A 144,179-nucleotide genomic window follows, 5' to 3' on the forward strand; every position below is an offset into this window, starting at 1 on the left:
CCCTTAGAAATAGTGACCCCAGAATCTGGCAGTATAGTGTATGTGACCATTGCAAAGCGAACTTAGACAACTGCGCCACATACACCACGCTACAGTACTTAACATACTTCATGTACTCAGAAAACTTAGAAAACTTTTTAAATTTCTCACTCTGCCTTTCCTGCCCTGTCAGAGTCGCTATGTCCACTTATCTATCGCTACAGCATGACTGGTCACTTCTGGTCCGACGCAGGGCGGCAGGGTGAGGCTGGTCACGTCACTGTTTGTGAATGCGACGTCATCAACCGCGCAGGCGCAGTTATCGTTTCGGCTACTGCTGGTCTGGGGAACTTCTGGTCCACTAAAACGGAATCGGCTGTTAAGACGGCCAAAGTGACCCATACTTAGCCATACTGGATTACAGGAACACCCCTACACAGGATACGGAAATGAGCCCAGTTCAGCAGAATCTTGGAAGAACCCGAACATTGCTACCGATGTCGTCTAAACTTCTGCAACCACAAGCAATTGATGTTTCTCTTGGGAAAAAAGAAGAGAAGACTCAAGAGTGCATGGTACTACAATCAAACAGCCAGTAAGGGACAGTAAACAGGAGGTTGGACGAAAGACCGTATGAGGTAGAGACAAATGACAGGACAACACGACGCAATAGGCAGCACTTGAGAAAGATTAATGAACAATACTTAGACCCAGATGACGAGCAGAGACCGGGGGACAATGTGACGAGACATGCTCCACCTAACAGAGGGTTGATGCTAGACTCGGGGTCTGAGGTTGATGCAAATGTAGATGTGAGTCCACCACCACATAATAGACAGGACTCGGAGAGTAGCGGAATAGGTCCAGGTGGAAATGTTAGCTATGGTGTGAGGTGGACCAGGAATATGTTTCCAGCTAGATTTAAGGACTATATTGTAACCAAGTAGATGTAAGGATACATTGCATTCTTATGTTTTGCATATCATTTATTAATTTTTAATGTACGTTTGTGTTTAAAGAATATTTGCTCATTGATGTCAGAAGTATGATAGTGAGGTATTTTAGCTTATTTTGATTATCAGCATATTTGACTAGTTTCTTTAGCTTGTCAAAAGAGAAAGGATGTAACAATATTGAAATTAATTTATGTAAGTTTATGTAAGAATATAAGTCTGGATAACTGAACTGATATGTGTTTATCAAACTGTTTAGGGGGCTATGTGAATGAATCACCCTGTCTTATTTCGCATCTTGCTTGAGTTCGAAACTTGGGATTCATTTTACACGAGCTGTTGTGAGAGGCCGGCAAGGTAGGCCGCGTCACTTAGTCGGGACCCACCTCGCCGCTGACACTTGTCCACTCTGTGAGTACGTGAAATAATTAATATATATGTACTGTACATACTGTAGTGTGTTTAGAAAACAAGAGGCACACTTAACTGGAGCAACAAGTAAATAGTTTAGTTAGTATTAAACCAAGGACGTGTTCAATCCTTCAGCTTCTTTTGTGTGGCATGCCGCCAGCGACCTACAGTGGCTAGATAGTATAGCGTGTTACCTCTCTAGGATTTATGCGTGCCACTAGCTCACTACAGTAACTTGTCATCATGGATGCTGCCTTCAGTGTAAACCCTATGTACATAAAGTCCAGTTGGCCCGAGTCACCAAGTGACACCAGGCCCCACGTTGGGCGCCATGTGTACATGAGGTCCAGTTGGCCCGAGTCTCTAAGTGACACCAGGCCCCACCTCTACCAGTCATGATTCATATTTTGTATGGTCCCCTTAATATGCTGCCACTATTCTTAATTTATTTTTGTTAATACATTTTGGTTTTTAGCTTATTTTTTATTTGGTACAATCATTCGTAGTTGAATTATAAATGCAGAGTTAATCATAATTGTTGTGAAGATTTAACGACCTTTAACGAATACCTTGACATATTGATTGCATGTGTTCTGGGTATCAAGTTCTATCTACAGGAGCGAACACAAACACCTGTAGAGTTTTCGTAGGTTCTATTTACTGGATAAACAAATATGTACACAAGGGAGGTGGCGCTCCTTACTCTGTATGGGGGTCAACTAGCCTCTTGGCGACATGTGGCAACTGATACATTAACAGCTCCCATATGTCGCCAGGCACATTAATTAAGCATGTGGGACATGGTAAATACATTGCCACACGCTGCTAGCTAGGCTGAATAAATAGTGTACATAAATGGAGCACATACATAATATACATACATAATATACATACAGCATACATAATATACATTCACCTCCCTCCCCCCCTATACGCTCATAGCAAAGTCTTGAGCGGACCTCTTTTGGATCCGTTCTGAGCATCGAGGAACTTGATCACTGGGAAGGGTATGGGACTCAACACTGGTGGCTGGGTCAGCAGAAGGCGTTGTTACGGGGCGGAGAAAACGGTGGTTCCTCCACCACACACGACCACTGGGTAACCGCACCTGGTAGTCCCGCGACCTACCGAGACCCATGACTACGCCCACTTTGTCCCAACGTAGGGAGGTCGGGTCCTGAACACGGACTTGGGTGCCGACACTCAACTTGGGAAGAGGACGGACGTGGTCATTGTAGCGGGCGACGACGTCTTGAACACGTTCGGCGGCTTGGCGATCACAATCTTTTGTCTTGGCCTGCCACTCCTTGGAGAAGGATTGAAGGTGTCAGAGAGGAAACGCGAGCCACACTGGACGAGCCGGAACTGCCCTCCACCATGATCCTGCAATAGAGCGTATCCCACGCCGTACAAGCGTGAGGCATCTGTCTGCAGAACCGTCGGCAAGGCTGGGTCAAACGTGGCGAGGACAGGTGGACTAGACAGGGCCTGTTTCACTTGCTGGAAGGCCTTGTCGTGGTCGGGGGTCCACAGGAATGTCCTCTTGGGGCTCATGAGGGGGCGAAGTGGTTGGGCAGCTGCGGAGATGTCCGGCGAAAACTCTGCTAACCGGTTGACGAGACCGATGAAGGACCTCAAGTCGGTGAGGTTAGCAGGGGTGGGAAAATCCGTGATGGCGCGGACCTTCTCCGGGTCAGCTACAATACCATTCCCTGAGAGGGTGTACCCACAAAAGTCCACTGAAGAGCTGGCCAGAACAAACTTGTCGGCATTTAGGGTGATGCCGTGCTTCCGGCACCTGTTGAGTACCTCGTAGATACGGCAGAGGTGATCCATGTAATCCTCATCATGCACGAGTATGTCGTCGACCACTTTCACGCAGTTTGCCAGACCTTGTAGAGCCATATCACCTCGAAGACAGAAAGCGTCTCCTGTAGCGGCGAATCCCATGGGGCCACGGCAATAACTGTAACGTCCATGTGGGGTAATGAAAGTTGTAAGTGGTCGGTCTTCTTCGGCAAGCTCTATCTGCCAGTATCCACACAGGGCGTCCATTGTCGTGAAGAAGCGCGCCTTCGGGTTCACACTGCGTATAGCTACAAAGGGCGTGGGAGAAGGGTGCGCAGGACGAGACACCTGGCTGTTGAGCTTGGAGAGGTCAGTGGTGATCCGAACACCACCTTTGGGTTTTGCGACGACAACCATAGGGTGACACCATGGAGACGGGTCATCGCCGGCTGGTGCAATAATTTCTTGGGCGACCATGGAGTCCAGCTCGTTTTTGACCGCCTCGTGGAAGGCCAGGGGGACCAGTCGAGGGGTGTAGATAGCGAAGGGCTTCGCGTCGTCCCTCAGGTGGATCCTAATCGGGGGCCTACCATCTTCTTGAGAGGCTTGAATTCCAGAGCGGACTTGGTCACCAGAACGTCGCTGAATTCCTTCAGGAAGTACTTCCGAGCATCCGAAGGAGAGGTGTCACTGGCAAGAGGTAGGGCGGCAGCAGGGTAGTTGCTGCTCCCTTCGTGCACCCTGTTGGCGTGTTTTACCTTGAGAATAGGTTTGGGGAAGCCCTGGGAGATGATGGCCAACTCTTGACAATGTCTGTAGGACAGCAAAGGAGTCGGGACACCGTTATGCACATCAATCCAGGCTTGACACGGCCTGTTTCCAAAGGTGACCTGTGCTTGGAGTGAACCTAGGGCTGGGGCCATCTGTAAACCATCTGCCGTGAAGCGGAGATCCTTGGGTGGTGGTCCTAGATCACTTGGAGAGAGCCCCAAACATTGCAAATGCTGGAGACCAATGATTGTAGCATCAGCGCCGGTGTCGGGCAACATGTGAAGACGGGATGACACACTGCCGTAGGTCACGATGACGCTGATGTGCTGGGGAACTTTGGTCCTGGGACGCGAAGGGGAGCACACATTCCTAATATGGCTCGAGCGTTGTCCAGGGTCGTCATGCTTCTGATTGGAAGACTGTGGGCGGCCCTCACTGGTGGAAGGGCGCTGAAGCTTCCGCCGACGTTGTCCCTTGGGTTTGTTGGTAGGGCAACACTTGTCGTAGTGGCCCAAACGACCGCACACATTGCACTGGACGCGTTTGGCTGGGCACCGTACTGTGAGTGACCAGTGGCCCTTACGGTCACAACTGTTGCAGGTAGACTCAGCAGCTGGACACACCTGTGTTCCGTGCTGCTTACCACAGTTGTTACAAAAAGAACCGGGCGTGGGCGTAGTGGGCGAAGGCGTTGGAGTAGACTTCTTGTCCTTCTTGTACCGGAACACAGCGCGTACAACTGTAGGGGGAGCTCGGATGGCAGAGGTGGCACACCTGGCAGCCTCATAGGAGCGACATATCGTCAACACATCCTTAAGAGAAGAGGAAGAGTCGAGGGAGATGAGGCGTTGGACAAGCTCCTCGTCCTTAACACCCATCAGGATCACATGCTTCAAGTGGGTCTCCTCGCACTGCTGGTGGTTACCTGGGCATATATCTACCTCTTCCGAGGCTCTCTTGAGTCGTACATAAAAGGCATCAAAAGTCTCGCCCTCCATCTGTCTGCAGCTAAACAATTCCCTCCTGCGTAGAGCTTCATTCCGCTGCCCTTTGATGTGCCGTTGTAGAATATCCAGTACCTCTTCTACAGACAAAGAAGAGGGCGGAGATACCTGCAACGTATGTTCCAAGACACGCTGAGTTTCCAATGACAGGCACATACGCAGCTGGATAAGTTGTTTAGGCTGTGGCAAACTCTGGAGATCCACCATTGTAGCATAATCAGTCCACCATCGCCGCCATTCACGAAAAGTCTGGAAATTCACATCAGGCTTCAAGATGGGCGGTGTTTGAGCAGCCGCTTTAGGTGGGGCTGGGGGGCGTGAAGAAAGCGTTGATGAGGTATCTGAACCAGTCAATACCGAGGCAGTGTTAGAGCCAGGGGCTTGGTTAACAGTGAGGCGAGATATCAAAGCTTCAAACCGTGCACTGTCTTCCAATCTCCGTTGGTGGTCTCTCTCTGCCTCTGCTCGCCTTCTTTCTTCGTCCTCCACACGTCTTGTAGCAAAGTCGTGACGCCTTTCATCCCTCATAAACTTCATTAAAGCAATTATCTCTGAAGACAACGCTGGAGATCGAGGTGAAGGGCTGCGCTATGTGGTGGGAGCTGCAGCGTCCTGTTCAGCCTGGTCATCCATCTCTGCCGAGCTGTCATCCGACTGACTCATGCAGGCGTTGGCTCCACGACTGCGTAAGGCACGAGACATAATAACTTAATCTGTGTACTGTGTCTTAAATCAGTGTTGACCGGTCAGCCCGTCGTATCAACAAGATCTGAGACAAAAAATTAATTAAATGCACAGATAAGTAGATTATATATATATAAAATATTTATAAAGGAATGGCCGCAGTCAGTGTGTTCGTACGTGTGTGTGTGTGTCTGTGCGCGTCTCGGGCAGTGTCTCGCTGTGAGGGAGAGGAGGCGATCACAGTCAGTCACCCTCTGGACACGTCAAAGGAGGCTGTAATGAACTCTACTCCTCACATATGCCCTGAACATGCCTTACACCTTGGGAATCCTTGAGAACAAGGTCACACAGTTATGGCACTAAACACACAATGTACTATACACTTCACAGAAAATCACTGTCACTGACACTGCTCAAAGTTGCTATAAATTCTTTGAAGAGACGGCCATTAGCGCCATTAGCGGTGGTTGACACAGAGCAGGGGTCCATAAGCCGGTCTTGCCACAAACTTTACACTTCACTTGTATAATGGTCCAGTATAATGACACACTGCGCCATGCATGTGTTCTGGGTATCAAGTTCTATCTACTGGAGTGAACACAAACACCTATAGAGTTTTCGTAGGTTCTATTTATTGGATAAACAAATATGTACACAAGGGAGGTGGCGCTCCTTACTCTGTATGGGGGTCAACTAGCCTTTAGGCGACATGTGGCAACTGATACATTAACAGCTTCCATATGTCGCCAGGCACATTAATTAAGCGTGTGGGACATGGTAAATACATTGCCACACGCTGAATAAATAGTGTATATAAATAGAGCACATACATAATATACATACATAATATACATACAGCATACATAATATACATACATTGATCACCCATGCTTTCTCCCCCATTACACACTATTGATCACCCTAACTTTCACCCCCATTACACACTATTGATCACCCAAACTTTCTCCCCCATTACACACTATTGATCACCCAATATTTCTCCCCCATTACACACTATTGATCACCCAATATTTCTCCCCCATTACACACTATTGATCACCCAAACTTTCTCTCCCATTACACCCTATTGATCACCCAAACTTTCTCCCCCATTACACACTATTGATCACCCAAACTTTCTCTCCCTACACACTATTGATCACCCAAACTTTCTCTCCCATTACACCCTATTGATCACCCAAACTTTCTCTCCCATTACACACTATTGATCACCCAAACTTTCTCCCCCATTACACACTATTGATCACCCAAACTTTCTCCCCATTCTATTGATCCCATTACACACTATTGATCACCCAAACTTTCTCCCTACACACTATTGATCACCCAAACTTTCTCCCATTACACACTATTGATCACCCAAACTTTCTCTCCCATTACACACTATTGATCACCCAAACTTTCTCCCCCATTACACACTATTGATCACCCAAACTTTCTCTCCCTACACACTATTGATCACCCAAACTTTCTCTCCTACACACTATTGATCACCCAAACTTTCTCTCCCATTACACACTATTGATCACCCAAACTTTCTCCCCCATTACACACTATTGATCACCCAAACTTTCTCCCCATTACACACTATTGATCACCCAAACTTTCTCCCCCATTACACACTATTGATCACCCAAACTTTCTCTCCCTACACACTATTGATCACCCAAACTTTCTCCCCCATTACACACTATTGATCACCCAAACTTTCTCTCCCATTACACACTATTGATCACCCAAACTTTCTCTCCCATTACACACTATTGATCACCCAAACGTCTCCCCCATTACACACTATTGATCACCACTAGTGACTTCTAATCATTCCCAAAATTCTCTACTTTACACAAAAATAAACAAATTTCTAACAAGAGTTAAAAAGCTGAATTACACAACAATATGTCTCCTCGACCAAGTTAAAGCGACTCACCCATCTTTATCTAATAAAAATTTTCAGATATATTATAGACAAATTTTATCTCAAAACTTATGGAAAATTTATGACAATATATTCATTGAAGGACGATATTTGTAGTAACGAGATTTTGGAACTAGGCCAGATCTTTCTTTAGTCGTGTCAAGGATCATGTTTACGCTCCTTAAGTCGCTCAAGGATCATGTTTACGGTCCACCAGTCGTGTCAAGGATCATGTTTACGCTCCTTAAGTCGCTCAAGGATCATGTTTACGCTCCTCCAGTTGTCTTAAGGATCATGTTTACGCTCCTCCAGTTGTCTCAAGGATCATGTTTACGCTCCTCCAGTTGTCTTAAGGATAATATTTACGCTCCTTCAGTCGTCTCAAGGATCATGTTTACGGTCCTTCAGTCGTCTCAAGGATCATGTTTACACTCCTTAAGTCGCTCAAGGATCATGTTTATGCTCCTCCAGTTGTCTCAAGGATCATGTTTACGGTCCTCCAGTCGTGTCAAGGATCATGTTTACACTTCTTAAGACGCTCAAGGATCATGTTTATGCTCCTCCAGTTGTCTCAAGGATCATGTTTACGGTCCTCCAGTCGTGTCAAGGATCATGTTTACGCTCCTCCAGTTGTCTCAAGGATCATGTTTATGCTCCTCCAGTTGTCTCAAGGATCATGTTTACGCTCCTTCAGTCGTCTCAAGGATCATGTTTACGCTCCTTCAGTCGTCTCAAGGATCATGTTTACGCTCCTTCAGTCGTCTCAAGGATCATGTTTACGCTCCTTCAGTCGTCTCAAGGATCATGTTTACGCTCCTTCAGTCATCTCAAGGATCATGTTTATGCTCCTTCAGTCGTCTCAAGGATCATGTTTACGCTCCTCCAGTTGTCTCAAGGATCATATTTACGCTCCTTCAGTCGTCTCGAGGATCATGTTTACACTCCTTAAGTCGCTCAAGGATCATGTTTACGCTCCTTCAGTCGTCTCAAGGATCATGTTTACACTCCTTAAGTCGCTCAAGGATCATGTTTACGCTCCTTCAGTCGTCTCAAGGATCATGTTTACACCCCATAAGTCGCTCAAGGATCATGTTTATGCTCCTTCAGTCTTCTCAAAGATCATGTTTACACGCCTTCAGTCGTCTCAAGGATCATGTTTACCCTCCTTAAGTCGCTCAAGGATCATGTTTGCGCTCCTTCAGTCGTCTCAAGGATCATGTTTACACTCCTTAAGTCGCTCAAGGATCATGTTTACGCTCCTTCAGTCGTCTCAAGGATCATGTTTACACCCCTTAAGTCGCTCAAGGATCATGTTTATGCTCCTTCAGTCTTCTCAAAGATCATGTTTACACGCCTTCAGTCGTCTCAAGGATCATGTTTACCCTCCTTAAGTCGCTCAAGGATCATGTTTGCGCTCCTTCAGTCGTCTCAAGGATCATGTTTACACTCCTTAAGTCGCTCAAGGATCATGTTTACGCTCCTTCAGTCGTCTCAAGGATCATGTTTACACCCCTTAAGTCGCTCAAGGATCATGTTTATGCTCCTTCAGTCTTCTCAAAGATCATGTTTACACGCCTTCAGTCGTCTCAAGGATCATGTTTACCCTCCTTAAGTCGCTCAAGGATCATGTTTACGCTCCTTCAGTCGTCTCAAGGATCATGTTTACGCTCCTTCAGTCATCTCAAGGATCATGTTTACGCTACTTCAGTCGTCTCAAGGATCATGTTTACGCTCCTTAAGTCGCTCAAGGATCATGTTTACGTTCCTTCAGTCGTCTCAAGGATCTTGTTTATGCTCCTTCAGTCATCTCAAGGATCATGTTTACACTCCTTTAGTCGCTCAAGGATCATGTTTGTGCTCCTTCAGTCGTCTCAAAGATCATGTTTACACTCCTTAAGTCGCTCAAGGATCATGTTTACGCTCCTTCAGTCGTCTCAAGGATCATGTTTACGCTCCTTCAGTCGTCTCAAGGATCATGTTTACGCTCCTTCAGTCGTCTCTAGGATAATGTTTACGGTCCTTCAGGCGTCTCAAGGATCATGTTTACACTCCTTAAGTCGTTCAAGGATCATGTTTACGCTCCTTCAGTCGTCTCAAGGATCATGTTTTCGCTCCTTCAGTCATCTCAAGGATCATGTTTACGCTCCTTCAGTCGTCTCAAGGATCATGTTTACGGTCCTTCAGTCGTCTCAAGGATCATATTTACACTCCTTAAGTCGCTCAAGGATCATGTTTACGCTCCTCTAGTTGTCTCAAGGATCATGTTTACGCTCCTTCAGTTGTCTCAAGGATCATTGTTTACGGTCCTTCAGTCGTCTCAAGGATCATGTTTACGCTCCTCCAGTTGTCTCAAGGATCATGTTTACGCTCCTTAAGTCGCTCAAGGATCATGTTTATGCTCCTTCAGTCGTCTCAAGGATCATGTTTACGCTCCTTCAGTCGTCTCAAGGATCATGTTTACGCTCCTCCAGTTGTCTCAAGGATCATGTTTACGCTCCTTCAGTCGTCTCAAGGAATGTGTTTTTCCTTCCTTCAGTCGTCTCAAGGATCATGCTTACGTTCGTTCAGTTGTCTCAAGGATCATATTTACGTTCCTTCAGTCGTCCCCAGGTTACTGCATACACTGCTTCAAGCGTCTGAAGGTTCCTGCTTACGTTCCTTCTGGCTTCTTTTGTTGTCGTAGGCAACAGCCGCTGGCATGAAGAGCCACAGAATAAAACAAAGGAATATCATGGCGGCCAACACCCAAATGCTGATGGCATAGCTGCCAGTTACGTCTCGGACAAAACCTGTAGATAGAGATAGGTTGAGGTCAGTTGTTATTTGTAAAGGGAAAAAAATGAATATGTAATATCCCTGATGCCTTTCTTACTCCAGAAGATGATCAAGTGATGTTGTTTGGAACATGGAAGTTCTCCAAGTAAATTAAATTTATATGGTAATTATATATATTGGTTGGCAGGGAATATGAGCACTGTTTAGACCAGTGGTTCTCAACCTGGGGCCCATGGCCCCCAAGGGAGCCATGGTGAGCTGTTATAAATTGTACGCCTCCAAATATTGTTGGGAATCTGAATTAAACAAAACTTGTATTACATATTTTGACTTGGCAGAAGAGAATTTTCATTCTTTTTTTGCCATTTTGTTTAATCATAACGACAGTACAATTTTAATATTTACATTCTCTGGTGCTATTTTAATTTTTTTTAAATTTTACGGATTATTTAAGATTTCACAGGTCCAGTCCCTGTCTGTGTGACAGACGCTGGACCGAGCTGCTGAACTGACTTGTTCAGTACGTGTCCGTGTGTCATCCCTTTGCAAGTGGTGATAGGTCCGAATGATCTCAGTGTGGCCTGGGATACCATCACGAAAATAGAGGAGTGTATTGTCTCTGAACCATATATTGTGTTTGAGCTTGACTCAAGCATAACATACTCCGTAATTGGTGTTACTTATTTTGTTTAAAAATTCATGTGGTCGCTGCTTTACGTGGGTGAAATATTTGTACACATCCTTTATTAATTATTTCCTTATTTATTGAATTAAAACAGTTTATTTGGTGCCATTGTTGTTCATAATCATTCTTTACTTATATAATCCTACCATTTTTAGTGCTAAATTGGTATGACTCACTATTCTTCTCATTCTTCCAAGATGGGCAGTGCATGTCAAAGGAGGCGTGTTCTTGCTTACAGGAAGTACACTTCAGCTTGCTAGCTTGAGTATGAATGTTTACCCCTGAAGATGTGAATTACACGAAAGCGCTTGGGAACTTCGTGTTTTCTTCTTTCCTTGTGGTTATCAGCATATACCTGGATCACGCGCACCCACAGTGATTTACTTGCATATATATATATATATATATATATATATATATATATATATATATATATATATATATATATATATATATATATATATATATATATATATATATATATATATATATATATATATATATATATATATATATATATATATATATATATATATATATATATATATCAGAGAGGAAAAAAGGAATACTAGCATGATCATGGGTGCCGGAAGTTGGAAGACGGAAATGCTGCTTTAAGCATGTTGCAGGTGTGAGATGCAGTTATTAGAGCAGGGTCTCCTCTGGTGGGGGGTTGCATGTATACTTTTTTCTCTCAGCACATGAGGACAGTGCTGTCTCTTTTTAGGGGAGTCGATTGTAATATCCAGAAACTTTGGTGTGATATTTAGAGACGTTAGAACAAAAATAACCAATCTGCCGAAACAGAAAAGCATCAGTAGACCAGGCTGAAACACCCACGCCTCATGGCGAGTCAAATAAGCTCAAGCAACGCCATCAAGCGCGGTGGAAACATTTTGAACTAGGCCTATATAAAACTAACTGTGCTTTATCGAATTAAAGTAGACACGATTCATGAAGTCAAGGGACAATTATTAAATTTATTGTAGATCGTTTCTCAGTCTAAATATGTTACGTGTGTCCCATAGAAACTATAAGTTACGCAAAAAGATGACGTCACTAGGCCAGGCGAACGCCTTGGGGAGACGTGAGGCGGGCTGGAGCTCAATAGCGCGCAGGTGTCTGGGCCAAGCAGACGTCATCCATGTGTCTCTGGCAAGGAAAACGACCAAGTGGCCTCGTCCCTTCTCGCCCACGATTCATCAGTGTTGCAAGTAAGTTTTATTCGATCTCAGACAGTGTTTAGATAGGGCGGAGAAGAAATTAACTATAGCTAACAGAGTGTTCTCTTGCAGGGTTTTTGAGAACCCATTCGGTCTGTCGGTTTAGCGGTCGGTTAACGGGTGTTTAGCGGTCGTATAACCGGCCACGCACGAGGTGAACGAGTGTTCCTGACGACTAACTATGTGGGAACAGCGGCCGCACTTGGTCGGTGGTCGTTTTGGGTCATCAAATCTCCCCACCTTGGTTCATACAACACCACATCTCTTCAGTCAGTTAGTGAAAACTCTTACTAACGGGATAATAGAACCCCTCCCTCAGCTGGGCAGGGTTCACCTGTTGACGGTCACTCTCTTCCTGTCCATGGAGTACTGAGAGTAAACTGAGTGCAGCCTGAGTGAATGAAAGGTCACACACTGAGATCAGGAGTCTATTGGGTACACAGAGACGTTTATCTCCCCAGTATTGGGTGAATGTGATCGAATTAACCAAGTCCAGGTGTGTAATCAACGCTCCTCATGGTTGATTGCACATGTGGGACGCAGGGGTTCTTCTTCAAGGTTGATGAACGGCTGTAATACCTTAAAGTATGGGTGTGCTCTGAGCATATGTGTGAAGCATGTTACGGGTGATGGTGGTAAAGTACTACCCTCTGTAGTGTTACCCACTTTCGGTATCTCGGCTCCCACCTGTCCACCACCGCAGACATCGATGAAGAGATTCAGCATCAGAACAGAAGTACATTTCAAACATTTGGCAGACTCCGAAACCATGTCTTTAGCTGTAGGGACTGAAATTATCTACAATATTACACGTATATCGGGCAGTGGTCCTCCCCACCCTTCTATGTGGCAGCGAGGCATGGGTTTCATACAGGAGGCACCTCAAGGCACTTGAATACTTTCACCAACGTAGTCTACAATCCATCCCCCGTTTTCGCTGGGAACACAAGAGAACAAATGCCAGCATCCTTGCTGACACCAACTGTAGGAGCATCGAGGCTACCATTATCCACAAACAGCTATGCTGGACTGGCCATGTTACCCACGTGGACGACAGTAGACTGCTAAGGCAGCTAATTTACAGTCGCCTAACGAATAGTAAACGTAACGCCGGAGGGCGTTACCTGAAAAAGTGCCAGATCGACCCCCTCACCTGGGAGTCGATTACTCCATACCGTAACGCTTGGAGGAGCACCACAACGAGAAAATGTCAATACTTTTGAGATAGCCCGACTGCACAACGAGGCAGACAAGCGCCAACGCTGGGAAAGACGCTGCCATCGCCCCTCCCGCACTTGATGTAGTCCTCCACATGTGCAACAACCTAAACTATCCTAACGATAAGGTTACGTTAGTTTAGGTTGTCTGTTAGTAAGTTACTATGCAAAATTACCAATATGCATACCGGTCATTTTGCAAATTAACCGATTCCCCCCCCAAAAAACACGTAAAATATATATCGGTTAGGCCAAAGGTAGCCAAGATCAGACAAATATCAGTGTTACTTACCACAAATAAAGTTAACTAAAGAGATGAACGAATATGAAACGAGGTTGTATATAAATATTTTTTCTTATACAGAAAGTTCAATAATTACAAACACGAATTCACAACAGATTTGAACACAGTGAAATACACCAGCCACAGTTTACTTAACAAGTAACATCAACAGCATACACACCGAGAAGTAATCAGAAAAGTAATATTGTTTAAACGTCTGAGAGGGCGACGATTCCACTAGTGTATATATATATATATATATATATATATATATATATATATATATATATATATATATATATATATATATATATATATATATATACTGTATATAGGACGCCACCTTCCGGGAGGCTCCACATTGTCTCACTGTAGTGCATTAAGGTAGATCACATTTTTGGTTTAGCCATTAGCAGCAAGTATGTACAGTTTTTTGCCAGTTCCCACTCTGGAGCATGCAACATAGAACTGTCCATGAGAGAGGCAAGGAAACACCAAGTTTAGGCCAACCATCTTTATGGACTGTCCCTGGCTTTTGTAGATAGTCATGGCAAAGCTCACTTTAACCGGGAACTGAAGTCGCTTGAACTAAAATGGCAGGTCAGTGGTGATAAGAGGTGTATATATATATATATATATATATATATATATATATATATATATATATATATATATATATATATATATATATATATATATATATATCATAAATCCACAATGAAAAAATGATAATATAACGAGCACCTTAGCTTTGTCGTTATTGAATAAAGACAAAGCTAAGGTGCTCCGTTGTTTCCATTTTCCGTGTGATTTTATCAAATATATATATATATATATATATATATATATATATATATATATATATATATATATATATATATCTCGGATAAGTGGAGGGGAGCTGCGCCACGAATGACCGACCCATAAAATGTTTTGGTTGAATTGAAAAATTCGCGCATCTTGTGCTGATATGCAAACTTTTGTGTTTCACATGCTTTATTTTTAAAACCAATCATTCTTTAGATTGCGAAGTTCCCGCTGGGCCACAGCTTTCTTCTTGAAGAAGGTATCAGCTTTGGTCCAAGACTGAGGGTTGTTTCTGCCAGTCAGTTAAAGCAGCACGTTTATCATCGCTGAGTACATTGATTGACTGGTGATTTTCCTCAAACCAGTCCTGGTGTATTCTTTCGATCTGGCACAAGGATTTGCGTTGTTTGCTCTTGGGTTGTTCATCAGCCCATGTTCGAGCTGTTATTTGAAAGCATGTGCTACCGCTTGATCCTCTAGACATTTTGTGTTAAACTCTTTTCTAGAGGCTTGCTGCCTTCGCCGTTTTGGGCGAGGTGAAGTGAGAACTTGGCTTTGAAGAGCCGTTGGTCAGTGTCGCAGTGGTGTGAGCCACGCATAGCACAGATGATGAGGACAAGCGGCGATCTCTTTCTCTGACAATAATGTAGTCAATGAGATGCCAGTGTCTGGATCGTCGGTGTTGCCACGAACCCTTGAACTTGTGGGCCTGCCTAAACAAGGTATTGGTGATAGTGAGGTTGTGTGCAGCACACTTGCTGAGGAGGAGTAGGCCGTTGGGATTACGCTTTCCTAGTCCATTTCTCCATATCGTTCCCAGCCAATGTTATCATCTCTACCAACTCTGGCATTGAAGTCACCAAGGAGCACAACACTCTCTCGAAGTCGGCGTAGAAGGACCTCCTTGACTCTACATCCAGTGTTGGGGGGTATGCACTGATGAAATAGGCATGACGTGAGTGATTCAGTGGGACTCGGAACGTCATGAGGCGCTCATTGATCCCAATAGGCATTTCAGTTACCTTGTGTAGGATGCGTTGGCTGATGGCAAAGCCAAATCCATAAGTGCGGTTTTTCTCCACAGCAAGCTTACCCTTCCAGAAGAAGGGACAATGACGATGTTATACCTATCCAGCTCTTTTGCCACAAGTGAAGGTTCCAAGTGTTCCCTGAAGAAGGCAGTGATGGGTAGGGAAACACCGGGTAACACTGAAGTCCATTTATTAACGGATAGGAGAGATACAAGTAGTGAGCAGCGTGCTTATGAAGTGCCACGCACGACCCACGGAGCCAGACTGAGGCTGCATTGCCATATGGCAGCCTCGGGGCAATGTTGCCACATAACACGTGCATTGTCGCCACGTAATTACATACAAAGATGCTACTCGGCACAATAGCTTATATACAAGGTTGCTACTCGGCACAGTAGCCTAGATGCATAACCTACAACTAGGGCAGTTCTTTTTTCAGGATGCTCATATGTGCCAGCATCCAGAAGGTTCCTGACATTCAATGCAGCAACCATAAGAGGTTGTATTGTTTGTGTTTGTTTGGATCTGTGATTTTGATTGTGTTTTCGACCGCATAAGGATGACCTTACTGGGTGCGGTTGCCCAGTCAAGTTGGTTTTTTAGGCAGGCTATGCATCGGGCACCTTTTCTAGTCCCCTACCCTTGTGGGGTGAGCAGAGTGGTTCCTCGAAAGGGCTGCTCATTCGCATAAATGTCCTCGTGACCCCTACAAGATATGATGTCCTCCTGGCCACTCCAAGATGTGATGATGTGATGTCCTCGTGGCTCCTCCGAGATGTGATGTCGTCGTGACTCCTTCAGATGTAATGTCCTCGTGGCTCCTACTAGATGTGATGTCGTGACCCCTCCTAGATGTGATGTCCTCGTGGCCCCTCCTAGATGTGACGTCATCATGGCCCCTCCTAGATGTGATGTCATCGTGGCCCCTTCTAGATGTGATGTCATCGTGACTCCTCCTAGATGTGATGTCCTCGTGACCCCCCTCCCAAATGTGATGTCCTCGTGGCCCCTGCTAGATGTGATGTCCTCGCGTCCCCTCCTAGATGTGATGTCCTCGCGTCTCGTCCTACATGTGATATCCTCGCGTCACCTCCTAGATGTGATATCCTCGCATCCCCTCCTAGATGTGATGTCATCATGGCCACTCCTAGATGTGGTGATCATCGTGGCCCCTCATAGATGTGATGTCATTGTGAGATCTCACTTGGATTACGTAGTTCAGATCTGGTCACCGTATTACAGAATGGATATAGAATCCCTCGAAAGAATTCTGAGGAGAATGACAAGACTAATCCCGGGCATTAGGAACCTCGAGTACAGAGACAGGTTAAAGCATCTTAATTTGCACTCCCTCGTGAGACGTAGAATGAGGGGCGATATGATAGAGGTGTATAAATGAAATGCAGGGTTAAACAAAGGTACTCAAACTATGCAACCAGGACCGAACTTGTAGCAATGGATTTAAATTACTCAAATTTAGATTTAGGCGCGAGATAGGAAAACATTTGTTTGAAAAATAGTAGCAGATGAATGGGACAAGTTAACTCGGAAACTCTTCATAGATTCCAACATAGGATGGGTGGAAATATGAGCGATAGAGTTTGGGTATAAACTGGACTGCCAGGTAGGAGGCCAATAGGCCCGCTGCAGTGTCCTCTATTCCTAGGTCCTAATGCACATCGTGACGCCTCATACATGTGATGTCCTCGTGACCTCTCTTAGATTTAATGTCCTCGTGATCCATCCTAGATGTGATATCTTCGTGACCCTTCTCAGGATTGATGTCCTCGTGGGGTCCCACCTAAATGTGATGAACCTCGTGGAACCTCCTAGATGTGATTTTCCCTTGGCCCCTCCTGGATGTAATGTCCTCGTGACCCCTACAAGATATGATGTCCACCTGGCCACTCCAAGATGTGATGATGTGATGTCCTCGTGGCTCCTCCTAGATGTGATGTCGTCGTGACTCAGATGTGATTTCCTCGTGACTCCTTCAGATATAATGTTCTCGTGGCCCCTCTTAGATGTATGTCTTCGTAGCCTCACCTAGATGTGATGTCTTCGTGACCCCTCCCAGATGTAATGTCCTCGTAGCCTCACCTAGATGTAATGTCTTCGTGACCCCTCCTAGATGTAATGTCCTCGTGACCCCTCTTAGATGTATGTCCTCGTAGCCTCACCTAAATATGATTGCCTCGTGACCCCTCCCAGATGTAATGTCCTCGTAGCCTCACCTAGATGTATGTCTTCGTGACCCCTCCCAGATGTAATGTCCTCGTAGCCTCATCTAGATGTGATGTCCTCGTGACCCCTCCCAGATGTAATGTCCTTGTGGTCCCCCCTAGATATGATGTCTTTGTGACCCGTCCCAGATGCAATATCCTCGTAGCCTCACCTAGATGTATGTTTTCGTGACCCCTCCCAGATGTTATGTCCTCGTAGCCTCTTCTAGATGAGATGTCCTCGTGACCCCTCCCAGATGTAATGTCCTCGTAGCCTCACTTAGATGTGATGTCTTGGTGACTCCTCCTAGATGTATGTCCTCGTAGCCTCATCTAAATGTGATGTCCTCGTGGCCCCTCCAAGATGTAATGTCCTCGTGGTCCCTCCTAGATGTAATGTCCTCGTGGCCCCTCCTAGATATAATGTCCTCGTAGCCCCCCCTAGATGTAATGTCCTCGTGACCTCTCCTAGATGTAATATCTTTGTGACCCATCCCAGATGAAATATCCTCGTAGCCTCACCTAGATGTGATGTCTTCGTGACCCCTCCTAGATGTAATGTCCTCGTAGCCTCACCTAGATGTGATGTCTTCGTGACCCCTCCCAGATGTAATGTCCTCGTAGCCTCGCCTAGATGTGATGTCTTCGTAACCCCTCCTAGATGTGATGTCCTTGTAGCCTCATCTAGACGTGATGGCCTCGTGGCCCCTCCTAGATGTGATGTCTTACTGACTCCTCCTAGATGTATGTCCTCGCAGCCTCATCTAGATGTAATGTCCACGCCACCCCTCCTAGATGTATGTCCTCGTAGCCTCACCTAGATATGATGGTCTCGTGACCCCTCCCAGATGTAATGTCCTCGTGGTCCCTCCTAGATGTGATGTCTTTGTGACCCCTCCCAGATGTAATGTCGTCGTAGCCTCATCTAGATGTGATGTCTTCGTGACCCCTCCCAGAAGTAATTTCCTCGTCGCCTCACCTAGATATGATGGCCTCGTGACCCCTCCCAGAAGTAATGTCCTCGTGGTCCCTCCTAGATGTCATGTCTTTGTGACCCCTCCCAGATGTAATGTCCTCATAGCCTCGCCTAGATGTATGTCTTCGTGACCCCTCCTAGATGTAATGTCCTCGTGACCCCTACCAGATGTAATGTCCTCGTAGCATCACCTAAATATGATGGCCTCGTGACCCCTCCCAGATGTAATATCCTCGTGGTCCCCCCTAGCTGTGATGTCTTTGTGACCCTCCCAGATGTATGTCCTCGTAGCCTCACCTAAATATGATGGCCTCGTGACCCCTCCTAGATGTAATATCCTCGTAGCCTCACCTAGATGTATGTCTGTGACCCTCCCAGATGTAATGTAGCTCATCTAGATGTGATGTCCCCGTGACCCCCCCCAGATGTAATGTCCTCGTAGCCTCACCTAGATGTATGTCTTCGTGACCCCTCCCAGATGTAATGTCCTCGTAGACTCATCTAGATGTGATGTCCTCGTGACCCCTCCCAGATGTAATGTCCTTGTGGTCCCCCCTAGATATGATGTCTTTGTGACCCGTCCCAGATGCAATATCCTCGTAGCCTCACCTAGATGTATGTTTTCGTGACCCCTCCCAGATGTTATGTCCTCGTAGCCTCTTCTAGATGAGATGTCCTCGTGACCCCTCCCAGATGTAATGTCCTCGTAGCCTCACTTAGATGTGATGTCTTGGTGACTCCTCCTAGATGTATGTCCTCGTAGCCTCATCTAAATGTGATGTCCTCGTGGCCCCTCCAAGATGTAATGTCCTCGTGGTCCCTCCTAGATGTAATGTCCTCGTGGCCCCTCCTAGATATAATGTCCTCGTAGCCCCCCCTAGATGTAATGTCCTCGTGACCTCTCCTAGATGTAATATCTTTGTGACCCATCCCAGATGAAATATCCTCGTAGCCTCACCTAGATGTGATGTCTTCGTGACCCCTCCTAGATGTAATGTCCTCGTAGCCTCACCTAGATGTGATGTCTTCGTGACCCCTCCCAGATGTAATGTCCTCGTAGCCTCGCCTAGATGTGATGTCTTCGTAACCCCTCCTAGATGTGATGTCCTTGTAGCCTCATCTAGACGTGATGGCCTCGTGGCCCCTCCTAGATGTGATGTCTTACTGACTCCTCCTAGATGTATGTCCTCGCAGCCTCATCTAGATGTAATGTCCACGCCACCCCTCCTAGATGTATGTCCTCGTAGCCTCACCTAGATATGATGGTCTCGTGACCCCTCCCAGATGTAATGTCCTCGTGGTCCCTCCTAGATGTGATGTCTTTGTGACCCCTCCCAGATGTAATGTCGTCGTAGCCTCATCTAGATGTGATGTCTTCGTGACCCCTCCCAGAAGTAATTTCCTCGTCGCCTCACCTAGATATGATGGCCTCGTGACCCCTCCCAGAAGTAATGTCCTCGTGGTCCCTCCTAGATGTCATGTCTTTGTGACCCCTCCCAGATGTAATGTCCTCATAGCCTCGCCTAGATGTATGTCTTCGTGACCCCTCCTAGATGTAATGTCCTCGTGACCCCTACCAGATGTAATGTCCTCGTAGCATCACCTAAATATGATGGCCTCGTGACCCCTCCCAGATGTAATATCCTCGTGGTCCCCCTAGCTGTGATGTCTTTGTGACCCCTCCCAGATGTATGTCCTCGTAGCCTCACCTAAATATGATGGCCTCGTGACCCTCCTAGATGTAATATCCTCGTAGCCTCACCTAGATGTATGTCTTCGTGACCCCTCCCAGATGTAATGTCCTCGTAGCCTCATCTAGATGTGATGTCCTCGTGACCCCTCCCAGATGTAATGTCCTCGTAGCCTCACTTAGATGTGATGTCTTCGTGACTCCTCCTAGATATATGTCCTCGTAGCCTCACCTAGATGTGATGTCCTCGTGACCCCTCCCAGATGTAATGTCCTCGTGGTCCCTCCTAGATGTAATGTCCTCGTAGCCCCTCGTAGATGTAAGTCCTCGCAGCCTCACCTAGATGTATGTCTTCGTGACCCCTCCAAGATGTAATGTCCTCGTAGCCTCGCCTAGATGTATGTCTTCGTGGCCCCCCCTAGATGTGATGTCTTCGTGACCAGTCCCAGATGTAATGTCCTCGTAGCCTCACCTAGATGTATGTCTTCGTGACCCCTCCTAGATGTGATGTCTTCGTGACCTCTCCCAGATGTGATGTCTTCGTGACCAGTCCCAGATGTAATGTCCTCGTAGCCTCACCTAGATGTATGTCTTCGTGACCCCTCCCAGATGTAATGTTCTCGTCGCCTCACCTAGATGTATGTCTTCGTGACCCCTCCTAAATGTGATGTCATCGTGGCCCCTCCTAGATGTGATGTCATCGTGAGATCTCACTTGGATTACGTAGTTCAGATCTGGCCACCGTATTACAGAATGGATATAGAATCCCTCGAAAGAATTCCGAGGAGAATGACAAGACTAATCCCGGGCATTAGGAACCTCGAGTACAGAGACAGGTTAAAGCATCTTAATTTGCACTCCCTCGAGAGACGTAGAATGAGGGGCGATATGATAGAGGTGTGTAAATGAAATGCAGGGTTAAACAAAGGTATTCAAACTATGCAACCAGGACCGAACTTGTAGCAATGTATTTAAATTTCTCAAATTTAGATTTAGGCGCGAGATAGGAAAACATTTGTTTGGAAAAATAGTAGTGGATGAGTGGAACATGTTAACTCGAAAACTCTTGATAGATTCCAACATAGGATGGGTGGAAATATGAGCGATAGGGGTTGGGTATAAACTGGACTGCCAGGTAGGAGGCCAATAGGCCCGCTGCAGTTTCCTCCATTCCTAGGTCCTAATGCACATCGTGACGCCTCATACATGTGATGTCCTCGTGACCTCTCTTAGATTTAATGTCCTCGTGATCCATCCTAGATGTGATATCTTCGTGACCCTTCTCAGGATTGATGTCCTCGTGGGGTCCCACCTAAATGTGATGAACCTCGTGGCCCCTCCTGGATGTAATGTCTTCGTGACCCCTACAAGATATGATGTCCTCCTGGCCACTCCAAGATGTGATTATGTGATGTCCTCGTGGCTCCTCCGAGATGTGATGTCGTCGTGACTCAGATGTGATTTCCTCGTGACTCCTTCAGATGTAATGTTCTCTTGGCCCCTACCAGATGTAATGTCCTCGTGACCCCTCCTAGATGTATGTCCTCGTAGCCTCACCTAAATATGATGGCCTCGTGACCCCTCCCAGATGTAATGTCCTCGTGGTCACCCCTAGCTGCGATGTCTTTGTGACCCCTCCCAGATGTATGTCCTCGTAGCCTCACCTAAATATGATGTCTTCGTGACTCCTCCCAGATGTATGTCCTCGTAGCCTCACCTAAATATGATGTCCTCGTGACCCCTCCCAGATGTAATGTCCTCGTAGCCTCACTTAGGTGTGATGTCTTCGTGACTCCTCCTAGATATATGTCCTCGTAGCCTCACCTAGATGTGATGTCCTCGTGACCCCTCCCAGATGTAATGTCCTCGTAGTCCCTCCTAGATGTAATGTCCTCGTGGCCCCTCCTAGATGTAATGTCCTCGTAGCCTCACCTAGATGTATGTCTTCGTGACCCCTCCAAGATGTAATGTCCTCGTAGCCTCGCCTAGATGTATGTCTTCGTGACCCCCCCTAGATGTGATGTCTTCGTGACCCCTCCCAGATGTAATGTCCTCGTAGCCTCACCTAGATGTATGTCTTCGTGACCCCTCCCAGATGTAATGTTCTCGTCGCCTCACCTTGATGTATGTCTTCGTGACCCCTCCTAGATGTGATGTCATCGTGGCCCCTCCTAGGTGTGATGTCATCGTGAGATCTCACTTGGATTACGTAGTTCAGATCTGGCCACCGTATTACAGAATGGATATAGAATCCCTCGAAAGAATTCCGAGGAGAATGACAAGACTAATCCCGGGCATTAGGAACCTCGAGTACAGAGACAGGTTAAAGCATTTAATTTGCACTCCCTCGAGAGATGTAGAATGAGGGGCGATATGATATAGGTGTGTAAATGAAATGCAGGGTTAAACAAAGGTATTCAAACTATGCAACCAGGACCGATCTTGTAGCAATGGATTTAAATTTCTCAAATTTAGATTTAGGCGCGAGATAGGAAAACATTTGTTTGGAAAAATAGTTATGGATGAGTGGAACAAGTTAACTCGAAAACTCTTGATAGATTCCAACATAGGATGGGTGGAAATATGAGCGATAGGGGTTGGGTATAAACAGGACTGCCAGGTAGGAGGCCAATAGGCCCGCTGCAGTTTCCTCCATTCCTAGGTCCTAATGCACATCGTGACGCCGCATACATGTGATGTCCTCGTGACCTCTCTTAGATTTAATGTCCTCGTGATCCATCCTAGATGTGATATCTTCGTGACCCTTCTCAGGATTGATGTCCTCGTGGGGTCCCTCCTAAATGTGATGAACCTCGTGGCCCCTCCTGGATGTAATGTCTTCGTGACCCCTACAAGATATGATGTCCTCCTGGCCACTCCAAGATGTGATTATGTGATGTCCTCGTGGCTCCTCCGAGATGTGATGTCGTCGTGACTCAGATGTGATTTCCTCGTGACTCCTTCAGATATAATGTTCTCGTGGCCCCTCCTAGATGTGATGTCTTAGTGACTCCTCCTAGACGTATGTCCTCGTAGCCTCATGTAGATGTGATGTCCTCGTGACCCCTACCAGATGTAATGTCCTCGTGACCCCTCCTTGATGTATGTCCTCGTAGCCTCACCTAAATATGATGGCCTCGTGACCCCTCCCAGATGTAATGTCCTCGTCGTCACCCCTAGCTGTGATGTCTTTGTGACCCCTCCCAGATGTATGTCCTCGTAGCCTCACCTAAATATGATATCCTCGTAACCCCTCCCAGATGTAATGTCCTCGTGACCCCTCCCAGACGTAATGTCCTCGTGGTCCCTCCTAGATGTAATGTGCTCGTGGCCCCTCGTAGATGTTATGTCCTCGTAGCCCCTCCTAGATGTGATGCCTTTGTGACTCCTCCTAGACGTATGTCCTCGTAGCCTCATCTAGATGTGATGTCCTCGTGACCCCTACCAGATGTAATGTCCTCGCGACCCATCCTAGATGTATGTCATCGTAGCCTCACCTAAATATGATGGCCTCGTGACCCCTCCCAGATGTAATGTCCTCGTAGCCTCACTTAGATGTGATGTTTTCGTGACTACTCCTAGATGTATGTCCTCGTAGCCTCACCTAGATGTGATGTCCTCGTGACCCCTCCCAGATGTAATGTCCTCGTAGTCCCTCCTAGATGTAATGTGCTCGTGGCCCCTCGTAGATGTAATGTCCTCGATAGCCCCTCCTAGATGTGAGGTCCTCGTGACCCCTGCTAGATGTAATGTCCTCGTAGCCTCACATAGATGTATGTCTTCGTGACCTCTCCTAGATGTAATATCTTTGTGACCCCTCCCTGATGTAATGTCCTCGTAGCCTCACCTAGATGTGATGTCTTCGTGACCCCTCCCAGATGAAATGTCCTCGTAGCCTCACCTAGATGTGATGTCTTCGTGACCCGTCCTAGATGTAATGTCCTCGTAGCCTCACCTAGATGTGATGTCTTCGTGACCCCTCCCAGATGTAATGTCCTCGTAACCTCACCTAGATGTGATGTCTTCGTGACCCCTCCCAGATGTAATGTCCTCGTAGCCTCAGCTAGATGTAATGTCCACGCGACCCCTCCTAGATGTATGTCCTCGTAGCCTCATCTAGATGTAATGCCCACGCGACCCCTCCCAGATGTAATATCCTCGTGGTCACCCCTAGCTGTGATGTCTTTGTGACCCCTCCCAGATGTATGTCCTCGTAGCCTCACCTAAATATGATGTCCTCGTGACCCCTCCCAGATGTAATGTCCTCGTAGCCTCACTTAGATGTGATGTTTTCGTGACTCCTCGTAGATGTATGTCCTCGTAGCTTCACCTAAATATGATGTCCTCGTGACCCCTCCCAGATGTAATGTCCTCGTAGCCTCACTTAGATGTGATGTTTTCGTGACTCCTCCTAGATGTATGTCCTCGTAGCCTCACCTAGATGTGATGTCTTCGTGACCCCTCCTAGATGTAATGTCCTCGTAGCCTCACCTAGATGTGATGTCTTCGTGACCCGTCCTAGATGTAATGTCCTCGTAGCCTCACCTAGATGTGATGTCTTCGTGACCCCTCCCAGATGAAATGTCCTCGTAGCCTCACCTAGATGTGATGTCTTCGTGATCCGTCCTAGATGTAATGTCCTCGTAGCCTCATCTAGATGTGATGTCTTCGTGACCCCTCCCAGATGTAATGTCCTCGTAGCCTCACCTAGATGTGATGTCTTCGTGACCCTCCCAGATGTAATGTCCTTGTAGCCTCATCTAGATGTGATGTCTTCGTGACCCCTCCCAGATGTAATGTCCTCGTAGCCTCATCTAGATGTGATGTCTTCGTGACCCCTCCCAGATGTAATGTCCTTGTAGCCTCACCTAGATGTGATGTCTTTGTGACCCCTCCTAGATGTATGTCCTCGTAGCCTCACCTAGATATGATGGCCTCTTGACCCCTCCCAGATGTAACGTCCTCGTGGCCCCTCCTAGATGTGAAGTCTTAGTGACTCCTCCTAGATGTATGTACTCGTAGCCTCATCTAGATGTGATGTCCTCGTGACCCCTACCAGATGTAATTTCTTCGATACCCCTCCTAGATGTATGTCCTCGTCGCCTCACCTAGATATGATGGCCTCGTGACCCCTCCCAGATGTAATGTCCTCGTGGTCCCTCCTAGATGTGATGTCTTTGTGACCCCTCTCAGATGTAATGTCCTCGTAGCCTCTCCTAGATGTATGTCTTCGTGACCCCTCCCAGATGTAATGTCCTCTTAGCCTCATCTAGATGTGATGTCCTCGTGACCCCTCCCAGATGTAATGTCCTCGTAGCCTAACTTAGATGTGATGTCTTCGTGACTCATCCTAGATGTATGTCTTCGTAGCCTTACCTAGAGGTATGTCTTCGTGACCCCTCCAAGATTTAATGTCCTCGTAGCCTCGCCTAGATGTATGTCTTCGTGACCCCTCCTAGATGTGATGTCTTCGTGACCCCTGCCAGATGTAATTTCCTCGTAGCCTCACCTAGATGTGCTGTCTTCGTAACCCCTCCCAGATGTAATGTCCTCGCAACCTCACCTAGATGTATGTCTTCGTGACCCCTCCTAGATGTGATGTCATCGTGACCCCTACCAGATGTAATGTCCTCGTGGTCCCTCCTAGATGTGACATCTTCGTGACCCCTCCCAGATGTAATGTCCTCGTAGCCTCACCTAGATGTTATGACTTCGTGACCCCTCCGAGACGTAATGTCCTCGTAGCCTCACCTAGATGTATGTCTTTGTGACCCCTGCCAGATGTAATGCCCTCGTGACACCTCCCAGATGTAATGTCCTCGTAGCCTCACCGACGGTAGATGTATATCTTTGTGACCGCTCCGAGATGTAATGTCCTCGTAGCCTCACCTAGATGTATGTCTCCATGGCCCCTCCTAGAAGTGATGTCTTTGTAACCTCTCCTAGATGTATGTCTTCGTAGCCTCACCTAGATGTGATGTCTTCGTGACCCCTCCCAGATGTAATGTCCTCGTGACCCCTCCTAGATGTATGTCCTCGTGGCCTCACCTAGATATGATGGTCTCGTGACCCCTATCGGATGTAATGTCCTCGTGGTCCCTCCTAGATGTGATGTCTTTGTGACACCTCCCAGATGTAATGTCCTCGTAGCCTCACCTAGATGTATGTCTTCGTGACCCCTCCCAGATGTAATGTCCTCGTAGCCTCACTTTGATGTGATGTCTTCGTGACCCCTCCAAGATGTATGTCCTCGTAGCCTCACCTAGATGTTATGTCCTCGTGGTCCCTCCTAGATGTAATGTCCTCGTGGTCCCTCCTAGATGTAATGTCCTTGTGGCCCCTCCTGGATGTGATGTCCACGTGGTCCCTCCAGGATGTAATGTCTTCGTGGCCCCTCCCAGATGTAATGTCTTCATAGCCTCACCTAGATGTGATGTCTTTGTGACCCCTCCCAGATGTAATGTCCTCGTAGCCTCACCTAGATGTGATGTCTTTGTAACCCCTCCTAGATGTATGTCCTCGTAGCCTCACCTAGATGTGATGTCCTCGTGGTCCCTCCTAGATGTAATGTCCTTGTGGCCCCTCCTGGATGTGATGTCCACGTGGTCCCTCCAGGATGTAATGTCTTCGTGGCCCCTCCCAGATGTAATGTCTTCATAGCCTCACCTAGATGTGATGTCTTCGTGACCCCTCCCAGATGTAATGTCCTCGTAGCCCCACCTAGATATATGTCTTCGTGACCCCTCCTAGATGTGATGTCTTCGTGACCCCTCCAAGATGTATGCCCTCGTAGCCTCACCTAGATGTGATGTCTTCGTGACCCCTCCCAGATGTAATGTCCTCGTAGCCCCACCTAGATATATGTCTTCGTGACCCCTCCTAGATGTGATGTCTTCGTGACCCCTCCAAGATGTATGCCCTCGTAGCCTCACCTAGATGTATGCCTTTGTGACCCCTCCCAGATGTAATGTCCTCGTAGCCTCGCCTAGATGTATGTCTTCGTGGCCCCTCCTAGATGTGATGTCTTTGTGACCCCTCCCAGATGTAATGTCCTCGTAGCCTCACCGAGATGTATGTCTTCGTAGCCCCTCTTAGATGTGATGTCTTTGTAACCCCTCCTAGATGTATGTCCTCGTAGCCACGCCTAGATATGATGTCCTCGTGACCCCTCCCTGATGTAATGTCCTTGTGGTGCTTCCTAGATGTGATGCCTTTGTGATCCCTCCCAGATGTAATGTCCTCGTAGCCCTACCTAGATATATGTCTTCGTGACCCCTCCTAGATGGTTCACAGATGACCCCGGCCCTGGGTTCACTCCAAGCACAAGTCACCTTTGGCAACAGGTCGTGTCAAGCCTGGATTGATGTGCATAACGGTGTCCCGACTCCTTTGCTGTCCTACAAACATTGTCAAGAGTTGGCCACCATCTCCCAGGACTTCCCCAAACCTATTCTTGAGGTAAAACACGCCAACAGGGTGCAAAAAGGGAGCAGCAACGACCCTGCTGCCGCCCTACCCCTGCCTCTTGCCAGTGACACCTCTCCTTCGGATGCTCGGAAGTACTTCCTGAAGGAATTCAGCGACGTTCTGGTGACCAAGTCCGCTCTGGAATCCAAGCCTCTCAAGAAGATGGCAGGTCCCCCCATGAGGATCCACCTGAGGGACGACGCGAAGCCCTTCGCTATATACACCCCTCGACTGGTTCCCCTGGCCTTCCGCGAGGCGGTCAAAAACGAGCTGGACTCCATGGTCGCCCAAGAAATTATGCACCAACCGGCGATGACCCGTCTCCATGGTGTCACCCTATGGTTGTCGTCGCAAAACCTAGAGGTGGTGTTCGGATCACCACTGATCTCTCCAAGCTCAACAGCCAGGTGTCTCGTCCTGCGCACCCTTCTCCCACGCCCTTTGCAGCTATACGCAGTGTGAACCCGAAGGCGCGCTTCTTCACGACAATGGACGCCCTGTGTGGATACTGGCAGATAGAGCTTGCCGAAGAAGACCGACCACTCACAACTTTCATCACCCCGCATGGACGTTACAGTTATTGCCGTGGCCCCATGGGATTCGCCGCTACAGGAGACGCTTTCTGTCTTCGAGGTGATATGGCTCTACAAGGTCTGGCAAACTGCGTGAAAGTGGTCGACGACATACTCGTGTACGACGAGGATTACATGGATCACCTCTGCCGTATCTACGAGGTACTCAACAGGTGCCGGAAGCACGGCATTACCCTAAATGCCGACAAGTTTGTTCTGGCTAGCTCTTCAGTTGACTTTTGTGGGTACACCCTCTCAGGGAATGGTATCGCAGCTGACCCGGAAAAGGTCCGCGCCATCATGGATTTTCCCACCCCTGCTAACCTTACCGACTTGAGGTCCTTCATCGGTCTCGTCAACCAGTTAGCAGAGTTTTCGTCGGACATCTCCGCAGCTGCTCAACCACTTCGCCCCCTGATGAGCCCCAAGAGCACATTCCTGTGGACCCCCGACCACGACAAGGCCTTCCAGCAAGTGAAACAGGCCCTGTCTCGTCCACCTGTCCTCGCCACGTTTGACCCAGCCTTGCCGACAGTTCTGCAGACAGATGCCTCACGCTTGTATGGCGTGGGATACGCCCTACTGCAGGATCATGGTGGAGGGCAGTTCCGGCTCGTCCAGTGTGGCTCGCGTTTCCTCTCTGACACTGAGACGCGCTACGCCACTATTGAGTTGGAGCTGTTGGCTGTGGTTTGGGTGATGTCCAAGTGCAGGTTTTACCTCATAGGCCTGCAACACTTTCACCTAGTGACCGACCATCGCCCGCTTGTCCCGATCCTCAACCACTACACGCTAGACGCCGTTGAGAACCCTCGCCTCCAGCGTCTGAAAGAGAAGCTCTCGGCGTACATCTTCACAGCAGTGTGGCGTGCTGGTAAGGAGCTCTGCATCCCTGATGCCTTATCCCGCTCTCCTGTCAGCCGCCCTACTCCAGAAGACCATGTGCTCGACGCCGACCTCGCTCTTTCCGTCAGGACTGTGGTCACTCTCCATGCCGTCCAATCCCTTCGTTCGGACCTGTCACCAGATGACGACAAGGCAATGGAGGACCTTCGAACAGCGGCCCGAGATGACCCTTCCTACGTCCGACTTGTCGAGTGTGTGAGGAATGGATTTCCTAGCAACCGCTACGATCTTCACAACACCCTGCTCCCGTATTGGAAACTCCGCGATGAACTCTACTGCGACGGAGACCTTGTTCTGTACGGAGCACGTGTAGTTGTCCCTGCTGCATCACGTCCCCACGCCTTGGCTCGCCTTCACGACAGTCACCGTGGAGCTGAGGCCACCAAACGACGTGCACGACAGACTGTGTTCTGGCCCGGCATCAACTCCGACATCTCCAATGTTGTCCGTGCGTGTGAGCCCTGCCAAGTATTACAACCCAGCCAGCAGCAGGAACCCTTCATGAGTGACGACAACCCCACCCGCCCCTTTGAGTCTGTGTCGGCCGACTTTTTCTGTGTGTCAGGAAAGTCCTTCCTTGTTATCGTCGACCGTCTCTCTGGTTGGCCGGTTGTCATCAAGTGCGGTAATGACACGACGTCTGCCGCCACCATCAGCAAGTTCCGCCACTACTTCCGTGACGTGGGCGTTCCTGTACGCCTGCGAACCGACGGAGGGCCTCAGTTCACAAGCCGGGACTTTGCTGCGTTCCTTGACCGATGGGGAGTCCGGCATGTGTTGTCATCGCCCCATTACCCGCAGTCCAACGGCCACGCTGAGGCTGCTGTCAAATCCCTGAAGCACCTCATCCTTAAGGTGGCCCCTTCTGGGAATATTGACTGCGAGGCCTTCGACCGGGGTCTTCTTGAACTCCGCAACACACCTAGCTACACCGGACGCTCCCCTGCCCAGGTTTTGTATGGACGCCCCCTTCGTTCTTGTGTCCCTGCTCACCCTCAATCCTTCTCCAAGGAGTGGCAGGCCAAGACAGAGGATTGTGATCGCCGAGCCGCCGAACGTTCAGGACTTCGTCGCCCGCTACAACGACCACGCCCGTTCTCTCCCCAGGTTGAGTGTCGGCACCCAAGTCCGTGTTCAGGACCCGACCTCCCTACGTTGGGACAAAGTAGGCGTAGTCATGGGTCTCGGTAGGTCACGGGACTACCAGGTGCGGTTACCCAGTGGTCGTGTGTGGTGGAGGAACCGCCGTTCTCCGCCCCGTAACAATGCCTTCTGCTGACCCCGCCACCAGTGTTGAGTCCCATACCCTTCCCAGTGATGAAGTCCCTCGACGCTCAGAACGGATCCAAAAGAAAAGGTCCGCTCAAGACTTTGCTATGAGCGTATAGGGGGGAGGGAGGTGTATGTATATTATGTATGCTGGATTATATATTATGTATGTATATTATGTATGTGCTCCATTTATGTATTATTTATTCAGCCTAGCTAGCAGCGTGTGGCAATGTTATTACCATATCCCACATGCTTAATTAATGTGCCTGGCGACGTATGGAAGCTGCTAATGTCTCACTTGCCATACGTCGTCTATAGACAGTTGACAGGCAGCCGAGCTGAGGAGAGCACTACTCTCCCTTGTGTACATACTCTTATCCAGTAAACCGAACCTACAAAACTATAGAGGTGTTTGTGTTCTCTCCTGTATATAGAACTTATTATCCAGAACCTAACAATGTCTTCGTGGCCCCTCCCAGATGTAATGACCTCGTGGCCCCTCCCAGATGAAATGTCCTCGTGGCCCCTCCTAGATGTGATATCCTCGTGGCCCCTCCTAGATGTAATGTCATAGTGGCCCCGCCTAGATGAAATGTCCTCGTTGCCCCTCCAAGATGTGATATCCTTGTGGCCCCTCCTAGATGTAATGTCTTCGTAGCCCCTAAGAAATGTAATGTCCTCGTGGCCCCTCCTAGATGTGATGTCCTCGTGGCCCCTCCCAGATGTAATGTCCTCGTGGCCCCTCCCAGATGAAATGTCCTCGTTGCCCCACCTAGATGTGATATCCTTGTGGCCCCTGCTTGATGTAATGTCTTCGTAGTCCCTAAGAAATGTAATGTCCTCGTGGCCCCTCCTAAAGGTGATGTCCTCGTGACCCCTCCTGCATGTGATGTCCTCGTGACCCCTCCTGCATGTGATGTCCTCGTGACCCCTCCTAGATGTGATTTCCTCGTGACTCCTCCTAAAGGTGATGTCCTCGAGACCCCTCCTGGAATTGATGTCCTCGTGACCCCTCCTAGATGTGTTTTCTTCGTGACCCCTCCTAAAGGTGATGTCCTCGTGACCCCTCCTGGATGTGATGTCCTCGTGACTCCTCACTAGATGTGATGTCCTTGTGACCCCTCCTAGATGTGATGTCCGCGTGGCCTTCCTACATGTGATGTCCTCGTGACCCCTCCTAGATGTGATGTCCTTGTGACTCCTCCTGGATGTGATGTCCTCGTGGTCCCTCCTCGATGTAATATCCTCGTGGCCCCTCTTATATGTGATGTCTTCGAGACCCCTCCTACTGTAGATGTATGTCCTCGTAGCCTCACGTAGATGTGATGTCCTCGTGACCCCTCCCAGATTTAATATCCTCGTGGTCCCTCCTAGATGTAATGTCCTCGTGGCTCCTCCTAGATATGATGTCCTCGTGACTCCACCCGGATGTGATGTCCTCGTGGTCCCTCCTGGATGTAATATCTTCGTGGCCCCTCCCAGATGTAATGTCCTCGTAGCCTCACCTAGATGTATGTCTTTGTGACCCCTCCCAGATGTAATGTCCTCGTGACACCTCCCAGATGTAATGTCCTCGTAGCCTCACCTACTGTAGATGTATATCTTTGTGACACCCTCCCAGATGTATTATCTTCGTAGCCTCACCTAGATGTATATCTTCGTGGCCCCTCCTAGATGTGATGTCTTTGTAACCCCTCCTAGATGTATGTCCTCGTAGCTTCACCAAGATGTGATGTCTTCGTGACCCCTCCCAGATGTAATGTCCTCGTGACCCATCCTAGATGTATGTCCTCATAGCCTCACCTAGATATGATGGCCTCGTGACCCCTCCCAGATGTAATGTCCTCGTGGTCCCTCCTAGATGTGATGTCTTTGTGACACCTCCCTGATGTAATGTCCTCGTAGCCTCACCTAGATGTATGTCTTCGTGACCCCTAACAGATGCAATGTCCTCGTAGCCTCATCTAGATGTGATATCCTTGTGACCCGTCCAAGATGTAATGTCCTCGTAGCCTCACTTAGATGTGATGTCTTCGTGACCCCTCCTAGATGTATGTCCTCGTAGCCTCACGTAGATGTGATGTCCTCGTCACCCCTCCCAGATGTAATGTCCTCGTAGCCTCACTTAGATGTGATGTCTTCGTGACCCCTCCCAGATGTAATGTCCTCGTGGCCCCTCCTAGATGTATGTCCTCGTAGCCTCATCTAGATGTGATATCCTTGTGACCCCTCCCAGATGTAATGTCCTCGTAGCCTCACCTAGATGTATGTCTTTGTGACCCACTCCCAGATGTGATTTCCTCGTAGCCTCATCTAGATGTGATGTCTTCGTGGCCCCTCCCAGATGTAATGTCCTCTTAGCCTCACTTCGATGTGATGTCTTTGTAACCACTCCTAGATGTATGTCCTCGTAGCCTCACCTAGATGTTATGTCCTCGTGACCCCTCCCAGATGTTATGTCCTCGTGGTCCCTCCTAGATGTTATGTCCTCGTGGCCCCTCCTACATGTAATGTCCTCGTGACCCCTCCTAGATGATATGTCCTCGTGGCCCCTCCTAGATGTGATGTCCTCGTGACCCCTCCTATATGTAATGTCTTCATAGCCTCACCTAGATGTGATGTCTTCGTGACCCCTCCCAGATGTAATGTCCTCGTAACCTCACCTAGATGTATGTCCTGTGACCCCTCCCAGATGTGATGTCCTTGTAGCCTCACCTAGATGTGATGTCTTCGTGACCCCTCCCAGATGTAATGTCCTCGTAGCCTCACCTAGATGTGATGTCTTCGTGACCCCTCCCAGATGTAATGTACTCGTAGCCTCACCTAGATGTGATGTCTTCGTGACCTCTCCCAGATGTAATGTCCTCGTAGCCTCACCTAGATGTGATGTCTTCGTGACCCCTCCCAGATGTAATGTCCTTGTAGTCATCACCTAGATATATGTCTTCGTGACCCCTCCTAGATGTGATGTTCGTGACCCCCAAGATGTATGTCCTCGTAGCCTCACCTAGATGTATGTCCTTGTGACCCTCCCAGATGTGATGTCCTCAGCCTCACCTAGATGTGATATCTTCGTGACCCCTCCCAGATGTAATGTCCTCGTAGCCTCACCTAGATGTGATGTCTTTGTGACCCCTCCAAGATGTAATGTCCTCGTAGCCTCACCTAGATATATGTCTTCGTGACCCCTCCTACATGTGATGTCTTCGTGAACCCTCCAAGATGTATGTCCTCGTAGCCTCACCTAGATGTATGCCTTCGTGACCCCTCCCAGATGTAATGTCCTCGTAGCCTCACCTGGATGTGATGTCTTCGTGACCCCTCCCAGTTGTGATGTCTTTGTAACCCCTCCTACATGTATGTCCTCGTAACCTCACCTAGATGTGATGTCTTCGTGACCCCTCCCAGATGTAATGTCCTCGTAGCCTCACCGAGATATATGTCTTCGTGACCCCTCCTAGATGTGATGTCTTCGTGAGCCCTCCCAGATGTAATGTACTCGTGGTCCCTCCTAGATGTGATGTTTTTGTGACCCCTCTCAGATGTAATGTCCTCGTAGCCTCACCTAGATGAATGTCTTCGTGGCCCCTCCTAGATGTATGTCCTCGTAGCCACACCTAGATATGATGTCCTCGTGACCCCTCCCAGATGTAATTTTCTCGTAGCCTCACCTAGATGAATGTCTTTGTAACCCCTCCTAGATGTATGTCCTCGTAGCCACACCTAGATATGATGTCCTCGTGACCCCTCCCAGATGTAATTTTCTCGTAGCCTCACCTAGATATATGTCTTCGTGACCCCTCCTAGATGTGATGTCTTCGTGACCCCTCCAAGATGTATGCCCTCGTAGCCTCACCTAGATGTGATGTCCTCGTGACCCCTCCCAGATGTAATGTTCTCGTGGTCCCTCCTCGATGTAATGTCCTCGTGGCCCCTCCTAGATGTCATGTCCTCGTGACTCCTCCTGGATGTGATGTCCTGTTGGTTCCTCCTGGATGTGATGTCTTTGTAACCTCTCGCAGATGTAATGTCCTCGTAGCCTCACCTAGATGTCTTCTTGACCCCTCCCACATGTAATGTCCTCGTAGCCTCACCTAGATGTGATGTCTTCGTGGCCCCTCCTAGATGTAATGTCCTCGTAGCCTCACCTAGATGTGATGTCTTCGTGACCCCTCCCAGATGTAATGTCTTCGTAGCCTCACCTAGTGTAATGTCCTCGTGGTCCCTCTTAGATGTGATGTTTTCGTGGCCTCTCCTAGATGTATGTCCTCGTAGCGTCACCTAGATGTGATGTCTTCGTGACCCCTCCTAGATGTGATGTCCTCGTGACCCCTCCCAGATGTAATGTCCTCGTGGTCCCTACTAGATGTGATGTTTTCGTGGCCCCTCCTAGATTTATGTCTTCGTAGCCCCACCTAGATGTGATGTCCTCCCGACCTCTCCCAGATGTGATGTCCTCGTGACCTCTCCTAGATGTGATGCCCTCGTGACCCCTCGCAGATGTGATGTCCTCGTGACCCCTCCGAGATGTGATTTCCTCGTGACCCTTTCGAGATGTGATGTCCTCGTGGCTGTTTTTATTCAACGTTATAATATAATTTAGAGTATTAACAACACAAATATCATTTTAAGAATAACGGAGAATTTTTATTATGATGTCCCCGGAAGAAATAATTGATGAAAATTGGCGATAAGTTAATTTTCGGTGCTTTATATATATATATATATATATATATATATATATATATATATATATATATATATATATATATATATATATATATATATATATATATATATATATATATATATATATATATATATATATATATATATATATATATATATATATTTTTTTTAATAATTCAGTAACTTCCAACTGTGTTACAGATAAGAGATTGGGGGGGACCAGTGTTTCTGTATCCTGATCATATTATGAAATGGATTACATCTTTATTTAATGTACGTGACAATATTTCGAAGGATTTCAAACTTATTCCAAATTATGACTTCAAAGTCGTAACATAATGAATATTTTCGAACAGATTATGACCAATTCTCTCAGCGCCTCCAAAATAATGAACGAATAACTTTATATAGACAATATCTACATATATATACATATACAAAAAAATTACCTGACAGGGGTCCGAAAATGGGAAAACCGATGCCAGTCAGTAAAGAAGAAACCCCATAAGTTGACGGCAGGTTCTCGATGCCCATAAATTGTATAATGATTAAGGAATTTAGTGTGACTGTAGCTCCTATGCCAACTCCGAAGACGGCCATCGTTACTGCCAGCCAGGTAATGCTCGTCAGGAAGGGAAACACTGAAATAAGATGTCATGGTTATGAAGATATAAACAGTATTAATTTACAGGTGAAATAGCCATTTGTTAATCTTGATTTCATCACAACTTTACCTGCTATATTTGAATTATATACTCTAGAATATCCACCTGAGTGTAGACTCGCAAAAAGAATATTCTTCTCCATAAGCAATAGTTCTAACAATTGATGATACACAATCATAAGTTATTTGCCTCACAAAGAACCTGCACAATACTTACTTCACCCTTCTTCTTCATATCAGTCAGATTGTACATTTTCTCTTCCAACACAATTACGCCAGGCGTGCAAGGAAATTGCAATTAATCATTCTCATTTTTTCGACCACTGACCGCAACATTCCATGTCGTGCCACTCTTATTCTTCATCATCATTCACCTTCTTCATTCCTTGCAACTCTCAGTCATGGATCTCCCTTTCCTCTCAATCTCTTCATTTACTTATTTTTTTTAATATTATTCTTATATTTTTTTCTTATCACACTACTAAACTTTATATTTCCATCTTTCTTATCCCTAGAGCAAATATCGATTACTCTGTCCTTCAGAAGATACATTGTACTGCCCCTAGATAATATGTTTTTTTAAGAAAATAGCATTGATAAAACTACATAAAAGCATCAATAGCCAAATGAATGTACCATCTCCCATGTACTAACATCTGCCATAAACATATATTAAATTAAAACATCAATTGTCCAAAGAAGTTAAATGGTTAAAATGGCAATTAAAAATAAATATAATGTTTTCATACCAAATACTGAAGATCCTAGAAGGACGACGCCAAACATATGGCAGAAGAACTTGTTGAATTTTTTCCAGTCCGATAGAGGAGACACAAGGAGGCGGGTCACCATGTTGCTAACACCCATCAGAGATATGCACCAGACTGAATCTTGTAGGGTGTGACCTGCTGCTTGCATCGCAAAGGGCACCATCATTATGAAGTTCAAGAAACTGCTATACATAAAAAAATTCCCCAAAGAAATAATCTGAGCTCGACGTAGCCGAAGGATAGATATATCAGATTTAGTTGTCTCCACCACACGCACCACCATCATCTTCAGTTTTTTCATCATACTCAAAGATTCATTACTTTCAACACAGTTTCTTTCACGAAAACTAATTGATTCAGTGATGGAGAAAACTGACCCAGCGGAAACGTCACCTGATACCATGGACTTGTACGAACACTCACTATCTCGGCGTCCTTCACCATATACCTGCATGGCTCTCCTTTGAGTTACAACACTTGCCCACTTGGGACCTTCATCCTTGAGAACTACCCCTAACGGGTCCATTAACTCTCCTTGGTTATCAGTGCATTTTGTTTGTTGCATCAGAGGTGTAAGACCTTCCTGTGGTGGGTTTATGTCTCCCTGTGGTGGGTTTATGTCTCCCTGTGGTGGGTTTATGTCTCCCTGTCGAAGCGTCTTCATGTGCCATTTGAGTGGATGGAAGAAGGAAACTGCAACATATCCATTCATCAAGATGGCACCATATATAACAGTGGCGCCTTTGAAACCGTACTCAGCAATTAAGTATTGTACGAGTGGAGTAATTATGATCTGACCCATGCAGATCCCAACTGTTAAAAAAGTGTTTGCTAAGCCTTGTCGTCGGTCAAAATACATAGGAACTATGATAAAGCTTATTCCACCCACCAGCCCACCACCAACACCTGAGAGAGAGAGATAATTAAAGTGTGTTAAGGACATAATAAGAGTTAATCACATAACACAAAAGTTTCTTCTTAGTGGGTACACATCAACATACTCGTACATTGACATATAAAACAGGTGAGAGGTCAACCTTACTACTGGAGCTCTCTTCTATGATTTATGCTTATCATCTGAACATAACAATGCCTTAGTACTGAACACCATTGTAAAGGCCTGGTCTTTGGGATATAAATTCCTTGCCAGCCTAATCAGGATCTTATAAAAAGGAAAGTTAAGAACCATGGGTTTCCAGGGAGTAACAAACAACCGTTAGAGATTAACATCTCTTTACTACGAAATAATCTCAATAATTTAACTCTGACACCACTCACATAGATATTAAATAAACAGCCCTGTAGTGAAACAATTACTTAAAACAAAACAATCACTAAAACAAATAACAGGTATTTCCTACGGCTGCAGATGACTTTTCCTCCTAACCAGCACGGTGGAATGTTCTGGTAACGCTGTGATCCGCTCTCAGGGAGTAAAGTCCAGGGCAGCTTCCTCACTTGGCGGCGGCGTTGGTGGGCGATGTCTTGCTACACAAGAGAGACACCAGGGCACGAACGGTGGAGAGGGTGTGGAGGAAGTGGCGATCACGTGGCAGTAGCTGGAGTAGGTGACCGGAGTTTGACAGCCGGATAGCGAAGGACTGGGGTCAATCAGCCCACGAGCCCCAAGAACCTCAGATGGATGCACAACCAGAGTTGGAATCGAACAGCGGGATGAAGTAATAGGGTGTGTCATAGGAGGGAAGATCAGCTAAAACTAATGGCCCATCACTTTTTTGGTAGATTTTAGTGTATATAAACAGAAAATAATTTCAGTTTCAATATTTTGCAACCTTTTGCTAGGTAAATTTTAGCGTGAAATTTATCGAAAATCTAACGTACAGCTGCATTAGTGCATTACAATTAAATAGTGAACATTGCTTTCTGACTTTATTCTTTAACAACCCAACTAACAATATTTTTTTCTGTTTCAGATTCTGATGCATTTATAAGTTGATAATATTTACGACGAACCAAAAATCCAGCCATCTCAGTCACTATCTTGGGTCTGGGAGAGAGCTCCTGAAGTCGGAGTTGCCTACATTGAGAGATGCTTTGAGATACGGTGTTTTAATCAGGCAAATCAGTGAAAAGAACCAAAGAACTTACACAAACAAAGACATTGCCAGTGATATGACCAAAGCTGTCTTGGCACAGTACACTCTGGCTAACGCTCAGTTCAAGCCTCCAATCATAACAAGTCAGAAGAAGATTAGTGAGAGACTGCTAGCCAGTTGGGAAAAGGCAAGAGATATCTCTCTTGGGAGAGGAAAACTTGCAGTTAAGGACAGCTTTGCCAAGCAACTGGACCAGTTATTTGACATAATTACTTGCAAGTGCCCAATTGTTCTCTGTCCTGAGTTTGGATGCGATCGTGACTGTAAATCCGAGGCCCACATCTCCTGTATTTGCAAGCGTGAACTGAAGATTCCTGTGATCGAACTGGCATTTGTCAAAGCACAGAGAGAGAAGACTGGCAGTATAGGGGCTCTCATGATTTCTAGCCAAGATATTCCGGAGTCCAAGAGACAGGAGGCTGCCACAGAGAGACAGAAGAGGAGAAGAGTTGCCGAGGAAAAGAGACTTGAGAAGGCCCAGGGTGAGGTAAAAAAGGCCGATGATTGGAGTCAAGCTGATTCAGAGTTTAATGACTTCCCCATGGCTGATCCGAGTGCTGACCAGGAGAATGGTGACTTTGTCCCTAACCCAGAAAATAATGATCCCAAACCTTCCAGGCATAAGATTCGAAATAGGAAAGATATCCCGAGCATAGCTCTGGCCAGCATGCGACACCACACTGGTCTCAGAGAAACTGCAGAGATAGCAACAGCTGCCTGGATTGACGGTGGTTTGATAACACCTGATGATGTTCACCTGGTGATAGATCATAACAAAGTAAGGAGAGCTCAGGAGAAACTTGTCAGTAACCTAGAAGAGGAGTTTGATAAGGGGATAAGAGAAAATGGAATCAATTGTTTGTTCTTTGATGGGAGAAGGGATGACACTAAAGTGTTCATGAAAGTTGGAGATTCTGACAAGTTGTTCCCTGCCATGGTGAAGGAGGAACACTACTCCTGCTGCAGTGAACCAGGAGGGAAGTATTTGTGGCATTTCACTCCAGAGAAAGATGACATCAGGAAACCAGCTGAGATAGTGGCAGATAACATTGTGAACTGGCTCAGAGAGAGGAACGTAGACCAGACCCTGCAGGCCATTGGAGGGGACAGCACCAACACGAACACAGGGTGGCAAGGGGGGTCATACAGTGGATAGAGCGGAAGATTGGGAGGAAGCTGGTCTGGATTGTTTGTGACCTCCACACCAACGAGTTGCCACTCAGACATCTGATCCAGGAGCTGGATGGCAAGACTCTTTCAAACAACAGATGGTCTGGTCCTCTTGGCAAGATGCTGGACTCTGCCACTGAGTTAGAAATAAATCCGAGCTTTGAAAAAATCACAGTTGGCCCTCCACTCGTTGAGCTTGCACATACTGTCATTGACGACCTGAGTACTGACCAGTACTATGGTTACATGATTTGCAGTGCCATCAAAACTGGGGTCATGCCTGATAGACTTACTTACCTGCAGATAGGTCCAGTCTCACATTCTAGGTGGCTCACAACGGCTCTCAGGTTCTGCAGAATTTGGGTCGCTCATCATAAACTGAAAAGGAACCAGCTTCACAACCTGAGACTTATTGTCCAATTCATCGTGAGTGTCTACTTGTCAAATTGGTTCAACACCAAGGTCAAGTCATCGTTCTCCGAAGGTCCGAGGCATGTTCTCTTCCAGCTTGAGCTCCTGAGGAGTCAGCCAAGGAAGGTTGTTCAGATTGTGGAGCAGACTGTGAGGAGATCTTCCTGGTATGCTCATCCCGAGGCAGTTCTGCAGACAATGATCGGCAGTAAGGATGAGGAGGAGAGAAGAGTGGCAGTCAAAAAGATCTTGGATATGAGACTTATGAGAGGATCTGGGCATGACGAATCAGTTGGTGACGATTCCTTCAGGGTCAGGAAGACTCCTGAAGTCAATCTAGGTGCCAAGACCCTCACTGATCTCATAGATCTGGATAACATCCAGGCTGGCAGTGAGCCCCCTCTTACCTGCAGCCTCACCAATGTTCAAGTCAGAACTTTCCTGGACAACCCCATGCATGTCCCTGCCTGGCCCTCGCACACCCAGAGTATAGAGCGTTGTGTACAGCAAGTGAGCGAGGCCAGCAGTCACATGTACAGCCAGGAGAGGAGGGAAGGCTACATCCGAGCTCAGGTGGTCAGCAGGGAGGTGATGAGTAGAAACAGAAGCAAGAAAGACATGTTCTCTATGGTGTGCAGCAACACCGGGTCGTAGTAGTAAAACCGGTTTTTGTATTTGATGATTTTGTTTTCTAAAGGAATATTAAATTTAATAAATGTGTCAAGATCATTCGTTTCACTATTCTGGATCATTTTCATCCTAATAAATTAACCTGATACATTTACTTTACTTTAACTAAGCTATTTAGTGGTGTTGGTAAAAGGGTGGGAATACTGAATTTTCACAAGATTTCAAGTTAAAATTTACCTAGCAAAAAATGACAACTTTTCAAATCTGAAGATATCACATGATTCTGCACATAGAACTACATCATTAATACCATGGGCCGATTTTTCAAACTCAAAAAAAAAAATTCGCCTCCGTATGACACACCCTAATGAAGTAACAGCTGTGGTGAAGGCTGGATCGTGTCTGGCGTGCCATGTGACAGCAGCGACCTTCTCACCTCCGTTTCCTCCCCCTAGTGGGGCCGCGAACAAGCAAACGAGCGGCGGACAACCTACCCGCTCGTAGGTAGGTAGCTACTGAACATAACATCCTCCCTATGTAAGTGAGGATACCTTATAATGTTGCAAAAATTTGCAGAGAGTTATAAAGTTTCTGTGGGACATTTTCTAGTTAAGGGAAGTACAGTAAGATGAGAAGTTTAAATAGCATACAATAAAATTGTTACCATACAGTATATAGTTTCCTCTTTATTCAAGACATCTTCAGAGGCAACTGGATTACATGGACAGAGAGAGGCATAAATATACAGGTTTTTTTTTTTTTCTCTCACTGTTTTGGTCATACTGCAAACATAGTATTTTTTTTTTTACCTTTGATGTTAATAATTCATATAAATTATTTTTGTTTTAACATTTGATAGCATAAATTAATTGTGATTTTATCATTTCATCAAAAAAAAATGTATTTACCATGTCACTTTCTAAGGTGACGTCAAGTAGTTTATAAAGATGTCACATCATTAAGAATAAAAACAAAGTGACATCAAGTAGTTTATGAGGATGTCACAGCAGTAAGAATAAATAGACAAATGAAGAGACTTTTTAGATGACCTTAATTCAAGCCGCCCTGCAATATAGCGAGACGGGGCTTCCAAGACAAAAACAATTGTAAGCTCTAGTTGCATTTTCGAGCGACAAACGATATTATATGACCGCCAAAGATGCACAAGAAGTTTCTGCGGTGTCGATATTTCTCCAAGACGGTGGAAAATAGTTCTTGATGTTTGGTCTGTGAGTTCGTGAGGAGGGGTAGGGAGGTATGTGGTGGGGGGAGGTGTAGGGATGTGTCGGGAGGTGTGGGGGTGTGTCGGGAGGTGTTGGGATGTGTAGAGAGATGAGTGTGGTATGGTGTGGGGGTGTAATGTGGTGTGGGGTGTGTGTAGGGAAGTGTGGAGTGGTGTATGGAAGTGTGGTGAGATGCAGAAATGTGTTAGAAAAGTGTGGAAAGATGTAGGGATGTGTGTATAGGGTAGGGATGTGTGTGGAATTTTAGGGTGATGTACCAATGCATAGTCAGGTGTGAGAGAAGAGATGGAGCAACGTCACAAGTGGAGTTCCCCAAGGCTCAGTACTTGGACCATTATTATTTATTATATACATAAACGACATAGATATCGGCATGGACAGCAACAAAAGTAAATTTGCTGATGACACTAAAATAGGACTTGTTATTAAATCTGACGAGGACTCTGCAAAACTACAGGAAGATCTAAACAAATTTTTCGAATGGTCTGAAAAATGGCAGATGAAATTCAACGTGGACAAATGTAAAGTACTCAGTATAGGAGATGAAAACAGGGAAACCAGATACCAGATGAACAACGATGCCATAGAGAAATCCGACTGCGAGAGAGATTTAGGAGTAATGATAAGCAGGAACCTTAAGCCAAGTAAACAATGTGTTTTTGCTCGTAACAAGGCTAATAAAGTACTTGGGTTCATACAAAGGAGTGCAAGTTACAGGACTAGCGAGGTCATCCTAAAACTGTATCTTGCGCTTGTGGGACCACACCTGGATTACGCAGTTCAGTTCTGGTCACCGTATTACAGAATGGATATAGAATCATTGGAAAGAATTCAGAGGAGAATGACAAGACTAATCCCGGGCATTAGGAGCCTTGAGTATAGAGACAGGTTAAAGCATCTTAATTTGCACTCCCTCGAGAGACGTAGAGCGAGGGGCGACCTGATAGAGGTGTATAAGTGGAAGTCAGGGCTAAACAAATGGGACATTACAAAGGTGCTCAAACTATCCAACCAGGAGTGAACTCGTAACAATGGTTTTAAATTAAACAAATTTAGATTTAGGCGTGAAATAGGTAAACACTGGTTTGGAAACAGAGTAGTGGATGAATGGAACAAGTTACCAAATATCATCATTAACTCGAATACGCTGAATAGCTTCAAACATAGGTTGGATGCTTATATGAGCAATAGGGGTTGGGTGTAAACGGGACGCCCCAGTACGGGCCAATAGGCCCGCTGCAGTTTCCTCCATTCTTATGTTCTTATGTTCTTATTAAACATGAGGTCAGATCATAATGACGTCATCCACTAATCCCCACACCAACACTAACACACAGGTAGAGAAAGGGGGTCAGGTCATGTAAGGGCAAAAATAAGGGACCCACTGAGTAACTATCCTACATCTAGCTCCAAGGTTTTCAAAGCATTTTTAAACTTGGGCCACTGACAAATAAATTTATGTAACATAATATCAGTTTTGAACTGACCATCACTAAGGTTAATTGATTTTTATTCCTTAATCAAACTAGCTTCAACCAGAAGTCTTTCTGTGACACAAGATGATTTGAATACTTCTGTATATATTTATATATATATATATATATATATATATATATATATATATATATATATATATATATATATATATATATATATATATATATATATATATATATATACATATATATATATATATATATATATATATATATATATATATATATATATATAATAGTATATATATATATATATATATATATATATATATATATATATATATACTGAAAGATGAAATTAACGAAGTTTTGGGAACTTGTGTTTCTCCTTGTGTTATCAGCATATATATATATATATATATATATATATATATATATATATTATATATTTATATATATATATATATATATACAGTATATATATTATATATTATATATATTATATATATATATATATATATATATATATATATATATATATATACAGTATATATTATATATATATATATATATATATATATATATATATATATATAAAACAATGAAGTGTGTCTGTATATATATATATATAAAATAAATGAAGTGTGTCTGTGTGTGTATGTGTGTCTCTAATGAGAATCTCGGAACCACTTTACTGATTCAGTGATGATGGATGGTGTTATATGTAGTGATGATGGATGGTGTTATATGTAGTGATGATGAATGATGTTATTGTAGTGATGATGGATGTTGTTATATGTAGTGATGATGGTGTTATATGGTGTGATGATTAGACAATAAAATAATAACAGTTTAATGCTAAAAAAATCTATATATACTTGCTGCTAATGCAAAACCCAAACATGTGGGTCTACCCTAATGCACTACACTGGAGACAATGTGAGCCTTCCGAGGGTGGCGTCCTACCAGTGTATGGCGGCATTACAATGTATCATTGCTGGAGACTTTCGCCAGACCCTACCTGTCATTTATAGAAGCACCCACCTCATGAACTGAATGTGTGCCTCAAGGCATCATAACTTGGAGAAGTGTTCAGACACTCACCCTACCCACAAACAACAAGAGAGTACATCTTACAAGGAGATCAGGATGCCGATTGGTCGGTAAATCTTTCTACTGCAGAGTGGAATGGAACTTCCCTGTTGATTCAGAAAGACAGATAATATCATTCTCAAGGATGTGGAAATGTTGTAAAGTCCTCAATTGAACTCTCACTAATATGGTCTACTCCAAACATTATCCACCACTACAAGGAACACAAGTGGCTGTGTGAACGCGCAATTCTGGCACTGGAAGAATGAAAACAGTGGCTGAAATCAACATGACTCTCTATCAGACAGCTTCCAGGCAGTGAGACCTCATTCAAGTCTGTTAATACAGTAATCGACTAGGAATTAAGCAGTCCAGTACCCTGCAGAATTCCTTAAATTCCTGGAGCCCGGTTGAATGCCTCCTCACCACCTCACTCTCAAGATTGGAACTCCTATAATGCCTTGAAGAAATCTTTAACCATCAACTCTTAATGGCACAAGACTGGTGGTAAGAATATGATGCCATGTACTGGAAGCCACAACATTGACAGGTGAAAAGCTAAAGGAGGACGTGGGCTTATAACAGGATACTCTCTTATCACCACTGACTCCACATTTGAGTTCATGACTTCAGTTCCCGGTTAAAGTGAGCTTTGCCATGTCCATCTACAAAAACCAGGGACAGAGTCTAAAGATGGTTGGTCTAACCCTGGTGTTTCTTTTGCTTCTCTCATGGACAGTTCTATGTTGGATGCTCCAGAGTAAGAACTGGCAAAAATCTGTACATACTTGCTCCTAATGGCAAAACCAAAAATGTGGTCTACCCTAATGCACTACAGTGAGACAATGTGGAGCCTCCCGGAGGGTGGCGTCCTACCGTGTGTGTTTGTGTGTTTGTGTGTGTGTGTGTGTGTGTGTCCGCACGAGAATCTCGGAAACTACTTTACCGATCTGTAGTGATGATGGATGGTGTTATATGTAGTGATGATGGATGGTGTTATATGTAGTGATGATGGATGATGTTATATGTAGTGATGATGGATGTTGTTATAGGTAGTGATGTTGGGTGGTGCTATATGTAGTGATGATGGATGGTGTTATATGTAGTGATAATGGACGGTGTTATATGTACTGATGATGGATGATGTTATATGTAGTGATGATGGGTGGTGTTATATGTAGTGGTGATGATGGATGATGTTATATATAGAATATGAAAAGTATCTCTCTGTTGTCATTGGCAACATGGATAAGAAATGTGAATACTGCGGTGCAAAGAAGTACACAGGAGAATCTGCTGGACTGTGCTGCTCTCATGGGAAAGAACGACTGCCAAATTTGGAAAAACCACCACAACCATTGAAGACTCTCATGCTGGGAACAACACCAGAGTCAAAACACTTCTTGGAAAATATACGGAAGAACAATTCATGCTTCCAGATGACATCCTTTGGAGCTACCAGAGTAGTTCGTGAGCACGGATATATCCCCACATTCAAACTCCAGGGTCAATTCTATCACAAAGCAGGATCCCTCTTACCACTGGAAGATGAGCAGGCAAAGTTCCTCGAAATCTACTTCATGGGAGATCATGAAAAGCAGACTACTATCAGGTGTGGCAACATTCAAGATGTTAGACATGACATTGTCCTATCAATCCAAGAAATGTTGCATGAGCGCAACACGTATGTATAGTCATTTAAAAATGCCCTGGAAAACATGCCTTCTGACGAGTACAAAGTCAGGATCAAAGCAGACACCTTAATGCACTACAGTGAGATAATGTGGAGCCTCCCGGAGGGTGGCGTCCTACCGTGGCCTAGCGAAAGAGCCGCCCGGAGGGCGACGATTCTATATATATATATATATATATATATATATATATATATATATATATATATATATATATATATATATATATATATATATATATATATATATATATATATATATGTATGTATATATATATATATATATATATATATATATATATATATATATATATATATATATATGCAAGTATATCACTGTAGGTGCGCGGATTCAGGTATATGCTGATAACCACAAGGAAAAGAAGAAAACACGAAGTTCCTAAGCGCTGTGTAATTCACATCTTCAGGGTGAGTACAGACTAGAGAGAGCAATATGTTGTTGTTGAGAGATTATTTTGATCAGAATCGACACGGGCCTTTGCCTAGTAGGCGTGTCTGGCAGGTTCCGGCTGGAGCTCCAGGAGCAGTCAGACCGGATTGATTGAGGGTGGTCCCACCTGCAGATTGAGATACTGCAGGTTGCAAGTGTGAGCGGACCGATCAGTGACGCTACTACCAGCCCCACCTGGACGTGGTCAGTTGAGTGGCGCGCCCCGAATCAAATATCCACTTAAGGGGAGAGGATGCTTAAGCTATCGGTAGGGCACGTGATGACCCGGAGTAGGTGGTGAATGTGGTCTGTATGGGCCTTTCGGGTTAGAGTGGCCGCTGGTGTTGTGTGTGTTTCTTGGGAGATTTGAGTTCTGTTTCGGAGGCTTTGTGTGACCTCGCAGGAGATAGTGTTCAAGTGGGTTGGCTGCTGGCTCCTGACAGTAGGTGCATTCCATGACGTCATTTCCGATCATCTGCCAGGAGCACTTGTACCCTAGTCGTAGTCGGTGAAGGCTGACTTGGGTTTGTCTTGGAGTTTTCTTGTCAGCGAAAGGTGGTTCCCCTTTTGTGGCCGCCAGGTACCATTTGGCTGATTGGGAACCAGCGTTGAGTGCATGAAGGAAGCTCTTTTTGATGTGGAGCTTGGTAGTCTTTCTGAGGTGATTCTTGATCTGTTGCACACTTGCTGGAACTTGGATGTGTACGCTACTAGAACGTGTAGCTGCCTTGGCTGCTTCGTCTGCCACGTCGTTTCCTCCGATCCCTACATGACTGGGAATCCAGTGTAAGACGACTGGTCGGTTTTGGCTTTGGAATTCCTGTAGCTGTGCGAGGATCGAGGTGATGATGTGGACGTTGTCTCTTGGTTGACTGTGTTGCAGCGCCTGCATGGCCGATTTCGAGTCCGTGTGAATTATGACGGACTTGTTGTGTTGTGTTGCAGCGTGTTGTAGGGCCTTTGAGATTGCTACCAGTTCTGTTTGTAGGGTGGAGCAGTCGTTGGAAAGTCTCCATTGGAGGGTCTGACCTTGGGTGTAGAAGGCCGCTCCGGATCTATGATGTTTTGGGTCCACCGAGCCGTCTGTGAAGTATGATGCTGCATCAGCCGGTGTCTCGGTGGCTATGGCTTCGAGAGTTATTTTTTTGAGGTCCTCCTTCTGGAGGTTGGCTTTACTATCGCCTAGGTCGGTAAATTTGAGTGTGGCTGGTGGAGGGCTCCATGGTGGAGGAACAGCGTAACCATTGTCTCGTGTGTCTTGGTTGTTCTTGACGAGTGTTTCTGCTTGCAGGTGTCGGATGACCTCGCTTGCCTCGTGCGACCAGGTGGCCCCTCGCACTCTGTGGTCGAGGTGGAGGGAGGCACTGATTCGAATCTTGGCAACTGTGGGCTTGTCTGCTCTACAGATTTTGGCGAGGAGACCGGCTGTCACCTGCTTGACTCGTACTGCCAGGGGTGGTAGCTCGGTTTCCATTTGCAGATTGCAAATTCTGGTCCACATGAGTGCTCCGAGCATGGTCCTGAGAGCATTGTTTTGGATGACTTCTAGCTTAGCTATTTGGTCTTCTCTCAGTCCAATGAGTGCTGGAGCACTGTAATCTACCAGCGATCTGATGGCGGCTGTGTAGTAGGCTTTGAGCACATGAAGGTTTGCTCCTGCTGGATTTGCTGGTGAGCGACCTCATTATATTGTGTCTGCTCTTCGTCCTGTGCCTGAGATACTCGAGTTGCGGCTTGAAGGTGAGTTTCTGGTCAAACCAGATTCCAAGACACTGGTGGGCGTTGGTCCAGACTACCGGCGTGTTTTGTATGGAGAGCATCTTGTCTGGTGTGTCTGTGCAGATGGCCATCGCTTTCGACTTGGCTGGATTTATCTTGAGTCCAAGTCTGTTGCACTCCTCTTCTATAAGTTGGAGTGCGTGTTGCGTGTTGGCTAGTCTGTTCGATCCTCTTACTATGAGCTGTAAGTCGTCTGCATAGCATAGGAGCTTGGCTGTTTGTCTGAAGGGAAGTTTGACTAGATTTTCCATCAGGACATTGAACAGCATTGGACTGAGGATGCCTCCTTGTGGGGTTCCGTTTTCGTGGACCCTGTAGCTTGAGATTGCTCCCTGAAAGCGTACTCGTGCTTCTCTCTGTGTGAGGTAGTTCTGGATCCACCCCAGCAACCTTCCTTTGACGCCTTTTTTAGCGAGCGTAGTTGTAATGGCCAATGGATTTGCTAGTTCGAAGGCTTTCTCCAGGTCGAGGAAGACGACCAGAGCTGGTTTGTTGTCCACTGTGCTGAGTATCTCGGCGATGTTGTTGCCTGTGCCGGTGTTCTCGGTGTATGCAAAGATGTGAGGGTGTGGGCTGCCTACTTTCCACTTGAGTCGGTTGAGAGCCATTCTTTCTCCCGTCTTCGCTATGCAGCTGAGAAGGGAGATGGGCCTCGGTTTGTCTGGTTCTCTGGGCTTCGGAATGGGCTGTATATCTGCCTTCTTCCATTCCGGTGGGAGTCTTTGTGCTGTCCACGAAGCATTGATGGCTTGCAGCAGAGCCTCGTGTCCGGCTGTACCGGCATGAGAAAGCATGGAGTAGGTTATCCTGTCGGCCCCTGGAGCTGTGTCCTTGCTTCGTTTTAGCGACTTCTGGAGTTCTTGCTGGTTGAATGGTCTGTCGGTATCATCTTCACTGTTGCAGGCCTCTTCGATCATCTGGAGTCTGACCTGTCGCAGACGCCGTTGTGTCTCCTCCGCCTGTCTCGGGAGGTTTTTCGTTGCTGCTCGGTCAGAGAACAGTTTTGCAAGTCTCTCGGCTTCCTCTTCTGGGTTGGGATGAGTTGGTGGTGGTGGTGTTGCCTTCCCAGATGCCCTTCGGATCTGGGCCCACATCTTGCCAAGGGAGGTGTGCTCGTTCAGTTCGGAGCACCACTTGAGCCAGCTTACGTTTTTAATTTCTTCCTTCTCTTCCCTGGTATCCTTAACTATGACTTGCAGGAGATGTCTGTTTGTTGCCGTGGGATGTCTCCTGTAGTTTCTTCGGGCCATGTTCACTCTGTGGTTGAGTTCTTTCACCCTGGGACAGTAGTACCAGTAATCATTGTACTGTCTTGATGTGGGTTTTGTTTTTGGGATAGCCTCTTCTGCCGCTTGGTGAAACGCCTCGACCAATTGGTGGTGGAGGGTTGTCTCATCCGCGGGTGCTGCGCCGGCCGGCTGTGATTTTTCGCGCCACTTAGCCAGGTGTTTCTTGAAGAGTCCCCAGTCTGCCTTTTGGGTATTGTATCTCCATCTCGGGGGGGGTGGAGTGGGGAGTTTGTTCACCTTCAGCGTTGTTAGGGTGGCGAAGTGGTCGCTGGTCAGCGTGGGGTGTATCTGCCAGGAGGCCGAAGGCTGTAGTGCACTGGAGACGAAGGTTAGATCTAGCCTTCCTCCCCTAGTGTGGGTGGGCTCTCCGGTGTTCAGGAGGCAGATCTCGGGTGTATCTTGAAAGGTGGTGTATAGGTGTAGGCCATCTTCATTTGTGGGGCTTGCCGAGTTGAGGAAGGGATGATGTGCGTTGAAATCCCCTCCTATGAGTGTGGCGTGGTCAGCGGCCGAAGCAAATAATTGAGTAACCTCCAGTGTGCCCCTTGGGTTCTTGTAGATGTTGTGAACAGTTAATTCCCGTTCTTGGAGAGTTACTTTGACGGCCTGTGTCTCGATGTTTTCCCCACATGGAAATTGCTGCGTGACATCGGCGGAGGGTATGCTTGACTTGACCAAGATCATACATCCTCTTGTTGACGCCTGCGTGAAATGCCTCCTGTATGTCTTGTAACCGCTGAATTTGAAACAGTGGTGTTCTTGTAGAAGTGTTTCTTGTAGGAGTATGATGTCAAGCTTGTCCTTGGCTGCTGCTTCTTGTAGGAGGTGTTTCTTGTTTTTGATGCCCTGAGCATTCCATGTAAGGATGTTCAGGGTGCTGATGTTTTCCACCACTGTTTCATCGGGGACTTCTGGTGGTTCTCGATGGAGATGTCCAAGCTCGATTCCAACTGGATCAGGTTCATATCTTCGTGTTTTGTGGTTTTTGCCTTCTGGGCCGTGGTTCGGTTCAGGGGAGTTGAAACGTCCAGTTTCTTTCTGGGAGCTGTCGGTATCTTGGGTTCTCTGGTGGCCTTCTTCGGTGTAGAGTGTACCTCGGCTGTCACTCGTGTGCGGACCGGCGTGGCTTCCTGCACTGAGGTGGCTGGAGCTGTGGCGACTTGCCCGAGGACGCTCCCCATGAAGTTATAGCAAAAGATGGAGGTTGGACACGGTATTAACCTGTGGTCAAGAATTAAATCTCCGCCCACGCCGATGGCTTGTAGGGGGTGGCGGGGGAGTTAGCTCTCTGGTGTAACCTCGTTGGGACCACATAGACTTCGTTTCCTAACTCTCGGGAATTTGTCCAGGTATTTTACTATGTGGTTTTACGTCACTTCGCATAAATATGCTTACAAAATCTATGCGTTAATATGCATAACTCTTGGGAATCTGTCCAGACATTAAATGTATGTTATATACTACAATAATCACATAGATATATTTACAATGTTTATGCATAATAAATGTGAAAAAATATTTTTGGGGTTTCAATTAACCAATAGTCATACCTACAAAACAATCTTGATGCTCTAAGTGCATGTATGTGTTAAATAACGAGTAACTGATCCACATTATTTTGGTAAATAAAGAAATGAAAAGCAAGCACTTAGCCATATGGATATAATTACACGGAAGAAGGGAAATCAGGATTAACCATGGTTTTGATGGAAACAATGTGCTCTGGGACGATGCTCACAATGACGAATGGGAGAAACCTCTTTATGAAACATCTTACCTACTAAGGATGAAGCTTAATGTTACAGAACACACACACACACACACACACACACACTGTGTAACTTTGTGTGACGCGTTGTCTGACTTGGGGTGGCTTTGAGCGTACCATACAGTACACTTGATATTACAATTTATGTATCCTTCCTGTCCATGATTTACAACAATAACTGTAGGGTAAAAGTTACAATATTATACTAATAACACTGTCATGTATTGATACTATGACTAGTTACCAAGATACAGAGCACGATGAACATAACATGATAATGATAGTGAAGCCTGGAAGGGATCATATCATAACTTGTGTGTTCGTGTGTATGTTGCCCCGTGAGAGTTACCGTGGGCCTCCATGTGCCCAGGTGGGATGGTCAAAGTATTACACTATATAAGTGTGTCAAATGAGGAGTGACTGATCCACATATAATTTAAGGTTTTTGAAATATGTAGTTAAATTAAACACGATTTTTCATATAGTTATGCGAATGATGGGAAGTATCGTGGTCTGGCACACACACACACACACACACACGTTGTGTGGAGTCACTGGGTGGTTTGGAAGTGTTTATTTCCATTCATACTTTCGGATCTACAACCCATGGTATTTTTCTTCGCGTTCATATATAATGAAGATAATGCAGAGTATAAAATGCCATATACAATATTCATACATAATGTCATCTATACAGCCGTACTATGACTGTGTTGTTCGTGCGTGTGCTGCCTCTTGATAGTTAGAGTGGGCCCCCGTCCAGAAAGGACACTGTTCTAACCTCCAGTACCGACCCAGGTGGGCTAGAGATTATGGTTTCCGAGTGTACCTATTTCTTCCTTCTACACTACTCCCCCTGGTTCCTTTGTTACAGCTTTTTGTGGTTTGTCTTTCCCTTTTTCATTTACTTTCCCTTTCGTTTCTATATTTTCTTTCCTGGATGATAATTACAAGTGATTACACTGTGTAATTTACACAGTTCCATTAATCCCACTTCTATCTCTTGGTATGAAAAGTAATTCTTTTGATACTTATGGTACAATTCATCACAAGTTCTTTTGGGGATTTTTTTCTGTACAATGTGATTTATCAACCAGGAAGCAGTGGATAAGTAATTGAGATTGTTTAGTGATTTTAAAATACAATTCAAAATAATACAAAGGGCTTGTAATTCATCATAGTTATGTTTGGGACCAGGAAGATCCAGCAATTTGTATATGGCTGTCTGTAAACTAAACTCTACATCCTCGAAATTAGCTATTAAGACTGATACAGCTACAGTACATCATAATTGGCTTCTTCAATAAAAAGTTCTGATACTAGATCATAAGCTGCTAAATTTAATTGACACTAGCGGAATCGCCGCCCTCCGGGCGGCTCTTTCGCTAGGCCACGGTAGGACGCCACCTTCCGGGAAGCTCCACATTGTCTCACTGTAGTGCATTAAGGTAGAACACATTTTTGGTTTTGCCATCAGCAGCAAGTATGTACAGATTTTTGCCAGCTCCCACTCTGCAGCATCCAACATAGAACTGTCCATGAGAGAAGCAAGGAAACACCAGGTTTAGGCCAGCCATCTGTAGGGACTGTCCCTGGCTTTTGTAGATGGTCATGGCAAAGCTCACTTTAACCGGGAACTGAAGTCGCTTGAACTCAAATGGCAGGTCAGTGGTGATGAGAGGTATCCTTGGAATAAAAACGTCTTCTCCTTTAGCTTTTCCTGTCAGTATTGTAGCTTCCAGTACATGTGGCATCATGTTTGTCTTGTGAGATTCTCGTCTCTCATTTTGAGTATGATGTTTCGTTTCTCAAACTCTTGACCGACAATCAGGATAGCTACTTCATCAACTACAGGAGCATTGAATCTTCTTTCATGTTCTCCCTTACGGGTCGTGTCTGCTTTGATCCTCACTTTGTACTCGTGAGAAGGCCTGTTTTCCAGGGCATTTTTAAATGACTGTACATACGTGTTGCGCTCATGCAGCATTTCTTGGATAGATAGGACAATGTCATGTCTGACACCTTGAATATTGCCACACCTGATAGTCGTCTGCTTTTCATGGTCTCCCATGAAGTAGATTTGGAGGAACTTTGCCTTCTCATCTTCCAATGGTAAGAGGGATCCTGCTTTGTGGTAGACTTGACCCTGGACTTTGAATGTTGGTATGTATCCGTGCTCACGAACTTCTCTGGTAGCTCCAAAGGATATCGTCTGGAAGCATGAATTGTACTTCAGTATATTTTCCAAGAAGTATTTTGACTCTGGTGTTGTTCCTAGCATGAGAGTCTTCAATGGTTGTGGTGGTTTTTCCAAATTTGGCAGTCGTACTTTCCCATGAGAGCAGCACAGTCCAGCAGATTCTCTTTTATACTTCTTTGCACCGCAGTGTTCACATTTCTTATCCATGTTGCCAATGACAACAGAGGGATACTTTTCATATTCTATCTCATTGTCATAGTTAAATGCTGCTCTTGCAAGTGGATGCCACTGTGTATTCTTTCTTAGAATTCTGGATCCCGCAGCTCTCTGTCTATTAGCATTCAAACGAGTTTCATTCACTTGATCATTTTCTAGAGAAGGCCTTCTGCTGTTTGTTATCTGTCAACCTTAAGACAGGATTCCCTTTCCTGATCTGTTTCCTGTGACCGACTGTCCGCTGTTCGCTATCTGTTAGCATTAAGACGGGATTCCCTTCCCCGATCTGTTTTCTGTGACCGACTGTCCGCTGTTTGCTTTCTGTTAGCATTAAGACGGGATTCCCTTTCCTGATCTGTTTCCTGTGACCGACTGTCCGCTGTTCGCTTTCTGTTAGCATTAAGACGGGATTCCCTTCCCCGATCTGTTTCCTGTGACCGACTGTCAGCTGTTCGCTTTCTGTTAGCATTAAGACGGAATTCCCTTTCCTGATCTGTTTCCTGTGACCGACTGTCCGCTGTTCGCTTTCTGTTAGCATTAAGACGGGATTCCCTTTCCTGATCTGTTTCCTGTGACCGACTGTCCACTGTTCACTCCGTACCGCTCATCCGCTAGGCCACGGTAGGATGCCACCCTCCGGGAGGCTCCACATTGTCTCACTGTTTAGTCCCCAAAACTTCATCTTCCATCAATAGTTCATTAACGGTGTATGTAAGTTCCACCATGTTTTTCACTACAACGGTACAGCAAAGTATATTTTTTTAGCATTAAACTGTTATTATTTTGTTGTCTAGTCATCACTACATATAACATCATCCATCATCACGACATATAACACCATCCATCATCACTACATATAACACCATCCATCATCACTACATATAACACCATCCATCATCACTACATATAACACCATCCATCATCACTGCATATAACATTATCCATCATCACTACACGTAACACCATCCATTATCACTACATATAACACCATCCATCATCACTACATATAACACCACCTATCATCACTACATATAACATCATCCATCATCACTACATATAACACCATCCATCATCACTACATATAACACCATCCATCATCACTACATATAACACCACCCATCATCACTACATATAACACCATCCATCATCACTACAGATCGGTAAAGGAGTTTCCGAGATTCTCGTGCGGACACACATACACACAAACACACACACAGACACACTTTTTTGTTATATATATATATATATATATATATATATATATATATATATATATATATATATATATATATATATATATATATATATATATATATATATATATAGAGAGAGAGAGAGAGAGAGAGAGAGAGAGAGAGAGAGAGAGAGATAAAAAATATGATAACTTATTAACTTTTGGCACTTCAATTCTGTCATGTACTAAATACTTGAATTTATCCCAAAAAGAGTTCCAATTTTCTTTTCCACTAAACTCAGGGAGTGTTAGGATAGGTAACTGTAGTTTGGGCAGCGCTCCGACACTGCTTCCTCATGTACCATCCGGGTACTTAGCCAAATTACTCTTACATTTCTTTAGTATAGATTAGTAAGATTCCACTGATCTATCATGTGAGGTTGTCTCTAGGTCGTACTCATCAATTAAATCCTCAGATATCACTTAATCTTCATTCTCAGTGTAATCTTCCTCATATTTTGTCCGAAGACCCTTCAAGATTTAAATCTCAGCAACTAAATCACCCTCGAGGATTGTACCACTTTACGACAAATCTTTACATTCATTTACTCTCCTAGTTAACCATCCCAATTTTGCACTCACAAATCTCTTTAGAAGTCCCTCAGACATTTTGATTAATTCCATGCAAGCAAATAAGAAATATAATAGAACCAGACCAAGTTATATTAAAATACAATTAAAGATTTTACTCTAACCAGCGACACCAAATAAATGATGCCAAATCAAGGTTTGTAGGCCTTACTCCTTAGGTTTGCAAAAACACTAGAAGTCAATAAATCTAGCATCATTAATTAGTGCTTCATTGAATCAACAGGCATTTACATCAATGGTAAAATGGCAATTATCCATCAGGAATTCAACCTACTCATCGTTTTTGAGGCAGTAGCATTTATTTTTTTCATTAGGTAGGTATTGATTTGAACGCTAGGCATAACGATCTTGGCAGTAGAGGTTCTCAAAATCACAATGGAATGGTTCTGAAAAATATCTTAGACTCTATAGAAGATGCTAGGGTCCTTGGAGCTGGTGAGCCGACACATGTTAAAGGGGGTAGACTTGATTATGCAATACTTTTTAATATGTTAGATGCGCATGCAAATTTGGATATTGTGGATACGCTTTTGAGGGATCACTTTGCAATTAAAGTGAAGCTATATTTGAACAAAATCTTTTATGTTAACAATATGAAAAGGTATACAATAACAGTAGGCCAACATAGTGAATTTGTAGCAAAAGTCGGCGAGTGGTATAAAGAGTACAAAAAGCTTGGAATTAAAGATGAAAACATATTTTATGATGATTTGTTAGGAGTGATTGATTCCATTTTGAATAAGCCAAGAAAACAGTATGGAAATGCTACAAAACCTAAGCCTAGGTATTATAATGATAAGATTGTAAAGGGGTGGAATAAGTTACTGAGGAAATGTCATAGTAAGTGGAGTAAAGATCCTAGCAATGAAAAAACCCGGGAAACTCTGATTGAAGTGGCAGAGTATACAACAGAGGTAAATCAGAAAGCCAGAAGAATGTATTGGAGTGTTTTTTTAAGAGAGGTTGCTCAATCAAAGTCTTTGAATCAGATTTGGGATGGTGTGAATAGGGTAAGAGGAGTCAAGAAGAAATTTAATGTTCATCCCAATCCAAACGCCAAAGCTAATGAACTAATGAATAAGTGGGCGTATGCATCTAATTATGAGTGTCTCCCAAGTAATGTTCAGATTTGCTTGAGGAATTCAAGATCTATGAGTCGAAGGTTGGTGAATATCCAAAGTAGTGTAAGTGAGGAAACCTGTGTTCCTTTTATTAAGGATGAAATTCTGAATTCTGTAAAGAAAGGGAAGTCTAGTGCTCCTGGCAGGGATGGTCTAACTTATGATGTTATAAGTATGGAGGACAGCCCAATTCTAGATCTCTTTAATTTGTCATGTGAAAATGGAAGGCTGCCAGTGAATGGAAAATGGCACTCATTGTTCCTGTGCCTAAGAGCGATAGTGATTATAGACCCATATCCTTAACATCTTGTCTATCTAAAATGATGGAGCGAATGGTATTAAATAGATTATTGTATACAATTGATGGTCTCTTGTCTAGTAATTTGTTTGGACTTTTAAAGGGTAAAAGCACTACAGATTGTGTGATTAAATGTCTTAGTAATGCTAATGTCAACTGTAGACTATTTGTAGACCTTAAAAGTGCCTTTGATAAGGCAAATAAGGAAGTGATCTTAGAAAGTCTTGAAAGTAAAGGTATAAAAGGGAAATTATTGATGTGGATTACAGATTACTAAACTAACAGAGAAGCGAGTGTCTGGTTTCAAGGTCATGAATCGGAAGAAAAAAGTCTAGGGTTGGGTATCCCACAAGGTGGTGTTCTTAGCCCTCTGCTTATTAATATTCTTATGGAAAAAATAGCTAGTTACAAATTCCAGGGCGAGTCCTAAGTAATCATTTATGCTGATGACATTCTGATCCAATGTAAGAATGAGGAAGATATGTCTAGGGTCATTGATCAGCTGCAGTATCTTTGTCTCTCCTCGGGACTGGTCATTAGTGATAATAAAACCAAATTTCAGTCAAGGGCAGTAAATGGAAAAGAATTTTGGCTAAATGGAATAAAATTGCACAACGTATCCAGTTAAAAATATCTTGGAATGTTTGTGGGTATAAATAATAATGTTAAGGATCAAATTACTTATGTCAAAAATATATGTACAGCTCGGGTAAAACCTCTGAAAGTTTTGTCAAATAGAGCAAATGGTGTTGGCATACCAGTTTTAAGATCTATGTACTTAAGTACAGTTAGGAGTATCATTGATTATTCAGCTCCAGTTCTTGCTTCTTACTCAGGAAAAGATCTTAGGCCATTAGAGCTTATTCAGAATGAAGCAATGAGGATTGTGCTTGGTTGTCCAATGACAACAAGAATAGAGATTATGAGGATGGAGCTAAATGTCCCGAACATAATACACAGAATTAGGGAGTTGACTGTCATTTCTACTCTAAGGCTTATTAGGCGTGGTGATGGGTATCTGAAGTCTGCTGTTGATAAATTTACTAATGCAATTACTAGTTGTGTGAATATAATATTGTAGATTTTGTGCCTTTGCCAAACAAAGTTTATTTGAAACCTTGGTTCATGGAGAGTGTATCTGTAAGAATGGATAAGCTAGAGTTTTAAAAAAAAATAATCCTTTTGAGTTACGGGAAATATTCCTTGAGAAAATATCTGATTACCATAAGGAAAATGTTATTCGTATGTACTGTGATGGTTCAGTTAATGGGAATCGGGCCGGATGTGGTATTAGGGTGTGTCATAGGAGGGAAGATCAGCTAAAACTAATGGCCCATCACTTTTTTGGTAGATTTTAGTGTATATAAACAGAAAATAATTTCAGTTTCAATATTTTGCAACCTTTTGCTAGGTAAATTTTAGCGTGAAATTTATCGAAAATCTAACGTACAGCTGCATTAGTGCATTACAATTAAATAGTGAACATTGCTTTCTGACTTCATTCTTTAACAACCCAACTAACAATATTTTTTTCTGTTTCAGATTCTGATGCATTTATAAGTTGATAATATTTGCGATGGCTGCTTGTGTCAGGACGAGGAACCAAAAATCCAGCCATCTCAGTCACTATATTGGGTCTGGGAGAGAGCTCCTGAAGTCGGAGTTGCCTACATTGAGAGATGCTTTGAGATACGGTGTTTTAATCAGGCAAATCAGTGAAAAGAACCAAGAACTTACACAAACAAAGACATTGCCAGTGATATGACCAAAGCTGTCTTGGCACAGTACACTCTGGCTAACGCTCAGTTCAAGCCTCCAGTCATAACAAGTCAGAAGAAGATTAGTGAGAGACTGCTAGCCAGTTGGGAAAAGGCAAGAGATATCTCTCTTGGGAGAGGAAAACTTGCAGTTAAGGACAGCTTTGCCAAGCAACTGGACCAGTTATTTGACGTAATTACTTGCAAGTGCCCAATTGTTCTCTGTCCTGAGTTTGGATGCGATCGTGACTGTAAATCCGAGGCCCACATCTCCTGTATTTGCAAGCGTGAACTGAAGATTCCTGTGATCGAACTGGCATTTGTCAAAGCACAAGAGAAGACTGGCAGTATAGGGGCTCTCATGATTTCTAGCCAAGATATTCCGGAGTCCAAGAGACAGGAGGCTGCCACAGAGAGACAGAAGAGGAGAAGAGTTGCCGAGGAAAAGAGACTTGAGAAGGCCCAGGGTGAGGTAAAAAAGGCCGATGATTGGAGTCAAGCTGATTCAGAGTTTAATGACTTCCCCATGGCTGATCCGAGTGCTGACCAGGAGAATGGTGACTTTGTCCCTAACCCAGAAAATAATGATCCCAAACCTTCCAGGCATAAGATTCGAAATAGGAAAGATATCCCGAGCATAGCTCTGGCCAGCATGCGACACCACACTGGTCTCAGAGAAACTGCAGAGATAGCAACAGCTGCCTGGATTGACGGTGGTTTGATAACACCTGATGATGTTCACCTGGTGATAGATCATAACAAAGTAAGGAGAGCTCAGGAGAAACTTGTCAGTAACCTAGAAGAGGAGTTTGATAAGGGGATAAGAGAAAATGGAATCAATTGTTTGTTCTTTGATGGGAGAAGGGATGACACTAAAGTGTTCATGAAAGTTGGAGATTCTGACAAGTTGTTCCCTGCCATGGTGAAGGAGGAACACTACTCCTGCTGCAGTGAACCAGGAGGGAAGTATTTGTGGCATTTCACTCCAGAGAAAGATGACATCAGGAAACCAGCTGAGATAGTGGCAGATAACATTGTGAACTGGCTCAGAGAGAGGAACGTAGACCAGACCCTGCAGGCCATTGGAGGGGACAGCACCAACACGAACACAGGGTGGCAAGGGGGGGTCATACAGTGGATAGAGCGGAAGATTGGGAGGAAGCTGGTCTGGATTGTTTGTGACCTCCACACCAACGAGTTGCCACTCAGACATCTGATCCAGGAGCTGGATGGCAAGACTCTTTCAAACAACAGATGGTCTGGTCCTCTTGGCAAGATGCTGGACTCTGCCACTGAGTTAGGAATAAATCCGAGCTTTGAAAAAATCACAGTTGGCCCTCCACTCGTTGAGCTTGCACATACTGTCATTGACGACCTGAGTGCTGACCAGTACTATGGTTACATGATTTGCAGTGCCATCAAAACTGGGGTCATGCCTGATAGACTTGCTTACCTGCAGATAGGTCCACTCTCACATTCTAGGTGGCTCACAACGGCTCTCAGGTTCTGCAGAATTTGGGTCGCTCATCATAAACTGAAAGGGAACCAGCTTCACAACCTGAGACTTATTGTCCAATTCATCGTGAGTGTCTACTTGCCAAATTGGTTCAACACCAAGGTCAAGTCATCGTTCTCCGAAGGTCCGAGGCATGTTCTCTTCCAGCTTGAGCTCCTGAGGAGTCAGCCAAGGAAGGTTGTTCAGATTGTGGAGCAGACTGTGAGGAGATCTTCCTGGTATGCTCATCCCGAGGCAGTTCTGCAGACAATGCTCTGCAGTAAGGATGAGGAGGAGAGAAGAGTGGCAGTCAAAAAGATCTTGGATATGAGACTTATGAGAGGATCTGGGCATGACGAATCCGTTGGTGACGATTCCTTCAGGGTCAGGAAGACTCCTGAAGTCAATCTAGGTGCCAAGACCCTCACTGATCTCATAGATCTGGATAACATCCAGGCTGGCAGTGAGCCCCTTCTTACCTGCAGCCTCACCAATGTTCAAGTCAGAGCTTTCCTGGACAACCCCATGCATGTCCCTGCCTGGCCCTCGCACACCCAGAGTATAGAGCGTTGTGTACAGCAAGTGATCGAGGCCAGCAGTCACGTGTACAGCCAGGAGAGGAGGGAAGGCTACATCCGAGCTCAGGTGGTCAGCAGGGAGGTGATGAGTAGAAACAGAAGCAAGAAAGACATGTTCTCTATGGTGTGCAGCAACACCGGGTCGTAGTAGTAAAACCGGTTTTTGTATTTGATGATTTTGTTTTCTAAAGGAATATTAAATTTAATAAATGTGTCAAGATCATTCGTTTCACTATTCTGGATCATTTTCATCCTAATAAATTAACCTGATACATTTACTTTGCTTTAAATAAGCTATTTAGTGGTGTTGGTAAAAGGGTGGGAATACTGAATTTTCATAAGATTTCAAGTTAAAATTTACCTAGCAAAAAATGAAAACTTTTCAAATCTGAAGATATCACATGATTCTGCACATAGAACTACATCATTAATACCATGGGCCGATTTTTCAAACTCAAAAAAAAAAATCGCCTCCGTATGACACACCCTAATGTGGTATTGTTATTAGGGAATTTTTTGAATATGGTATTAGTGTTGAAGAAAGAATATCCAAGAGAAGTGGGGATAGAAGTCCCAGCACCACTGCTGAACTTTATGCTATATATGTGGGACTTAAGAATGCCTTTGTGAGGAAAAAGACAGTTTTTGGGTTTGTTGACAGTCAAAGTGCTCTATTTGCTCTAAATTCTAAAGTGCCTCATTATGATGAGTTAGTTTTAAAATGTAAGATGTGTATTCATGACATAAAATCACTTGGATATGATGTTAGTTTTATGTGGATTCCATCCCATTGTGGTATTTATATGAATGAGGTTGCTGATGATTTGGCTAAGCAAGTGTGTGGCAAAGAAATTGTATAATACGATTGTTTTTTTGGGTATTAAAAGAATAAAATCTGGAATGGTAAAAATCCGACAGCAATGGGAAATGGACAATATTCGGAAAATTTTGAACAACGGCAGTAGTAGTTTGAAACATTATGTTCGAGTTTTGAATTATACAAGGTCTACTTATGGTAAGGCTTCGGTTAAGTATGATACATTGTGATGAGACTACGCTTTGGATACAAATATTATTGGCAATATATTGAAGGAACTGATGGCATTCCTTGTAAACTGTGTGGCTATGTAAAGTCTCATACATTATATCATTACATTATGGAATGTAACTGTTTATCAGAATTTAGGGGTGATGGTATTACTGATATTACAGAGATGGTGTGTTATTTAATAAAAAAAAAATATGGTTAAGAAAATTATGAAAAAATTATGCACGTTTAACATAAGATTGTAGATTTTATGCATATCTATTTGTATAAAGAGTTCTTGTTAAGACTAGTTTTGGGAGGGCTAGTTAGCATGCTAACCAGCTCCTTTTGATGTAATTATCAATAAATGTTTTGAATTTGAATTTGAACTAGTGACTCTGGTTTACCTAACCCTGCCTATTACCCGTGATCCTTCCACACAACAACAAAAGCGTAAATGAAAACCTAAAACATAAATGTAAAGTTCAGTAATTCTTGCACTGTGATACAAATGTTAAATTCACAACTCCCCCAGCTATGCAGGTGGCTACATTTACAAGGTTCCTTGGAAGGAATGTAATATGTTCTACTTAGGTCAAATGGGCAAAGATCTTATAAATAGACTTAAACAGCATAAATATAGTGTTAGGATGGGTCATCGCATTGTAATTGAATTGTCAGTAAGAACATTATAGAATCTAGTCTCATTATACATACCGAATCTGTCAACATGAATTTGAGTAATGGTATGTACAAATTGGACAATGACCTGAATATGGTGGGCACCTGCTGTCCCTAGAGACTTGATCTCTCTCTCATTTACTGTATATATTAGCCTTGTCAGTAACTACTACTTAGTCTGTACTCACCCCTGAAGACGTGAATTACACGAAAGCGCTTGATAACCTCGTGTTTTCTGGTTTCCTTTTTTGGTTATCAGCATATACTAAAGTGTATTTTCGTGTATAAGAGTTTACGAGAGCGTATTTAACTATTTGTTGACGGCACTAAAATAGCTCTTGCAATGACGAGAACTCCGCATAAGTACAGGAAGATCTTAACGATTTTTTCTTATGGTCTGAAAAATGGCAGACGAAATGTAATGTGAAAAATATATAGTACTTAGCCTATAAAATTATCTTTTGGGGGATAACCTTATTAACATTAATAGGTATACAGCCAAAGCAGGACAAAAGGAGGAGACTTTGGTGGATTTGATTTTCGGTAGGGTAAGGTGTAAGGGCGGAAACGATCTTCCTGCTCGTTACCGCTGCTCACTCGCTCGTTTGCTGGCGCGACCCCCACTTGGGGGGGTTGGACGGAGGTGAGAACGTCGCTGCTACCAGTGTCACCGGCTCAGATTCACCACAGCCACTACCCAGATGTTCATTCAAATTCTGGTTGTGATCTCATCGAAGGTTCTGGACTCATGGGCTGTGTCCCCAGACCTTCACCTATCGACTGTCAATCCCTGGACCCCATACCACTACCGCAGCTGCCACAACCGTCAGTTCACCTCCTCCGTCTGTGCCCCACTGTCTCTCCCACGGGAGCAAGACATCGGCCACTGTCGCTCGAGTGGATCACTGCGTTCTAGAACCTTCCCCAGGGCTGCTGCCGTAGGAAATATCTGTTCATTGTTTGATTCTATTGTTGTTTGATTTCATTAATTGCTGACTCCCTTTTATTGTTGATTCTATCAGTTGTTGACTTCCCTTAATTGTTTGATTCCATTAATTGTTTGATTCCATTAATTGTTTGATTCCATTAATTGTTTGATTCCATTAATTGTTTGACTGCATTAATTGATAGACTCCCGTAATTGTTATTTCATGTTGTTGAGCGGTGTCAGAGTTTTGTGTTATATTTTTTTTAGTAAAGAGATGTCAATCTCAAACGGTTGTTTGTTAATCCTCAGAAAACCATGGTCCTTGACTTTCCTTTTATAAGATCCTGATTAGGCTGGGAAGAGATTTCTGTCCCTAAGTCCCAGGGTTAGATGATAATTTTTTTTTTTATTGGGCACCCCCCCCCCCCTCTACATCCTTGTGTAAGGTAAAGCGCAGAAGCGTTTACAGCGCCCAACAGGGAAGCATGCTAAGTTCATGCTTGCCTTATGTCTCATGAGTTGAGGGCATAGAAGCCTGAAGAGTCAATGGTTTATGTCTAAATAAGTTATTGGAAGCTCCAACAACTTGTCCCTGAATACGAATTCGCAACTTTCGATTTACAGCAGGTACCTACCTTGCTGCTAGGTGAACAGGGACCAAGGGGACTAGGAAGAGTGTCCAAACAACTTTCGCTGGCCCGGGAATCGAACCCGTGACATCTTGCTTGCGAGGCAAGAGCGGTACCGCTTTACCACCAGCGCCCTGTTAGATGATCATGATAAAATGGTTTCCCCCCAAATGTATGATAATCCTCCTATTAACTATCAATTTTCATATCCAGATTTTATGATTTTTCGAAGATAAACAGAATGATATATCATGATTAAGGGCAGATTACTGTATAAATGTCGGGATTTAAACAACTCACCGGTAATTAAAGAGTAGGAGAAGAAGAGAAATTCTGCTGACGGTGAGAAAGCTGACATAATGATTGAAGACGAAACCAGAAACACTCCCAGATAACCTATTCTTCTCCAACCAAACTCCTTTGTCAGGGGTCGGAGCAGAGGGCCTATGAGGTGCCAAATAAGCCACATAATGTTGTATATCCAGCCGGTGATGGCAGACGACGTGCCCAGCTCCAGCAAATATCCAGAGAAGAGGACTCCAAAGCACTGACCAAGAGATAGGAACAGCATCTGCGGGAGAAACATACAGTTATAACAAACGCTGACCTCCTAATGCGATCAAACCTCTCCAAGTGTACTATTTTCCCTGGTTAAGAGATTCATTTCAGGCCCTGGGTAAGAGGATAATTTGGGATGATGGATAAGAAAGTAATATCGACTCTTGGGTAAGAGCATCATTTGGGGCCCATGGTAGGTTTGAATTTGATATTATTTAAGCTACTCGGGCATTTTTTATTCAGTTTTCCGGTTCCAAGTCAATTTAATTCCAGGTGAACCCAACCTATGTCAACTCAACCTCTGTCAAATCAACCAACTATGAACTCAATCCCTTGTCAACTCAATCCCCTGTTAACCTAGCCCCTGTCAACTCAACCCCTGTCAACTCAACCTTCTGTCAACTCAATCCCTGTCAATTCAAACCTCTGCCAACTCAATCCCTGTCAACTGAACCTTGCCCTAATTTCTCAGCACTTCCCTGTAGAAAATAGCATTTCAATAATTTCAGGCTAAAAACAGTTTGTAAAGAATACCCTACTAACAAAGAGTTTTGAATGTTCACTGATAATAATACTCTGCCAGCATTTCCCTGTGAAAATATTTCCTGGTTAAAAACTGTATGCCAACAGTTCCTTGCCAATTTTTCTCTGCTAATACACTGGACTAACACTTCCATGTGAAAAACAGTATGCTAATTTATCGTTGCTTATAGCAATTCATTGTCTGTCAGATATTCTCTATCATTCGATAATACTCCAACAGTTTCCTGCTTAAAAAGTGGAGCAAGTCTTCTCTGTTGACAAATTGTACTAAAGCTTCCCTGCTAACAAATGTCTACTAAATCTTCCCTCCTAACAGGAGTTTATCAAAGCTTCACTGCTAAAAAAGTTAAATAAAGCTTCCCTGCAAACAAAAGTGTACTTAAGCTTCCCAGCTAATAAAAGTGTTCCAAAGAGCCCCAGCTAAAACAGTACAAAAGAATTAGCACAAACAAAATGTAGGAAGAATCTACTAAAAAAGTTGTACTCAAAGCATGCCTACTAACTAAGGACCCCTTGCTAAAAAAAAATTAATTAAGCTTCCCCGTTAACGAAGTAAACTGACGCTTCCCCAGTAACAAAAGAGTGCTAAGGCTTCCCCACTAAGAAGTTTACTGGAATTTCCATGTAAAAAAAAAGGTTTACAAAATCTTCCTCACTAACGAAAGAGTATTAGAGCGTCCCTGCTAAAAAAACGTGTACTAGAGTTTCAAGCTAGCAAAAGTGTATAAAAGCTTCCGTGCTAATAAAGGTCTAATAAAGCTTCCGAGCAACCAACACCTTACTAATGCTCTCTTGCTAAAAAGTGTATTAAAGCTTCCCCATTAACAAAAGTGTACTAAAGCTTCTTCACTAATAAAAGTGTACTAAAGCTTCCCCATTAACAAGAGTGTACTAAAAATTTTCCGCTTACAAAAGTGTACTAAAACTCTCCCACTAATAATCCAGTCAAATTGGCTCGAAAATAGGCAATTGGTGGAAAAAATTTTATTAATATGAAATTTGGCATACATACTCCTAAAGGCTATAGAAATCATGATCAAAAGAGTTCCCCTCCGTCCGGGGGGAGCATCCCCTTTTTTTTGGCCCCAAACGGCCCCCAAAGAGGAGGGTTCCGCTTACTTTTTTGCATTTTTCAGCTAAACTATATATCAAACGAAAATAGTTTTTAGATACAAAAATACTGGAAATATAATCATAAACAAGATTATTTCTATTCAATTTTCCCATAGGTGTTAGAGTTTTTGTGTAATCGACGTTTGAATTCGGGGAAAGTTTTTCGCGTGTAGTGAAACAAATTGATACTCGCGCAAGGTTTTCGGCAGTTAACTAAAAAAAAAGTCTAGTGTTTCACTAAAAATGCATGTATTTAAACTTATAGAGCAGAAAATTCTATATTCGAATATATGACAATCGTATTTCTGTAATTTTTTGAAGCTTTTCCTTAGTCACTCATTTTTTTTTCAGGTATGAATTAGAAAACTACTGTGTTACATGACTGAAACTACTTGGCATACGATCACTCGCGGAAGAGGCTTCACAGAGAGTGTTCTGAATAAATGGATCTTTGGTTTGCCAGTAGCTCATCACGTATGCGAGAATGTGGAAGAGTTTTGTGTGATTCAGACCAGCAGTAGTTTTCAGTATATCGAACTGAGAGATCCAAGGATGAAGAAGGACGAAAAGGATCTTCAGAAGTTTGTTGTATGGCTTCAACAGCATTCTCCTCCACTCATCAATACAGAAGACCTCGTTTCGTTGTCCAGTGGTCTGGTTGCAACTGAAAAAATAAACTGCTACAAAACTCTAGATGTTGGCAATAAATTGACGGATGGAACCATTAAAGGCAAAAACACTTTTAGAGTTATGAAGATAAAGCGCACCAAAAGAGTGAAAGCCAATTTCTTACATGAATGCAAGTGTCAGCATCGCTGATGATAACACTCAGCTACTTCAAAGAATAATATGCATTGTAAAACTGTTTCAGTCATGAATTGGCTTCATTCCCGCTCTCCATATTTGACTAAACAGGTTTGACAAGAAAGACGAAGAAATCGCCTTTGTATGACATTTTCCATACTGTAGAAGAACGAGTAGTTGAATTATCAGGATGCAAATATATCATTGATGGAGGGAATTTAGTCCATCGTATAGTTTGGCCAAAGCAAGCCACAGTTGCGGACGTTCATGCTGCTTATGTCCAGTTCATTAGAAAACATTATGGTGAAGATGCAACTGTAATATATGATGGTTATTCAACAAATGAAATTAGTACAAAGAGTATCGAGCATCAAAAAAGACTTTTGAAACGAACTTCAGCTGAAATCTTGTTCGATGAGAATACAGCTCTAACTGTACCTAAGGACAAATTCTTGATTAATCTAAAACAAAAAACAACGAGCTTCTAATTATACAACTGAAACAGATTTGAGAAAGAAGGTATTGAGACACATATTGCCACAGATGATGCTGATGTACTAATTGTTCAAAGTGCTATCAATGGATCTTATCAGCATAACTCCATTGTTGGCAGGATGTAGATCTTCTAGCTCTGTTTATTGAGCCTACTCCAGAAGACAGGATATTATATTTTTTAAAAGAAGCCCACGGAAACCTTAGGGCAAGATTTTATAGTTCTCGAGATTTACAGCGCTCCAATATTCTAAAGAACTGCAAAGAATCAGTTTTCGTAGCTCATGCTTTAAGTGGTTGCGACACATTTTCATTTTACGGGGTTGGAAAAATTAAAACTATCAATCTCCTGCAGGAAATGGTATCAGTTTTCAACAATCCTTTATCCACTCATGATGAAGTTGCAGCCGCTGAAGAGCGTTTCATTCTCACTCTGTACAATGCCCCACAAACTGAACAAATCTCAATCATTACAGATTTCACTCTTTTAACAAATATGTCAGTCACTCAAATAATGCTGTGTTATTATCAAGTCTTCCGCCCACTTCTGCAGCAGTTAGGCAACTTTCTTATCGTGTCTTTCACCAAGTTCAGACTGGATGAGGAGAAACATTTCAGCCTGAGTTGTGGAGCTGGAAAAAAATTGCAATTCTCTGACACCTGTCTCCACAACTGAGGCACCAACCCCCGCAAATATTTTGAAACATATTTCATGTGGCTGCAAATTAGGGTGCGGGAAGCGGCGTGGATGTGTAAAATCTGGATTACCCTGTTCTATAATGTGCATTAATTGTCATGGCCAAAGTTGTCTGAATTCCGAAACTGCAGATGATCCCACTGATGACCTTATTGTGACTAATAAAGAGAACTTTTCAAGTACTTAATGGCATCATCTTAAACTAGAAAAACGTGGAATAGGCCTAATGGGGAAACCGCTATATATAAAAAAAAAACATTCCAAAACTCTACCTCAAAGGTGGTGTGGAGTTGAGTTTGTGTTACAGATTTATTGAAAGAGCCGGAAAAGGCTTTGAAAACTATTTCAAGGAAATATATTTCACTGAACCTATAGAGAAATTTACGCTCTACGCGAGTATAAAATTTTTCACTGCACGTGGAAAATTTCCCAAAAACTAAGAGTTGGATTACACAAAAACTGTAACACCCATGGAAAAATTAATAAAGACAATCGTGTTTAAAATCAAAGTTCCAGTATTTTTGTCTATAAAATATTATCACCTGACGCATAGTTTATCCGGAAAATGCGAAAAAGTAAGTGAACCCCCCCCCCCTTTGGAGGGGCGTTTGGGGCCAAAAGAGGGGGATGCTCCCCCAGACGAAGGGGAACTCTTTTGATATTGATTTCTATAGACTTCTGGAGTATATATGGAAAATTTCATATTCATATAAACTTTTTCCACCAAAAATCCTAATTGACTGCATTATAAAAAGGTGTAACAAAGCTTCCCTCCCTAACAAAGGTGTACTAGAGTTTCTCTGCTAAAAAGAGTTTATTAAAATATCCCTACTCAAAAAAAATAATACAGCTTCCCTGTTAACAAAAATTTACTGAAGCTTCTAAGCTAACAAAACCGTACTAAAGCTTCCCCAGTAACGAGAGTGTACTAAAGGTTCCCCTCTAATAAAAGTGTACTAAAACAGTACTAAAAATTTCCACTAACAAAAATGTAGTAAGATTCTTTACTTCTTTACCAACAAAGTTGCACTAAAGCTTGACTGCTAACAAAATGTGCTTAAAGTTCCCTGCTAAAAAAAGGTATTAAGCTACCCCACTTACAAAAGTACACCAACGCTTAACCAGTAACAAAAGCGTACTAAGGCTATGGTGCAAACAAAATAATGCTAAAGCTTCCCTACTACCAAAAGTGTACTAAAGATTCTCTGCTAACAACAGTGTAGTAAAGAGTCCTTGCTAACAAAAGTGTATTAAAGACTTCCCTTTTAACAAAAATTAACTGAAGATTACCCGCTAAAAAGTGTACTAAAGAGTCCATGCTAACAAAAGTGTATTAATCACCACAATTAACAAAAGTGTACTAAAGCTTCCATGCTAACAAAAGTGCACGAAAGTTCCCCACTAACAAGAGTGTACCTAAGCTACCATGCTACTAAAATATTACTAAAGCCCCTTACTATCCAAAGTGCACTAGAGTTTCCATGCTAACAAAAGTGTACCAAAGGTTCCCGGCAGACAAAAGTGTAATAAAGCTTCCCTGCTAACAAACGTATACAAAAGTTTCCTAGCTAAAAAAGTGTACTAAAGCTTCGCGGCTAACTAAGTGTAACAAAGCTCCCCCTTAACAAAGTGTACTAAAGTGTTCCCTGCCAATAAGAGGTTAAAAAAGCTTCCCCACTAAGAAAAATATACTAAAGCTAACAAATGAGTACTAACGTTTCCCTGCTATAGAGTTTACTCAAGTTTCCCTGTAAACAAAAGTTAAAAAAAATTCCCAACTAACAAAACAGCAATATAGATTCCCTGTTAACAAAAGTGCAATAAGCTTTGCTGCTAACAAAGTTGTAGTGAGACATTCCTGCTCCAAGAAGGACACTAAAAAATTTCCACTAAGAAAATTGTAGCAAGATTCTTTGCTAACACAATTTTACTAAAGCTACCCTGCTAACAAAAGAGTACTCAGAATTCCGTGCTAAAATGTTGACTAAAATTTCCCAGCTAACAAAAGTTAAACAAAAGCTTCATCACTAACAAATTTGTGCTAAAGCATCCGTACTTACAAAGGTGTAATAAAGCTTCCTTACTAACAAAAGATTAATAAAGCTTCCCTGCTAATAAAGTGTACTATAACATCCCTGATAAGACAATTGTACCAAAGATTCTCTGCTGACAAAATTGTACAAAAGTTTCTATACTAACTAAACTGCACTAAAGTTTCCCTACTAATAAATCTGCACTATATCTTCACTGCTAAAAAACTATACTGAAGTTTTCCTGCAAAACAAAATGTACAAAAGCTTCTCTGCTTACAAAGGCATACTAAAGCTTCCCTGCTAAATAAATTATCCTAAAGATTCCCTGGTAACAAGAGATTACTCGCGGTTCCTAACTAATATACGTGTACAAAAGCTTTCCTGCAAGCATAAGTTTACTAAAGTTGCCCTTCTAACAAAAGTATGCTAAAGTTTCCCTGACAACAAGTGTACCGAAGCTTGACTGCTAAAAGTGTACTAAAGCTTCCCTGCTAACAAAAGTTTACTAAAATTTCCCTGCTAACTAAAGTGTACCAAAGCATCCCGTCTAACAAAAGTGTATTGAAGCTTCTCTGCTAACACGGTGTATTAAAGCTTCCATGACAAAAAGTGTCCTAAGGCTTCCCAGTTAACAAAAGTGTACCAAAACATCACTGTTAAAAATATGTACGAAAGCTTCTCTACTAATAAAAGTGAATTATATTTATCCTACTAACAAAAGTGCACTAAAACTTCCCTGCTAACAGTAGAGTACTAAAGCTTTCCTGATAAAAATCTGTACAAATGTTTCCCACCACACACGGGTGTACTAAAGCTTACAAAATTATACTAAAGCTTCCCTGCTTGCAAAATTGTGCTAAAGATTCCCTGGTAACAAAACTTAATAACGGTTCCTTGCAAACAAAAATGGGCTACAATTTCCCTTCTAAAAAAAATGTATTAAAGCCTCACTGCTAAGAAGAGTTTACCAATGTTCTCCATTAACAGATGTGTGTTAAAGTATTCCTACTAATAAGAATATACTAAAGCTGCCCTGCTAACAAAAGTGTAATGAAGCTTCCCTGCTAACAAAAGTGTACTAAAGCTTCCCTGTTAACTAATGTGCATTAAAGCCTCCCCATTAACAAAAGTGTAATAAATCTTCCCTGCAAAGTAAAGTGTAAAGCCCCGTCCACACTATCGGACAGTGACTGGCAGACTGTCTGTCGGGCATGACTGTGATGTTGTCCACACTGCTGAGTAGGTGGTCAGGCAGTAAAGTCGGGCAGTAGCCAGTAGGTGGTCGGCAGCCCCTGAGTGCGGTATCACCATGCGCTTTACATCCCCTGTGGTAATGGAGGCAGTAATCTTCCTTATCTCCTCTTCGATTCCCTTGAGTGCTGCAGCACGCTTGTCTCTATCTACAGCATGTACATGTCACTTTTGACATTCCATAGGCACGGGAAATGGCGATAAAGGTCAATTAGCCGTACGGTATCTTGTCTGGACCAGTGGAGGGCTAGACATGATGACGAGGTAAACCGAGCAACCACCACCTGTGGCTCGTGGTGCGTGGTGAGACCGTGAGAGACTGAAAGCCAGGTGTAACTTTTTGTGGCTGGCAGCGTCGTCGGTCCATGCCTGGCGCCAAACCACCGGGCAGTCTGCTGATTTCGCTCAACAACGGGCACTGGCTGTCCGCTGGTTTGCCCGTCAAAGTTGCCACAAAGTGTGCGATGACGGACTCATCGCTCGTGCCCGACGGTCACTGTCCAATAGTGTGGACGGGGCTTAATAAAGCTTCAATGCTAACAAAAAATTTACAACATTTTATATGCTAACAAAGTGTACTAAAGCTTCCATGCTAACAAAAGTGTACTAAAGATTCCCCAGTAACAAAAATGTAATAAAGATTCCCTCTAACAAAAGTGTAATAAAGCTTCCCTGCTAACAAAAGTTTACTAAACCTTCAATGTAAACAAAGGCGTACTACTGTTTCTTTGCTAACAAAAGTGTACTATATCTTCCCTTTTCTAACAAAGGTGCACCAAAGCTTCCCAGCTAACAAAAGTGTACTAAAGCTTCCCTGCTAAAAAAAATTCTAAAAATTCCCCGATAACAAGAATGTACCTTCATTATTAACAAAATTATACTAAAGCTTGCCTGCTAACAAAATTCACCCATGCTTCCCTGCTTATAAAAGTGTACTAAAGCTTACTTGCCAACGAAAGTGTAATTAAGCTTCCTTGTTATCTAACGTCTGTAAACACTTCCCTTCTGGATATTTTTCGTGACTAAAACGCTTTACCACATCTTACCTACTGCCAATACTTGCAACCTTCCCCTGCTTGTACCACCCTTTAAACACTTCTATGCTTTCAAGAGGTTACCACCAGTTCCCTTCAATCAACATTGTTGCAACATTTCCATGCATATAACACTGCCAATACTTTTCTGCCAACAACAAGCTACTGTACCCACACTTCACTGCTGGGAATGTGTACAGATCATTTAGCTACTTCACTCCTGAGAGGAAGCTTCAGGCTTATAAGGACTTCATTCCTCCGAATTTGGTGAACTGCTTTCATATCTGGTGTAGTTCTTCTGTCGAACTGTTAGATTTGGTGGAATCAAAGGCATTTCGTCTTATTAACTTTTCTTCTTTTCGCTGCATTGTTTCATCACTCTCTCTTTCACTTGTACTTTAACGGACAATGTTCGGTGGATTGGATTTGGCATCCTGCCGCCGGCAAGGCCGTGGGCTCGTAACACACGTCTTGCCCGAGGTGCCCACCGTTTCTTCAAACCAAAACTGTGGAAAGCTTTGCCGTCTTCTGTTCCATACTCTTACAATCTGTCTCACTTTAAAAAGCTGTTTTTTCGGCTTTTTCTTATTGTAGATAAACTTATTCGTTTTCTCCTCTTTTTTTTTAATCTTATCTTTTCGACCCCCCCAGGCCCCAATGTGGGTCGTTGATCCGTGTCCGGGTGGGCTATTCCCCATAAAAAATTACAATTTGCCAACGATTCCAAGCTAACACAGTTTGAAAGTGAGTTCCTTCTAGCAATGAAATGCCAGCGTTTCCTTGCTAACAATAGTTTCCAGTGTTACCTTGCTAACAATAGTTTCTAGCGCTTCTCTGTTAAGAAAAGTTTGTCGGGTCTTCCTTGCTAACAATAGTTTGCTAGTGTTTCACTGATAAGAACAGCTTGCTAACACTCCCACTTCCCATCTAACAGCAGTGTGCCAGAGTTTCACAACTAACAAGATTGTAGGCGTTTCCCTGCTAGCATCAGTTTGCCAGCGTTTCCCTACTAACTACGGGTTGTCAGCACTTTCCTGATAACTACAAGTTGCCAACATTTTCCAGCAAACAAAAGATTGTCAGAAATTCCTTCATAGCTGCAGTTTGCTAGCGTTTCTCTGCTAACAAAAGAATGCCAAAACTTCCCTACTAACTTCAGTTTGCTAACGTTTCGCTGCTAACAACAATTTGTTAGCGATTCCTAGCTAACAACATTTTACAGGCACTTCCCTTCAAACAATAGAATGGCAGCGTTTTCTTGTTAACTGCTGTTTGCCATCGCTTCCCTGCTAAATACAGCTTGCCTGCACTTCCTTGTTAAATTCAGTTTACCAGTACTTTCTTGCTACCTACATTTCTCAGTGCTTCCCTGTTATCTATAATATGTTAGCGCTTCCCTGCTAAGAATAGTTTGGTGGTTCTTCCATGATACCTACAGTTTCTCAGCACTCCCTTGCTAACAACAGTTTACCAGTGCTTCCTTTACAAGCGCTGCTTTCTTGTCATCATTTTGACTGTTTCCAAGATGGCTACAACTTGCCAGTATTTACCTGCTAACAACAGTTCATCAACACTTCCCAGCTAAGAAAAGTTTTACTGCACTTCCTAGCTAATAACAGTTTGCCAGCGATTCTCAGCTAATTACAGAATGTCAGCGTTTCCTGCTCAGTGCATTTTGCCAGGGATTCCTTGCTAAGATTTGCCATTGCCTCTCTGTTTACTACAGATTGACAGTGTTTCCGTGCTCACTACAGTTTACCAGCGTTTTCCTGGTAACAAAAGAATGCCAGCATTTCCATAATAACTGCAGTTTGCCAGCGTTTCATTGCCAACAACTGTTTGAAAGGCGCTTCCCTGCTAACAACAGTTGCCGTGCATTCTCCTGATAACTACAATTTACCAACACTTCACAGCTAACTAAATTTTCTCAGCGTTTCTCTGGTAAAAACAGTTTGCCAGCGCCTCTCTGGTAACTTCAGTTTGACAGAATTCCACTACTAACAACAGTTATAAAGCAGTTCCTTGCTAACAACAGTTTGCAAGAGAATCACAGCTAACAATATTGCCAGTGTTTCTCTGATAACAAAGATTGCCAGCGCTTCTCTGGTAACTACAGTTTGAGAGCGTTTTCTTGCTAACAGCAGTTTGCTAGTGCTTCTCTCCTTGCAACATTTTGCCCCGCTTCCTCGCGAACTACAGTTTACCAGCCTGTATTCAACAATTTGCAAGCACTTCCCTGCTAACAACAGGTTTCCGGCACTTCCAAGCTAATAAGAACTGCCAGCGATTCCAATCTAATTACAGTTTGACAGTATTTACCTGCTAACAACAGTTTACAAACACTTCCCAGCTAACAAAAGCTTTCCTGCACTTCCTAGCTAATAACAGTTTGCCAGCGATTCTCAGCTAATTACAGAATGTCAGCATGTCCTGCTTACTGCATTTTGCCAGGATTTATTGCTAACTTCGGTTAACCAATGCCTCCCTGTTTACTACAGATTGTCAGTGTTTTCCTCCTAACAAAAGAATGCCATCGTTTCCATAATACCTGTACGTTGCCAGCGTTTCATTGATTAATTTGTTATTTGTTTTTTTTGTGTGTGTGTGTGATAATATTGTAATAATTTTTTTATTTAAATGGACAATTTTCTTTGGCACCTCAGAATCGATTGGCATAACAGTCTACCATCAAAGATCCTATATGGTTTTGACAAGTGGCGACCCTGCCACGATCGTAGCAGTCAATCTTTTCTGATGTTATCGTGAATGGAGGCATTATGGGTACGGGTCGTGCCACGTGCCTACCCACGCCATACTGCTTCTATCATATATTGTGTGGCATACCCTCCACCTCGCTCACCCACCAGACACTCTCATCAATCACCTCAATACCACCTCAAGCCACCTCAGAGATAGGTACCTATGTGCCAAGCTAGTATTATGCGGCGATTATAACGAAATTGACTCCACGGATATCGAGGACCAGCTAATACTATCACAAGTTGTGAACTTCCCCACATGCGGGCAAAAATACCCTTGACCTTATCTTAACTGTCTTAGCGGACCAGTATCAACCACCTCAACCAATGCCTCCTATTGGGTTGTAACACACACCTATCAGTGTTGTGGTCTCCAGCTGCCACTACCAGCCAAGTGCAGAGACCCTACAACAAGACCTACAGGCCAATTACTGACTCTGCAGTGTCTCTTTGGGCAATGGATAGTTCACCATCCCTGGACTGAAGTACTTAGTGTGGATGACGTGGACACCAAATGAATAAATTATACCAACACCACCACGGAAGCTCGCCACTACTTTTTCCCCGAAAAGTCCGTCAGATCTCACCCAGCTGACTTGCCCTGGATCACACCTCGGATCAAAACACTTAGACAGCAGAGAGACAGCACCTTTTATCTCAATGACCACAACCGCTACAGGTTCCTTCACAACCAAGTCATCCGCGAAGTACGCCTGCAAAGAAGTCCCACTCCCTAACCAAGCTGCAACACCTGAAGCAGATCAAGAACAGTCAGTGGTATGGTAAGCTTAAGGAACTCTGTGGACAAAACAATAAGACACACCCAATCCCCTTCCTTAGCCATCTCACTATTGTTGAAACAGCTGAGTAGTCAAATAACCATTTCGCAACTAAATGCCAGACGCTCCCCTGGCTTGATACAACCAGTTTCCCTGCTTACCTACCAGCCCCCTTTTCCACTGACTTAATAGAAGAATTTGGAGTAGCAAAACGTCTGGACCAATGAAACTCTACAAGGAGTTCTCCCCGGAACTAGCTAAGCACCTCTGCTCCATCATCAATGCTTCACTCAGTCAAGCAAGATGCCCAGCTGACTGGAAGACTTCGCATGTGTCACCAGTGGCCAAATAAACCAACCCCAATCCTGTAAGTTTCGTGTTTGACTGTGCTCCTGACCTTCTCCTCACTTAGTTATTGTATATCATATTTGTATCACATATGTTAGTTGGATATAATATGTCAATCAAGACACCCATTCCCCATTATGCAACTGTACGCTTTCGGCCTTCCGGCTTCATATAATACCACCCATCATCACTACATATAACATCATCTATCATCACTACATATAACATCATCCATCATCACTACACATAACACCATCCATCATCACTACATATAACACCATCCATCATCACTACATATAACTCCACCCATCATCGCTACATATAACATCATCCATCATCATTACATATAACACCATCCATCATCACTACATATAACACCATCCACCATCACTACATATAACACCACCCATCATCACTACATTTAACAACATCCATCACCACTACATATAACATCATCCATCATCACTACATATAACACCATCCATCATCATCACTACATATAACACCATCCATCATCACTACGGATCGGTAAAGTAGTTCCCGAGATTCTCGTGCGGACACACAAACAAATAAACACACAGACAGACTTCTTTGTTTTATATATATAGATGTGTATATATAGTGTAAGAATATAAGATATGTATTTGTGTTGGTATGGATATATTAAATGCAAGGTTAGCAATACTGACCAGCAAGTGGGAGGAAATGCTGTCCCTAACCTCACTCTAGTCGTGTACACAGTTGTGACTACATTTGCTGTGGCCAAAATTCTTTCGGTCAGCGTCTCCCTGTGTGAAATCGGCGATTAACTACCGTTACTTCTGGCCCCGCAACCCCGGATACCTGCGACCTCTGTTTGCGTTCCCGCATACCTGCGTGCCGGCGCGGCATCTGGGAACCAGAAGCCCTCAGTTCCAATAGCGCATTCTGTAGGTTTGGAGGAAACGTGTGATAGTATGGAGAAAATACTAACCGCTATTAAATACAAGGAGTATAGATGGCGGATCTGCGGCGATTTGAAGGTTATAGCCCTTCTACCCGACCTTCAAGGAGGGTTCACGAAATATTGCTGTTTCCTGTGTTTATGGGACAGCAGAGCAACAGAAAAACACTAAAAAACAAAGGACTGGCCGAAGAGAGAAGAGTTTGTTCCAGGAAAAAGCAACGTTAAATATACTCCCCTGGTAGACCCAAACAATGTATTTCTACCTCCTTTACAAATCAAGCTGCGACTAATGATGAATTTGTGAAGGCTGTGGACAAACAAGGTGATGGGTTCGTGTACTTGAGGGGAAAATTCCCACAGCTCAGTGATGCTAAAGTTAAATAGGGTATCTTTGTTTGCCCACAAATAAGAAAGTTACTTAATGATGACGACTTTGAACACAAACTGAATGAAAATGAGCTAGCTGCATGGAAACCCTTCACATCTGTAGTCAAGGGGTTTCTTGGAACAAGAAGGAAGAAAACTTTTGTTAACTTGTAGAGGAACTCTTAAAAAATACGAAAACTTAGGATGCAGGATGTCCTGAAAGTCCACCTCCTACAATCGCAATTGAACTTTTTTCCTGAGAATCTGGGGGCGGTTAGTGATGAACAGGGAGAGCGATTTCATCAGGACATTAGATGTATGCGGGAAAGGTACCATGGTAGATGGGACCCGGCCATGATGGGGGACTATTGCTGGTGTTTACACCCGGAGGACAATACAACACATAAAAGGATGAAATAAGATAATAAATGGCCATACGGTAGCTAATTTAATACTCTTTGTGTCTTCTTATGATTTTTTCATTCTTTATTGAATTTTAGTGTGATGACGGCGAAAAAAGTAGCAGGAATAGCAGAAAAAAAATTATTTTTCAGCTTTTGTATTTGTAAGATTTAATTTTTTGTATAACAAATAAACTGTACGTGCCAGAGAATTTGTATTGCCAGATTTGAAATCAGCACCTAAAATTAACAAAAGGAAGCTGTTCTAAATCAAGTTACGGAATTTGTTTAGAAATTTGTTGCCGAGTGTATTTGATCCTAGACATGACCAAAAGAAATGTTCTTTAACTCTCATTTCCGTTTTCCTGTGTGAAAAATGACCTGCTAAGGGACTTTCGTGAGCTACCGAGAGAACAGTGTTTCTACAATCACCAGGAACAACCATGGCTCGCTATCTATTCTCTCCTGAGACTTAGCTTAAATACGGTACAGCAACCCATCTATGTTCTCATACATGAAAGTAGATCCATCTCTAGACTCATCATGCTCATCGGACTGAGCTTTGGCTCTAAATGAAATTAGCGAGGGTTTTTTTTTTTTACGGGCATTATTCCACCCGAGCACAGGTCATTTTATAATGACTCACATCAAGGCCTGGAGGGCGGAATTATAATAATAATAATAATCTATATATATATATATATATATATATATATATATATATATATATATATATATATATATATATATATATATATATATATATATATATATGAACCAAAGAAGTATGTCTGTGTGTTTGTTTGTTTGTGTGTCTGCACGAGAATCTCGGAAACTACTTTACAGGATCTGTAGTGATTATGGGTGGTGTTATATGTAGTGATGATGGATGATGTTATATGTAGTGATGATGGATGGTGTTATAAGAAGTGATGATGGGTGGTGTTATATGTAATGATGATTAGACAATAAAATAATAACAGTAGACAACAAATGGGTGGTCCCCTACAATCCTCTTTTGAGTAAAACATTCAATGAGCACATCAATGTGGAGTTCTGCAATTCAGTCAAGTCTATCAAGTATATGTGCAAATACGTCAACAAAGGCTCAGACCCAGCGATCTTTTGCTTTGGAAAAGGATGGAAATCATGATGGGGTGACACAGTTTCAGCAAGGCCGTTATATATGCAGCAATGAAGCCCTATGGAGAATTTTTAATTTTCCCATACACGAACGATGTCCACCAGTAGGTCATCTGGCTGTTCACCTGGAAAATGGACAAAGAGTATACTTCACAGAAGAATCCCTCCAAAATCAAATGGCAAATCCTGCTGATACGACCCTCACTGCATTCTTCAAGCTTTCACAAGAAGATGAGTTTGCTCAAATACTCCTGTATGTTGACGTACCCAAGTTCTACATATGTCAGGCTTCAATGAAAAAGTTTCAGAGAAGAGCTCAAGGATCCGATATTGAAGGATATCCAGGGATAAGGTCAGGCAATGCTTTGGGACGTGTCTACACGGTTCACCCCAACAACTTTGAATGCTATTGTTTGAGACTACTTTTGCACCACATCCGTGGCCCAACATCATATGCAGCACTCAAGACAGTGAATGGACAAGTCTGCAGAACCTACCAGGAAGCGTGCAATCTCTTTGGCCGACTAAAAGATGATGGTCACTGGAATGACACATTAGAAGAGGCAGCAGCTAGTCAATCGCCAATAAGAATGAGGAACCTGTTTGCCATCATGCTTGCTACATGTGGACTTTCCAACCCAAGCCAGCTCTGAAAAAAACACCAAGAAAGTCTTTCAGAGGATCTGCTTCATCAAGCAAGAAGAGAACATCCTGGTCAAAAGATTGAGTTCATGGATGATATGTTCAACAGGGCTCTGATCATGCTGGAAGGCAAAGTGATGGAGCTCTGCGGAAAAAAAACTTGACTGATTTTGGATTGCCTTCCCCAAACCGAGAAGAACCAGAAGCTGCAAACAGGGAGTTGCTCAGAGAGACAGACTACTCAGTTTAAGTTCTGGTGAATTTTCTTGAAGAAAATGAGCCTCACCTGGTGCCTCATCAGGCAAATGCTTATGAACAGATCTTGCAAGCGATACAAGCGGAGCAGGGAGGTATGATCTTCCTCGATGCACCTGGCGGGACAGGAAAAACATTCCTGATCAACCTTCTGTTGGCCAAAGTACGTCATCAGGGGAAAATTGCTCTTGCTGTGGCATCCTCAGGCATTGCTGCAACAATACTAGAAGGAGGACGTACTGCACACTCAACTTTTAAACTGCCTCTCAACCTCGCTCACAATGAGAATTCAGTGTGCAACATCAACAAAGGATCGGCAAAGGCAAAAGTATTAGAAAAATGCAGCCTCATAGTCTGGGATGAATGCACTATGTCTCACAAGTTAGCGTTTGAAGCATTGGACAGGACCTTGCAAGACATACGAGAAAATGACCATCTCATGGGTGGCATTACAATGGTCATTGCTGGAGACTTTCGCCAGACCCTACCTGTCATTCCTCGAAGCACTCCAGCTGATGAACTGAATGCGTGCCTCAAGGCATCATACCTTTGGAGAAGTGTTCAGACACTCACCCTATCCACAAACATGAGAGTACATCTACAAGGAGATCAGGATGCTGGACGGTTTGCAAACCTTCTACTACAGATTGGGAATGGAACTTTCCCTGTTGATTCAGAAGGACAAATAATCATTCCTCAAGGATGTGGAAATGTTGTAATAGGGTGTGTCATACGGAGGCGAATTTTTTTTTTTTGAGTTTGAAAAATCGGCCCATGGTATTAATGATGTAGTTCTATGTGCAGAATCATGTGATATCTTCAGATTTGAAAAGTTTTCGTTTTTTGCTAGGTAAATTTTAACTTGAAATCTTATGAAAATTCAGTATTCCCACCCTTTTACCAACACCACTAAATAGCTTATTTAAAGTAAAGTAAATGTATCAGGTTAATTTATTAGGATGAAAATGATCCAGAATAGTGAAACGAATGATCTTGACACATTTATTAAATTTAATATTCCTTTAGAAAACAAAATCATCAAATACAAAAACCGGTTTTACTACTACGACCCGGTGTTGCTGCACACCATAGAGAACATGTCTTTTTTGCTTCTGTTTCTACTCATCACCTCCCTGCTGACCACCTGAGCTCGGATGTAGCCTTCCGTCCTCTCCTGGCTGTACACGTGACTGCTGGCCTCGCTCACTTGCTGTACACAACGCTCTATACTCTGGGTGTGCGAGGGCCAGGCAGGGACATGCATGGGGTTGTCCAGGAAAGCTCTGACTTGAACATTGGTGAGGCTGCAGGTAAGAGGGGGCTCACTGCCAGCCTGGATGTTATCCAGATCTATGAGATCGGTGAGGGTCTTGGCACCTAGATTGACTTCAGGAGCCTTCCTGACCCTGAAGGAATCGTCACCAACTGATTCGCCATGCCCAGATCCTCTCATAAGTCTCATATCCAAGATCTTTTTGACTGCCACTCTTCTCTCCTCCTCATCCTTACTGCAGAGCATTGTCTGCAGAACTGCCTCGGGATGAGCATACCAGGAAGATCTCCTTACAGTCTGCTCCACAATCTGAGCAACCTTCCTTGGCTGACTCCTCAGGAGCTCAAGCTGGAAGAGAACATGCCTCGGACCTTCGGAGAACGATGACTTGACCTTGGTGTTGAACCAATTTGGCAAGTAGACACTCACGATGAATTGGACAATAAATCTCAGGTTGTGAAGCTGGTTCCCTTTCAGTTTATGATGAGCGACCCAAATTCTGCAGAACCTGAGAGCCGTTGTGAGCCAACAAGAATGTGAGACTGGACCTATCTGCAGGTAAACAAGTCTATCAGGCATGACCCCAGTTTTGATGGCACTGCAAATCATGTAACCATAGTACTGGTCAGTACTCAGGTCGTCAATGACAGTATGTGCAAGCTCAACGAGTGGAGGGCCAACTGTGATTTTTTCAAAGCTCGGATTTATTTCTAACTCAGTGGCAGAGTCCAGCATCTTGCCAAGAGGACCATACCATCTGTTGTTTGAAAGAGTCTTGCCATTCAGCTCCTGGATCAGATGTCTGAGTGGCAACTCGTTGGTGTGGAGGTCACAAACAATCCAGACCAGCTTCCTCCCAATCTTCCGCTCTATCCACTGTATGACCCCCCCTTGCCACCCTGTGTTCGTGTTGGTGCTGTCCCCTCCAATGGCCTGCAGGGTCTGGTCTACGTTCCTCTCTCTGAGCCAGTTCACAATGTTATCTGCCACTCTCTCAGCTGGTTTCCTGATGTCATCTTTCTCTGGAGTGAAATGCCACAAATACTTCCCTCCTGGTTCACTGCAGCAGGAGTAGTGTTCCTCCTTCACCATGGCAGGGAACAACTTGTCAGAATCTCCAACTTTCATGAACACTTTAGTGTCATCCCTTCTCCCATCAAAGAACAAACAATTGATTCCATTTTCTCTTATCCCCTTATCAAACTCCTCTTCTAGGTTACTGACAAGTTTCTCCTGAGCTCTCCTTACTTTGTTATGATCTATCACCAGGTGAACATCATCAGGTGTTATCAAACCACCGTCAACCCAGGCAGCTGTTGCTATCTCTGCAGTTTCTCTGAGACCAGTGTGGTGTCGCATGCTGGCCAGAGCTATGCTCGGGATATCTTTCCTATTTCGAATCTTATGCCTGGAAGGTTTGGGATCATTATTTTCTGGGTTAGGGACAAAGTCACTATTCTCCTGGTCAGCACTCGGATCAGCCATGGGGAAGTCATTAAACTCTGAATCAGCTTGACTCCAATCATTGGCCTTTTTTACCTCACCCTGGGCCTTCTCAAGTTGCCGAGGAAAAGAGACTTGAGAATCTCAAGTCTCTTTTCCTCGGCAACTCTTCTCCTCTTCTGTCTCTCTGTGGCAGCCTCCTGTCTCTTGGACTCCGGAATATCTTGGCTAGAAATCATGAGAGCCCCTATACTGCCAGTCTTCTCTCTCTGTGCTTTGACAAATGCCAGTTCGATCACAGGAATCTTCAGTTCACGCTTGCAAATACAGGAGATGTGGGCCTCGGATTTACAGTCACGATCGCATTCAAACTCAGGACAGAGAACAATTGGGCACTTGCAAGTAATTATGTCAAATAACTGGTCCAGTTGCTTGGCAAGCTGTCCTTAACTGCAAGTTTTCCTCTCCCAAGAGATATCTCTTGCCTTTTCCAACTGGCTAGCAGTCTCTCACTAATCTTCTTCTGACTTGTTATGACTGGAGGCTTGAACTGAGCGTTAGCCAGGTGTACTGTGCCAAGACAGCTTTGGTCATATCACTGGCAATGTCTTTGTTTGTGTAAGTTCTTTGGTTCTTTTCACTGATTTGCCTGATTAAAACACCGTATCTCAAAGCATCTCTCAATGTAGGCAACTTCGACTTCAGGAGCTCTCTCCCAGACCCAAGATAGTGACTGAGATGGCTGGATTTTTGGTTCCTCGTCCTGACACAAGCAGCCATCGCAAATATTATCAACTTATAAATGCATCAGAATCTGAAACAGAAAAAATATTGTTAGTTGGGTTGTTAAAGAATGAAGTCAGAAAGCAATGTTCACTATTTAATTGTAATGCACTAATGCAGCTGTACGTTAGATTTTCGATAAATTTCACGCTAAAATTTACCTAGCAAAAGGTTGCAAAATATTGAAACTGAAATTATTTTCTGTTTATATACACTAAAATCTACCAAAAAAGTGATGGGCCATTAGTTTTAGCTGATCTTCCCTCCTATGACACACCCTAATGTTGTAAAGTCCTCAACTGAGCTCACTAACATGGTCTACCCAAACATTATCCACCACTACAAGGATCACAAGTGGCTGCGTGAACTCGCAATTCTGGCACCAAAGAAAGAAACAGTGGCTGAAATCAACATGACTCTACTCAGACAGCTTCCAGGCAGTGAGACCTCATTCAAATCTGTTGATACAGTAATCGACCAGGACCAAGCAGTCCAGTACCCTGCAGAATTCCTTAATTCTTTGGAGCCCGCTGGAATGCCTCTTCACCACCTCACTCTCAAGATTGGAACTCCTATAATGCTCTTAAGAAATCTTGAACCACCAATCCTCTGCAATGGCACAAGACTGGAGGTGAAGAACATGATGCCACATGTACTGGAAGCTACAATACTGACAAGAAAAGCTCAAGGAGAGGACGTGTTTATACCAAGGATACCTCTCATCACCACTGACCTGCCATTTGAGTTCAAGCGACTTCATGTCCCGGTTAAAGTGAGCTTTTTGCCATGACCATCTACAAAAGCCAGGGACAGTCCCTAAAGATGGTTGGCCTAAACCTGGTGTTTCCTTGCTTCTCTCATGGACAGTTCTATGTTGGATGCTCCACAGTGGGAACTAGCAAAAATCTGTACATACTTGCTGCTGATGGCAAAACCAAAAATGTGGTCTACCTTAATGCACTACAGTGCATCATACTGTGGTCAAGCGAAAGAGCCGGCCGGAGAGCGGCGATTACGCGAGTAATAATACAGAGCGCACCCAACCTTCATAGCGAGAAGACGTGCTACGCGTCGCTCCCTGCTCAGTTCAAATCGCTGACCGTTACGACTGTCTGCCTTGTTTTTCACGTTGGGTCCGTTCTGACTGCTTTATCATGTAGTTGTACATGGATATCATTATTCTTGTACACTGCGCTTCTTCCCTATTCTATCCTTTCGCCTAGAGTCCCTGCTGTTTGGTAACGACGCGAACCCTGCGGGCAGAGCCTCAAGGGGGGCCCTCAGAGGGCTGCTGAGTCGAGACAGTAAGGGTGGTAACATTTTCTGTTAGGGATTCTACAGTGCTTCATAACCTGTCACTGCTAGGTGTTAGGGCTTGGCTAGGCCCCCGTCAGGGGATTGTCTGTTCACCGTACCCCTAGACCCGTCTTTACTCGCCCAGCAAGCGGACAGAAGGATCGGCATCCATGGGGTTTAGCTGAGGTGGACAGATTAGGTAGAATTTTCATTCATTCATATATGTATGCTACTGACCATGGCCAAAGTGATAGTGAAGATCTCCGGAACCCCGACCCAGGGGTCTCGGATAGGGCTTAAAAGGCTATTGAGCGACCTAAGGGTGAGAATAAATAGACTTGTGGATCTGAGAGATGGTTACATCATCCTCACAGAAACAGATGAAGATGCTGATAAACTACTTAAGTCTAGTGCCATGGACAAAATGAAAACCAACGGTTACGAGGTCATTGTCCCATGGGAATACGGCGCCAAGCTCACCCTTGTATGTAAGAAGTTAAACAAAGATGTAGTGGAAAATAACGCAGAAGAAATAAGAGATGAAAAAGAAAAGCAAAACAATGTCAAGGTTGTGGAGGTGTATCCTATGTATGCCCATAATATAATCAAGGTTCGTTTTGCAGACACAACGGATGCAAAAAGAATGAAGGAGAAGGGGCTCTATGCATATGGCACTTCCATCTCATCCACCAAATAGAATATGAAAAGTATACGCCCATCCAACAATGTATGAAGTGCTATAAATACAATGACCACATGACCAAGAACTGCCCCATGCAAGGGGTCATATGCTCTGAGTGTTCATCTGATCAGCACTTCTACAAAGACTGCCGTAGCACCATAAAAAGTGTGTCGTCTGCGAGGGTGACCACAGGACCTTCTCTGCCACCTGCCTGGTCAGGAAACAGGTACTTCAAGAAACAGAGAAGAAACTAACCGAAATAACCAAACAAAAAGAAACCAGGGAAATTTCTATCACCATAGAAAGGACCACTCAGTCGACGATCATGGCTTACAGCCAAACCCTAAACAAAGCTCTAAAAGAAACTCAAGCAGACTCCCAAAAGCTCAACAATGTCAGCGAGACCATGGAAGTCCTGCAATCAGAGATAAGAACCAGCAAGGACTCAATAAAACAGGCAGTTACTGAGTCACTGGGCGCCATGAGGGACGCAGTGGCCGAGAGCATCAGGAGCGTCTCCTCTCCACAGCTGGACGAGTCCAAAGCCACCACTATATACTTGTCTTACCTGCATGCCCATCACATCAACATGGTTCATCCAGGTTCATTCTCGAAACACCTCAACGAGACACTAACCAGGAACAACATTGCACCTGTTGAAATAAGCGACAAAGTCCCTTCAAAAGAAATCCTTAAGGCAGTAACCCACCCAACGACTTATCGACGACCTCAACCCACGCCAGAAATAGACCATGTCCTCCTTGACTTAGGCAAAAGTCAGTATAACCGCAATCCCGACGTGGCCAGTCAGTCCCCCTGGGATCACAGCTCCAACGACACCGTAAATGCCCGCGATCCCATTACATGCACTCCCAGCGACGACAGTGACCATCGGACTGCAACCACAGTCAATGGTTGCGACCAGATGATGACGACTCACTCCACAGAGGAACAAGACCCTCGAGCTGCAGCGTCAGTTGATTACTACGACACGCAGGCCCAGGACCTGAACACCTTCCTGTACACGGGTGACGAGAAGTTCGAGGGCCCGCCATTGACTGACAAGCAGATGTCCGAAGGTTCTGCTAAGAAGTTCCGTCCCCCTAGAAATGGCAGAAGCCGAGCAAACACTCCAAGCGACGCCCCAAGCTACAGTCTCCGAAATGGCAGTCGTTAGCAGGATGAAAATTGTCCAACATAATGTCCTACACTGGTCCCTTAATAGACGTAACGAACTGTCTAACTTATACTATCAATTAGACCCAGATATCATTCTGTTAAACAGTACTGGCATAAAGGACGAAAGTAAGCTGAAAATTTTTGGCTACACTGTATACCAGAGGAACATGACGGGTGAGCTGAACGATGGTGTCGCTGTGGCCATCAGGTCACGGCTGAGTCACAGAGTGTTGCCAGACTTCGAGGATTCAGTTCTGGGAGTGCAGGTGGAGACAACTAGGGGACCTGTTATCATATGCACAATGTACCTACCTCCCAGACGTCCTTACTTACCCGAACAAGACCTAAACCAGTTGCTACGCCACAGAAAACCAACATACATCATAGGGGACTTAAATGCGCGCCACGCCATACTAGGACACGGTAATGAGAACAACGTCGGTGTGGCGCTGTATGACAACATCAGAAGGGGAAAACTGCAACACCTCGGGCCAGATTTCCCGACATTGATCAGACGTGCCAGTGCCACAACACCCGACATAATACTCTCTAACAACGAGGCCGTCCTGAACAGGCACTTTACCGCCGGACCCATCAGTACCAGCGATCACCTGCCAGTCGTCGTGACGCTCTCATCCAATCCCATTATGATCCCCGCCAACATCAGGTCAAACCTCAAACGGGCAGACTGGGACTCCTTCAAGGAGTCTCTCAGTCTCAAGCAGGGGAGAAACCTGGAAGAAGCCAGCCCCAATGACATCGACGACGCGGTCGAACAATGGTATAAGGATGTGAAGACGGAGATGGACAACAACATCCCGACCACCAGTTACAGGACCATTCCCCATCCTCACACTAGTCACCAGCTGAGGCAGCTCAGTGTCCAGTACGCTCACGTGAGACAGCTAGCCAGTATCCGCGGGTGGACGCAGGAGCTGAGAGACCGGTACCGAGAGCTACAGACGGACATCCAGCACGAGAGCAAACGTCTACATGAACAAAAGTGGGCCGCCTTGGTGTGGGAGGCAGCCAACAATTACCGCGATTCTGCTGCCTTCTGGAAAGGGATCAAGCGACTGATGGGTTCCACCTCTAGCACGGTCCCTTACCTGCTCGACCAAAACAACGTAAAAATATTCGAGGAAGAAAACCAAGAACAACTACATCGGCGATATTTACGAAAGATCTTTACCATTAGTGAACAGGAGAACGAGGGCTTCGACAGGGAGTTTGAGGAGGACATTTTAGGTCAGTTGCAGGACCATCAGCACCTGCTCCAGCCGCTCCCACGGACTGACTTCACTAGACTGGTGGACGGAAGCTACCTGACGGAGCGCATAGTTCCTGCAGATGTGTCAGCCGTCATAAAAGGGTTTAAAAACAAATCACCTGGTCAAAGTCACATTAACAAGAAGATCCTGGCTCAACTCCCCGACAACATGATAGAGAGGCTTGCTCATATATGCAACGCCTGCCTCGCCTCTGGATACTTCCCTAAGATGTTCAAAATCGCCGTTATTCGCCTCATACCAAAAGCAGGGAAGCCTCCAAACAAAGTCGAAAACTTTCGACCAATATCGCTGCTAGAGGTACCTGCCAAAATCTTCGAAAAAATAGTCAACAAGCGATTGCGGATGTATCTGGAGGACGAAGACGTGCATAATCCCCGCCAGTTCGGCTTCCGCCAGTACCGAGGCACATCCACCGCCATAGCTCAGGCCTACGAGCAGATCGCCAATGCCATGACTGGCCGCCTGCAGTGCAATATAGTACTGAGGGACGTCAGCAAGGCGTTTGACAAAGTTTGGCACGCAGGGCTGCAGTATAAGATCATACAACTGGGGCTACCCGAAAATCTGACGCGCCTGCTGTGCAACTTCATTATGGACCGCAGAGCCAAAATCAAGATGCAAGAACATTTTGGAGAAGAATTCTCACTATCGAGCGGCGTGCCTCAGGGCTCTTGTCTCTCACCAACCCTTTACACACTCTACACGGCTGACCTGCCACCCCCAATCGTCGGCAGCGAGTACGTCATGTATGCCGACGATGTAACACAGATCGTCACCTGCCCAGGAAGGTCCACAGCAAGGATGGCGCGACTCACTGCTCGGGCAATAGAGGAGATCTCGGAGTATGAAAATAAATGGAAAATAAAAACAAACAAAACGAAATTTGAGGTCATACCCATAGCCAAATTCAAGCCGGCCCCATTGATGATCGACGACGAAGAGATTGAGTACTCTAAACAAGGCAGGTTGCTCGGCCTCATCATTTCTCGGACGGGCATCATTCCCCACGTGAAGGACAGACTAAATAAAGCCAAAGTCGCCGCAGCCAAATTAAAACGTTTTAAATTGATGCCTGAGAAGATACAAGTTCACCTGTACAAGGCGCTGGTGAGGCCTGTGTTGGAGTACCCATCTATACCACTCGTCACACTCGGGAAGACTAGACTACAACAACTACAGAGCTTCCAAAACAAGTGTTTGAGGTCAGCCAGTGGCCAAGCGCCACCCTACCAGGAGACAGTGGAAACCATCCACCTAAGAAATAAAACAGAGGCCCTCAACTTCAGGTTCCATCGCCTAGGGAAGAAGGTTTGGGACAAGCTCCTGGACGACCCTCACAGCCCAGACCACCTACGCGGGGAAGACATCAACGGAGGGAGACCCCACGCCTGGTGGCCCCGGAGTCTGCCCGCACTACAACAACCCAACCCGCGACCCATCTATGTCCGCCACAGTGATCCACCTTAGATTAAAACTTAGATGATATAAATTCACATTTAACAAGTCACAATCAAGTGAGTCCATAACGTAATACAGTATAAGATGTTAATAAACTTGTAATTGTAAAATCAATCTAGTCATTGTCTACTAAAATAACCATTGTGCAACCTCATTCTAAATCCTAGGTTAGCTTAGTTAGCCAACAAACTCTGTAATATGTAAAACAAGGGGTGTCGTCCCCTTCTGTTTAACTCATTAAACTTCTTTTCCAACCTTTCCCCCCACGACTATATGTTGTGACTTCTCCATCCCTCATGTCTGGCTGTGCCTTGAGCCCCAGCATGCCTTCCATCCTTTCCCCACCTTAACCTAAAAAAAAAAAAAAAAAAAAATAATAATAATAATAATAATAATAATAATAATAATAATAATAATAATAATAATAATAATAACAACAATAATAATAATAATAATAATAATAATAATAATAATAATAATAATAATAATAATAAGAGCATAAATAAATCCATAAATTAAAAAAAAAATCACGAGTGAGAAATGACCATACATACTGTATACAGTATATATATATATATATATATATATATATATATATATATATATATATATATATATATATATATATATATATATATATTGTGTTGGCAAACTAAGAAATATAATTGAGACCCTGCAACTGTGTGTAAATAAGTCAAAAACGTCTGATCAGCATCCGGGGACTTGATCACAATTTTTTTGGTGCCATATAGCAGCAGGGTCTACCCTTAGATAACACATTATGCTTCCAATATTTTCCCAGGCGGTAGTACCTCCCTGTTTGATAGCTGACTACTACCTACTACCTACGTTGGATGTAGCCTGTTAATCAGAAAATTTTTGAGGCGCAATATTCAAAGGCTGTAACCTAGGAAGATTCAATGGACGTACTCTCTTACCTCGTGAAGATCTCGTTTGAACTGCTTAAATCTCCTCCTCCTTTCCTTTAACAGGTTAAGGGAGATACAAATTGTTATTATTACTTGGGCTGATAGCACCTAATACATTTCCTATTTCCTACTAGAGCAGTACAATATTTGATGGGGGCTCTAAAAACATTTGCCCCCCCCCCCCAACATAATTGGGACATTTAAGGTAACATTTAACTTTAGGAAAAGTATTAAAACGTGTCAAGTTGTCCGATTCTTGAGCAATCTTGCAGTTGGCTATATCATCATCAGGAAGAGCTTCCTCAGGTACCATAGTACATGAACATCCGGTATCCCTGACTATGGTCGAGACCCAAGATCCATCGACTGTTCCAGATCTTACAAAAGGATGAGTATTATCCTCAAAACAAAATTCAATTTTATATTTTTCACTGAAAGCAGCCAAGAGGATTCTGGGGTCACCGAGGTCAAATGTGACCCTTCTCGCCACACCCATGACAACATGACAAGTTAGATTTGATAAATCTCTTTTGCCCTGATTACTAGACCGGGATTGCACAGTTCTTCAATGCTAACTACAGTTTGCCAACGCTTTCATGCTAATTAAATTTTGTTAGTGAGTCCTTCCTAACTACAGTCTGTCAGCAGTTCCCTGCTAACTACACTTTGCCTTGCATTTACATTCTAACTGCAGTTTGCCATCGTTTAATTACTAACAACAGCTTGCCATCGCGTCCTTGCTAACAACAGTTTTCCAGCACATCTCTGCTAACATTATTTTGCCCCCACTTCCATGCTAACTATAGTTTACCAGCATTTCCCTGCTAACAACAGTTTGCCTGTACTTCCCATCTAACAAGAGTTTACCTGCCCTTCCCAGCTAACAATAGTTGCCACGATTATCAGCTAATTACAGGACGCCAGCTTTTCCTTTCTTACTGCAGTTTCCCAACATTTTCCTGCTAACTACGGTTCGGCAGCTCCTCCCTGTTAACCATAGTTTGACAGCGTTTTATTGCTAACTTCAGTTTTCCTTCGTTTCCTCGCTAAGAAAAGAATGCCAGACCTTCCCAGCAAACAACAGTTTGTCAGCGCTTCCCGGATAATTACAAAATGTCAACGTTTCCTTGCTTACTGCAATTCTCAAGCATTTCCTTGCTAAATATGGTTAGACAGCACCTCCCTATTAACTATAGTTTAACAGCGTTTTCTTGTTCACTACAGTTTACCAGCGTTTCCCTGCAAAGAAAAGAATGCCAGATCCCCCCTGCTAAATACAGTTTGTCAGTGTTCCCCTGCTACAACAGTTTACCAGCACTTCCCTGGCAACTACAGGTTGCCAGTGTTTCCCTGTTAATATTATTTAGCAGCGATTCCCAGCTAGCAACAGTTTACCAGCGTTTCCATGAAAACTGCAGTTTGCCAGCGTTTCATTGACAGCAACAGTTCGCTACCGCTTCCCGGCTAACTACTTTTTTCCTGCTTTCCCCTGATAACAATAGTTTTCCAGTACTTTCCTACTAACTACAATTTGCAAAGGTTACCCTACTAACATCAGTTTGCCAGTTACTTACATTATAACTACAGTTTGCCAACTTTTCCCCGATAAAAGCAATTTGTCAGCGATTCCCAGCTCACAACAGTTTACCAGCTATTCCCTACAAACTGCAGTTTGCCAGCGCTTCCCTGCTCATTACAGAGTGCCAGCACTTCCTTGATAACTTCAGTTTGCCAGCATTTCCCTGCTATGTTACCAGCGATTCTCAGCGTTACATTGCTTACTGTAGTTTGCTAGCGATAGGTTTCGAGTAAGAGAGTGTTAAAGTAAGGGATTGTTACAGTGAGGAAGTGTTGGAGTGAGTCAGTGTTGGAGTAAGTGTGTGTTGGAGTATGTGGTTGTTGGAGTGAATCAGTGTTGAAGTGAGGGAGTGTTGGAGTGAGTCAGTGTTGGAGTAAGTGTGTGTTGGAGTATGTGGTTGTTGGAGTGAATCAGTGTTGAAGTGAGTGAGTGTTGGAGTGAAGGAATTTTGGAGTGAGGAAGTGTTGGGGCTAGAAAGTGTTAGAGTGAGGGTGTTTTGAAGTGAAACACTAGCGAGTGATAGAGTATTGGAGTGGTGGAGTGTTGGGTGAGGAAGTGTTAGAGTGAGGGAATGTTGGAGTGAGGGTGTGTTGGCGTGAGGGAGTGTTGAAATGAGGGAGTATTGGAGTGAGGAAGTGATGGATTGAGGAAGCATTAGAGTGAGAGAGTTGGAGTGAGAGAGTTGGAGTGAGAGAGCATTGGGGCGAGGGAGTGTTAGAGTGATGGAGTGTTGGAGTGAGGAAGTGTTGGGGTGAGGATTATTGGAGTGAGGGAGTAAATATGTGGTGTTTACACTTGATTCTACTCTTTATAGAATTGATATTTTTTGCATTGCTTTATATTGTAACATAGAAGGGTCACACTTCCATGTAAATACACTTCATTGTCATCTTTATCTGCACAGCTTACTCCACACGATCAAACCACTAATTACCCAAGGCAACAAGTAGGAACACCAGTCAGGAGATGGCTCCTGATTGGTGGAAAACCTCGCCAGCTTTTGAGGGCGCCATCTATCACAGGCGATGTCTACCACTGACCAAGAAGTCACCGGCAGGGTTGCCAACTCGGATTTTCAAATGTCGCTAGGCTGGTACCTAAAAGTAGCTAAATGTCGCTAAATCTTCCATGGAAGGTCGCTTGCTATTATTCCCCCCCTTCAGTAATTTGATGCAAATAATATTTTCATAATGCCGACCATAATGAACGGAGTATAAATAAAATGCATTATGTAAAAATAAAAATATTATTTTTTTAAAGTTTAATGTGCACACTTACCTATTATTCAATAGTAATTGCATCCCGGTCCTCTTCGTAGTCGTCGGCAGTGTGAACAACTGTAGAGCTGGAAGCATGTGAAGTGCGTGGTTCAGGTTCTCTTGTAACTGTATGCCTCCACAGTCCCTATCTTTCTTAAAATATCACTAGGAAGTTCATAACTTGCACAACAGGTGTTCTGTCTTTTTAACCCATACTTTATTGTAAGAATTGCCTTTAATGTCGATAGTTTCATTTTGTTGCGCAATTTTGATTTCACAAAGTTCATATTACTAAATGTGCGCTCTACATCTGCGTTTGAATGCGGAAGAGATAAGGCAGCGAGTGCAATTTCAGCCAGATCATGGTAAGGGTTTTCACCTGTCGCATCTCTGTAATTTGCCACTTCTGACCACAATTTTAGGGTGTTAGATGTTTCTGTCCAGATTGTGTGATGCAGTTTTTTCCACTGGAAATCAATCTTGGTAAGGGTGCTGGAATCTTCTGTAAATAAGTGTGCCAAACCAAGTATATCTGATTTAATAGGCTTCAAGCATTCATCGGCACTCAGAAAAGAAATAGACTGCAGCACACGAATGTTGTCAGGTAAGCGTTGACGAAGTTGTTTTATGAGTTCAACCCGTTCAAATGCATTGTCCCTGTAACCCCGTTGCTATATATTATGGCTCGAAATTAGGAAAACCGAGTTTTCATGGACAGTCCAAAAGTATCCAGAAAGTCGCTAGATTTCTGTGGATATCTCTAGATTTGCGACAAGTCGCAAATCGCTCTAAAATGTCGCTAGAAAAAAACAAAAAGCTCTAGATCTAGCTACAAAGTCGCTAAGTTGGCAACTCTGGTCACCGGCAGTTCTACTCTCATCTCCATCGGCTCCTGCTCTCCCTGTGAGCTCTGTCATGGTGTGACCCACTGTTACCTGCACTGCCTGTTCAACGAGGAATCTACTGGCCATCTAGATGTAACGTGAATTAGTACAGCTGAATACATTATTTTTCACCCTTGTATATGTGTTTTGTGTTAATTTTGTTTTAGGGATATTATTTAAAAATCGCTTGCATATTTTTCACGTCCTACTATTTATACTTTGTTGGGTACTGTCTTGGCAACCATGAGTGTGGTATCAACTATCCAATTATGCCAAGTAATACTGTGGTAACTAAACCTACAGTAAAACATATCTAGAAAAGATTACAATACAAACAGATTGTCATTTGTTACGTAATTAGGCATGAGTTTTACAAGGTATTTTAACTAAACTAATTCAACCAAAAAGCTCCTAGACACACACAGGGAAAGAAAGCATTTAAACTTTGAGATTAAAAATAAAAGTATAAGTTAAAGTAAAGTAAGTTAAGACATTTGCCTTCTTGATTGCTCAGTTTCCGGAACAATATGTTTGGTGTCATTAGTCTTGATATACATAATAATCGGTGAAAAGAGAAGACGTAGTGATGAATGTGTTCTCCGAATGCTTAAATTTGTTTTTGATATCGACGGTAAATATTTGTTATTAAAAAAAAATCTACTCGTATCTTGAAAGTTAATGTTTTTAATCAGTTATATCATAGAAATAATAAATTCACCATTAAATTGAGCAAGAACATAGCATCCTTAGCAGTTAAATATGAGTTTATTTGTGATATATCAATATTAATCGAATATTATGAATGAACCATTAAGCTGCAAAGGGGGCGGGGCTTCTTAGCTTATTACCGCTAGCTAAAAGAAAATATATATATTGTTGGAGTACATGATAAACCCGGGCTTAGCCGCACTCATACCCTCCCTCACTATATCTTTGCATATCCCGAAACCTCATCCTACAGATGGGAACAATAAAGTTGTATAAGTTTAATGAGGTGAGAACAATATGGTGTTTATGAAGCAATAACAATAAGGTTGTGCAAGAGTTACTGAAGTGGGAACACTATGGATGTATAAGTGAACAATAAAGTTGTGTAAGCGTAACGGAGATGGGAATAATTGAGTTCTTGGGATGGGAACTAAAAGCTATGTAAGCTATGCTGAGGTGGGAACAATAATGCAAAATATACATGAGGAATGACATTGTTAGTGGGACACTGTATATTACAAACTTAAGCCTCACCGTGATGAAGAAGCTAGCCATCGCCACCAACCACCCCCATCCTCCGTCAGGTACTCTCACGCCCTCCATCCTTCCTCTACGATTGTGTTTCCCTTCACCGGGGAAGGTTTGTTGTCGTCCAGTGTCATCGTTACCTTCCTCCTTGGACCTTTGCTGTTGTTGTGAGAATTTTTTCGGTTGGTCACATTGCCTGCTGCGTGTGACGTGTGTGTTGGAAGTGGTGTGTTGAAGTAGGTGTGTGTTTGCACCAGTTGTACTGATGACAGGGTAACTCCAGTCCTTTGTACCCTCCGACTCCGTGCTTCCAGTGTTTTCCTTCCTTGTGCTAGCCAAGGCCATCCCAGCGTCACCAGTTGTCACCACCATATCACTTGATACAGAATCTGAACGCAGCTTCTCTCCTTTATTGTTAATTTTTCTTTCATATTTCCCCGTTTTACCCTCATTCACTGTCGACTGAACACTGTTCATTGTGCTATCCATGCTTTTTTGTTTCTCCGGCTCTGTAACATCAAGAAATGTTTGTATTTTATATATGAACAAAGTGAACATTTCACAAACATGCACCCTAAACATCCACTACTTCAGTACCAGCTTTCTTCTGAGTCACTCACACCAGATTAAATGACAGATTGACACAATTCTGTGTAACTAATAATGTTATTAAATAATTACTGGCCTGTTTTCGGCGAGGATATGCTCATTGATCGTGTAGATGTGTTAAATAATGTAAATGACTTATTTCAATACAAAAAAATATATATTGACTATGGGAAGGCCTTTGATCTTGTTTGGAGGGATGGCTTATAGTATAAACTGATAAAAGCGGTAATTAATAGTAAATTTATAAATGTCTTAATTAGCATGTGCAGAAATATAAAATCTTGTATAATACATAATCAAGAAGTTTCTAAATATTTTATAAGTTGTAAGGGAGTTAGGCAAGGAGAAAACCTTTCGTCCATTGCATTTTCACTGTATGTAAATGATCTTGAAGAGCTCTTGCTTGAAAGAATATTCAAGTTTAATGAAATATGGTTAAATATGATGTTGAACTTTCTGGTATTAATATATGCACCTAACAATAGTGAGAAAGGTATTGTAAATGCTTTTAAGGATTTGGATGAATATTGTGAAGAATGGAAGCTAGATAATAATATTAAAACAAAGTTAATGATGTTGAAAAAAAAATGTGCAGCTGAACGATATGATTTTAGGTCTAGAGTACAGAGTAGAACAAATTGAAATCGTTCATGACTACAAATATCTTGGTGTCTTGTTGAATTATAATGGTGTATTAAAAAATTCAACATGATTTATGTACACAAGCAAACAGAGCCATGTATAGTTTAATAGGGAATTGTAGGAAATTTGCTCTGCCCATTGATTTTCAGCTTCAACTTTGTGATCCAGTGGTATTGTAGTGACCTGCTCTCCCTACAACTCCTCTCCCGTCTTCGCCCAGCCAATCAGCGGCGCCGCTCACCTCACACCTCTGAACCTGATCCGGCAGAATCGTATAAATACCCCTAACCTCGCCGTGATGGTCAGAGAGGCTGATTGGACACGGGAGTAGACTGACGTTCTTGCGGGAACAGTACTCTGTAACGGTTTTTCTTCGCCATTAACCGCTGCATCTTGTGCGATTGCACTTGCACTTGTTCTTGCTATTCAAAGCATTGCAACATTTCATCAATTCATTTTAAAAGTGGCTCTGTCACTTACAATTTTTGACACCTCACGAGCGCCCAGGATTGACAACCTTAGCATTCCCTCCCCACAGTTAGTGTGAGTGACCCACACAACTGCGAGGGAAGCGCTAACTGTTGTCCTTCCTGACGTGGTAGGAGGGCTTTCTCTCTTACTTCTTTTTTTTCTAATACTTACCCTGGCCGAGGCACCTGCTGAATTTTCATAATTCAGTATTCGTGCTAGAGCCCCCCCAGTGGTGCGCACCTCACGGAGTGGGATTGTGTGTCTCCAGTGGGGGTCGGGGAAAACCTGGGCCAATCCAGCAGTGACGTCTGTGATCGTGCAGGCACACCACTGTTCGGGGGTCGTCCTTAAGTAAAAGTATTTTTTTTGCACTGAGGGCCTTGCATAACCTTAGTGCACCAAAACCATACATGTAATTAAGCAAGCAAGGCTGTACCCAAGGGGTGGTTCCCAGCCACCCCAACCATGCCCTCTGGGAGGGGAAGCACCAAGCCCCCCTCTGCTCGTCCAGGCAGGGACAGGCAGAGGCGGGAGACCAATCATGACCCACGACTGCCACGACCAACGACAAACTCAGATAATGTAACGGCTACCGACCAAACTACTCAACAAAGACGAAACATACAAGTATCAACTGAGAAGGCCTGAGTAATCCATTTTCGGACTATTGACACGTCTACCTCGTTTGACAAAATTAATGGATTCATCATACAGAAGGCCATTAAGGATCAGATAGGGGACGTGGAGAAAGTCCGAAAGACAAGAAAAGGCGAACTCCAAGTTACTGTTAAAGACGCACAGCAAATGAGGGACGCCTTGAATCTTAAAACTTTTCATACAACAAAAGTGGAACCATATATCCCAGCATTTCTCAACACCTGTAAGGCTGTAGTTAACAGCTACGAATTTCAGGGGATGACTAATGACGAAATTAAGTACCACATGAAAGATCAAGGAGTCGTCGATGCTTACGTATTTAATAGGAAGACCACAGACGGTGAACGCAAACGATCAACTACAGCAGTACTCACTTTTGACGGACTTGTTAGGCCCACTCATGTCTTGGTAGGATATGAGAGGGTCCAGACCAAAATATACATTTCATTCCCAATGCGTTGTTTTAACTGCCAAAGGTTTGGACACACTGGTAAGGCCTGCCGTAACACCCAGGTATGCTCCAAATGTGCTCAGACCGGACACAGGGACGATGACTGTACACAAACGGAGGAAAAATGCTACCACTGTTCCGGTCAGCATGCTGCCTCAGACAGGAAGTGCCCTTCCTACCTGAGGGAGTATGAGATCAGTAAGGTGAGAGCAGAGAAAAATTTGGACTACAAGGAGGCTAAGAGGCAGGTGGAGTTGTCCTTGCAGACACCTGGAATGTCCTTTGCATCCGCTGTATCCAAAAATACCTCACCTCCCAAAATGTGCACCACTGGAACGCAGACTGAGACCAAGACCATCGCAACACAGACTGACCCCACAATCACCGGTTATTCAACCACAGACGCCAAAGACGAGAACACTAATACAACTATGACCAATAACGAGACCCAAACTAACAAGTTATACCTGACCCCAAAACCCAAACAGACTCACGACCCTATCTACCCCAACGTAAGGAGGAGAACGCAATCGCAAGAATGCATGATAAGAGACTCAACACCACAACCACTCTTTCACGCTTTTCAAGCACACCAGGGGCAGGGAGCCCCTGCCGAGCAGAGTACTGGCTCTTTGGAGTCGGGAGACTGCTCATCTGATGAGGGGGATCCTTCCACGAACCCTCTTTCCCCCCCATATACAAGAGGAAAGAAAAATAAAGCCCAAAACGCTGACCATATCAACTCTCAGACTTAAAATTCAGTATCATACAGTGGAATTGCAGAGGTGCTAGGAATAAAAACGCTCAATTTCATTTCTAATGTCATTATTCCGGCCGGACGTTTTTTGCCTACAAGAGACGCTACTTGCGGGTCACGACGACCCACCTGTATTCGACAACTACACGTCCTACAGGGGAGACAACCTAAGGGGGGTAGCCCTATACATTCGGAGTTCATTCGCCCAGCAAAGAGTCAGTCTGAACGTGAACCTGCAGGCTGTGGCGTGCAGAGTTAAGATTCGGACTGGCTATGTTGCCATCTGTTCACTATACTGTCCTCCGGGCGGGCTCATCGACGATGGTGAGCTTGAGGAGCTATTTAACCAACTGCCAGGAAAGAAAATGATCCTCGGCGACCTCAATGCTCGCCATTTGCGGTGGGGCAGTGTCCGGAGTGATGGGAGGGGAGAGCAGGTGGCTGCAGCTATCCTCAACTCCAACCTGTCTCTTCTGAATGACGGTAGTGCGACTCGAGTGGACGAACGATTTGGCACAGCGTCAGCTATAGATCTTTCTATAGTTGATGCTGCCTTGCTATTAGATTGTAAATTTTCTACATACGACGACTCTCTGGGTAGCGACCATTTTCCGATCTGCATTTCTTATGAGTGTGGCGCCCCAACGGCTACTCCCGAGGTGCGCTACAACCTTGGGAAAGCAGACTGGAGGGCCTACTCAGGAGCCGTTCGTATAGACACCTTTGGACAAGACATCAACACCAAAATTACACACATACAACAAGCTATAATACACGCAGCAGATTTAACAATTCCTAAGACTTCTGCAAAAACCCACAGGCCTGGAGTTCCATGGTGGACACCAGACTGCCGACGAGTGGTCTGTGAGCGAAATAGGCTATGTCGTTTATTCAATAGAATTCCATCACTTGTAAACTTAATTGAATATAAAAAAGCTAGAGCCAAGGCTAGGAGGGTTCTCAGGGAGTGTAAGAGAGAGTCTTGGCGGGCGTTCGTCTCCACTATTAACAAGGATACCCCTTCCTCTGAGGTATGGTCGGCTATAAACCGGGTCAGATCCAAAGGAGGAAGGAGTTTTATCCCACAGGTGAGTAGTGGAGGGCGGATTCTCGACGAACCCCAGGCCATTGCCAACACCCTAGGCCAGAAGTTTGCAGATGCCAGTAGCTCCACCAATCATGATCCACGCTTCGGCGTGTTCCGTGATCGTGCCGAGCTCTTGCATCTCGACTTCGAGAACGGGGACGAACAGGGCTACAATCGAGCATTTTCCCCAGAGGAACTTTCCTTTGCTATTAATAAGGGCAAGGGCTCTACTCCTGGACCTGACGGTATACGATACGAGATGATTAAGCACCTTGACCAGGGAAACCTGGACAAATTGCTAGAAGTGTACAATGAGATCTGGACGTCCAGAACGTTTCCAAACTCATGGCACTTTGCCCATGTCGTACCGATCCCGAAGAGGGACAAATGCCCGAAAAACACCAACTCATTCCGTCCGATTTCGCTCACAAACTGTCTGTGTAAGGTCATGGAACGTATGATAAAGCGTAGACTAATGTATTTTTTGGAAAGTAACAACTTATTGAATGATCGACAGTGTGGTTTCCGCCAAGGTAGAAGCACACTAGATCATTTAATAAGTCTTGAAACTGACATCTCAAAAGCTCTTTGCAGTAAAGAAACATTAATTGCAGTATTCTTAGACATAGAAAAAGCTTTCGACATGACATGGCGGACTGGCCTCATGATGAAGCTCCACGCCTTGGGTCTGAGAGGTAATTTGCCAATTTTTATTAGAAATTTTTTGCAAGACAGGACTTTTTCCGTCAAATTAAAAGGTAACGTAAAGTCAGACACATTTGTCTTTGAAAATGGAGTTCCACAAGGTAGCGTTTTGGGCCCAATTTTATTCCTTATAATGATTAATGATTTCCTATCACCAGCCCCCAGCTTAAGTGACCTCAAATTCTCCTTGTTTGCTGACGATTGCGCAATCTGGCGCTCCTCTCGAGTTGAGAGGCTATCTGCACAAAGGGTGCAAGCCGGCCTAAAAGCCGCGGAACAGTGGGCAATACAATGGGGATTTAGGTTTTCAGTTGAGAAGACAGTAGGAGTAGTCTTCACTAAGAAACGTAACATTAGTAATCCAGTATTAAAATTAAATGATACTCCTATTAAATTTCAGACTTCAGTAAAATTTCTTGGTGTTCATTTTGACCGGAAATTAACGTGGAAAAACCACATTAACGAACTTGAAAGTAAATGTCTTAAAGTCACAAACATCCTGAAAGTTTTATCAGGTACTACATGGGGAGCCGATAGGAAATCTTTATTAATGGTGTATAAGACCCTGATCAGATCAAAACTTGATTATGGATGCAAGTTGTATGCTTCGGGATGCAACACCACACTCGCAAAGCTAACCAGAATACAGAACCGATGCCTTCGTCTATGTCTGGGTGCTTACAGGTGTACACGTGTAGGTAAACTAGAGGTTGAGGCCCACGTCCCTCCACTTCACATCAGGAGGGACATGTTGACGCTAAGGTACGGGTTGAGTACGGCTAGGAAGCGCGGCACAGACCACCCAGGTTGGTGTGCTGTTGCTAAATTCCGTTTCCTGCAGCTGCATAGGTCCCCGTCCTCGGTTGTCCGCCTCCAGGCCTTGTGCCAGGGTGCTGGTATCCATTTCGAAGACGTTGATAGATACGTTCCACCGTTGTGTCCGCCATGGGAGAACCCCAACTTCCATGTGGAAACATCGTGGCTTCCGGGAGCGAAGAATGACGTTCATCCTGAGCTCCTGAGGCAACTTTTCTATCAATTTCTTGAAGGATTCAGCGCCTATACTCACGTGTACACCGACGGGTCCAAGACTGACGACAACGTCGGAGCCGGTATCTGGAGCAGAGACGGGGAGTGGAGCTCCCGCCTGCCGCGGCATACAACCATATTCTCTGCAGAAATGTTCGCAATAAGTAGAGCCATTGACATTGCAATAACAAGCAATGTCAATGATGTCGCTGTAATTTCAGATTCCATGTCAGCTCTTAAAGCAATTCAAGGTGGTGATACTACCAGCAATGAGATACAGGGCAACATTATTAATAAATTACATGAGTGTGCCAAGAATATTGTGCTGGTGTGGGTGCCTGGGCATTGTAACATTTGGGGCAATGAACAGGCAGACAGATTAGCAAGAGCGACTGTGGGTCTCGGGGAGACAACTAATGTACCCTGGGAGACTCAGTCGTGTCTCTCCTTGGGGAAGACATATACATTTGGAAAGTGGCAACTTGAATGGACTAGGTTGGATCTCCACAACACCTGGAAGCCTAATATAGGAAACTGGCCCTCAGCATATAGAAAGAAAAGGAGGGAAGAGGTCGTTCTCGCCAGACTAAGGCTGAACTGTACCTATCCGACCCACCTAGGGGCCTATCTTGACAATTCCTTCCCACCTATCTGTGCCACTTGTAACCTAATTCTCTCCATCAGACATATTCTGACTGAGTGCAGCCAGTACGAACCAGAGCGCCGGCAGCTGGTGATCCTAGCTGCCGAGCAAGGCTTCGTGCTGACTGTACCCAACCTATTGCAAGATAATGTCACCATAAGTGACGCAGTAATAACCTTCCTCAAGGAGACCCATCTTATCGGCATGTTATGATTGACACACGCATGAACTCTTTTTATATCTATTATATGTATGTAACCATGCCTTTAAAAAAAAATAAATAAAAAATGAATAAAACAAAAATTAAAACATACAACATGAGAAACACATCACAAACCTTATCATTACATACAACACTCACATTTATCAAGCTAAACTGACACCCACCAACACATATTCAAACAAAAAGACACGGGCTACAAAAGACAAAATAAAAAATAATAAAACAAAAAAAAATCACAGAGAAACTAGTCACCTGACAAGCCATTTCATCTGGTCTGTCACTAACTCACCATCATATCACTCATGCATACCATAATTCATCCCAAATAAGACAACAAGAAGAAAGAAGTAACCAAAATACCAAGAACAAGAAGAACACAAGAATAACAAGAAAAGAAGAAACAAGAACATCAGATTAGTTGTAGCAAGAAAGAAGACCAAGATTAGAAGAAGAAAGAAGACATCAGCTTCGGCCGAAATAGCCTAATGGCGAAGAGGCCAGTAATCCCCAACATCAGTCCAGTCCGTGATGGTCAAAAAATAGTCAACCACAGACTCATAAATTATCTAGACAAAAAAAAATATATATATAACCCGAGACAGCACGGCTTTTGGAAAAATCGAGGAACCAACGCAGCAATAGCACTAATATACGAATCAATTGCAAATGCTGCAAGCAACAGAGACCAATGTAATATAATTCTAAGAGATGTATCAAAAGCATTTGATAAAGTCTGGCATGAAGGACTGAAGTTGAAAATAATCAAACTGGACATGCGTCTCAGTATCACAACACTACTATGCAATTTTTTAGACAATAGAAAGGCGAAATTAACCATCGACAACCATCTAGGACAAACTTTCAACCTTCACAGTGGAGTTCCCCAGGGCAGTAATATATCGCCGGCATGCTACTCTGTATACACAGCAGACATGCCACAACCACGGCAGATGATGTCACACAGATAGTCAGGTACCCAGGAAAATCCAAACAAATGATGGCCCTCAGAACAAGCAGAGAAATAGAGATAATAAATAACTATGAACGAAAATGGAAGATAAAAACGAATGTCCAAGAACTCAAAATAATTCACATCGCAAAAACAAATCCCTACCCCATTATTGTCAATAACCAACAAATACCATATGCTGCCAACGGAAAAATATTAGGACTCAAGATAACCAGAAGCGGAATAATCCCCCACATCAATGAAAGAATAGCAATTGCAAAATCACAACTTACAAAGCTCAGAAGATTCCGCCAATTAAACACCAACACGCAACTGCTCCTATACAAAGCACTGATCAGACCACACTTAGAATACCCTCCGATACCTCTGAACACAATCGCAAGAACAAACAAACTTAAATTTCAAGCAGTGCAAAATATAGCCCTCAGAAGAGTTGCAAAACACAAACCACCATACACAAAGAACACGGTATAGACCCACTCAACACCAGAATACACACCCAAGCAAATGCAATATGGGAAAAAATCCATCAAGAACAGGATCCCATACTAAACCAACTAAATGAGGAAAACAAAAACACATCGCACAGATGGTGGCCTAGAAGCATAAAAACTGATAACGAAGAACCGGAGCCTCTATATACACAATAAAAAAGAACCAAAAGATGGGAACAACTCTCCAGTCACACAAAGACCTGGAGGGACCCCACAAACAAACAAAGACCTCAAAAGATCACAAACACCCACAATAAAAACTAGAACCTAAAAAGATGGGGATCATCCCTCCAATGCCACAAGTACTTGGAGGGACCCTCCGCCCTAACATAATATGCCCCAAGAAAACATGAAATAGAACAACTTAGCTTAGCTTGGCTGAGACCGGCCTTCCCTAACCGCAAGAGTCCTCTAATGCAGCACTGTTGACGGAAGACAAAACCTCGTCTCCGCAAGGTGGATAGCCCACCTGCTGTCAACCTCCTCCTATATTTCCCACTTCTGAACTTACCTTGTACTGTACCCTTCTTGCACCCTCAGAGACAATGCCCTCTTCTCTCCGTATCACCACCACCACCGATGGTCATTCTACTCAACACTCTCAAACGAACAGGACCTCCTCTCGACAAGCTCCTCACCACACAGCAACTCCCTAGCACTGCATTGTACATACAATACATGTAGAGTTAAGCTATTCTGAGTTTCCTTTCTCACCTCCATCCTGAGTGCGAGATCTTCTACATGTATGTGAGCCTAACAAAGAGAAATTAGACTACTGGCCACATACTCTACGCTACGCAATTATGACATGGGAGTGAGGTGTGAGGATATAATATTTATTAGAAAATACAAATTTTATTTAAAATTCTTAAAACATGTTCTTAATGTTATTAAAATACAGGCTTATTATGTCATGGTCACGATAACCTGGTTAGTCCGTTCAACAATAAATTATTCATATTATGCTACACCACCCACAAAACCTGTGAAACTTTTGAGCCCCCACCAGAGACTTGCGGTCTCTTACCATTTCAGGGCATCTTAGTCCTTCGTTTTCTCTGTTGGACTACCTTAGGGACTCGGGTAATTCTTAATACCTCATAGGGTGTTCGGGAATTTGAAATTGAGAGTGAATGAATTTATTGTACAGTAATTCAGTTATACCTACAGTGAGAGAAAGTATTTTAGATGTATTGAGTATATGTTGAAGGCATCATATTGTCATGGTCACGTTGACTGCTGATCTATTTAACTAATGATTCTTATTAAACTCCACGCCCGCAAAACTTGAGTGAGTTAGCGACCCCTGAGAAGACGTGTTTTTTCCCCATAGACGCTACACTTGTGTTCCCTCCCAGAGTCCGGCCTTTGTGAAGACAGTTATCAATGCGTTGTTTTTCCACTTTCTCCTGGGAAGCTCAATCTTGAATTAGTCTGTGTATATCAAATCAAGTAAATCGCCAGACCTTTGTCAACTGAAGGTCATCTTTGAATGAGTAACAGTTAGTTTGTTTGTAATTATTGTCATTGTGGGAGTAGCGATCACTGGCAACTCAGGGGTATATACACCCAAGATGGGCCGGGAAAGCGTTCCCTGACGCTGCTCCAATGTTTCTCCAGGTATGTTTTTGTGTAGCCATTCAGTTAATTCAGTCAATTGTAGTGAATATCAGTGTTCACCAGTGTTCATGATTTAACAGTTGAATTGTCATTCACCCAGTGTAGAAGTAATATAACGTAAATACGTCTGTCGTCTAGGCAAGAGAGTTGTTTGTGTTGTCATGCTCCCTGACGCTGCTCCAATGTTTCTCCAGATCCCATTGTGATTCTTGCAACCATTCAACAACGGCCTCGGATGTAGTAGATGACCAACAGGGATTATATACGAAACGATGGCACTGATGCTGCCTGATTAATGTGCCCCACTGCTTCGTTGGGCCAGACCCCAGACTCGCCATGTGTCTGGCTACCCCCGCAATAACAACAGTCGTGAGCCCCAGTGCTCTACCCTGGGTTACTCCTTGGAAGTATATGTCCACAGAGAGTGTTGTAACATGTATGTTAGGGATAATTAGTTGGACATAATTATCCCATGTTGGGTAGTGGACCCCTGTATATGCTAGTTTAATTATTTACGAGTATGTTGAGTAAGAACTGAGTTTGCAATAAGCCCAGGAGTTGAGCCTGGTAGTTATATGATTAATACTATATATTTCCCCATTGATTTCATATTAATAAATTTGTTCTTAGAGTACTTTAGGTGTATTCATTTCTCCCACAGTATTTTACCTTTATTTCCATCCAAATGACTTGATACCAGAATTACCATACCCATGTGCCTAGACCCTCGACCATGCTACCAAAAGAATGTCCATGCTACCAAAAGAATAGGTGACGGAACTGAGTAAGAGTAAGACTAAGAGAAGTAAGATGAGGGTGGTGTAGATAGAGAGGGAACCCGCGCCCTCACAATTTATCTTTATGTGTAGAGAATTTCGTGTTAAGATGTTGCGTTTTGAGTACCCAATCACCAGCTGTAAATCAGTCTGTTTATCGTGCACTTATGGAATAGCAATTTAAAACAGAAGTCTCATCTTTTTTATCTTTTAGCATCAGAGAATCCGATGAGGATATAGAAATTGTTGTCAGTCCTGTATTAGATGTGGCGACCTGGCGACCAGCCTCGCAAGCGAGGGTGAAACTACGGGCAAGTTTCTTTATGCCATTTGCCTCTGTCTACCTAGTAGTAATTGGGAACTTGGATGTTAAACGATTTGCAGATCGTATTCCTGGGTAATGGTTAGCCAGTGCAGTTGGCGAGTTGTCCGGTCTTCTCGGAATATTCCTTGACACTGGGTCATGCAGCTCGTTAACTTAGGGTGTGGTTGCTGTGTTTGCGACAGCATCTACACCTTAAACAAATTCACACCTAGGTGGTCCCTTTAGCCGGCAATCCTCGTCACACGACGGGCAACCATTATTATTATTATTGTAGAAACTAGATGGGGGCTGAAGTATAAATAGAATTTCTACTTATCTCTGGAACATAACATAAAATCTCAGTTATCTGCTTCCGAAGCTCCGCCCACAGTACACTGCCATTCTCAGTAATTGTCATCAGTTTAATTCTTGTCTTTGAAAGCTCAGTCACTGCTTAGTTTAAAAATTTAATATTAGAAAATTAATATAAGCTCGTAGCCTCATTTTCACACACCGATGTGTACAGTAACGGAGTCTGTTGATACATCTGTGTAAGTTGCAACTTGGTAACTCTGGGTATGAGCGTTGGCTGGAGAAGGAGAGAGGCAGACTCTGTTCTGGCTCACTCCAGCCTCTGACTCCCCATGTACAGGTGTGTATTTAGTATTGCATATAGGTTCCAGCCTTACTAGGTGATTTGAATTAGTTGTTTGTTTGTATGTGCCAGTGATCCAGTAACGTAACTTAGATGTGTTTTAAGTAAAGTGTTCATGTGCTCAGCTTATTAAAACGTTATGGCATTCGTGTCGAGACTCTAAGCCACGATTTCCCAACGTTCACAGGGACCAGATAGACCCATAATTCTCTACACATAAAGATATCTAATGCTTTCAACATATATTCAATACAAATAGAATACCTTCTCTCACCACCATATCTACCACCACAATCACCACCACATCTACCACCACTATCATCACCACATCTACCACCAATATCACCACCATATCTACCACCACTTTCACCACCACATCTACCACCACTATCACCATCACTATCACCACCATATATATCACCAATATCACCACTATTTCTACAATCACGATTACCACAACATCTACCACACATCACCACTACATCTCCCATCAATATCACAGTTGCATCTTCCACCACTATCACCAGCACATCATCTACCACCAATGTCACCACCATATCAGCTACCAATATCACCATCATATCTACCACCAATGTCACCACCATATCAACTACCAATATCACCATCATATCTACCACCAATGTCACCACCATATCTACCACCACCACCTCCTCATCTATCACCACTATCACAACCATACATACCACCAATATCACCACCAGTGTCACCACAACATCTGCCACCTCTATCACCACCACATCTACCGCTATCACTTTCATATCTACCACCACTATCACCGCCATATACACCACCAATATCACCACTATATCTACCACCACATCTATCACACATCACAACTACATCTACCATCAATATCACCACTACATCTTCCACCACTATCACCACCACATCTACCACCACTATCACCACCACATCTACCAAAACTATCACCACCACATCTAATACCACTATCGCCAGCCAATATTCCATCAATATCACCACTATATCAACTACCACAGTCACCACCACATCTAACACTACTATCACCACCATAAATTCCACCAATATCACCACTATATCAACTGCCACGATCACCACCACATCTACCACCACCATCACCACAACATATTCCACCACTATCATGTAACAACAATACAAAAAAGGGGTTTTATTTTCCTTTTACTATTCTTTTATTTCTTTTTACTTATTATGATATTTCTTTTTATCTATATTTTATTTAATTCTTTGCTTTTTCTCCTTATACTCACAAGAGGTGGAGGGAGAACTGAGGAGGAGGGAATGAAGGGTGTTGAGGTATTTGCTTACGTTTGAGGGGAGGGTGTTAGTATGGGGGGGGGGGTCAGGCCTTCAGTTGGCCCTCACACACCCGAGGTGGTAAGGTGATGAGGGGAGAGAATAACTGGTGGATAATGGCTTAACCAGCGATAACTGGGGAACCGGAATACCAGACGTCAGGTTGTGTTATTTCTTATGGCTCACTGTATCACTGCATAATACCAAAGGCAGGCATGACAATGTTTTAGTCAACACAAAGGACTTGAGAACTAAATCATAACGGTTCTTCATTTATTAACGACGGTACTCAAAATGAACAGTTACACTTTCAAACCAATAACCTATCTTCCTAGCTAGCTAACCAAGGGTCATATGAATCACAATACATTATACCCCACCATATGAGGAGGTGACAGCTTTATATTAATGAAACACAGTTTCCTGACTTACAGGATTCTCTTCCTTTATAATTATCTTCCGGTTTAATCCTACCTAGTTTGATTATACCTACCATCATATTTATCAGTTCCTTGATTGTCATGCTAATTTATTACAGAAAGATTTCTTCTAGGTACACAATAATTTCTAAGAGGAATTGCAAAAGCATATGCAAAAAGAAAAGTTTAGCTAAAGCATACTTTATTGTAACAAGGTTAGATACACCTAGGATTTAAACCGTGAGAACTCGGTTGGAGGTGGCCGAGCAGTGTAACAGCACCATTTGCATTATATAAATATTCACCCAAATATATAATACTAAATTATTCACTAAGTTATTCAACAATGACTCAGTAGTAATTCACTGAGTTATTCAACAATAATTCAGTAGTTGTTCATGTTATACATACTGAGACTATAAATTCATCAGGAGTTGAGCGAGATTAAGCTTACTAATCACAGTAGCCGGCTTCTCCTTCCTCTCTCACAATTTGAGTGAGAGGTGAGGGCAGAATCTTGCCAGTTATAGGGGCGAGAATACCTCACTTAAGTGTTCCTATAAAAGTGTACTCAAAACACTTCCCCTGGAGAGAATTCACAATACATTGTGTTACGAGTTGGGGATTTAGAATATAGTTATACGTCTACCCAGATCCCAACAGGTAACAAAAAACAAAAACAAAGACAATCGGAATATAAAAGGGTAGACAAAGGATGCGAGTTTTCGTTGTGTATAATAAAGTACCATAAATCCCTTAACAAAATATTCAGCTTATAAATTACCCTTAACCAAACTTAACCTAAACATTAACAGTATATACATATTAATAAAACATAAAACAATCTTGAAGCAAGTGGACGCGGGGGAGGCAATACAAGATTACAAATACTTAAGTGAGGAGCTGAGATGGCTGACGAGTAAGGCTGAGTATTGTAGAAGACGGTAGGTAGTCACTGCACAGTAGGTTTAGAGGATAGATGATCCTGTGGTCACTTCCCAGACCCAAGTGCTCTCTCCTCGAATTGGAGCTCACAAAGAAGACTTGGAGGAAGTGACGCAACAACCAGGATATGGAGAAGGGAAACCCAGGAGTGTTAACTAAGACGAGTCATACTCATGTCTCGTCCCTAGATGGCGTTGCTCGTGGTGCTGGGTAGGTAGATCAGGACAATAGATGGCGTGGTTCGTAGTGCTGGGTGGAGGGGTTCGTAACAATTGTCTCCCAAACTAAGTACCTGTGTATAAAGCCGCTTTTGTAATAAAGAAACTCCAGAATAAGTGTTTACATCAGCCCTGCCACTTAAGAGTTACAGAACTAATTTAAAACAATTGTGTGTGATATAAAATACCCACAATCACAACTACACACCAACACTTAACTCTGACCAAAACTCAACTGACTTTTTCAAACTGCGTAGGCACATGGGACGCTGCGTCTTCATATCGTCACTTCTCACAGACTTTCTCATTGATTCCGGCAGGCTTAAGGCATTCATGCTATTGGCTCGAAATTGGTCCTATACCTCTTCCAAAAATTTTGGATATCAAACAGGAAATTAGTGACTCAGATTCTGATAGCCAGTCATCTAATATTTCACAGAAGCTAGTGGCAACTGATAGTGAGGAAGAATTACCACAATTAAATAGTGTTAACACCTCCCGACTCTTTAGCTACCTGTGATAATTTCATTGATTCTCAGTTTGAGGATTTACACAGTCGGCAAGTAAGGTCAGGTAACATTTACCCATTGCCTTCACCTGTTACTAACGCTAGTGCTTTAACTAACACAAAAAAAATGGCAACATGTGGTTCTACTAACCCACTACCTACAAGGGCCGGTCAAACGGTAAGGCTACTTCTAAATAATATTAAGGTACAAGAGTTTACAGGCGAGGATCCTGATTATACTAGTTTAGCAGTTTTGCATAAATGCGAAGATGTAATGACAAATAACGATGTCACCAATGATGTTGATAAAATTTCATATGTCCGAAGCCTTATCAAAACCGGTAGTCTGGCAGCTAGAGGTATCTATGCTTCAGCCATTGACGAAGAAACGGATGATTATCCAACATTTAGGGAGCAATTCATTTCTTTTTTTGGATCGGGCTCCAAAGGAGGTCCACTTTCTAGGATTTTTAAGATGGCAGAGAGGACAGGCGACACTCTGCTTGCACATGAAGCACAAGAAGCCCAAATTTGTGCGGGTCTCACTAAGATAGATGTCAGATCTTACATGGATTCCTCAGATTGGTTCGATAAAAATGACAACATGTCTAAAGTAAATTTCTACAGAATTATTGAATTGCAGCAGTTTATCTTGTCAACAAATGAACCCTTACGCAAGAAAGCCCAAAAGAAAGAATTTAAAAAAGGGACGAAGCTTATACATTATGTAGAAGCAATTGCGGAACACAAGGAAAATGTTCCTCGGGCGTTGTAAATGGCACCAGTCACCAGCTTTAAGGAACAACCACAGTCTGTCACGGGAACCAAACACAAAAAAATACCTTTTTGCAAAGTCAGTAAACGTAAGGGACATACCACAGAAAAATGCTGGATTGCAGGACAAGCAGATAAGTCCCCAGCCAGCCAGAGGCAGGATCGAAGGAAAGAATCCTCGCAGGACCTAAGGATTTCAGATAGCCCTGCTAAGCCAAAATCTACAATGGGACATTACACAGAAAGTAAAATGTCTCCAAATACTAAAGGCACTCCGAATAAATAGTGTATAGTACTTCAGTCTCCATACCACAACACAGAAGATTGTAGAAATGTACTGTACAGCGTATGCGTCAAGAAGTGGAAAATCTAAGGGAGACAACTATACAGCCTTCGGGGGAAGAGGAGCGTGTCCAATAACACGATCTAGGATAGCGTCAACGGTTCAAGAAAACAACGCTTCCACCACAGGCTCATTAATCGCCGCGTTAAACAAAATGGAGGTGTTGACCGTACTAGCGAGGATAGGTAACAATCAGTTATCCCTAGATATAGATACGGGGGCCTGTGCCAATGTTATGTCATTAATGTCGTTCAATGAACTCCAACGGCGATATCCTCCAAATAAGTGGCCAATAAGACCTACAGACATTCCTCAGTCCGGTGTGTGTCGGGAATCCAATTAGACATAGCGGGGGTGATAACACTACCACTCCGTTTTTCTAGGTCCAGTAAAGCGTTTTTGGCGGATTTCTACATAGTTAAGGCATTTTCTTTGCCAGCGGACGGGTTACTTGGTCTGACCACTCTAAGGCAGAACAAGATTAACGTTCAGCCACGAGATCAAACACACATGCATAATTGTAAAACATATCACGCAATGCAAACTTCACATCCATTGCTTATTTCGGGTGTTCGTGTACTAACTGCCGCGACAGGCGCGGGGGAGTCTTTGACACAGCAGCAATTAGTTACGGAGTCACTCTCTGAAACTCCACCTAGTGGCTCAAAGGACATTTCGGATGAAAGCGGCCAGAACTGGACTCTAACGCCTGCTGTGTTAACTGGTGTATAACGGTTACATAGCCATAAAATAACTAAAGTCACAGTACGTTTGCCAAATGTGAGTGAAGGAACAGATGTTGTGTGTCTGAGTGAAAGCTCACGAGTGAAAGGTTTGTCACTTGAGTCTACCTTAAGCACTGTTAGAATAGGTAGTCTCACAGATGTCCTCGTTCTCAATAGAACAGGGGGACCCATAACCATAAGAAAGGGGTGTGGTTTAGGTAATTTCCATGTTTATGACAAAGCGGTTGTCAAAGAGCCATTAGAATTACCAATAGGTAGTGTAACACAGGGTAAACCGGACGAAAAATCACATATTGTAAATAATGTAGCGTTGATAGCGTTACACGTGAAAGTAGTGGATCATCCTCGAGGCAAAAGTGATCTTTTAGAATTACTCGCCGAGTTCAAGGAAATCATAGCATTTCCTGGAGAACCCCTAGGTAAAACAACGTTGACAAATCATCATATTCCACTCAAACCGGAAGCTAACCCAATATACATCCCAGCAAATAGGCTACCCCACAGCAGAAGTAGTACAGCAAATAGTACAAGACATGTTGGACGAAAAGGTGATCAAACTTTATTCATCACCATGGAACTCACCTTTATTTTTAGTTCCCAAGAAAGATGAAGGATAGAGACCAGTCATAGATTTTCGACGAGTCAACCAGGTAACTGTAACTTTCTACAGTCACTAGGAAAATACAACGCAGTCTTCAGCAACTTAGATTTACTTAGCGGGTACTGGCAAATTCACTTACATGAGGATTCCCGCGAAATAACTGCGTTCAGCACACCTATGGGACATTTCGAGCTCTTAAGAATGCCATTTGGTCTAAGAAATGCGCCGCTAACATTCCAAAGAATGATAAACACCTTGTTTGCTGAAATGATAGGTAACACAGTCTATGCCTATCTAGATGATCTTATCATAGTAAGCAAAGATTTACAAAGTCATCTAAAGAAGCTACGAGAAGTTTTCACAACGCTACATCTAGCTGGATTGAAAATGAAACTTTCCAAATTTGAATTTCTCAAATCCAGAATCCAATTTCTTGGTCACGTAGTGGATGGCAATGGTAGACACACAATAGATTGCAAGGTAAAGGCGGTGAAACAATTCCCTTGTCCCAAGAACGTAGATCAACTTCGTAGTTTCCTAGGATTATCAGGATACTACCGTTCTTTCATTGAAGGTTATGCCAAGTTAGCATCACCACTCACTAAACTCCTCAAAAAGGATGTGGAGTTTACATAGAATAAGGAACAAGCTCCAGTGTTAGCCTTTCCGGACTACACAAAACCATTTACCACGTGTACTGACGCCTCGGGCTTAGGTTTAGGGGTGGTGCCCATGCAAACTGATTATCGAGGAAAATGGCGGGTAGTAGCATACGCCAGTCGCATCCTCAACGATGCAGAAACACGTTATTCAGCTACTCAATTAGAAGCATTAGCTGTAGTATGGGCTCTCAAGCATTTTCGGGATCTCATTTTGGGATATCCGATCACAGTCCACACAGATTATGTAGCCGTGACAGAACTATATAATGGAAAGAATTTATTAGGGCGTTTAGCGTGCTGGTCTCTGATCATACAGGAGTTAGCACTCGACTTCAAGTATTTGCCGGGTCGTGCGAACGTGGTAGCTGATTCGCTATCTAGACACATAGCTCCTGTCACGCCAGTACCTACGTTCACCTTGCCATAATTAAGAGCAGAACAGTTACAGGATCCATTATGGTCCGAGGTTATATATGCCTTAGAATCGGGAGATGAGGTAAATTTGCCCAAATTACCTCTACCACTCTCACAGTTTGAGCTGCGGCACAGGAAACTATATCGCTCAGTGAAAACACAACACGAGTCAATCTCTCAAATTGTTATTCCTACATCATTAAAGGAAAACATTCTCACCCTCTTCCATGATGCACCCGAAGCTGGGCATCCAGGACGAGATAGAAGTCTAACAAAAATTAGACAAAAATATTATTGGAAATCTATGAGGATCGACATCGAGCATCACATTGCTAAATGTTTATCTTGTGCAAAACACAAGGGAACAACGATGGATCCCGCTCCAACCTTAGAATACCCGACGCAGGAGCGTCCATGGGATACAGTTGCGATCGATTTATTGCAACTACCAAAAAGCCATCTAGGCTCTAGTTACGTATACTTGTCTGCGTTGACCATTTTTTCCAGATTTGTGGTACTCGCATCATTGCCGAACAAGTCCACCGAATCAGTGGCTCATGCATTAGTCACTCATCTAATCTGTCCTTTCTCTACACCTAGGGTGATACTCTCGGATAACGGGGCAAAATTTAAGAATCACCTCTTAGCTGCTATATGTCAACAATATGCCATTACATAAACCTTCACAACCGCCTACCATCCATCTTCAAATGGGTTGGTCGAGCATGCGAATAGAAAAATTCTTGAGATTCTCCGACATGTGGTGAATCCAATGCATAGTTCGTGGGAGGACTGGCTTCCACAGGTTGCAGCGTCCATCGATGGATCTATAAATAGCTTTACAGGCAAATCGCCATACTACATAATTTACGGTACAGATAAATGCTTACCATATGATTTACTAACAGGAATTCCAAAACCTGTGTACAACATGTATGACTATGCCAAGAAACAAATCAATGTTTTCACGAGCATCCATGGAAAAGTACGAAAACACTTAGCAGCCTCACGTGCTGAAATGATCTGCAAGCAACATAAAAAAGGTAAGCCTATAAAATTAGAAATAGGAGATAGAGTAATGATAAGAGCGCCGGAACGCATATCAAAACTCTCGCCTAAATTCACAGGTCCGTACGTGATAAGAGCGAAAGAACATGGAAACAAATTCCAAGTTGTTAAGCCAACGTCAAATGTTACAGATATAGTACATGTAGATATAATGAAAAAAGTCAGCAGAAACTTAGTAGGGACTCCTAATGTCAGTCAAGTACATCCTACTTCAACTACAACAGTTGCTCAACAAAATATAACGAGAGACAATACATATCGTCAACAACTACGATCAGCAACCACTAATTATTAATTATCCTCACCTATTTCAGACATGGCTTGGATATCACTACTACTACTGTTGGTCTGGAGTGTGGTGACAACAGCCGCTTCCCCAGCAGACGTCGTCAAACCCGGAGCCTTAGTTGCCCCACTAGGCAAAGTTTTAGTAGTACAAGACATTGTCACTATCAAATACGAGCTTCATGACTTAAAGCGCATGCTAGCGCATCTGAGGTCGGTAGCTGTCCACATTGAAACAGCTATGCAAACCTTGCAAGATCTCGAACAACAATCTACATTCTCTACAACAATCCATCAGACCATCTCTCTTCAACACGACCGTATGAAGAGATTACTCAAACGAGTAAGGCATTTCGAAGGAAAGTTCCCTGTATCTCCTGAAGACATCGGGAAAAATGTACATTTTCAGCGGCGTTAAAAACGTGGTCTGTTTAATTTTGTAGGTTTAATAAGTAACACCTTGTTTGGTACGGCAACTGCCGAAGATGTGGCCAAACTAGGAAATAAAATGAGTGCAGTTTCATACGCGGTTAGGAAACAAAATAGGTCTATTGCACAGTCCTACAGGGCAATGAAAACTCTGACCTCTCATATGAATGATATTGTTGAACGAACTAATCAACGAACACAAGTGGTCGAGGGATTCATTCGGTCAGAATCTACACTGGAATGGCAACTCTGCTTATCTGAATACATGCATGCTGCTGAGGCCTCTGTACATCTTTCATAGAAACCAGTAATAGGCTCATTGCTGATCTTGTAAATGCAGGGTTAGGACGTGTTGACGCACAGTTGTTGCCGGTTCATCAACTAATTGCCGCGTTGCATATATCTGAAACTAATTATCATCTAACTCCTATCTTTCAGGAGCATGAAGTGGAATATTATTATCCCTTATTAGAAGCAACATTAACACACAGGGAAATACTAATACACATTCCAGTAAAATCACAAAAAAAAATTAATGCATGGCATTTGGAACCATTTCCACTAAATGCGAAAGAGGGAATATTAATTCTGAACAAACAAATTGAACTAATAATAGTATAAGAGGATTTTTCATAAGTTGCTGTGGCTAAGCATGAAGTCCTAAATCATTGTAAATCAACATATTTGCATCTGCATGTTTATCCGGAGTATGCTTTCGCATTCACTCGGGCCGCGGAAGCTTCATGTGAATTAGCTGTTACAAACTAATGCCTCTACAGCTCTGCAACAATGTGTATACACTCCAATACCACATAGGTTGGTGTTTCACGCACATGTCAATAATATGCAATATTTCTTTTTCCAGAATCAAACCAGTGTGATACTTATATATTAGGATGTAGGCAAACATTTAATGGTAGAAGGTTACCATATAGCACCAGACTATTGTGAAATTAGCAGTAATGCAATCACAACCTTGCCTACTCGTCAGCATCTTGCATTTGTCACATATATTACTTCGGAGCTGATTCCCATACCATTTCCCTTAAATATAAGTTTAAGAAATCTCCATATTGTTTCTGATAAGTTTAACCTCCTATCGTATATTAATGAGACAGTTTCCTGACTTACAGGATTCTCTTCCTTTATACTTAACTTCCGGCATAATCCTACCTACCATCATATTTATCAGTTCCTTGATTGTTATGATAATTTGTTACAGAAAGATTTCTTCTAGGTACACAATAGTTTCTAAAAAAAAATCGGAAGGAATTGCAAAACATATAAACGAAGAAAAAGTTTAGCTAAGCACACCTTTTTGTAACAAGGTTAGGTACACCTAAGTCTTAATCTGTGAGGACATCGGATATAGATGACCGAGAGGGTGTAACAGCACAATTTGTATTATATAAATATCTACCCAAATGTATATTACACATATATTCACCAAGTCATTCATTCATGAGTATGAATCAATTGGTGAGTTGACATTTTCTCTGGGGAGCAGGCGAGGTCAAGCTTGGTCAGCAAAGTTCAACAACAACAACCTGACGCTTATCCTGTAAGACCCACCTGACAACTCCCTCTCCCTGGTGAGAGAGATACTATCATATCACCTGTTACCCAGTGAACATCTCACTTAAGTGCTCTCTTATACAAGTGTACTAAGACATTTCCTGAGCAGAAAAGGTACAATATACTCTCAACTGAACTCAGTACCTGTGAAACTATATTTTTCTACAATAAAGCAAAACCAACAAAGTGTTTACTTCAGTCCTGCCACTTATCAAATCAAGAACTAATATATATATATATATATATATATATATATATATATATATATATATATATATATATATATATATATATATATATATATATAACAAAGAAGTATGTCTGTGTGTTTGTGTGTCCGCACGAGAATCTCGGAAACTACTTTACCGATCTGTAGTGATGATCGATTTTGTTATATGTAGTGATCATGGATGGTGTTATATGTAGTGATCATGGATGATGTTATATGTAGTGATGATGGATATTGTTATATGTATTGATGATGGATGGTGTTATATGTAGTGATGATGGATGATGTTATATGTAGTGATGATGGATATTGTTATATGTAGTGATGATGGGTGGTGTTATATGTAGTGATGATGGATGGTGTTATATGTAGTGATGATGGGTGGTGTTATATGTTGTGATAATTACACAATAAAATAATAAGAGTTTAATGCTCAAAAAATATACTTTGCTGTACCGTTCTAGTGAAAAACATGGTGGAACTTACATACACTGTTAATGAACTATTGATTGAAGAAGAAGTTTTAGGGACTGAACATTGAGACAATATGGAGCCTCCCGGAGGGTGGCGTCCTACCGTTGCCTAGAGGATGAGGGGGATGGTTGTTCGCCTCCCGTTTGCTTGTTCACGGCCCCACTAGGGGGTAGGCGGAGGTGAGAAGGTCGCTGCTGCTGCCTCGTAGCACACCAGACACTACCCAGCCAGCACCACAGCTGCACTTCCCCGGATTAGATTCCAACACTGGTTATGTACTTATCTGAGGTTCCTGGGGCTCGTGGGCTGATTCACCAGTCCTTCATTATTCGGCTGTCAACTCTGGACACCTACCCCAGCTACTACCGCGGCTGCCATGTCATCGCCACTTCCTCCACGCCCTATCCACAGTCCGTGCCCTGGCGTCTCTCCTGTGTGGCAAGACATCGCCCACCAACGCCGGCGCCAAGTGAGGAAGCTGCCCTGGACCTTTCCCTCCTGAGCGAACCACCGTGTTACCAGAACATTCATCGGGCTGGTTTGGAGTATTCATCTGCAGCCGCAGGAAATACCTGTAATATGTTGTATTGTGATTATTTTCGTAGTAAAGATGTCAATCTCTAACGGTTGTTTGTTACCCCTTGGAAACCCATGGTTCTTGACTTTCCTTTTATAAGATCCTGATTAGGCTGGCAAGGGATTTATATCCCAAAGGCCAGGGCTTTACAAGTGGCGAACTTGCCAGGATAGTCTTTAACCTTAGTTTCTGAGGGTTAATATTCGTTACCGGAACTATGGAGTTTGCTAATTCTATAACGGACTGCTGCAAACTCAACTAGTTTTGTTCATATCAAGTTTGTATGACAATAAATATGTGATGCCCACTTCCTGATTGTTTTGATGGCTAATTAATCCCTTCACTACGATTTATTCTTATCTATTTTATTCTGGCTACTACCAGACGAATTTATTCAGGTGGGGAAGTTCCATCTCGTAGAGAAGGGGTTAAAAAAACCTTATTGCTTTAATTAATTAACATGATATAGATTCAAACATATCCATAAACCATTTGAACAAAAGTGCCCTTTCTTTACAAAGGAACACCTTACTTAGAACATGAATTCATCCACCTTTCATCCTTATGTTACTTTCGTATTTTCATCTGGCTAGCGCTAGACTGTTACACTCAGCTGAAGAAACCCGGTGAATACTGTCAAAACGTAATCTTGCATTGCAATATCTCCCATCTACAGTAAAATACATGTCCTCACCCCCAGTATCCGGTCCTTCACCCCCCTCCCCACTGAAATTGAAATTGAAATTGAAATACTTTTTTTTTTACCATAAAACTATTACATCAAAAGGACAGGGTAGTATACTATTTCCCACCCTCACCTTTGTCATCCCCTTCTGGGTTTTACAAAAAGTTATAAATGTTAATACAATAATTATTTTTACGTCAATAAATAGTTCACTTTGGCATGAATACTGTACTACATTAAAAGAACAGGTAATGTAATCCTACACAAAGTTAAAGGTCATATCCTTGGAGCAAAATTTTTATACATGGCAAGAATTACTATAATTTTTCCATTATTAATCATCCAACAAACTTGTTTCTTTAAAGAAGCGATCTCACTGTTTCTGTATGGTTGGATTTTTTCACATCCTAATACATAATGTTGTAGTGTACCCCTGAATGTGCATCCTTTAGATGACACAGTTGACAAGCCTGACCCACCCCTCCACTTATCTGCTAGTAATATTTGCATCCCAATCTTAGTCTCATTATAACAGTGTAAACAGATGGTAAGTTAGTCCCGTAAGTTACACTGGTGTTTTGTAAACATACAAATAGTGCTGAAAACTCTCGCTACATATGACAATCACTTCTCTTCTTGCTTTTCCCATTCCTCTCTTTTGCTTTTCATTTCCCTCTTTATCGTTCTAATACTTTCATTGCGAACAATATCTATATACATCTCTTCTGCAGTTCTCTTGGCCAATTTGTCAGCCATTTCATTTAAATGAATCCACACATGTGATGGAATCCATACAAACTGCACAGTACATTCCATTTCTTGCATTACTATGACCAGTCGTTTACAGATATTAACAAAATGAAAGTTACATGGATTTTTACTCTGCAAAGCTTCTAATGCATTTTTACTCTCAACAAAAAAATATATTTCTTTACATTTCTCTATAGCAACCTGGAGTCCTTCACATATTGCGTGTAGTTCAGCCAGCGTGGATGAGGTGTTGCTACTAATGATTTTACAAACCGTTTCATCTGCACAACATTCATTGATGAAAAATTCCCGTATAAAACCACCACATTCCGCTTGACCGTTACTTAATACTGATCCATCACAATATATATGTACAGTGTTTGCCTAGTAAAACTATTTATTTTCTCTAAAAAGACATTTCGTACCCCCACAGAGAGACACCTTCCACCACACACCCATCCTTTCTCTCTTCCGCTCAGTAGCAAATTGTTACGCTGGTTAATTCCCCAGTTAACCAGGTTGGGCTTTTGGTAACGAAACCCAATTGAAGTTTCTTGTTTTATTATAAAAGTATTATGTTTATAATTCCTGAGTGTATAACCGCAAGTTCCACTATTTATGAGTGAATGAGAAAGGACCGCGTTTATGTAATATAAATGTGGATCAACGTCCATTCGATATTAGTTGATGTGAGTGACTGACTAAGAGTGTCGCCCCTGGTGTGCGCTTACATTGATGCTGACATTTGGGCTTCTCCCTCTTGGGAAAGCTACCGTTCACGTGTTCAACTCATGTCTTACTCATAGGTAGTGGAAAGTTACAGGGGGTGAAATCTGAATATAAATCAGATGTAAGAAACCATTTATATAATACTTCTGTTGAGGAGACAGGGGCCATTACATCGCTCTGTCACCTACCAGCCGAGCTCCGTGAGGCCTAAATAAGCTCACAGAGTACAGTACATCCTAGACAACCCTAACCATGTTATAAACAGAGGTGTAGACACTAAGCTGGGGATTCTACTACTATAGGGGTATTAGCTACTACAGGGGACCTATACTTTAGTGTCTTATGGATTAAAATGTTATGAACAACGTTCATCTTGGATGACACTGACTTACAATAACAGAATGGAAACATGATTGCCAAAATTAACATAATTGTGGGAATTGTGAGACTTGGTATAGCAGATTCCCGTGATAAATAAAATGGCAAATTATTACTCAAATCAGCAAATTGTGTCTCTTTCAAGAATGCAATGACTTTTAATTTCTCTGAAACAATTTGAATATCCTTTACAGTGAAATTCATGACAGGAAGTGGAATTAAGGCAGACTTGAGTTTTATTTTTAAGGCAAAGTGCTGATGAGTAGACAAGGTCCGTAAAGAACCACAAGTGATTTCACAATAATCCGGAGCCTTGTAATGCCCTTTCACAACTAGCTGCTTAACACCATCATGGCATATTAAAATAACAGTAAGAGTATTTGGAAAGAACAAGTACTGCACATTGTGAAGATGAGCGTGAAACACATTTTTGACACTAACTGGCCTATAGCTGCATTGCCCAAGTAATGTGCATACATTGGTTTGTATGACTGCCAATTCACATATTCCCTCTGCAGCAGGAATAACGCGAACATGTAGGCTGGACATACGTGTAGGTGTAGATATGACGAATTACACCGTGACAGTACCTTAGGATCCTCTAATGCCAATAAAGAATAATCTTCAGCTATCAGGAAAAGTTCTTTAGGCCTATCCAGAGTATACAGTGTGTTGTTAACAAACCAGGGGAAGGGTTCTAAATGCCATGCATTAAACTGATGTTGCCCTCGAATAGGAATGTGGATGAGAATAGCATTGTGCGTGAGAGTCGACTCCAACAGCGGGTAATAATATTCTACCTCATTGTCATTAAAAATAGGAGTTAAGTTATACTGCAACTTGGCTATCTGTAAAGCGTCAAGAAGTGTCTACACAGGCACAAGCTTTGCGTCCACACGTCCAATCACTGCATCTACTATGCTGTCAATTAGTTCATTTTTACAGGTTACAATCTTCTGAACTGAAATTTCCGCAGCATGCAAATATTCCGTGAAATAAAGGAGCCACTCTAACGTCGGGATTGACTTCTGTAACCTACTAACAATCCTCGATACTTTGTTAGACCCCGATATTATCGCATTAACCTTTGATTCCAAAGCAGTAAGCGCATGAAAGGTTTGAGAAATAACACGATTCTGCTGAGATACAGCTTGAACGACAATGTTCATTCGGTGCCCCAATTTAGCTACATCATCGGCCGTTGCCGTGCCAAACAAAGTGCTTTGGATAAGACCCACAAAATTAAATAAACCCCTTTTTCGTCGTGTCTGAGAATGCACTTCTTTAGCAAGTTCCACTTCAGACGCAGGTAATCTCTCTCCATCATCGACGAAAAGCTTGCAAAGGTTCTGGAGACGAAAGTGTAGAAGGTCAATAGTTTGTGAAACTATCGTCGATTCATTAGTAGCTGCACTGATACCATGAAGGATGTCCAATGCTGATTGTAGTTGGGCGTCGACGTTTTCTATCTGACGCTGAAGCTGGAGCAGTCCATGTAACTCATACTTGATGTTCACCACGTCCTCAACTATGAGAACGCGTCCAAGAGGTGCAACTAGCGCACCAGGCTTGAGGACGGATGTGGACATGCCTGTCTACACAACGGTGCCACAACACAGTAGAAGCAACACAGTGATGTTCCAAGCCATTCTGTAAGAGATTACACACGGTTTAATATCTACTTGCAGAACGAAGTTTCATACAATAGTCATTGGGAACACTCTGCTTCTGTACAGTCTGTAAAGAGGTGTCTATCACATCATCAACAACTGTAGGCAATAAATTCTCATGGGTCTTCTTAAAACGATCCGCATGCACGACATCTGCAATCTGTGAGTTAGGCTTCCAAATTTTAAATTTGTTGCCTGTTTCTTTGGCAATAATGCGGAATGGACCCGAAAATTTAGCCGAAAGCTTGGAGTTCCTTTCAGGTTCTCTTACCATGACACGTCCCCTACGTTTACCACGACAGGTTTAGCATGTTTATGTTGCTTCATCATCATTTCGGCGCGTGACGCCGCTAAATGTGATCGTACTTGGGTATGAATATCCGTAAAGACACGAATTTGTTTTGCCGCGAAATCATCCATATTATAAACAGGGTTCGGCGCATCTGTAAGTATGTCGTAAGGTAGACTTTTATTTGTACCATTGACAATGTAGTAGGGTGATTTGCCCGTAGAGCAATTAATCGACCCATTGATAGACGCTGCAACCTGCGGTAACCAATCTTCCCATGTGTATTGCAAATCACTGACAATCGGGCGCAGTATCTCCAGGACCTTGCGATTGGTTCTCTCAGCAAGGCCATTAGCCTGTGGATGATAAGCTGTCACAAAACTTTGCTTAATTCCATATTGCGCACATATTTGAGCCACTAGCTGATTCTTAAACTCTGTCCCATTGTCAGAGAGCAGAACTTTAGGCGTAGTATATGGACATATAAGATTCATCACAAATGCATAGGCCACAGAATCGGCCGTTTTATCTTTTAGTGGGACCAAGACCACGAATCTAGAAAAATTATCCACACACACACTAAGACGTACGCTGATCCCTGATGACTCCTCCGGAGTTGTAACAAGTCAATAGCGACTGTGTCAAACGGACGGTCTGGTGTAGGATATTGTAGAATCGGGGCCGGTGATCCTGTAGAACCTTTACGTTGAGCACATGCCAAACATTTAGCAATGTATAATTCTACGTCTTTCTTCATTGTGTTCCAGAAATACTTCTTTCTTAATTCCGCTAAGCATTTGTCACGACCCTGGTGACCTGCCTGTGGAACATCATGGAACAATGTTATAATCGTTTTACACAGCGTGTCAGGTACGACTATTTGAGAAACATTACCCTCTGGCGTCTTTTTCGACCTATGGAGTATGTTATGTCGTAATTCAAACTGACTTAAGGGAAGAATTAATTTGGGGAGTTTAACATCCTCTCCCGATTCGAGAACATATATGACTGCTGACCATAATGGGTCGCGTCGTTGCTCATCTTCCAGTTGCGAAAGAGTGAAGGTTGATACAGGCATTACTGGTGCTATATTTCTTGACAAAGCGTCAGCGACAACATTCGCCCTTCCCGGTAAATACTTAAACTCGGGATCAAATTCCTGAATTGTCATATACCAGCGTGCTAATCTGCCTGATAAGTTTCTGCCATGGAACAGCTCAGTTACTGCCGCATGATCCGTAAAAACAGTTATCTTATATCCAAAGATAATGTCTTTAAATTTCTTAAGTGCCCACACAACGGCTAACGTTTCTAAATGCGTTACCGAATAACGTGTTTCAGCATCAATAAGCTTGCAACTTGCAAAAGCTATCACTCTAAACTTTCTACGCGTATCCTCTTGCATGGGCACGGCTCCGATTCCAAGTCCAGAAGCGTCAGTACAGAGAGTGAAAGGTTGAGTGAAGTCAGGGAAGGCTAGAACAGGGGCATTGGTAAGCGCTATCTTCAATGCCGCAAAGCTACTTTCGTGTTCAGCATCCCATATAAACATTGCATCTTACTTGAGCAACCTTGTTAGGGGCTAGGCTAATGTTCCATAGTTCTTGATAAAAGTACGATAATATCCAGATAAGCCAAGAAAACTACGCACATGATCAACAGAGGTAGGTTGAGAGAACTGAGACACAGCTTTTACTTTATCATCTACTGTATGTATGCCCTCACCGTCAACTACATGACCAAGGAAATGGATTCTGGATTTTAGAAACTCAGATTTTGAGAGTTTAATTTTTAGGCCTGCTGTGGAAAGTTTTTCCAACACTTCACGCAGTTTAATCAGATGGGAATCAACGTCCTTACTGACTACTATTAGATCATCCAAATAAGCGCAGACTGTGGTACCAATCAATCTGGCAAACAGGGTGTTGATCATTCTTTGAAATGTTAGTGGGGCATTTCTGAGACCAAATGGCATCCGGAGGAACTCAAAGTGGCCCAGGGGCGTGCTAAACGCCGTGACCTCTCGTGATTTCTCATCGAGTGGTATTTGCCAATACCCACTAAGCAAATCTAAGTTGCTAAATACCGCATTATCCTTACCTATGGATTGCAGTATGTCACTCAAGACAGGCATAGGGTACCTATCTGGGATCGTTTTTTTTCATTAATTCGCCTGAAATCTATAACAGGGCGCCATCCACCATCCCTTTTGGGGACGAGGAATAAGGGGCTATTAAAAAGGGACTTAGAATGTTTAATAACATTCTCATCCAACATATCCTGCACCATATCTTGAACTACAGTGCGCTGGCTATGAGGTAGTCTGTAAGCTGGTACATAGATAGGATTTGTTCCCTCCTTTAACTCTGTATGATGGGATGTTAAATCTGTCTGATCTAGCTCTAAAAGGCGTGTCTTGCCCTGAGGATGATCGATCACCTTAACATGTGGCGCTATTTGATCTTTCCTCTCCTGCCAAGTCTGTTGGGATTGCGTAACAATACTACCAATTGGAAATTTTGTAGGCTGTACTTCGACATTGTTGTGATATACTAGAAAATCACACAAATAACATCCTTTCTTTAATATCCGTTGAACGCCTGTTCTATTCAGAATCAGTACGTCTGTCAAACCACAGGGCGAATCGTGCTCAACGTAGACTCACACGACAACCCTTTTACCTTGCACGTTTCCGGGAGACATACAACATCTGTGCCCGTGTACACGTCGGGTAATTCGACAGTTGCTTTGGTTAATTCCTCATTCTGGTAATGGAGAGTACTCTTCAAAATTGCAGGTACGATCTTCCAACTATTGCTGCTATAATCACGCTGTGAAAGTGTGGGTGTGAGGTCATGAGGTAGCTCTGACGCATGATCTGCCTTCCTCTTAATGGGATTGGTGGACTACACTTTCGACCTAGCGGTGAGCATAGGTTCAGAATGACGCATAACGTTGTAGGAAACACCTTTAAACGTAATAGTATTTTTACGTGGATGAACATCTATCATGTTCGTTCTAAGGGTTGGGAGACCAAGTAACCGGTCAGCTGGCAAATTAAACTGCTGAACTACATAAAAGTCCGCATAGAAGGGAGAACCACGTCTTGATAATCTGAGTGGTAACGTCACCATTCCGTTATTGCTCAACTGAGTACCTGATACTCCTTCGAGCTCAGCGTTACTAGGCTTCCATTTGAAGTCGCGGTGAGGGAATTTACGATGTAACTCCTGATAGGATGTCAAGGCCAAAACATTAGCGCATGCACCCGTATCAATATCAAGAGCCAATCTTGTACTATCAACCCTCACCGGCACTGACAACACTTCCACTTTGCTTAGCGTCGCTACTAACGAGGCCGCTATAGAAGTGTTGTGGGGAGAAGCAGGAAACAAAGAACCTATCCCTCTCCTTGTTGTGGCGAGCGCTGGTCTTCCCCCGACGTCTTGTCTTGGGAACGCTTCTGTTTACGCTTGTACGCCACTTGTGTTTCACCAAAGTCTATATTCCTAACCTTCATTACTAAGCCGCACTCTTGCGGGCTATGAGATGTTGACTTGTGTAGTGCGCACAACGTGCGTGCCTTCTGGGTAGGTGGAGGTGTCGCCTTAGCTGCCTCCGAGTATGACCTTGTGATATGCTTGGCACCGGATGTCTCCTTTAATTTTGCACTATTACCCTGGAGCTGGAAACAGTCTTCAAGTACATGGCCTCTTTTATTACAATGAGCACATCGTGAAGAAGTACCTTGTTTGTATGTCCGGTGTTCAGGTGCAATCGGATGAGGAATTTGGGGTGGTGTCATCTCTGCCATCTGTGGTTGCGCCGTAGTCATGGAGGGCTGTGCCATCAAAGGGCCCGTAGCCGTGGGACAGAGTCTGTTTGCGTAATCAACCATATCTATAGGTGGTTCAAACTGAACCTCCTGTGCCCGGCTGTATAGGGGACGACGAACAACTAACAGGAAGCTAATTAATTCTATCAAAGTTTCCACATTGGTCGCTGACATTTTATTATCCTGATTATACCAATTTGAATTTCGGAAAGTCGCTTCCATATCATGGCGAACCTCTCCTGCGATGTCCACTGCCACCACCGGCGTCTGGGCGTGAATCACTGGCGTACAATTATCCAACCATCTGAAGATCCATTGTAACTGGCCCAACTGGACCCTGCCCCCAAATATTCCAATAAGTGTGCGCTTGAATTTCTCATAGCTAGGGTCTGTTAAACCATACGCATTTAAATGATTACCGGCATATGATCCCTGCGGAATATGGGAACGCACAAATGCTTTTTCCTCTTCATCACTTGTAATTTTACCGGTGCGCAGTGTCTTCACATGCACGAATAAAATGTGCAACCCGATAATCATCTTGACCAGTAAAATTACGAACGTAGTCGCCACGCGGCATTATAAGAACTACACTATCAGATTTAGTTGACGTGGTAGCAGTAATGGAGTGAGTGTTAGAGGAAGTCATTGTAGCGTTAAAAACAAGTAAGTTAGTACTTTTACTCCTAACCGAAGGCTGATTAAATGGGGTTGTTACTGATGAAGCAACTGACACACTGTCACCTGGATGAGGGTTAGAAACTACGTGTGTAAACCTAGGCGAGGTACTATATTGATTTCCAGACCGTAAAATACGACGGTTTAAGTCGTCATATGATTCCTCAATTAATTGCTCACTACTTCCTACCGAATCGTCTAACTGTGTTTCTGACTCGAGTTCAAAACCAACCTTTGCAGTAGATACGTAACTTGGATCCTCTACAAGTAAGTTATCAGCAAATAGACGTGTTAGGCGAACAAGGTCATCAGATTGAGACATTGGTAACTTTGAAAATTATCCAAGAAGTTTCATTTGAGCCAGATAATAATTAACGGTAAAATCAAAATACTTGCCTCTCATTTACAAGAAATGATAAAAATTGTAGGTAAAATAATTAAACTATCAATAAGTGAACAAACACGAAATAACCACTGTAAATTATATAATGTCAGTACACATGAATATACGTAAGACACTTATATCAATGACAGACTCCCATCCGATGAGCCTATCGTTGTGAAGTTATGTCTCGAACGTATTAATGTATGTATGAACTATGTATATTTTTAAAATACCTAATACAGGGGTTACTGCGTCTGTATAGAAAACGCGATCCGTCCAGCTGGTATATGTAGTGGGGAGAGTAGGCCTGGCCTCGTCAATCGTCCTTCACTGCACGCGCCACTAGCTGGCGTCCCTGGCAACGAGCATAATGTAGGATGACGCGCTGCAATCACTTGACGCTGGGCGAGTCCACTTCACGATAGGGCAATACCTCCACTGTATGACAGATGTTTGCTGAGATGAGGGATATGAGTCTTCTTGCTTCTGCTGAGTCGCTGTTGCTTCTGCCGTGTGCCAAACCTCTGCAGTCTCGTATGTATGGAGAGCTGTCTGATGACACCGGATATACTGCAATCCACGCTCGCGTAACACACAACTGTCCAGTTACTTATGAAATGTCATTTGTTAGTAAAGTTTATGAAACCATCTGCAACACTGTAGACAACACTATGCTGAATTGGGGCTTCCTTACTTGTTACTAACAGGAATTTTCACCAAACAGGTTGTAAGATATAATAATAATTCTGCACCTCTTGAGGGTGTCAGAGATGAGGAGCACTCACTAATTATCGTCTCGATACGGGATACAGTTTCAACACTCGGATTATGTAACACGTCGCTGTATTTTGTTTCTTTGTTTTCACAGAACACCGACGTCTTGGTATGTAGACTGGTTAATTTGTATCCGTAACTAACTTCGCTGCCACCTTATATATTATGCTGTTTAATTCCCCAGTTAACCAGGTTGGTACACATATAATATAATTGGGCTTTTGGTAACGAAACCCAATTGAAGTTTCTTGTTTTATAATAAAAGTATCACGTTTATAATTCCTGAGTGTATATCAACCGTAAGTTCCACTATTTATGAGTGAATGAGAAAGGACGGCGTTTATGTAATATAAACGTGGATCAACGTCCGTTCGATATTAGTTGATGTGAGTGACTGACTAAGAGCGTCGCCCCTGGTGCGCACTTACATAGATGCTGACATATGAGCTTCTCCCTCTTGGGAAAGCTACCGTTCACGTGTTCAACGCATGTCTTACTCATAGATAGTGGAAAGTTACAGGGGGTGAAATCTGAATATAAATCAGATGTAAGAACCCATATATATAATACTTCTGTTGATGAGACAGGGGCCATTACAAAATGTTTTGAATTCACACTTCAGATTTCGTTGTTCACACCTCAGATAGAGAGAGAGAGGATTGGCAACGCTAAGTAGTAAATGTAGGGGTGGAGCCAGCTGTACCTGTTACTTCCGGACTACAAGATATCGTTGCTTGAAATGTTCATACACACTTGAACTTGTTTCAGGTAGTTCCAAAATTTTTTCCAGGTAGATGTAGACTGATTTTGTGTAGGAATTATGCCCAGTGACTGTAAAATATGGAAACATCTCTGGTAGTGACATCCAGTCACCAGTTCTCTCGGCTTTTATAAAATTCTTCCTGGTGTCCAACTTTTCTAGGTTATTTTAGCCAAAGCCTTGCAATCCCCCTCTTTCTCAGTATTCCAAACTCATTGTCAACATTTTTCTTACTATAGTTACCTCATCTGATGAAATCACAGATTCAGTGCCTATCTCACCGGTTATGAGTCTTCAGGTTCTTCCTCAGATGTAGCTACGTGAGGTACATTCTCACTCTCTCCAGTACTGGTACTGTGTACAATGAGTGCATTTGTAGAGGCCTGACCTTCTTCTGGGTCATCATCTAGATCATACTTTGCAACGCCAAACTCAAAGATACATACTGATATGATAGTAGCAGTACATACATGTAAAAATAAAAAAATAAATATATTTTTGAAGTTTTCATTAAATTTCACTATATATTAAGATTACAGTTTCCATTAAAAAAAATATATAAATGAGGAATATGGTAGCTGAAAAAGGGTATGAATCTTTACACTAGTGACCTAAGTGTGTGATAATACAATTTTTTATAAAAAAAATTTAATATTGTTATTTAAAAATGTACATTTACCCATTACGTTTTTATTTAATAGTTATTGTAGATTTTTACAAGCATACTAGAGGGTTTCTTTTGGATGAAAAAAATATATTGTTTGTGTACTAATTTGTTTTGGATTAAAACGCATCTGGACTAACTAATAGTCTTGAAAAGGATGGAAAATGTGATCCCGGGCCATTTTTGGGGTGATGTTACGCACCACCAACACTAGGGGACATAATTTCTAACTTGTCAATTTATCTTGCAGAACGAACATTACGAAATACTTCATCACACAGAGGGTGGTATATCTAAGGAACGGTCTACCAGCTCATGCTGTGAAATCGAGAATAGTATTGACCTTCAAAATTACTTAGACAAAATTATCATTAACAATGAAGGGATCCTACACAGGCAACTGGGCTTTTCCCTTGGCATGGCCACCTACTAGAAGTGGTAAATAAGATAAAAAATAAATCTAATGGGCCAATTAGTGTGCATTTTTCCAGACTCATACCTCGGTCCAGTATGCTCGTAGATATTTTTTTCTGTTTTTACTATTTTGATTTTTGTTCAGAGATTTTATTGAGGTCAAATTTCAAACCATCCAAAATCTATATTATGAGGTGATGTACAATCATATTTAGACGAGTTGAGATTAAAGTTGGAACAAAAGTACCTCGTTTTAGGCCCCACATGATGATGCCATTTACAAGAGTCAAAGTTCACCAAATAAGCACATATTTGTGGTTTGGTTCATAACAGCGCTAAGCTAACCATGTCTGACCGAACAGAGGAACAATGTTATACCGTCGTTGCTTGTAAATATTTGCCTCTTTAATTCCAATTCGATTCAAAAATCGTGTTGCTGGTAATATAGAATGAAACACAGTCATAGGGTGGAAGTAAGCTCTGGTAATAAAATTCATCGCAAATATTCATTGATTTGTTAAATATTTATGTAACATACGCAACCCGCTCACCACATTTCATTATTGTTCGTCATTTTTCCACAATATTGATGACTGGTAATTCCACAGTCATAAAAAGAAATATATTGAATTCAGCCAGTTTTTGCATCGCTTCTCATTTTTCCCACTAAATATGAATTGTCGGGCGCATTTCAATGATGATTTTGGGAATGACATTGATGAATATAGCGACAGGAATATATTGTTGGCAGAGGTGGGATTCATTTGGTGTTATAGTGTGTGTATTTGCATGTGAGGTATGTGTGTGTGTGTGTGTGTGTGTGTGTGTGGCTAATGTCGGTATATATATATGTGCGAGGCCAATGCTCTTTTGTGTGTGTAGCTAATGGATGTGTGTGTATGTTTGGCTACCGTCTATGGCTGTGTAAGTATAGTCAATGTGTGTGTGTGTGTGTGTGTGTGTGTGAGTGTGTGTTCAGTACTAATAGCAAAATAGACAAACAACCACAATAATTATCACAATGATAATAATATGGATGACATCTAAAAAAACCCACTAATAATGAAAGAAGAAGAAGAAGAAGAAGAAGAAGAAGAAGAACTTTAAATAATATGGTACGAGGTATAAACTTGGGCCAGTTTTTGTATATCTGAAATTCTGAGTAATGCAGTTGTAAACAGCACGGTAACAGATACACTTTAGTAAGGACTAGAATTCTGTCAACTGGGTTCCAAAAAAGTTTACCTAACCAACAACACATCGTTAGTAAGCTAAAGGTAACGAGGACGCGTAGGCAAATAGACAAACAAACACATCCCAGAAATATGGAGCAGTTTGACCCTTGCACAAAAATGAAACGTTCTAGGGAAGGGAAAGGTCTGTGTCTGATATCACAGCGATTCTTTACGGTAACATTAACCAAGTAATTGTTGCTATATGCAATTACGGTAAAGTTTCTGTGAGATTTTGATATCACCTTGGATTTTATATGTCTTATTTTTTCTGTCGAAACGCAGTTAGGTTAATGTAACCATGTATATTCAATTTCATAGAAAAATCAAAGTAGGGTTATTTGAGAATCCACCTTTGTGTCGTAACTTACTTCCTCTAGTTTGGCACGTTCTCAAATATCCAGTTACGATAAAATTTCAACGTACAAACATTTTAGAAAGTTCGCCCTCTATAGTAGATATACAACTGAGTCAAACTGGTGAGGAGATGAAATATTGGTCGTATATCAGGTAAGCTGAGTTACCTGGACTGAACTTATTGGTAAGAGAGACGAGGAAGCGAAAAGATTTATAATTAGTCCTCTCTCTCTCTCTCTCTCATGCTCTCTTATGATAGTAGTGATATAGACGAAATACATTGTTGTAGGGGTGGTGAGGAGTGCGACTGTAGTGGCGATGATTTTGAGTGATGGGCAAATTTGTGGTTCAAGTCAGAGATGATTGTGATGTTGTTGAGGAAGATACTAAGTTTGGTAGTGGAAACAAGTGTGTTGGTAGTGGGAATGATTTTGATGATTGTGGGAACAATTGTAGTGGTATTAGAAACAATTGTGGTGGCATTAGAAACAGTTGTGGCGATAATAAGAAAAATTGTGATGTTAAAGATGATTTTAGTTGTGTTGTCGCTTTTGGTGTATTGGTGACGAATGAAGTGATGAAGAAAAGAATATGGCTATGGGTGATAATGGGTATGGATAACTTTTGGTAGAATATTTGAATGGTGGTGGGATGAACATTGGTTGGAGCGATTTTGGTGATTATAGTAGTAATGATGGTGGTGATAATAATAATCACACTGAGAATATGGTGTTGCTGTTGATGGTGGTGGTTTTGAAAAAGATGTGGTGAAGCATACAGTACAGTATATGAGGTCTTAAGCCAGTGTTGTGGTTTTGAACTTTAACTGATTACTCAGACCTCCACCGTCGCTTTAGGAAGAAGGTCGGCGCCTTCTATCCAAAGAACAACTTTTGAGCTGAAGGAACTCAATGTTAGTACCTGATCTGCATATTCCACATGGCAATCTTGAAGCTGCTTTTTTTTAAGAACAAAATGCCAACGGTCAAGCTGGCGACCAATCATAAAATTATGTGTGCAAATACAGTATGTACAGTTGGGAATAAATGAACCTGCTACAGGCTTAGTGAATGGCTAGTGGTAACTGAGAAATTATATGAATAAACTCATCCATTTGTAACAGTGATGTTATTGGTTAACATATGTTTGCCTGTATATATGTCGGTAAATACTATTTATGATGAATTAAGTATTATGCAAATATCTTCCAAATAATTATTTTTACTAGAGACCACCTCGAAACTTTATTCTTAAGTTTATGATTGGAATTACTGTGAAACAGGAATCACAGATAAGGCAAATTTGCAATGCCAGGCTAGGCTCACCACTTGTAACTAAGGCCACAGATTTGAGAAACCAAGTGTTAATGAAATATTTTGGTCAGTCCAAGTCGAAGATGTTCCACGAACGAGCGTTGATTTTCTTATTTTTTTTATGTAACATTTCATACTTAGAAATTCAGTTGGTCATCCTGCTCAATATCCCTCCCACCTGCACTGTCAACACGTAAAACGTCTTGTTAATGCAGTTCACATTGCCGCAAAACCAAGACACCGTCATTAATATGTTATAAAGCATGTTACTACAGTTTGTTTTCAAACATATTGGAAGGAATATGACTATGATAATAGCACGATACAATATTACTTTAATAACTAGTTACAGTTGGAACAAGGAATAGTCAACAGGAAATAGTAAAATTTACGTGTATATCATATGATTAATGAAATTAAGTTATGAAAGCATGGCAGATTTTTTTCTTAATGAATAGATAACAATTGATATTACACAAATCACATTTATTTTGCATTAAATAGCAGCAATGTCAACATCGAGTGTGGCCACCATTCCTCGAGTAACAGTATGATATTTTTTTGTCTCGACATGGATAATACCCCGTTTTCATAGTCCTTCTCGCCAATAGTCTTTACATGAACTTATCATCCAGCATGAGAAAGACAGCTGGCGCATCTCTTATATACAGGTGTAAATAATGGTTACGTGGATGTTTTATGACATTTTATGAGAGTGGGGTAAGGTAGGAGAAATTGTGATGGTGCAGGTCGATCAACTTATGAATAGATTTACTTTTACTAAATATTCGATAATGCTAACCCTTAGCATTTGCAACAATCTACAGTATGTATCGACAAAAATGAGGCAGAAAACTCACTTGTAACTCATATTTATCCTTCGTGTTATAAAATGTATCACATGTTTTTGAAGGAATAATGGGTCAACCTGAGTAACAGCTAGTTCGCCAGTTTCGTATTGAAATCCAGCAGTTATATGACGTCAATGTGGTTTCTCTCGAAACCGAAGTATTGACAGAACTCAACACACATGAGAGGCCAGAGATATATTGGAATCAAGATGAACCAGAAGCAAAATGGTAAACCTCTACGAGGAAGAATAATCAGAATGAGGGAGAATGGCCAAGGTTTATGAGAAATTGCTGCAGACCTTGGCATTTCTAAAACAACAGTGGGTTTATGGTTGAAAAGATGGGAAGAAAGTGGAAATTTATGTAACTGTCCCTGAGCAAGACCTTAAGAGACCAGCTGTAGCTAGACGTGACTCTTCACATAGCCAGGCGATGACTTTATGAAGGTGGTATTCACCACAGTACGCCTACCAGGAAGGAACAGATTCGCCGAGCAACACTTGCAGGAAGGCCTGAGTTCGTGGTGTTATAAGCCTCCAGCTCCTTTGACCAATTAATCAGGAAAACCCTGAAATAACAGCCTTGGTGAACAGTGAAATATGTAGACTATGATTACATACCATGGGGGCCGTATTCCTAGTCATTACGACGATAATGACGATCACCATCATCATCACGATGCATCGTGTGTCGGGATGCAACCACCCAACGCTCAGTACCATATTGCTAGTCACTTACATGAGCCTTTAACTAGGAATATAGCGTGTGTAAACACAACACTTCGTTTCGTATGGCAGCACAAACGTTTCCCACGCGCGTCTGCCAAATGCATTATTTCACATAATTAGAAAGACGGTTTAGAGAGATATTTAGTTGTTATTTTATACCGGCACAATAATATATTGAAAAATATCTTCTTTTTTTTTCAAATTGAACTTTAGTATCTGTTCTAAACAAATTACAGACAATTTTTTCATCTGTGTACTTGGCAAAAATGTTTGCGCAGGTGTTATCAAACATGGAGAGGAGAGAACGTTCTGCAGCCCTGTCAGTAACCCTGCACATAGCACTTTTGCGCCTTATCGAGCAAAGGCCAGTCGTCGAGGACAGGTCTACTAGTACTGTAACACAATAAATGACAGCAAAAGAAAGGCCTAGGATGAAATTACTGCCTCATTAAACACCAGCAACCGAGATCAACTCCCTCTTACAGCCAAGCACCTCAAGAGGAGCTCCAACATAAAAAGGAGTAAGTATATGCTTATTTCTAAGTTTAGTATTTAAAAATAAGGATTTTTGCCATTAGGTTACTAAATTGAGTAGGATTACAGTATTTAAGTGACGGGTCATGTGAGTTAAATTTAGGTTAGGTTAAAATAAAGTTAGGTTAAGTTAAAAATAGGTTAGGTTAAAATAGGTTAAGTTAGGTAAGGATAGGTTATTTTAAGTTAAAGTTAGGTTATTTCCATGTTTTGTGCCAGTTATTCACTGGCATTGGGGGGGCAATTATCCTAGAACCAAGCTATACAGCATATAAATCTATATGAAACAGATATGATTCTGCAGAGTTAGTGTACTTTCCATTAGTTGCCTGGCAATACACACTTAGCAAGCCAAATTATTCTGGCAAGATAGCTTCAAACAGGTCTATGCTCAGTTTCTGAAGGGTCACCTCCAAAAACTTATCAGAAGCACGAGTCCTTTTTACCAGCATATCATAGTAAATTTTAATGCAGATAAGACTGTAGCCTAGTACTGTATAAAGCATTTATATTCTTCTGTTTCTTTCAGAACTAAAACCAGAGATATAGGAGAGCGGGTGGTGGTCCTCCAGAAAAACTATCATTAGCTTCAGAAGAAATCGCCACCCAGTGCTCGTGTCATGCGGAAGACTTCTGCAAGTGTACCTGAACTTCCTCACTCCCACGATCCTCTTGTTTTGCCTGTTCCAACACCAGGGCTATCAACTGTGTCTTCTGCACCATCTACTTCTGTTTTTCGACTTCTAATTTCACCCTCTGTTCCTGCCTCACCAGTCATTGTGAGAAAAGACAAGGGGAGTTCCACAAATATAAATTGTACACAATGAAAAGAGAGCATGAGGAGGAACTGAAAGTGAAGGCCATAATATCAGCACATACACTCAAAGAAAGATAGAGTGAAACTGTAATTAGAGTGATTGAAAAGACGCTTGAAAAAATTAATAAATCTTTTGAATTGTTAGATACATGTTTAAGGAAAGCATCAACTGCATATGATGCCATGGCTAAAACTTATGAATGATGGTTGAGTAATAACCTACAGTCATATGCAATGTTTATGATTTTACTATATACAGGGGTACTGTGATATATCGTAAAGTGGCATCTAGATTATAAATTTATTTTCTTATGTCTTACACCTTAAAATAATTTTATTTAAAGGAAAGAAATCTACATTTCTTTATTTTGCCATTGTTTACAATTGCTGTCTTAAGTATGGCAGCTAAGATTTTTTTTTTTTTTTTATGATATACAGGTATGCTGTGATTTTCAATAATTGCAATTCTTTTTACTGTGCTATAGACTAAAGTGGGGGGGGGGGGTAGATTTATAATACAAGTTGTTATATGCAAAGTAATGGATATAGGAGATTTTTAGTTTATTAATTTTGATGCATTCATATATAATTTAATTTAAGAGAAAATTTGTCTCCGCATTTCTATTTTGTGCAAATATTGTACAAAGTATGGCAGTTCAGATTTATTTTTATGTATATCTATAATATAAGCTGTGATATTAATGAAATGCAGAGTCCTGTATAGAAACAATAATTTTTATTTTCTTAATTTTTGCACATTTAGAAAAAATAAATCTATATTTCTTTCCTTTGGTTTTCTTCATATTACCTCACAGGTGAATTATCATACATATTGAGGTAAGCTTCCTTATTAAAGACCTCAATGAAGTAAAAATTAGACAATTTAAGGCAACATAATTTAAGAATGAATGAAAAGGCTTTAATAAAGAAATAATATAGAACCACTGTTTTATTAAAATTTAATGACATGAATCGTTCGCCACTTAAAGTAATGTATGGAACATAGTAGTTACCTAACTAACTAAAGCCGTATTACTTCTTAATGCATGTCTTCTATGTCCAGTGGAAGTCCAGAAATCAAAGTAATATTATGTTGAACTGCACATGCAATTATAATATTTTTGGTAGTAGACAGCTTTGCTCTTACATGTTGTAAGACAGCAAATCTCCTCTTCCACACTCCAAATGTCCTTTCAATTGTAGTTCTTGTTTTAATATGAGATCTGTTATATTTCCTCTGCCTTTCATTCGCTGGATTATGGATTGGAGTGAGTAAGTATGGACGCAACGCATATTCACTATAACCAAGGAGAAAGCCTCGATAACCACCGGCCTGCAGACTGTCACAAAGTCTTGACGTTGTGAATATGCGGGAGATGATGTCTGATTTTTGTAAGCAGCTCCCTGGTACTGTCCTTAGATGCTCTGTAGCACTGAATAAATTCCTTTTCATTATAATACTGAAAAGGATCTCGTCTTATATTTAATCGTCGCTTCCTCATATCATCAACTTGACTAAACATCCTTATTTCTTCGATGTCATCAAGGTGTTGTCTGTAGGTCTGCATGCTGTAAAATCAGAACATTATCATTATATTTATAATTTCTTAATTTAAATTTTTTAATAAAATTTGTTTCTAGGACAACTGCCCCCTTGAAAATTGACCCACATTACCAGTGAATAACTGGCACAAAATATGGATCTAACCTATCTTTAACTTAAAAAAAAAATAATAACCTAACCTAACTTAACCTAACCTCACTTTAACTTAATCTAATCGAATTTAAACTTCACCTAACTTAACATAACCTAACCTAACAAAATATTAAATATGACTGATGCACAATTTTTTCAATTAACCAATGTTTTTTATAGAAATCTGTAAGTGTTGCCGATTGAATACCATCATACAGATGGCAAAGTTAAAACTGATCTCTCATGTCAGTGCAGTGGGGGCCCCTGCCTTGCATTGTACACACACTTCAAATTGCATAGAAACTTCTTAAGAGCCAAACTACGTCAAGTTGACCAATTGTGCATCCAATGGGCTTTTTTTGTGACAACCAAGTTTAGTTAATTGTCACTCCTAAACTGTCTACTGTGCTGTGTGGTTTTCTGATATTGTTTAGAATATAGCTAAAAAATGTAGTTACACTTAGATGAATGAAAATATCATTTGTAAAAATTAAAAGTAAATAGATTTTTTTTTAACCAAAGAGTGCAGTGTTGAGTGTATTATTAAAACTGTGATGTAGCCGAGTATTGCAGAATTTTAGAGCCAATTATTTGTATTGATAGTAAGCTGTACTTATTCTTTATTTTATTAGTGACAGTAAATATTTAAGTTAAAGAATAAAGAAAATGAAATCTTCTACTTACTTATGTCGGCATATTTCTGCCTGACACACAAGACACTGTAGATCGTACCCCATAGCTAATATCTTGTTGAAAATAAATATTAACGTTTATACTAAACTATATTACTGGGCCCAAAACTGTGATATTTTCATTGCTAACTCAAGATAGAGTGAGCTCACTTGGCTTGCCCCATTCCGGAAAAAATAAGTGTATTTCGTGTTTCAGATGGTTGAAATTTTATTACTACTACGACAAAAATATTGTATGAATGAATAAAGATAAGAAACATACCTTAAATGATAACAGAAGTAATTGTTAATTGAAGATGAGGCTCACAGCACAGACAGCAGTCGTCATCGAAGTCGGAGCTGTGATGTCAACATTCCAATAATGTTTCAAGTTCATAACAGTGTTGTGAAAGTTCATTTATCCGTATTAACACTTCGTTTAATGGTTCTTATCAAAAAAAATAATATAATTCGACGTAGACATCTGTAATATAAAGTACTGGAAGAACTTTCATAAAATATAATGATGATTATTATTTGTCGTAAGGCAGCTATCGGGTGGGGGTAGCCACCCGATGTTGTTTCCAACATTTCAGGGATATGCGTACGGTTCCCTTCCGATACCTCGTTTATCGGGATGACTATTAATAGACCAGCACGAACACTATCAATTGGCATTGTGCTTCGTAATGACTATCAATTCGGCCCATGGACCGACCATCATCTGAAAGCTGGTGTAACTTTGAAAATAACCTTACAGTGCCATGAGGTTGTAAAAAAAATCACTGGCTAAGAAGATTCTTACAGAGTTTACACCCCCCTCCCCAACAGTGACATCTGACAAACACTGCGTGTCCCACAGGTGTATGTACAGTACGTAAAAGGAAGAGGAAACTTTATGACAAGACTTGAGAAGGCGTAGGGAATCAGTGCGCTGGTCTGTGCTCTACAGTGTTCAGGACGTTGCTGAATGAGGAAAAGCATGAAGGCTGTTGCTGGTATTGCTCTACCTGCATAATCAATGTAAGCGAGGCGATTGCAGATCACAGGGGAAAGAGATACTTTGAGACAAAAATAGAGGAAACTAAATCCGTGTTGGTTGCCAAGCTGGATCAGATTGGGAAAGAGATCCTCACTAAGACCGGAGAAGTAGCTGACAGAACAAAAGAAGTAGTTAAGAGGAGCTATGCTCAGGTTGTAGCAGGGTTACAGAAGGTGACGGAGAGTAATGCAGGTCCTCCGGCGGCTAGGGACTCTGCAGAAGTGTGTCGAAGAGTTGACAATTAGTAGACCTACTGATAATCGAGAGGAGGAGAAACGAGAACGTTCAGAGCGCAGGAACAACATAATAGTGTTTGGAATCCTTGGGAGCCAGTCGGAGGAAGCTGAAACTAGGAAAACACACGATAAGTTGAAATTTCAGAATATTTTTGATGAGGCTCTTAAAGTATCAGCTCCCACTCACGACGTGAAGAGGCTAGAACAAAGGCAGGAGGATAAGCCCAGCCCCTCAGGATCACACTTGTGAGTAAGGGTATGAAGTGAAAAATTATTCACCATGCAAAAAACTTAGCAAGGGGCGATACATTTCGGGGTATATTCATAAACCCTGATCGCACGGTAATGCAAAAGGAACATCACTGAAAACTACTGGAGTCCTTGAAGCAGATGAGGGATGAATCGATGAGGAACGGGACGGACGTAGTACATGGTCTATATAAACAAGGGGAAGGTAATGGAAGCAGGAGCACCAGTAAAGAGCCAGGGGACAGCGGGACACCCCCATCTGCTCTACCTCCCACCCAGCAGGAGGCGAGCTCCATGTAAACAATGTCATCTATGACCACACCCCACGAAACACAAAGGATGCAGTAAACGAGGACGCTGCAGAGACTGAAGGGGAGCCGGGGTCAATACCAAGACCAGAGACATTACCGAGATCAATTTCCGGCTTGAAAGTCATGTACACAAATACTCACACGTTCCTTGATAAAAGAGTGGAGTTTGAAACACTACTGAGGGTATATCAACCCAACATAGTAGGTGTTACGCGTGTCCGCCATAAGTTTCTGTTCTTAGTATGAAATGCGTTGGTTCGGATGGTGTGTGTTTAGCTCGAGCAGTTTCGCTCATTACTATTCCACACTGAATGATTCATGATTTAAGTATTAACTTTGTTTATTACTTTGTGTAGTTAATATATCATGTTTAAGTATATTATATTTTATTGTATTAGGTTTGTATATAGCTTAGTTAAGTGGAACTAATGTCAATAGGTAATTTAGATAAAGTTTATGTTTTGGCCAATCAGGATATAGTACGTCAGTATTTGGCGGTAGAGAGGTGACGTCGGTGACCTACTGGTACACTCTAGTCGGTGTAGACACAGCTGTCTTTAGGTAAAGAAGTATACCCTCTCTCTGGTGTTTTGTGAGTTGGCATTTGACTATTGTGATTTGTTTTGCTTGATATTGATTTTGTGTGATATTGTAGGACCTTCAGTACTTATGCAGCCACTTCCAAACATCTTGTCATATTATTATTGTTAATTATTTTATTTTATGTACACCCACTAATAAATTATTCGGCACTCCTGTCATATTGTATCACGCCGTAAGGGTGCCGAATAATTTTTAGTTGGTGTACATGTATGTATGGTGCATGCATACATGTGTGTGTGTGTGTGTGTACAAGTATCACGTACACCCATGACAGGGGTACCGAATAATTTTTTAGTGGTTGTACATGTGTGGTGGTGGGAAATAAGTTAATAAATTGTCATATTTTTTATTGACTTGTTTAGGTTTTGACCTGTTAACTTGACCTTTGTTGGGAGAACTTGGGAATAAGAATATAATAATAAAATTATATATTTTAATGACTTAAGTAATTTGTGTTTGTGTAACGATCTACACTAAGGTCGTAACAGAAGGTGTTGTAGAACTGTTGTACAAAAACAGGAGAATCGAACCGGAGGAATGTGGTTATCTATGCTAGGCAAGACCTTAGAACGAGCCAGGTGAGGGTGCAGGGAAAGGATGTTTCGAAGAATCAAAGTGGTGTAAAATTAAACTGAGGGGGAGCGACTTACTCATTGTGGGATGTATCTACAGATCCCCAAACTATAGTGTATTAAATCAGAGGAACTTAAGAGCTTTAATTTACAATGTACCGGCGCTAAACCCTAGCCACCTCCGTGGCATGGGGGACTTTAATGATGGCGACATCGACTGGAGAAATGAATCTACGCCAGACGACCTAAATAGTCCAGCCTATCTTTTCGTAGAAACTCTGAGAGACCATTTTCAATTCGAGCATGGTAAAGATCCGACTCACTACAGAGGGGAGCAAACACCCAAACCGCTGCACCTCTTCATAATCAACGAGGAGGGCATGGTGGCAAATCTGGAACACCTATCCGCCATTGACACCAGTCACCACGTAACGTTGCCCTTCAGATTTAACTCTTACTTGGTTCATGACAAAACCAAATCCAGGTTCAAATATTACAAAAGAAATTAAGACGGGACGAGGGGGGAGATGAGTACAGTATACACTGCCCTGACTTACTAAGAAATAAGAACGCAGATACTACGCTGAATATCATAGCCAGTAAAGTTAACCACTCGATAGAAAATATATGCCCACGACCAAATCCAGTACCTCCAGGAATACAAGGAGACCACTACACACGAGCCCTGCGGCGTTCGGCAAAGTTAATAACAAAAATCAGGATTTCGAGACGTGGGTTAGGACAAATGATGAGCAGGACAGGAGGATGTATGTTAGATCCAGGAACCAAGGAAAGTCAGAGTGTAGAAGGGTTGAAAAAGAGTTTCAAAGGCAGATTGTAAATGATTTCAAGTCAAACCCAAAGGCCTTTTACCGCTACGCAAAGTCAAAATTCAAAACGCGCAAAATGAAGACCGAACAGCCTCAAGTGCTGGGGAATCGGTCATATATCCCGCTACTGCTCTGCTCTAAAGAAATGTGCCTGATGCTCTGAAGTTCATGACTCCTATTCATGCTCTCACCGGACCCTTTCATGACCCACTACCTCCTATGTCTCTACCTCGAGCCTACCTCCCTCATCTGCGTCAGATACCTCACACTGAAAATTTTGTACATTTAATTTTGCCATTTACAGCGACTAGTTATTGTGCACCCCATGCTCATCCTGTGGACGGTAACGCAAAAGAATTGCAGAGTAGAGTTTACAAAGGGTCTG

The 144,179-nt window shown here is 42.8% G+C and overlaps 1 protein-coding gene and 1 long non-coding RNA gene across 2 annotated transcripts; one reads left to right on the forward strand and one right to left on the reverse strand.

Annotated features, from left to right (window-relative positions):
* Window positions 1-6,950: 6,950 nt before the first annotated feature.
* Window positions 6,951-96,579, reverse strand: LOC121856786 (monocarboxylate transporter 9-like). Its single transcript, XM_042352483.1, has 5 exons — window positions 96,074-96,579; window positions 64,911-65,181; window positions 36,758-37,684; window positions 35,794-35,985; window positions 6,951-10,318 (listed from the first exon to the last, which is right to left on the reverse strand). The coding sequence occupies exons 1-5, from the start codon at window positions 96,554-96,556 to the stop codon at window positions 10,158-10,160; spliced, it is 2,034 nt and encodes a 677-aa protein (XP_042208417.1). The 5' UTR covers window positions 96,557-96,579; the 3' UTR covers window positions 6,951-10,157.
* A 40,119-nt stretch (window positions 96,580-136,698) lies between these two features.
* On the forward strand, window positions 136,699-137,659 carry LOC121856787. Its single transcript, XR_006087053.1, has 2 exons — window positions 136,699-136,754; window positions 137,297-137,659. It is a non-coding gene; the product is annotated as an uncharacterized LOC121856787 (long non-coding RNA).
* Window positions 137,660-144,179: the final 6,520 nt, after the last annotated feature.

Source organism: Homarus americanus, unplaced genomic scaffold (assembly GCF_018991925.1).
Source record: "Homarus americanus isolate GMGI-L3 unplaced genomic scaffold, GMGI_Hamer_2.0 scaffold17436, whole genome shotgun sequence".
In the NCBI taxonomy this organism is placed as follows: Eukaryota; Metazoa; Arthropoda; class Malacostraca; order Decapoda; family Nephropidae; genus Homarus; species Homarus americanus.

Excerpts from the sequence above, each read along its gene's own strand:
- LOC121856786 (XM_042352483.1), bottom strand. The coding sequence starts at position 96,556 with ATGGATAGCACAATGAACAGTGTTCAGTCGACAGTGAATGAGGGTAAA. Across the intron at positions 37,685-64,910 it reads CTCCTACTCTTTAATTACCG|GTGTTGGTGGTGGGCTGGTG; the intron begins GTGAGTTGTTTA and ends TCTCTCTCTCAG. Across the intron at positions 10,319-35,793 it reads CATTTTCGGACCCCTGTCAG|GTTTTGTCCGAGACGTAACT; the intron begins GTAATTTTTTTG and ends CTCTATCTACAG.